General features: G+C 48.7%; 16 protein-coding genes and 1 long non-coding RNA gene across 21 annotated transcripts in view; 6 read left to right on the top strand and 11 right to left on the bottom strand.

The window, feature by feature from the left end:
* The window catches only part of LOC307082575 (uncharacterized protein), a 10,734-nt gene extending 623 nt beyond the window's left edge, over positions 1-10,111 (top strand). The window contains exons 2-11 of the mRNA XM_079746195.1: positions 1-232; positions 2,115-2,242; positions 2,480-3,050; positions 3,517-3,655; positions 3,824-4,038; positions 4,383-5,262; positions 6,927-7,489; positions 7,956-8,094; positions 8,263-8,477; positions 8,822-10,111. The exon at positions 1-232 is cut by the window's left edge and continues 148 nt beyond it. Coding sequence (XP_079602321.1) covers positions 2,524-3,050; positions 3,517-3,655; positions 3,824-4,038; positions 4,383-5,262; positions 6,927-7,489; positions 7,956-8,094; positions 8,263-8,477; positions 8,822-9,710 — 3,567 coding nt within the window. The 5' untranslated portion in view covers positions 1-232; positions 2,115-2,242; positions 2,480-2,523 and the 3' untranslated portion in view covers positions 9,711-10,111. The remainder of the gene's footprint in view (positions 233-2,114; positions 2,243-2,479; positions 3,051-3,516; positions 3,656-3,823; positions 4,039-4,382; positions 5,263-6,926; positions 7,490-7,955; positions 8,095-8,262; positions 8,478-8,821) is intronic.
* An 842-nt stretch (positions 10,112-10,953) lies between these two features.
* LOC307083138 lies at positions 10,954-13,465 on the bottom strand. The gene is made up of 4 exons (XR_013812271.1): positions 13,381-13,465; positions 12,213-12,245; positions 12,005-12,043; positions 10,954-10,996 (listed from the first exon to the last, which is right to left on the bottom strand). It is a non-coding gene; the product is annotated as an uncharacterized lncRNA (long non-coding RNA).
* Positions 13,466-35,730: 22,265 nt separating this feature from the next.
* On the top strand, positions 35,731-37,536 carry LOC307083307 (cytochrome c oxidase subunit 6A, mitochondrial-like). The gene is made up of 4 exons (XM_079747148.1): positions 35,731-35,873; positions 36,238-36,316; positions 36,644-36,786; positions 37,318-37,536. Exons 2-4 carry the CDS (start codon positions 36,238-36,240, stop codon positions 37,405-37,407), a joined length of 312 nt encoding a protein of 103 aa, XP_079603274.1. The 5' UTR covers positions 35,731-35,873; the 3' UTR covers positions 37,408-37,536.
* A 1,167-nt stretch (positions 37,537-38,703) lies between these two features.
* Positions 38,704-39,954, top strand: LOC307083032 (cytochrome c oxidase subunit 6A, mitochondrial-like; the record flags this gene model as incomplete). The annotated part of the gene is made up of 3 exons (XM_079746825.1): positions 38,704-38,782; positions 39,106-39,248; positions 39,865-39,954. The coding sequence occupies 3 exons, from the start codon at positions 38,704-38,706 to the stop codon at positions 39,952-39,954; spliced, it is 312 nt and encodes a 103-aa protein (XP_079602951.1).
* Positions 39,955-40,968: 1,014 nt separating this feature from the next.
* On the bottom strand, positions 40,969-48,907 carry armc5 (armadillo repeat containing 5; the record flags this gene model as incomplete). The annotated part of the gene is made up of 8 exons (XM_079745978.1): positions 48,669-48,907; positions 48,042-48,502; positions 47,917-47,947; positions 47,583-47,693; positions 46,229-47,174; positions 44,590-45,494; positions 43,489-43,621; positions 40,969-42,478 (listed from the first exon to the last, which is right to left on the bottom strand). Exons 2-8 carry the CDS (start codon positions 48,447-48,449, stop codon positions 40,969-40,971), a joined length of 4,044 nt encoding a protein of 1,347 aa, XP_079602104.1. The 5' UTR covers positions 48,450-48,502; positions 48,669-48,907.
* Positions 48,908-49,281: 374 nt separating this feature from the next.
* Positions 49,282-50,806, top strand: LOC307082936 (uncharacterized protein). The gene is made up of 2 exons (XM_079746689.1): positions 49,282-49,441; positions 49,823-50,806. Exons 1-2 carry the CDS (start codon positions 49,321-49,323, stop codon positions 50,416-50,418), a joined length of 717 nt encoding a protein of 238 aa, XP_079602815.1. The 5' UTR covers positions 49,282-49,320; the 3' UTR covers positions 50,419-50,806.
* A 258-nt stretch (positions 50,807-51,064) lies between these two features.
* Positions 51,065-52,889, bottom strand: LOC307082574 (putative nuclease HARBI1; the record flags this gene model as incomplete). The annotated part of the gene is made up of 3 exons (XM_079746194.1): positions 52,384-52,889; positions 52,025-52,265; positions 51,065-51,792 (listed from the first exon to the last, which is right to left on the bottom strand). Exons 1-3 carry the CDS (start codon positions 52,684-52,686, stop codon positions 51,065-51,067), a joined length of 1,272 nt encoding a protein of 423 aa, XP_079602320.1. The 5' UTR covers positions 52,687-52,889.
* A 1,694-nt stretch (positions 52,890-54,583) lies between these two features.
* elob (elongin B) lies at positions 54,584-58,795 on the bottom strand. 3 transcript variants are annotated; one of them, XM_079745696.1, is made up of 4 exons: positions 58,651-58,795; positions 57,534-57,668; positions 56,754-56,862; positions 54,584-54,736 (listed from the first exon to the last, which is right to left on the bottom strand). In XM_079745696.1, exons 1-4 carry the CDS (start codon positions 58,651-58,653, stop codon positions 54,624-54,626), a joined length of 360 nt encoding a protein of 119 aa, XP_079601822.1. In that variant the 5' UTR covers positions 58,654-58,795; the 3' UTR covers positions 54,584-54,623. The 3 variants fall into 3 exon arrangements, with proteins under 3 accessions (XP_079601822.1, XP_079601821.1, XP_079601823.1); XM_079745695.1 differs by lacking the exon at positions 58,651-58,795 and adding an exon at positions 58,357-58,630; XM_079745697.1 differs by lacking the exon at positions 58,651-58,795 and adding an exon at positions 57,910-58,013.
* A 554-nt stretch (positions 58,796-59,349) lies between these two features.
* On the bottom strand, positions 59,350-61,366 carry LOC307083323 (gypsy retrotransposon integrase-like protein 1). The gene is made up of 7 exons (XM_079747167.1): positions 61,220-61,366; positions 61,098-61,130; positions 60,976-61,008; positions 60,578-60,811; positions 60,378-60,481; positions 59,821-59,986; positions 59,350-59,558 (listed from the first exon to the last, which is right to left on the bottom strand). Exons 1-7 carry the CDS (start codon positions 61,319-61,321, stop codon positions 59,517-59,519), a joined length of 714 nt encoding a protein of 237 aa, XP_079603293.1. The 5' UTR covers positions 61,322-61,366; the 3' UTR covers positions 59,350-59,516.
* A 440-nt stretch (positions 61,367-61,806) lies between these two features.
* Positions 61,807-65,927, bottom strand: rusf1 (RUS family member 1). The gene is made up of 14 exons (XM_079745610.1): positions 65,601-65,927; positions 65,417-65,494; positions 65,194-65,308; positions 65,077-65,122; positions 64,948-64,980; positions 64,704-64,809; positions 64,379-64,480; positions 63,994-64,064; positions 63,680-63,864; positions 63,245-63,302; positions 63,091-63,155; positions 62,749-62,898; positions 62,109-62,174; positions 61,807-62,003 (listed from the first exon to the last, which is right to left on the bottom strand). Exons 1-14 carry the CDS (start codon positions 65,751-65,753, stop codon positions 61,918-61,920), a joined length of 1,314 nt encoding a protein of 437 aa, XP_079601736.1. The 5' UTR covers positions 65,754-65,927; the 3' UTR covers positions 61,807-61,917.
* Positions 65,928-71,074: 5,147 nt separating this feature from the next.
* prr14 (proline rich 14) lies at positions 71,075-81,774 on the bottom strand. Of its 3 annotated transcripts, none has more exons than XM_079746090.1 (10): positions 81,682-81,774; positions 80,721-80,888; positions 80,356-80,506; positions 80,165-80,233; positions 79,459-79,499; positions 75,971-78,976; positions 75,500-75,617; positions 75,009-75,118; positions 73,960-74,028; positions 71,075-73,570 (listed from the first exon to the last, which is right to left on the bottom strand). In XM_079746090.1, the coding sequence occupies exons 2-10, from the start codon at positions 80,858-80,860 to the stop codon at positions 73,243-73,245; spliced, it is 4,032 nt and encodes a 1,343-aa protein (XP_079602216.1). In that variant the 5' UTR covers positions 80,861-80,888; positions 81,682-81,774; the 3' UTR covers positions 71,075-73,242. The 3 variants fall into 3 exon arrangements, with proteins under 3 accessions (XP_079602216.1, XP_079602217.1, XP_079602218.1); XM_079746091.1 differs by lacking the exon at positions 81,682-81,774 and adding an exon at positions 81,175-81,278; XM_079746092.1 differs by lacking the exons at positions 79,459-79,499; positions 80,165-80,233; positions 80,356-80,506; positions 80,721-80,888; positions 81,682-81,774 and adding an exon at positions 79,162-79,275.
* A 577-nt stretch (positions 81,775-82,351) lies between these two features.
* Positions 82,352-87,461, bottom strand: cd2bp2 (CD2 (cytoplasmic tail) binding protein 2). The gene is made up of 7 exons (XM_079746095.1): positions 87,386-87,461; positions 87,086-87,164; positions 86,569-86,698; positions 86,106-86,263; positions 84,886-85,489; positions 84,581-84,666; positions 82,352-82,565 (listed from the first exon to the last, which is right to left on the bottom strand). The coding sequence occupies exons 2-7, from the start codon at positions 87,158-87,160 to the stop codon at positions 82,455-82,457; spliced, it is 1,164 nt and encodes a 387-aa protein (XP_079602221.1). The 5' UTR covers positions 87,161-87,164; positions 87,386-87,461; the 3' UTR covers positions 82,352-82,454.
* Positions 87,462-88,441: 980 nt separating this feature from the next.
* On the top strand, positions 88,442-91,549 carry pheta2 (PH domain containing endocytic trafficking adaptor 2). The gene is made up of 5 exons (XM_079745628.1): positions 88,442-88,806; positions 88,903-89,071; positions 90,326-90,418; positions 90,578-90,881; positions 90,980-91,549. The coding sequence occupies exons 2-5, from the start codon at positions 89,063-89,065 to the stop codon at positions 91,399-91,401; spliced, it is 828 nt and encodes a 275-aa protein (XP_079601754.1). The 5' UTR covers positions 88,442-88,806; positions 88,903-89,062; the 3' UTR covers positions 91,402-91,549.
* Positions 91,550-95,751: 4,202 nt separating this feature from the next.
* On the top strand, positions 95,752-100,398 carry mylpfa (myosin light chain, phosphorylatable, fast skeletal muscle a). The gene is made up of 7 exons (XM_079745906.1): positions 95,752-95,801; positions 96,514-96,612; positions 98,574-98,649; positions 98,885-98,989; positions 99,110-99,188; positions 99,328-99,376; positions 99,542-100,398. Exons 1-7 carry the CDS (start codon positions 95,799-95,801, stop codon positions 99,641-99,643), a joined length of 513 nt encoding a protein of 170 aa, XP_079602032.1. The 5' UTR covers positions 95,752-95,798; the 3' UTR covers positions 99,644-100,398.
* A 485-nt stretch (positions 100,399-100,883) lies between these two features.
* On the bottom strand, positions 100,884-118,307 carry tbc1d10b (TBC1 domain family, member 10b). The gene is made up of 10 exons (XM_079746723.1): positions 117,769-118,307; positions 115,468-116,568; positions 114,109-114,208; positions 113,312-113,419; positions 109,340-109,446; positions 108,820-108,934; positions 108,441-108,506; positions 107,768-107,957; positions 106,862-107,016; positions 100,884-105,798 (listed from the first exon to the last, which is right to left on the bottom strand). The coding sequence occupies exons 2-10, from the start codon at positions 116,547-116,549 to the stop codon at positions 104,782-104,784; spliced, it is 2,940 nt and encodes a 979-aa protein (XP_079602849.1). The 5' UTR covers positions 116,550-116,568; positions 117,769-118,307; the 3' UTR covers positions 100,884-104,781.
* Positions 118,308-123,544: 5,237 nt separating this feature from the next.
* hsd3b7 (hydroxy-delta-5-steroid dehydrogenase, 3 beta- and steroid delta-isomerase) lies at positions 123,545-132,214 on the bottom strand. Its single transcript, XM_079747118.1, has 6 exons — positions 131,769-132,214; positions 130,084-130,239; positions 128,373-128,481; positions 126,607-126,706; positions 125,572-125,734; positions 123,545-124,515 (listed from the first exon to the last, which is right to left on the bottom strand). Exons 1-6 carry the CDS (start codon positions 131,923-131,925, stop codon positions 124,100-124,102), a joined length of 1,101 nt encoding a protein of 366 aa, XP_079603244.1. The 5' UTR covers positions 131,926-132,214; the 3' UTR covers positions 123,545-124,099.
* Positions 132,215-135,139: 2,925 nt separating this feature from the next.
* Positions 135,140-137,125, bottom strand: part of setd1a (SET domain containing 1A, histone lysine methyltransferase) — a 26,792-nt gene continuing 24,806 nt past the window's right edge. Inside the window, exons 20-21 of the mRNA XM_079746986.1 lie at positions 137,057-137,125; positions 135,140-135,583 (exon numbers count right to left, since the gene is read on the bottom strand). The exon at positions 137,057-137,125 is cut by the window's right edge and continues 69 nt beyond it. Of these exons, the coding sequence (XP_079603112.1) occupies positions 135,410-135,583; positions 137,057-137,125 (243 nt within the window). The 3' untranslated portion in view covers positions 135,140-135,409. The remainder of the gene's footprint in view (positions 135,584-137,056) is intronic.

Genomic DNA, 137,125 nt, shown 5'->3' with positions numbered 1-137,125 from the left:
GGAAGAGGTTCAATTAGGAGACCGCCACGGGGATGGACTCGCCCCGGATCACGCCACTCGTGTTGTGATGGCCCCCGCTGCCCGCCTGCTTGCACACTTCACGCAGCCTCTGGCGACGCGCTCTCTCCCATACGTCCACTGAGCGCCTGAATTAGGGCTATGTTTAGTTTGGAGCAATATATATACTATGCTTTTCTTGGACCACTGCACAGCGAACGAAACAAATGCTTCAGTAAGACTAAAACATAATTATTCATTATTATGTTATTTTCATGCGGAGTCATGATTGGGTAAATAAACTATTAAGACTTCAACAGGACTTTTAAAATGCATAAAACACCTTTAACCGATCTACTTCGCACAGAAATCAGTACATGAACGGACAAGCGAAGTCGGATAAGAACACCTATAACTCGTTCATTGTCGGCTTTCTGCCTGCATGTATACCAGCATCGTATAGCATTCGCGTTCTGCACATGCTCGAGATCTTGCGGCCGGGGGCCGTGAGCCGAAAGTAGAAGGAGACGGTAGTCTTGTTGCTGTCGCCATAGACAAAAAGATAATTCATAAAGTATAAAGCATATAACATAAAGTATAAATATTTCATTATTTCTTGATATGTTTATGGTTGTCGCCTTCGGAAAAGGAGAAATGGCGATTTATTTAAAGGGGACATATTATACCACCAGGTGTGAGTGTGATTAGCCTTACAAGCCGTTTCAAAAATCTGCCCCATACGACATCACTAGTGGGCGTGTCCACCTAGATCTGTGCTGGATAGATGAGCAACGTTTACTTCAGTCCACTGGGTAGGCTGGTAGACAGATCTATCCAGCACATATCTAGGTGGACACGCCCACTAGTGATGTCATATGGGGCAGATTTTCGGAACGGCAGATTTTCACCCAAGGCTAAATTGAAAGTACATGTTTTGCTAAACGTTGGCCATCAACGAGGTTGTAAAGTAACGTCGGGCACATCTGTCAGACTAAATGTTTTTTTCTTCTGATGTGATCTTTAATCATTCATTGCGCCGCGGCTGAACTGACGGGGATATTCTCTGATATTATGAATCTTAAAGACTGCGTCGGGTTCTCCAACTCTCTGGTACTTCCACAACAAGTAAAGACTCATAGCGGGGGTTATCTCGGCCATGGTGGAGAAGAAATTGGGGGAAAGGAACTATAGCTTTAACTCTCTGAAGTCCAGATTGAAACACGACATGGAGGAGAAAGGGATTGTTGCCGTTTGCGGGACAGCTGTCAGCAGGGGCAGTTACGGGCACGGGCGAACCGGTCAGCCTTCAGGGCGCCATTTTTCCATGACACGTGGGGAGCGCCACAAGCACTTATAAATCATCTGCACCGCAAAGTGGTTTTCTATGATCTATCATATCATTGTGTGGGGAATTGTCATATTGGCGCCACCTCTGGCTGCAGCCACACTTGCTTGTTGAGAAGGTGCCGTGCACAGATGGACTGGAACCCCCACTGAACCCCACCCCCCCCCCCCCCCCCTTGCCCAGGAATAACTGGATGTAGAACCGCCACATTGTTCCGACCTCTCGGTCGTTTGCGGACTCCTCCGGCTGGACTCCTCCGGCTGGACTCCTCCCGCTTCTCCGCCACCGGAGGAGTCCGCATACGACCGAGAGGTCGGAACAATGTAGCGTCAGAGAAATGACATGGACCCGAAGTGACCTGACGGCTGTCTACTGGAAACATCTTTCTCGAATGCCACCTGAGTTTGTTGTTGCTGGTGACGTAAAGAGGTTCTATTACCACTAGTTGAAATGGGTAGAGCGCCTCCTATCGTACCGGCGCATGACACGCTTCCGCCAATGAATCAATTTTCTCACCACCATGTATACTCGGACAATTGCAGTTGTCCAATTGAGAAGCATAGTCGAACTATGGCTTTAATCGGATTAAGCTGTGCATGCAAACGTACCGCCAGAAACGAGAGCTGACTCGACAGTTGAACTGGGAGGCCAACAAACATCTGCCTTTTGTGTTACATTGTTTTGTCGCAGCCCTGTCAAAGGAACCACTAGCCCTTCCACTTGTTATCGAGTATCGACAGACTGTGAAATTCGTTTTCCTCTGTCTCCCCAGACCCAAACACCTCATAACCACACACTCGTCATCAGTGGTTTGCGTGTGCAGTATTAAACAAGGGTGCGAACCATGCTTCTGCACTTCATTTTAAGTCGAAGGAGGGGGGAACAACAGGTTGGAAACCAGTGAGTCAAGTATTCTGTCTGTTCTTGCATTTTGTTAAGATTTTACTACGATTATGTTTGATTTTGTTTTTACCTTTCACTGATGGTGAATAACTATGTACCTGGTGGTGTATAACTATTTGCTTTTTAGAAATTAATCAGGGGAACCTTTTTAGGGCAGAAATGTATGTTCTAATGTCATCCTCTAGATGAATTGATATTTGTATTCATATAATAATTACTCTCATCGTCTTTCAGAATAAACCAAAGCGGTCAAATCTGCGAGCATACGGAGGCGCAGTATGTCCAACAACTGCCTCCGCATCGGTCTCCTGCTGTCTCTGCTCCAGTGCAGCCATCAGTCATGCCTGGCAGGGACAGCCAGCCAGTGCAAGAACGCAGACTTCCCCCCGGGAATTAACCTGGCAGGGGAAGGCTTCGACATCACTAAGATGGCCCGCAAAGGGGCCTTCGTCATTGACCTGAAACTCTGGAAGCACAAGGACAAAACGTGCACCCTGTGCACCAACCCCTTCCTGGAGGGCAAGAAGCAGAAGCTGCCCCTTTCGGTGACGGACTGGAGGCCCAACCATGCATGCAAGATGAAGCTGTCCAGCAGCACGTACCGGTCCAGCGAGGCCCTGGTCACCTCCAGCTCTTCCTCAGTGACAAATGACTGGAAGATTAATCTGGATTTGGCCGAGGAGGGCAACACAGCCTCCTTGATTCTGGCCGGGACCGATTCCAAACTGGCCAAATACTCCATGGAGAAGACTAAGAGTGACAGGTTCATCTTCACCAGTCAAAGCATCTCCTGCGAGTACTACAGGTATGGTCAAAAGAACACACGTGAAGACATCTTTCTCTGCACTCCTTTCTCCCATGGTATTTGGGGGGGCATGTGGCTCAGGAGGTTGAGCAGGTTGGCTGGTTACTGGAAGGTTGCTACTTCGATCCCCGGCTCCTCCTAGCGTGAGTGTGTAGGGGTCCCTGAGCGAGACACCTCACCCTGACTGCTCCCGACGAGCTGGCTGCCTCCTTGCTTGGCCGTCGGTTTGTGAATGTGTGTATGAATGGTTGAATGCTAGGCAATGTTGTAAAGCGCATTGAGTGGCCACTGGTTAGAAAAGCACTTCTTAAATGCAGTCCATTTACTATGTAATGGACATGATGTAGGTAAACGTTTGAATGAAGGCCAGTGGTTCCTTACAGGTCATTAAAGACCACCTACGTTGTGGATTCAATATTGATTCACTGCTGATGGCGTTGATGTTTTTGTTTCCGACGGGGGACAGCTTTCGGATCGTACACAAGCCGAGGTTACACAAGGAGTTCTACGCAGCGCTGAAAGACCTTCCCGAGACCTTCTCCCCTGAAAACAAGCAGCGCTTCTACAAACTGATCGACACCTACGGCACCCATTACATCACTCAGGTAAAGATAGGACTACCGCCTTTTGAATTAGGAGGCCATGAATTAATCCACTTTCAAATATGTATTCGTCATAAACTCCCTAAAATGGATTACCATATTATTCTTTCATGCTATCCGATGATGCTACCATGCGTTCTGATTGGGCCAATATTCCCGACCTGTTGACAGGTGAAACTGGGCGGGAGTGTGAAGTCAGTGACCAGCATCAGGCAGTGCCTGGCCAGCCTGCAGGGCCTCAGTATGGAGGAGGTGAAGATGTGCCTGGAGGCTGAGGCCGCTCTAAGCATTGGCGGCCAGAGTTTGAAAGCCGAAGGGAAGCACTGCAAGAAGGACATCCAGAAATCTGACAGCAAGTCCAGTTTCTCCAGCATGTTCAACGACAGGTGAGGCCTCTGTGCTACACGTTGGGATTCTTTTGGAGTCCGACTCCTAATATGACCATTTGAGGTAGAGCGGTTTGGCTGGTAACCGGAAGGTTGCTAGTTCGATCCCCGGCTCCCGGAGTGTCGAGGTGTCTCTAAGCAAGACACCTCACCCTAACTGCCCCTAACAGGCTGGTTGTCGCCTTGCATGGTTGACCCCGCCGTCGGTGTGTGATTGTGTGTATGAATGTGTGAATGTTGGGCAATGTTGTAAAGCGCTTTGAGTGCCCACTGGTTAGAAAAGCGCTGTAAAAATGCCGTCTATTTAACATCTACATTTTTAAACGTACCTTTCTCCCCTAAAGGTACACTGAGGTAGAAGGAGGAGAGACCACGGAACCGGAGCTGCTCTTCTCCGCGGACAAGGACCCCTCCGCCTACAAAGCCTGGCTGGACTCGGTTCCCCGGCTCCCCAACCTTGTGTCCTACTCCCTGAACGCGCTGCACGAGCTGCTGCCCGCCAAGAACAAGGATGGGAAGCGCAAGCACCTGCGCACGGCCATCTCGCACTACATCCTGGAGAGAGCCCTGATGAGGAACTGCTCCGAGCGCTGCAAGGCCGGTGTCAGGCGCTCCCAGAGCGAGCCCTGCACCTGCAGCTGCCAGGGGGACCCGGCCGTGACCCCCGACTGCTGCCCCTCACGCCGGGGCATGGCCCGCGTGCTGATCACTGTCCAGAAGGCCACCGGGCTGTGGGGGGACAGCATAACCGCCACCGACGGCTTCGTGAAGATCACCTTCGCCGCGACGGTCAAGAGACAAACCCCCGTGTGGCTCAACAACAACGACCCGAGGTGGGGCAGCGTCTTCGACCTGGGCGACCAGGACCTGTCCGCCGGCCGGACCCTGCGCTTGGAGGTGTGGGATCAGGACAGCGGCTGGGACGACGACCTTCTGGGGAACTGTGAGAAGCTGGTGGGCCAGGGCGTGACGGAGGAGGTGTGTGCCCTGCAGCACGGCCGGCTGTACTTCAAGTGGGAGGTGAGATGCGCGCCCAGTCTGGGAGGAGCCGACTGCATGGAGTACAAAGCCTCCCCGATGAGCCAGCAGCTGCAGAAGGCGTTTGTATCGCGCCACAGCCAGCGCGTGCCCCACGCCTTGTTGAAGGAGAACGGGGTGTTTTTCGCGGTGCCAGGCCGCCACGGGAACCAGAGCGCCGCCTCCACTGCTTTGTCGTTTTTCCCGGTACCGTGAGGTGTGACACGCTGAAGTATTGTGGGTGATTTCACCTCCAGCCAATAGTTATGGTAGGCTGATGGGGTTGCAAAGGCAAAGCGTAAACAAGATAACGAACGGAAATGTTTGCAAACACACATTTTCAAATGCATTTTATTCTTTATCCATATTTATTTTTGGTGATATAAACAATTATTTAATATGACTCACATTACTTGTATATGTATATATCTATTCCATTACTTCCTACTATATTAACTGCAGCACCTGCTTAAACCACAGCGTCAACAATATTACACTTTTGTTTATAATAGCATGGTTTACTCGTCGGCTACTGCATCTCAAACCTGCATGTCTTTGAGCTTGTACCACCAATTCAGAGTGTAATATTCTGAGTGAATAAAGCATGTGGCTTAGCAGCCTTGTTTTGGTTTTTATTTTGTATTGAGCTGGTGGAAACTGTGGCGGTCTTGATGAACGAAGGAAATGGTTGGGACTTCCTGTCAGCGCTAGATACTTTTAAAACCCTCGAGTAGAAAGAAGGACGCACGTTGACTTGGTATGTGCTTTATTCATCGCGTACAGATAGTCGATCATCGGGTCAAACAAGTGACTTCGTTCAACATGCGTCGGACACTTGATTTCCATCTTTGTTGACAGTCTATAGTTAACATGACGTATGTTTGCAGCAATATATATATACTATTCTTGGAACACTGCACAGCGACCGAAACAAATGCTTCAGTTACACTATAACATAATTATTTAATTATATTATTATTATTATTATTATTATTATTATTATTATTATTATTATTATGTCAGGCTGTTACAATTGTAACTAGGCTATAAGACTATCACTGGCATGTATGAAGCTCTATCTATAAATATCTGTTTTTGACAACCATTAGAAGTGCTATACTTTCAGATCCTCCTAGCATTGTTATAAACAATAAATAGTGTAAAGTAAATCATGTAACAACAATAAAGCAATACTACTGTTTCACAGACACATATACCATTAGTAGTCCTATATACTCAATATGCATCTGCAACAGGCCTCCACTAAAGTCATACAATCTAAATTAATTATATGTATAGTGTCATCATCAGGGCCTACACAATCTGACCACAAGCCACCACTTCACAGAAACGAGAGCTGACTCGACAGTTGAACTGGAAGGCCAGTAAACTTCTGCCGTTTGGTCTGCATCGTTTTGTCGCAGCCCCGTCAAAGGAACCTCTAGCCCCACCTCTTGTTCTCAACAGAGTTTGAAATCAGCTTTCCTCTGTTCCACCCCAGGCCACAGACACCTCATACCCACACACTCGTCACCAGCGTGTTTCTCGTGAAGCATTAAACGAGGGAGCCAACCATGCTTCTGCACTTCATTTCACGTCGAAGGCGGGGGGAACAACAGGTTGGAAACCAGTGAGTCAAGTATTCTGTCTGTTCTTGCATTTTGTAAGGATTTTATTACGATTATGTGTGATTTTGTCTTTACCTCTCACCGATGGTGAATAACTATGTACCTGGTGGTGTATAACTATTTGCTTTATGAAATTAATCAGGGGAACCTTTTTCGGACAGTAATGTACGTTATAAAGCCATCATCTTGATGAATTAATATTTGTATTCATATAAGAATTACTCTCGTCTTTCAGGATAAACCAAAGCGGTCGAATCTGCAAACAGTGGGATGCGCAGTATGTCCAACAACTGCCTCCGCATCGGTCTCCTGCTGTCTCTGTTCCAGTGCAGCCATCAGTCATGCCTGGCAGGGACAGCCAGCCAGTGCAAGAACGCAGACTTCCCCCCGGGAATCAACCTGGCAGGGGAAGGCTTTGACATCACCAAGATGGCCCGCAAAGGGGCCTTCGTCATTGACCTGAAACTCTGGGAGCACAAGGACAAAACGTGCACCCTGTGCACCAACCCCTTCCTGGAGGGCAAGAAGCAGAAGCTGCCCCTTTCGGTGACGGACTGGAGGCCCAACCATGCATGCAAGATGAAGCTGTCCAGCAGCACGTACCGGTCCAGCGAGGCCCTGGTCACCTCCAGCTCTTCCTCAATGACAAATGACTGGAAGGTTAATCTGGATTTGGCCAAGGCGGGAAAAACAGCCTCCTTGATTCTGGCCGGGACCGATTCCAAACTGGCCGAATACTCCATGGAGAAGACTAAGAGCGACAGGTTCAGCTTCACCAGTCAAAGCATCTCCTGCGAGTACTACAGGTATGGTCAAAAGAACACACGTGAAGACATCTTTCTCTGCACTCCTTTCTCCCATGGTATTTGGGGGGGCATGTGGCTCAGGAGGTTGAGCAGGTTGGCTGGTTACTGGAAGGTTGCTACTTCGATCCCCGGCTCCTCCTAGCGTGAGTGTGTAGGGGTCCCTGAGTGAGACACCTCACCCTGACTGCTCCCGACGAGCTGGCTGCCTCCTTGCGTGGCCGTCAGTGTGTGAATGCGTGTATGAATGGTTGAATGTTAGGCAATGTTGTAAAGCGCATTGAGTGGCCACTGGTTAGAAAAGCACTGCATAAATGCAGTCCATTTACTATGTAATGGACATGATGTAGGTAAACGTTTGAATGAAGGCCAGTGGTTCCTTACAGGTCATTAAAGACCACCTACGTTGTGGATTCAATATTGATTCACTACTGATGACGTTGATGTTTTTGTTTCCGACGGGGGATAGCTTTCGGATCGTACACAAGCCGAGGTTACACAAGGAGTTCTACGCAGCGCTGAAAGACCTTCCCAAGACCTTCTCCCCTGAAAACAAGCAGCGTTTCTACAAACTGATCGACACCTACGGCACCCATTACATCACTCAGGTAAAGATAGGACTACCGCCTTTTGAATTAGGAGGCTATGAATTAATTCTCTTTCAAATATGTATTCATCATAAACTCCCTAAAATGGATTACCATATTATTCTTTCATGCTATCCGATGATGCTACCATGCGTTCTGATTGGGCCAATATTCCCGACCTGTTGACAGGTGAAACTGGGCGGGAGTGTGAAGTCAGTGACCAGCATCAGGCAGTGCCTGGCCAGCCTGCAGGGCCTCAGTATGGAGGAGGTGGAGATGTGCCTGGAGGCTGAGGCCGCTCTAAGCATTGGCGGCCAGAGTTTGAAAGCCGAAGGGAAGCACTGCAAGAAGGACATCCAGAAATCTGACAGCAAGTCCAGTTTCTCCAGCCTGTTCAACGACAGGTGAGGCCTCTGTGCTACACGTCGGGATTCTTTTGGAGTCCGACTCCTAATATGACCATTTGAGGTAGAGCGGTTTGGCTGGTAACCGGAAGGTTGGTAGTTCGACCCCCGGCTCCCGGAGTGTCGAGGTGTCTCTAAGCAAGACACCTAACCCTAACTTCCCCTAACAGGCTGGTTGTCGCCTTGCATGGTTGATACCGTCTGCGGTGTGTGAATGTGTGTATGAATGGGTGAATGTTTGGCAATGTTGTAAAGCGCTTTGAGTGCCCACTGTTTAGAAAAGCGCTGTAAAAATGCCGTCTATTTAACATCTACATTTTTAAACGTACCTTTCTCCCCTAAAGGTACACTGAGGTAGAAGGAGGAGAGACCACGGAACCGGAGCTGCTCTTCTCCGCGGACAAGGACCCCTCCGCCTACAAAGCCTGGCTGGACTCGGTTCCCCGGCTCCCCAACCTTGTGTCCTACTCCCTGAACGCGCTGCACGAGCTGCTGCCCGCCAAGAACAAGGATGGGAAGCGCAAGCACCTGCGCACGGCCATCTCGCACTACATCCTGGAGAGAGCCCTGATGAGGAACTGCTCCGAGCGCTGCAAGGCCGGTGCCAGGCGCTCCCAGAGCGAGCCCTGCACCTGCAGCTGCCAGGGGGACCCGGCCGTGACCCCCGAATGCTGCCCCTCGCGCCGGGGCATGGCCCGCGTGCTGATCACTGTCCAGAAGGCCACCGGGCTGTGGGGGGACAGCACAACCGCCACCGACGGCTTCGTGAAGATCACCTTCGCCGCGACGGTCAAGAGACAAACCCCCGTGTCGCTCAACAACAACGACCCGAGGTGGGGCAGCGTCTTCGACCTGGGCGACCAGGACCTGTCCGCCGGCCGGACCCTGCGCTTGGAGGTGTGGGATCAGGACAGCGGCTGGGACGACGACCTTCTGGGGAACTGTGAGAAGCTGGTGGGCCAGGGCGTGACGGAGGAGGTGTGTGCCCTGCAGCACGGCCGGCTGTACTTCAAGTGGGAGGTGAGATGCGCGCCCAGTCTGGGAGGAGCCGACTGCATGGAGTACAAAGCCTCCCCGATGAGCCAGCAGCTGCAGAAGGCGTTTGTATCGCGCCACAGCCAGCGCGTGCCCCAGGCCTTGTTGAAGGAGAACGGGGTGTTTTTCGCGGTGCCAGGCCGCCACGGGAACCAGAGCGCCGCCTCCACTGCTTTGCCGTTTTTCCCGGTACCGTGAGGTGTGACACGCTGAAGTATTGTGGGTGATTTCACCTCCAGCCAATAGTTATGGTAGGCTGATGGGGTTGCAAAGGCAAAGCGTAAACAAGATAACGAACGGAAATGTTTGCAAACACACATTTTCAAATGCATTTTATTCTTTATCCATATTTATTTTTGGTGATATAAACAATTATTTAATATGACTCACATTACTTGTATATGTATATATCTATTCCATTACTTCCTACTATATTAACTGCAGCACCTGCTTAAACCACAGCGTCAACAATATTACACTTTTGTTTATAATAGCATGGTTTACTCGTCGGCTACTGCATCTCAAACCTGCATGTCTTTGAGCTTGTACCACCAATTCAGAGTGTAATATTCTGAGTGAATAAAGCATGTGGCTTAGCAGCCTTGTTTTGGTTTTTATTTTGTATTGAGCTGGTGGAAACTGTGGCGGTCTTGATGACCGAAGGAAATGGTTGGGACTTCCTGTCAGCGCTAGATACTTTTAAAACCCTCGAGTAGAAAGAAGGACGCACGTTGACTTGGTATGTGCTTTATTCATCGCTGACAGATAGTCGATAGTCGATCGGGTCAAACAAGTGATTTCGTTCGACGTGCCTCGGACCCTTGATTTCCATCTTTGTTGACGTTCTATAGTCAACATGACGTATGCAAGCATACACTTGAATATCATGCCATGTGTGGACACTTAGGGGAAGGCGACAGACGCATATGGGAGACACAGCCGGGGCGACATGAGGGAACAGAGACACACAAGACAATCAAAGTCGAGGACCTTGAACAAAACCAGACAAGACAAGAACACACAAGAACCACACGTAACATGAATTGACAAACCGTAAAAAAACAACAACAATAACAACACACATTTCAATGAAGGAGTTGTCCGCGTCATTTGAATTAGCCTGTTTTACAAAAGGAGAGAAGGGGGAGGGGGGGAGGGAAACAAGATGACAACAATGACCAGGGGTAAATGACTAGTGCTTGATGTAAGACAATGTTGTCACACACACACACACACACTCACACACACACACACACTTCCATGTCCACACATACACCCCCACACAAACCATACATTTCCACATAGACGCACACACACACATACTAATTTACACATCCACACAAACACACACACACACACACACACACACACACACACACACACACACTTCTACTTCCACACCTGTCATAAAACCGAATTCCTCTCACCTTTGTATCCATTTCCCAGGAAACCATTTACTCCGCCATATTTGCCATGTGGCACTCCTGTGAAAGGACAAACAGTTTTTAATTATTTCATATTCATATTAACATACTGGGACAGCTTCTTCATTTCAATAAAATACTAAAGGGAACACACTGCTGGGTTGAATCCCAATTGCCAGTGTGTGTATGAATGGGATTGTAACCCACAACTACCGTATTTTCCGCACTATAAGGCGCACTTAAAAGCCGGTAATTTTCTCAAAAAACGACAGTGCGCCTTATAATCCGGAGCGCCTTATATATGGATCAATTCGTGTTTACAAATGAACAAAGTTGTTAGAACGCTTAATAAAGTTTGACTTTGTCTGACTGTTTTGTTGACATTCCCTTTATGGCTGGTTCAGACCACACGACAGATATTCCTCCACTATTAGGAAGGTCACACTATACGATCACAGAGCCAGGAAATCGGGCGGAAGACTGGCCACACTACAAGATTCGAGGGTGCGATGCTCTACTTTGTATCATTCACGCTTGCAAGATATTTAAAAAATCTAAGGTTTGGAACTGCGTAATTGTGTTTTACTTTTTTGTCATAAAGGTTCCAGTTTTATATCTGCTAAATGCAGCAACTCGTCCTAACAGTTGCGTTGCGCGTGACGAGCTATACAATTTGCACAGCTCTATCTAGTGGATGCATAACGCATCCCCAGTCAAACGTTTGACTGCAGTATCTTCTATGCTATGCGCCTTATAATCCGGTGCGCCCTATTTATGAAAATAGTTCTAAAATAGGTCATTCATTGAAGGTGCGCCTTATAATCCGGTGCGCGTTATAGTGCGGGAAATACGGTAGTTTGTTTGCGGTAGTTTCTTATTAGTAGACTTGATTGTAAGTAACCGTAAAATATTCGTTCAATCGCCAAAGAAACATCTATCTCATTTGCTACGAATGAAATTGATACGTTGATGATCCATAAACAAAGTGGTACTTTATTCTTCTTCTTATTTGGTTGAGGAACTTGTAGACATATTGTGTGTGTGGGGGTGGGGGGGAGACTGTCTTACCATAGGAGTCCTGGCCAGCACCAGCCTGGGCAGCGAAACCTTGGAGTGGGGACAGTAAAGACAGTCAGTGTGAAGGCCACCAGTCTCACAGGTCGGAACGCCCCCAAAGCCACGCGTCACTTTACCTTGGGTTCAGACTCTAGTGGTGTGTTCATGTGCATGCGTGTTATGGCTTATCATTGATTGGAGGAAGATTAGGATTGTTCACCTGCTTGCTGAGCACCGTACCCGGCCCCCACGCCTGAGGCGACATAAAAACATTATGAGACATCGTTAAAGATTCAATCGAGTGGAAGCGTCACAGAGTGCACCAACTGTCACCTGGAGGTGGGGCTTGTCATGGTGGACCCTGCCGGGAAGTCTGAGCCACAAGCCAACCACAAACACCTCCAGCTCGAGAGAGTAGAGTCATCAACACAGGCACCACCAGCACAGACAGCACAGTGTCTGATGGTACTGCGCCACTACAGACAGAGAGTATCCTGATGGTTCTGCACCAGTACAGACAGTTCAGACACTAGTGTCTGATGGTACTGCGCCACTACAGACAGAGAGTATCCTGATGGTTCTGCACCAGTACAGACAGTTCAGACACTAGTGTCTGATGGTACTGCGCCACTACAGACAGAGAGTATCCTGATGGTTCTGCACCAGTACAGACAGTTCAGACACTAGTGTCTGATGGTACTGCGCCACTACAGACAGAGAGTATCCTGATGGTTCTGCACCAGTACAGACAGTTCAGACACTAGTGTCTGATGGTACTGCGCCACTACAGACAGAGAGTATCCTGATGGTTCTGCACCAGTACAGACAGTTCAGACACTAGTGTCTGATGGTACTGCGCCACTACAGACAGAGAGTATCCTGATGGTTCTGCACCAGTACAGACAGTTCAGACACTAGTGTCTGATGGTACTGCGCCACTACAGACAGAGAGAATCCTGATGGTTCTGCACCAGTACAGACAGTTCAGACACTAGTGTCTTGATGGTATGGACACTATAACGACTAGGATCCAGTCCATACAAGTTAGAAGGTCAACTTTCTGACCCAATGCAGTGAGAGTGACTGATTTGCCATCCCATATGCAAATTACATCTAAACATTTTCCCACACACATTTTTGCTAAGGTTGTAAAAGGGTTATTATAGGTAGCGGGTAAAATAGGAGGTTAAAATAAGACTATAGCCTTTAATGATGGAAGGGATGGTAAACAGCCTTATAAACAGACCATAATACACTCCACTGATAGTCACGATGAGTCATAAAAAGGTATTGTACGGAAAAGGACATGACACACAATGGCTTCCACCTCAATAGTGAGTCATGGAGACATCAGTCATACGTTCCTTCAGGTATGAGTGTCTTCTTACCAAACTTGCTGGCAGATTTGGCAGCAGCAGCAGCAGCTTCTGCCCCAAGGGCGAGTTGAACCCCGTGGGGGTAGCCTCCATCACCTAGACTCCAGGGGGCGTCTCGGTTAGAGGTTGTCATTACACTTCAAATCTCTTAAGTATTGCATGCTCTGTATCAACATCCCTACGGCCACCGAAGTGAAGTGAGCAGTTGTATTTTTATTTTTTTTTACAACCTTGCCTGCCCCGTGAATATGCGAGCGAGCACGGGCACAAAGAAAATGCACAGGCGGAGTGACTTGCTAAATTTATTGAGGATCAGGCGTAATTAAACACACCTGCAGAGACGCACGCACACACGCAGGCACAGAGACACACGCACACACCCAGGCACAGATACACACGCACACACGCAGGCACAGAGAGGCACGCACACACGCAGGCACAGAGACGCACGCACGCACGCAGGCACAGATACACACCCACACACGAAGGCACAGAGACACACGCACACACACAGGGGCAATCAGGCACGCACGCAGACACGTTGGCACAGACACGCACGCACACACAGACACACACATAGCTTTACCCTCTAGTCCAGCAGGAATCACCGGAGAAGCGCCGTTGGAGAGGTGGCCAACTCCTCCCCCTGAGGAAAACAGATCACAGAGTCACCTCTGCTACATGACATGTAGTAATCCATGCCTGAGTTGACCCTTGTTCCTTTTCTTTACTTACTTCGATTTATTTCTTCTGAGTATTATGAATTGCATTAAAAAACACTTGAAGAAGGCTTAAGAAGGCTTTGTATGCGCTCTCTCTCTCTCTCTCTCTCTCTCTCTCTCTCTCTCTCTCTCTCTCTCTCTCGCTCTCTCTCTCTCTCTCTCTCCCCCCTCTATGGAGGTCAAGGTGTGAGGTGTGCATTTACCCATGCCAGAGTCGCTCCCCAGACCCATGGCCTGGGCATCGCCGTACACTCCAGCACCGACAGGGACCGAACCAGCGCCCCCTACAGACCGACACAGAGCACTGCAATCAGCGAGCGATCGTCTAACCTTTGACACAGAGAGCCGCAACCACACGTGCATTGTTGTTCTTGTTCCACCCTAATAGAAACGCCATTGTGACAATTCCTTGAGAAGAATTGAATGCATTGGAGCAATTGGAATGTAAAGACGTAAAGCATACTTTGGGCTATACCCTCATGGTTTAATAGAGCTTTAAACAAATACTGAATAATGCGGCTTACATCACAAGAATATGGACGCTATGCTTTTGTGAATTTACACAGACAAGTAGGCTCCTAGGCCTTACAGTACTTACACTTAACAGGGCGAGATAAGGCATTTTACGGCATCATTACAATGCAATAAAAGGCCTCTCTTGTTTTGGTTTACACTGAGTGTCATTTAGATAGTGTCACTCTGTTATCTTTCCACACACACACACACACACACACACACACACACACACACACACACACACACACACACACACACACACACACACACACACACACACACACACACACAGGCACAGCTAAACACACCAAAACAATCACACACAGCTTCCAAAGTTCCTTCCTGATACTTCTCCGGCCTTGACCTCCTTACCAAATGATCCCTGACCCTGTCCAGCATAACCTCCAGCACCATAGCCTGTAACGTTACACAAGCACAAACAGTGAGACATCCATGCACTTCCAGCGGTCCGGCTCCCAGGCTGGGCCCTGAAGGAATGCCACCACACCGGACCGGACCAGACCGGACCGGACCGGACCAGACCACACCGGACCGGACCGGACCAGACCACACCGGACCGGACCGGACCACACCGGACCGGACCAGACCGGACCGGACCAGACCACACCGGACCGGACCAGACCGGACCGGACACAAGGTCATAGCTCAACACCAAGAGGAACCTCTAAAATGTCCGTCGGTGGAAAACAGTGGAACCGCCTTCCATTACAGTGAACTACCAAACGCTGCTATTGAGAGTCCTTAAGGAGACACTAGCATCCATGGTGACCTAGATACCCTGAATACACGCACAAGGCCTTGATAAGCAGGCAGGGACCAGCCTTACATTTAACATTTACATTCGGGGCATTTAGCAGACGCTTTTATCCAAAGCGACTTACAATAAGGACATTTGTCAGAAGAAAGAGAAACAAAAACACATCGCTGTCGGCGCAAGGTTCATCATAGAACCAAGTGCCAAGCACTGACAATCGCTAGGTTAACCCATTCCCCATATACAACAGAGACAGCTAGGGTAAGATGCTAAGTAATGCCAAGCACTATGAGCTAGAGCCTTCATAACAGGTGAGTCGGGATTCAGGCTTCCACGACGCCTAGCGTGGATAGAGCGTCCCGGGACCGATCAGACGATGTCTCTGAGGATCACAGATCCCCTGGTGGTGAACAACAGCCTCTCAGAGGACTCAGAGGCTTGGCTCGCGGCCTTAGAACACTGCAGGCATAACAAACCGAGCACAGTGTGTTCCCCTCCGTGTGCTCTGCCAGAACTCACCGGGTCCATAGCCGTTGCTCCCCATGTTGTAACCATTGCCGTAGCCTGTGGGGAGGGAGAATAACGTTGTGAAATAATGGCAAGAAAGTCTGAACGTTACGGCGATACCCGCCCCTCTTCGGCTGGATCAACCCGTGAACCATATCGGTTCGGGTAACACAGGTTGTAAAATAGTTACATAATGACACACAGATTCCCCCCCCCATGCCCTCAACGCTAGCAGAGAGGTAGCTCCAGGCATCGCCTTTCCTTCCTTCTACTCGGGGGAGTCAAGCAGGGCCCGATCATTACTAGTGTGTGTCGGTTCAACTCTGGTTCCGGATTGCACTGAAACAATGCAACTTTCCCCATCAGGACGGGCCGTTAAAAGATCTCCGCAGGAAGAGCTGCGCCCTCTTTAGCGTTTTTACACGCTGAGTTGAACACACCTCATAAGCAGCGCATCTGTTTCATCCCCTGCTGCTGAAAATTAAGCTGTGATTCCACTGTGCTGAGGCTGGGTTCTGTACCCCCCCCCGCCCCCCCCCACCCCTAAGGTTTCAGTCTCAGCCCATGCGATCCCTTTCCTCACCGTAGCCGTTGCTCGCTCCACGGCCCCCGGCGCTATAGGCCCCGGTCCCGTCTCCGAACTCTGCAATGAGATGACACAATGGGGGGACAAAAGAGGCCTCTGTTCAGACACACGGCTAAACAACGCTAGCCCTGTCTCTCCCCCCACAACAAAGAGAGCCAGGGGAGGAGCGGAGGAGGTGAAACCATGCACTGACGTCTGCGCTGCGAGGAATGCAGAGAGAGCCGGAGCGGCGATACTTCAGGGCGCGTTCAGGTTATTCGTCGGACTCTCGAGGGGCGTCTAGCGAACGATGTTAACGTCGAGGTCGAGGCCCGCCGCCCACGGCCCGCTCAGACGCTCCTGCCCGGGTTTACAAGTCAAAGCAGCCCAGCCCATTCCTGCCCGCGGTCAGAGGAGGTGTTTCCACCATGCCCTCTGTAACCTTCTGACCACACACACACACACACACGTGCGCACACACGCGTAAGCACACACGCATACGCATGCATGTACACACACACACATGCAGGCACACACACCCAGGCACACACGCACATGACAGAATGACACAAGCACACACACGCACATGAATACACGCACAGGAACACACGCGCACACACACACGCACACGCAGGCACGCGCACACACCAGCCCCACCCTTTCCTGCCACACATGCTAAGCAGCGGTTGTGGTGTGTTCAATGTGGGGGTCCCTAATGTTAATCGAAACCGAAATCGTGAGAGGGAGGGAAGGAGGGAGGTGTAAAAGTGAGGGGCGTACGGAGGTGTGGAGTACAGAAGTAGAAAATCAAGAAGAAGAAGAAGAAGAAGAAGAAGAAGAAGAAGGCAAGGAAGGGCATCAGGAAGAGATGGAGCAGGAAGTAGAATCAAAGCCTCACCGGTGGGCTTGCCAAGCCCTCCCTGTGGGTATCCACCATGTCCCAGATTCGCAGCACCTGAGATGCAAGGCAGTATTATTAGACATCATTGTGTCTTAATGAAACAGAAAGAAGGTCTGTCAGAAGCGACATCCCACCGTGCACAGGGCTGGGGATTCGGATTCCCTGCTCAGTGCGACCCGTGAGATGTGTACGGACTCAAATAGACAGTTCTGAAGGGAACCAGGCAGCAACTGACCTCCGAGTTTCCCCGCCCCGGCGGCCATGGGGTAGCCTCCGTGTCCCAGGCCTGTGGACGCACAGAGAGGAGAGACTCAGAGACTGGCAGAGACTTAGAGACACACAGAGACTCAGAGACTGACAGAGACTTAGAGACACACAGAGACTCAGAGACTCAGAGACTGGCAGAGACTTAGAGACACACAGAGACTCAGAGACTGACAGAGACTTAGAGACACACAGAGACTCAGAGACTGGCAGAGACTTAGAGACACACAGAGACTCAGAGACTGACAGAGACTTAGAGACACACAGAGACTCAGAGACTCAGAGACTGGCAGAGACTTAGAGACACACAGAGACTCAGAGTCTCACAGACTCAGAGACTCAGAGACTCAGAGAGCAGGGACTCAGAGACTCACAGACTCAGAGAGAGCAGACTCAGAGAGCAGAGACACTCAGAGACTCTCAGAGACTCACAGAGAGTCAGAGACTCAGAGGGAGCAGACTCAGAGAGAGCAGAGACTCAGAGAACAGAGACACTCAGAGACTCACAGAGAGTCAGAGACTCAGAGACTCAGAGAACAGAGACACTCAGAGACTCTCAGAGACTCTCAGAGACTCCAAGAGACTCAGAGACTCAGAGACTCAGAGGGAGCAGACTCAGAGAGCAGAGGCTCAGCTGACAGCAGTGCCGCTGACAGCGGGGTCTAGACGAGGCCGGACCTTACCTGCTCCGTAGCCCGCGGCCCCCAGCCCCGCTCCAGGGTAGATTCCTGCCCCGTACCCTGTGAAGCAAACACAGCACAGCCACCGTGAGACCCGCTGCCTTCTGCTCCGTAAGACAGAGAATCAACCGGGGCCAAGGCAACACAGATCACCAACCGAGGGTAGGCTGGTGAATAGATCTATAGACCTATCTATAGACTTATCTAGACTTATAGATAGACTTATCTTTAGATGTATATTCTTATCTATAGACTTATCTATAGGTGTATAGACTTATCTATTGACATATCTTTGGACGCATAGACTTTTCTATAGACTTATCTATAAACTTATCTAAAGATGTAGAGACTTATCTAACACATCCTCTATGGGACGATAAAACAAACAGGGTTCCTTGGATGTAACGAAGACCGTTGTGTATGTGTGCGTTTTCACTTTTTACTTTGTTCGATTCTTAGACACTTAACATTACACGACACACAAGACATCTTCTGTGGATTTCTGTAGATGACGCAAAACAAAATAAAAATGCAATGCCAACTGCTGACCAACCACGGGCAAAACATTTGCTTTGCTTCTGAAGAGGGAAAAATGTTTTTCCCCCTACAGAGGCAGAGTGAATCCAACACACCCTTCCATTCACCATACCACCAACACACACTCATCACACTAACAGTCATCGGATCCTCAGTATCTACAAACTCTACAGGAGACACGTTTAGGCAGATTGAGAATCACCAGGGTGCAGCAACAACGCAGGATCATAGAGGTTAGTATCAGGAAACTCACTTAGATATACACATTACCCAACAGCAAGAGCACACAACCTCACACACAGACGCAAGTGCCAGACGCACACACAAAACCTCAAACAAAGACACACACACACACACACACACAAAACCTCACACACAGACACACACACACACACACACACACACACACACACGCACACACACACACACACAGACACACACACACAAAACCTCACACACACACACACACACACACACACTCCTTAAAACCCCCGACCATACCCAACGAGACGGCCAAAGGGCGGGCGAACACCTTACCCATATATGGTCCCTGTTTCCTCTTCTCTTTCAGCCCCGGCGGGGGGGCCAATCGCGTCGACCCCGTCGTCAACAAGGGGTCACCGTGTGAGAGGCTGCTAGCTACCTGCCCCGCCCCAGCCACTAGGCCCTGATCTGTCCGTACCGCCGCGGGTTCCACGCCCAGCGGCCTGCCACCCACCGGGTCCCGGCTCACCGGCGCCCCGGCCTCAGGTCCAACGGCCCCGGGACCCCCAGGGGTGAGGAGACCCAGAAGATCCTCCCCGGGCGCCAACCGGGCCTCGAAGGCCTCTTTCCCGCTAGCGGCGGCGGCGGCGGCTTCGTAGTTGTGGTTCCTCTGCCCGTGTTCGAAGGCCACCCCGTAATACCCGCTGCTGCTGCTGTAGCTGTTTGCAAACGACAGGCCATAGTTCTGCTCCTCCTGGCCCAGCGGCGTGGCCGGTCTCAGGCCCTGGCCGGCGGGGAGGACCGGAACCTGACCCCCTGCTGGTTTGCTCGGCTTGTCCCCTGCTGCTGCTCCTTCCAGCCCTGTGGTTCCGCCGTCGGCTCCACCATGGAACCCAGGGTTCTGCTGGGGGCCTCGGTGGAGGTGAGGAGACGACCTGTAGCCGCCGGGTCCCTGCGCTTGAGGAGGGACCGGGAGACCAAGGCCGTGGCTCTTCTCGATGCTGAAGGGCAGCTGCGGGCGCGGCGGGAGGCCCGCCCCGCCCATACCGGACTCCAGGGTGGCTCTCTCTTGTAAGAAGGCGGTTCCTGCCTGCGCTTGAGACGCTGCCTGGCCGAGACGGTCAGCTAGAGGCACCGTTGCTTCGTGCGGGAGCTGCCCCACCACTGGGTCCAGACGTTTCAAATGTTCTGCAGGTGGAGGCTGGTGGGTCCATGGCCCTCCTCCTCCACCTCCTCCTCCACCTCCACCTCCACCGTGTGGGAGCTGCCCCACCACTGGGTCCAGACGTTTCACATGACCTCCATTGGGAGGCTGGTGGGTCCATGGCCCAACTCCTCCACCGTGTGGGACCTGCCCCACTGGGATCTGACGTTTCACACTTTCTCCAGGAGGAAGCTGGTGGGTCCATGGCCCAACTCCTCCACCTCCACCTCCTCCTCCACCTCCTCCACCGTGGAGGAGGTGGAGGGCTGCTCCAGCGACGTGCGCGTATCCTTTGACTTTGGGGGCTTGGGGTAAGAGGGTCCTCTGAGGGGCGACCGGTCCTGGGCGTTCCATCACTCCTCGTCCCGCGAGCGTTCCTCTAGCGTTCTTAGCTTCGTGGCCCCCGCCGGCCCTCCCAAACCCCCCTAAATACGCGGCTGGCCAACCTGAGAAGATATCATCAGATGACCTTGATTTCTAGATGATCAATCGGCAGTATTTGAATTTGTAGCTGGCTCGATTTAGATCCGTTGCTGAGTCCAATTCTTTGAACATCAAGCAATGGAAGCTCATAGAGAAATCCATATTGGAGAGAAGAATCAGTTAATGATGAAGATTCTGATTTTGGACATCTTGGTCTAAAGTGTAATTTGTGGCATTATGTGTTGTAGATTGTAAGTTATCTCAGAACTAAAGCGCCCATAAACTCCACATCCCTGACTCCATAGAGGTGTCATTTATATCATTTACATGGATTGGTATATGGGTGATATACAGTACGTGTCGTATTGAACATGTATCTTAAGACAGTTTGACACTTTTCAAATTGCCATTTGTTGTCAGTGTGTCCTGAAACAAGTGGAACCATAACAGAGGAAGTTTCCTTGCCACCCCGTCGAAGCTTTCACGTGTTTGAAAAGGGCGCCCTCAGTTCTGCAAACTGTGCGTCTGAAACGGCTCACATCCTGTTGTTGAGCCCAGGATGCAGACATGAAACAGCATGTCTCTTATCTCGGCCACCTCCTGTACCCCACCACAGACAACAGCCAACAGATAACAGATAACACACAGGGAACACTGACCGGTGGTTAGTAACTCTTGACGAGCGCATGAGAACCCACATAACACTCATGCAGACGCACAACCGCAACGCACAACAAAAAGGATGGCTTACATCCTGTACACTCAGGCAAGATCCATCAACACACACACAATGACTCCCCAAATACACAGTGCAAAATATATCCATAATTTAGCAATTCATCCATATTAGGTCTGGAACATGACACTAAACCTACTCTTTTACTTAAAAAACAAAGTGCAAATTATGAAGATATACAATTACAATTTCAAACAATTGTAATTGTAATCCGCAGACAGTTGCATTAAAATAAAACAGACCTAATAGTAGAACAAATGCTTTTTTTTGTCATATTTATTTCACTGTCGAGGGAGTTGACGCTTCAATTAGACACAATTCCATGCAACAAAAAACAGAACGCAACCCAATTTTAGTTCCAGTGTACCAGAGGTCACTGATTTGAGTCGAGGGTTACACACACACACACACACACAAAGTTACAAGACAGGGACGGATGGACAGACAAGAGGCCTTGAGTGGCTGAGTTCTGCAGAATTTACCGGGTTTTGGCCCCTTGGCAGACTGTCCGGGGAAGTACTGCGCTCCCATACCTGGTGAGGCAGACAGGGCAGCGGTCAGAACAACATTCTCCAATCACATCTCGGCTGGGAAGGGGGCAGGAAGTGAACCGTTACAGTGATAGGAGATTTGGAACGCATCTCGTTAAGAGTTCTGCTAATAACAGGGCCTTCGGATCGAGATATGGCAGCTATGTTAAAGACAGAAGACATTGATTGATACCGATGTTGCCATTGGTTTAAAATACCTGCAGACATCAAGGGAATAGGTCCAGTAAAGCATTCTATCATGGCAGGACCTTTTAGGACGGTGTCAATAGCAGCCTTCTCATTGGTCAAAACAAATCCGTTCAGTAAGTCAGGCGGAAACGTTTTACCTGCGCCCACAGCAGGGGCCACACGACCGGCTGTAACACCAGGTGTGACTGTGTGGCAGACCGACCCTTTTGCATACAAACATGGTCAACGACATGGAGGGAGGGGGTGAGCCGTGATTGGTCGACTTACCGGGACGGACTCCAGCGTAGCCCACTCCAACCCCAGCCCCGGCCCCGTATCCTGTCAACGAGACAAGAGACGGGGTCAGAGAGCTTCCTGCATAGACTCTCCGTCATCACAATCTGACACCGGCACCATGGCCATCTTAAGACGTCAGTCAGGTTGTGTTTCCCGTCGCAGCGTGACTAATGGTCGTCTGAGGAGCAGGGGGCTCCATAGATCAGGACCGCGACGGTGACAGAGTGAGACACGGGTCAGGGTGAGGCAGTCTGTCAACGTCCGCCAGGAGCTCAGACAAACAGACGGAGACATCACTCACCTGGTTGAGTGCCGTAGCCGTAGCCGTTGCCGTTGCCGTTGCCGTAGACTGAACGACAGACAGACAGAGAGGGAGACAGACAGACAGACAGAGAGGGAGACAGACAGACAGACAGACAGACAGACAATGCAGGGAGAGAGACAGAAATTAGCAAATTCCAGAGGGTTAGAAAATATTATGTTGCAATTTCGATGAGCAGGCAGTTGAGTTTGCGGCCTCATATAGGCTGAGCTTCATGTTTACCTCCGCGCTTCCCTGCGTGGGGCAGGCCCAGCCCCATCCCGTTACCCACGCCCGCTCCCATAGGCATCCCCATCCCGGCGCCCAGACCCACACCTGCAGACGGGAAGACCAGGTACATCATCATCAGGAATGTTCCTTTAAGAAGCTCTACAGCAGGGGTGTCAAACATATGGCCCACGGGACAGATCCGGCCCGCGAGATGGTTTGATCAGGCCCGCGACTTGTAGGGCATAAATTTCTGAGCATGTCAAAAAAAAAGCAAGTCTCTAGCCCATTCCTGTGATGAGTTATGATTTTTTAAAGAAACAACCAAAATGCTCACTCCAGCCGCTAGGGGGCAGCCAAAATAAAAAAAGGAAGGAATTCCACACTTGTCCTTGTTTCACCACAATTAAGAAATTATCAAGGGTGACATCCCCATTACCAAAATGTCTTTGTCAAAAAGAAGAAAAGTGGGCACAAAGTGCAGTTTTCCAGGAAAAATGGACTGAGAATTATTTATTCAGAGAGGTTAATACAAATGCAGTGTGCTTGGTATGTAATCAGCAAGTTTCAGTGCTCAAAGAATATAATATTTGGTGCCACTTTGAGACTCATCATTAATAAAGATATCAAATTTTGAAAGGACAACTAAGAAAAGAGGAGATAGACAAATTGTTAGCAGGTCTGAAGAAACAGCAGTCTAATTGTTAGCTGGTCTGAAGAAACAGCAGTCTACTACTTTCAGCCGCGAGGTCAGTGATGAAGCAGTGAAATCCAGCTACCTTATTGCTCACGAGATAGTGCAAGCATCCAAGCCATTTTCTGATGGTGAGTTCGTGAAAACATGCATGCTGAAGGCTGCAGAAGTCGTGTTCCCTGAAAAGCGATCTGCCTTTGCCAACGTTAGTCTGTCGAGGAACACTGTCGCAGATAGGGTAACAGAGCTCTCAGGAGACGTGGGCAGCCAAATGAATGACAAAATCAAGTCATTTATTGCTTTTTCGGTTGCAATTGATGAGAGCACTGATGTAACAGATATTGCTCAACTGGCCATATTTATTCGGGGTGCTGATGAGACTTTGACAATCACCGAGGAGTTCCTTGAGACGGTGCCTATGAAGGACACTACAGCGAATGACATATTCAGCTCTCTCGTTGGAGCGCTGGACAAGGTCGGAGTGGACTGGTCCCGTGCCGTCAGCCTGGCTACAGATGGCGCACCGTCAATGGTCGGGAGAAGGGCAGGCGTTGTGACAAAATTCCGAAAAAAAAATCCCCAAAAATGGATAACGTTACGAGTGTGGTTGTAAAAACTGTAAATTTCATCAGAGCGCGAGGTCTGAATCACCGTCAGTTTTATACTTTTCTCAGAGATAATGACATTCAGGCTGGCCTACCATACCACACTGAAGTACGGTGGTTAAGCCGAGGTGCCGGGCTCAAGCGTTTCTTTAAGCTACGAGAGGAAAATGGACAGTTCATGGAGATAAAGGGTAGCCCAGTGAAGGAACTCAAATGTCCGCAGTGGGTGCAGGATCTTGCCTTTATGGTGGATATTACACAGCACCTGAATAATCTTAACAAAATGTTGCAGGGCCGCAAAAAAATTGTCACTCAGTATAACAACAGCATACGCGCATTCAAGTTAAAACTGTCACTCTGGGAGACGCAGCTATCTAGCGGTGAAACCGCCCATTTCCCATGTCTAACAGCCACACAGGGTGTGGGGGCGAGGGGAACAGAAAGCCATTGATGAGAAGGGAGGTCCGACCCAACACGGAGGGGGGGTCTTATCTCACCCTAGCCTTTCACAACATTGTGAAATGTGCTGCTACTCAGGATTTGACACCTGATAATGATGCACTCGTAAAGGCTAAAAGATGCCAAGTTTTAGGAGCCAGCAGCAGCAAATAGACTACAGTGAGAAAAAAAATAGCAAGTAGGCCTGGCCCTAATTCTTGTGATGCTCTTTCAGAAATGTTTGCACTCTGATGAATACAGATCTTTGAAAATAAGTTTACTCAGGTTTCATGTTAAAAGACAATGAATATTGTGCAGTATATCATTCTCAGCTTCAGTAGCCTACAAAAAAGTTTGACCTGATGTAGCCTAATCTCATTGCTCATACACTGCTATAACTTTGATGTTTGTTTATTTTATTTATATGTGCACATTTACATTTTCAAGGCAGTATGATAGCTTCCTTCATAGCTCCCACTTGAGTTTGTTTAGTGTGGTGAGTTGGTTCAGGTGTTCAGATGTAAAAATGTATTCACTCAACTCTATAAAAATAAACCAGTTGTTAATGAATGTGAAATGCATTTTATATCAATTACATTGGCCTATCTGTGAATAAATGTGTTGTGCTAATATATATCCTTGTGATCCATGATTATGTAGGCTACAAATGTAGGCTGAATGATAAAGCATAGTACTGAAAAACAAAGCTAAAGATTTGGAGTTGACGTAGGTTATTTTGCCATTATTTTACTGGTCCGGCCCACTTGAGATCAGATGGGCTGTATGTGGCCCCTGAACCAAAATGAGTTGGACACCCGTGCTCTACAGTATTAATAGTAATTTAAAGGAACTCTGGAGACTGTGAATAGTGAATCAAATGTATTTTTCCGCTTGTGATTTAGTGAATGTATGTTTCTTATTGAACAACAGTGACTAATAAATTTACCTTACTAAATCATAAAACTATTTATATGTCATAAACTCAATGGCGACTCTAGTCTGCAGTACCCGTTATAAACACTGGGTGTCAGGTTACATACGGTACCTTCAGAAAAAACATACAGAGTACGATTCGTAATTTAATGTCCCTGATGTGAAGTAATTGATCTTAGAAGGAACTTTACCGTAGGTTCCGTAGGCCCCGTACCCCGCGCCTTGCTTGACGGCCGCTTTGCCGGCCCCTGGGTTCTTGTAGCCTACTGAGAAATACATGGGAAATACAGGGGGCCACACATGAAGAGCCTACTGTGTAGGAGAGACAAAGAGAGCTTTGACAGAAACAGGTGACAGGAAGGCCAGTGACTCTGCAAGAAGTCGAGTCTTACCTCCGCCCAGTTGAGTCACAGGGTAACGTCCTGGGAAAGAATACAATAAAAATTAAATAACAACCCCCTTTCTTTTATATATATATATATATATATATATATATATATATATATATATAAAAGAAAATTGCATCACACCCGAGACAGTGTCGCCATGGTTACGTGTGATGTAATGGTCTCACCTGCCACTTGCCTCCCCATCTTGGCCCCGTTGCCTCGGCCCCCCAGGGCACCCAGAGCGCTGTAACCTGGGAGGGGACATCTTAATTAACCCTTAATTAACCATGAAATAACATCGTTATGGCAGTGATAAGCATTCACCCAGTTAATTAATAGTTAAATAATAGTGTAGTTATGGTTTGTTTATGTGTTCATGTTAACTAAGGTATTAATGTATGTATAATTTCAAATGGTTAGGGTTAACCCTAAGACACTCACTTATTATCTAATTAACGATACCAATTTGGTGTCTGCTACAATCTTATCCCCCGGGGACATTAAAGAAGTATTACTACTATTACTGGTAGTAATACTTCTAGTACTACTACTACTATTTGTAGTAGTAGTACTACTGCTACTAGTCGTACTAGTCTAACCCAATACAAAGTGAGTGAATATCTAAGACTAGCCTAAACACAATACAATACAAAGTGAGTGAATATCTAAGACTAGCCTAAACACAATACAATACAAAGTGAGTGAATATCTAAGACTAGCCTAAACACAATACAATACAAAGTGAGTGAATATCTAAGACTAGCCTAAACAAAATACAATATAAAGTGAGTGAATATCTAAGACTAGCCTAAACACAATACAATACAAAGTGAGTGAATATCTAAGACTAGCCTAAACACAATACAATACAAAGTGAGTGAATATCTAAGACTAGCCTAAACACAATACAATACAAAGTGAGTGAATATCTAAGACTAGCCTAAACACAATACAATACAAAGTGAGTGAATATCTAAGACTAGCCTAAACACAATACAATACAAAGTGAGTGAATATCTAAGACTAGCCTTAATACAATACAAAGTGAGTGAATATCTAAGACTAGCCTGAAAACAAAACAAAGTGAGTGATTATCTAAGACTAGCCCTAACACAATACAAAGTGAGTGAATATCTAAGACTAGGTCAGAGACAATACAATACAAAGTGAGTGAATATCTAAGACTAGGTCAGAGACAATACAATACAAAGTGAGTGAATATCTAAGACTAGCCTAAACACAATACAATACAAAGTGAGTGAATATCTAAGACTAGCCTAAACACAATACAATACAAAGTGAGTGAATATCTAAGACTAGGCTAAACACAATACAATACAAAGTGAGTGAATATCTAAGACTAGCCTAAACACAATACAATACAATACAAAGTGAGTGAATATCTAAGACTAGCCTAAACACAATACAATACAATACAAAGTGAGTGAATATCTAAGACTAGCCTAAACACAATACAATACAAAGTGAGTGAATATCTAAGACTAGCCTTAATACAATACAAAGTGAGTGAATATCTAAGACTAGCCTGAAAACAAAACAAAGTGAGTGATTATCTAAGACTAGCCCTAACACAATACAAAGTGAGTGAATATCTAAGACTAGGTCAGAGACAATACAATACAAAGTGAGTGAATATCTAAGACTAGGTCAGAGACAATACAATACAAAGTGAGTGAATATCTAAGACTAGCCTAAACACAATACAATACAAAGTGAGTGAATATCTAAGACTAGCCTAAACACAATACAATACAAAGTGAGTGAATATCTAAGACTAGGCTAAACACAATACAATACAAAGTGAGTGAATATCTAAGACTAGGCTAAACACAATACAATACAAAGTGAGTGAATATCTAAGACTAGCCTAAACACAATACAATACAAAGTGAGTGAATATCTAAGACTAGCCTAAACACAATACAATACAAAGTGAGTGAATATCTAAGACTAGCCTAAACACAATACAATACAAAGTGAGTGAATATCTAAGACTAGCCTTAATACAATACAAAGTGAGTGAATATCTAAGACTAGCCTGAAAACAAAACAAAGTGAGTGATTATCTAAGACTAGCCCTAACACAATACAAAGTGAGTGAATATCTAAGACTAGGTCAGAGACAATACAATACAAAGTGAGTGAATATCTAAGACTAGGTCAGAGACAATACAATACAAAGTGAGTGAATATCTAAGACTGACACAATACAAAGTGAGTGAATATCTAAGACTGACACAATACAAAGTGAGTGAATATCTAAGACTGACACAATACAAAGTGAGTGAGTTTCCTACTGACTTGCGGGCTTGGCTCCTCCCATGGCCAGGCTGGCGTCTAACCAGGTGGAAAGAAGAGGATTATAATAGGAACAGAGGGATGTAAACACAGTCAGCCCTCAGACATAAACACAGGCCGAGAGCTGAGCGGGGGGGGGGGGGGGGGGGGAGCAGATGTGGCGCTCCCGGCGTTCCAGACGTACCTTTGACCGGAATCCCCATCCGGCCCAGGGCGGACACCTGGGGTCTGACTCCTGGTGGGGGAGACGGGGAACACACATGAGGCCGCCTGCATCGCAACAGACCTACAGTGATGCGATCTGGGATGCTGGGGTCGCCATGGCGACCACAGCATCCGTCCCCCTGGGAAGAGGCCGCTCATGTGTGAATGGAGAGAGACTTGGTAGGAAATGTGAAATGGGCGGTGTTGTTTAATGTGTCTGCTGTCTGATGATGAGGAGGGTGTGGGGGCGAGGGGAACAGACAGCCATTGATGAGGAGGGAGGTCCGACCCAACACGGAGGGGGGGTCTTATCTCACCCTAGCCTGTCACATTTAGCCGTCCTGCGCTACCTCCCTCCCCCCCCCCCAGCTTTGATTCTCAAAGAGATGAGCGTATAAAAGCGTCGTCTTGGATCAAATCCATCGGGCTCAGGCCCCAGCAACCCCATCCCACCCCCACATACACACACCGTACACACACACCACACACACAGCACACGGTGCTTGGTTCCACCCCCATCTGACACACACTGGGGATATTTAGCAGAGGTCTGTGATCGTGGCTCTGAAGGCCTGCTCCAGTATCTCTGATCTCCTGATGGTTCGTTATGCTCCCGCTGAGACTCGCTGAGCTCCCATTGAACGGGACGTCTGAACTCTGAGTGTCTCATTGAGAGGATTCCTCTTGAGGACTGGGAACCCGAGAGGCAGAGAGGCAGAGAGGCAGGGAGGCAGAGAGGCAGAGAGGCAGAGAGGCAGAGAGGCAGAGAGGCAGAGAGGCAGAGAGGCAGAGAGGCAGAGAGGCAGAGAGGCAGAGAGACAGAGAGGCAGAGAGGCAGAGAGGCAGAGAGGCAGAGAGACAGAGAGGCAGAGAGACAGAGAGGCAGAGAGGCAGAGAGGCAGAGAGACAGAGAGACAGAGAGACAGTGAGGCAGAGAGACAGAGAGACAGAGAGGCAGAGAGACAGAGAGGCAGAGAGACAGAGAGACAGAGAGACAGAGAGGCAGAGAGACAGAGAGACAGAGAGGCAGAGAGGCAGAGAGACAGAGAGGCAGAGAGGCAGAGAGACAGAGAGGCAGAGAGACAGAGACAGAGAGGCAGAGAGACAGAGAGACAGAGAGGCAGAGAGGCAGAGAGACAGAGAGACAGAGAGACAGAGAGGCAGAGAGGCAGAGAGACAGAGCGGCAGAGAGGCAGAGAGATCTTGGCGTGCAGAAAATATTATATTTGAGCCGATACTTCTCAGCTGACTGTGACTCGAACGGTCTGTACACGTCTGTACAAGTACTGTACACAATTAACACTGTAGTGTAAAGCAGTTAGTCTCGTTTTTTATCATCTGAGTCACTTAAGTAACCTCAAAACAACTTTGATGTTTTATCTTCACATTAAATCAGTTATGAAATTGAGATAGTCATGGTTTCTGGAAAGTTTTGGAAAAAGTCTAATCGGTTAATAATTATTAAATCATAATGTGTATAGTTTGGGCAAAAAGCATTTATCAAATGAAAGAACCAAAAGTCCCCTGCTGCTGATTGCTAATGCAATTCAATAACACATTGATAATGATACTTATTTTTTCTTTTGCGGGCAAGTTGGCACCCAGATACAAACACAAGCAAAAGCACGTGCCAACTGCAGACGCTCCACCACAAGGCGTGCGAGTGAGACAGACAGCTTCTACAGGTGAAAGGGGACCATAAAGTTTTTGGAGTTACATTACACATCTTCCAAGTTAACAACCTTAAGGCAACAAGTGCTTTAATGCACAGAAAACTACAACGTTTCATTTTCATTTTCATGTGAGAAGGGTGCAAAGAAGTGTAAGTCACACTTTTTTTTCACAGGTCTCGGTGGTTCAACAGGAAACCGAGTTAACACATCAGGCTGCGACCAGTGCACACCCTTGTGTTTGTGTTGTTGTTGTTGTATAGACTCCAGTGTGCGCTTCAAAATACAAAAACACCCCCTATTTAAAACAAAGCAAACAAGTGAACTGTGCTAGGGTCTATTTGAACTTAACGAAGGATCATAACATTGTCACACTCACTTTGTGCGCGTATTAACAGTGGTGGTACGGTTTTAGGCGAAACATTGGAAAAGGATGTGTTCAATTAATTAGATGCCAAAAAGTATCAGACCATCTATCAATATAAAGATGTCTCCCACTGAATGTCCCTCCATGCATCTTCTACCCATCTCTCATCTCCTACCACCCATCCCTCCATCCCTCTCTCCATCCATGGACCCCCCCCCCATCTCCTACCATCCATCCATTATCTCCTACAAGCTATTCCTGCATTCCTCCATCTCCTACTACCCCATCCAGCCATCCCTCAAGGCTCCCCTCCCCCCTTCCCTCCATCCATCCCTCCACCAATCTTTCCACCCCTCCCCATCTACCTCCCTCCCTCCTTCCCTCCCTCCCTCCCTCCTCAGGGCTCCTACCTTTCTGCAGGCTGAGTCCGGTCATCCAGAGGACCAGCGAGGTTCGGAGGAGCGCTCTGGCCAGCATGGCTGAGGTCGAGAGACAGAGAGAGAGAGAGGAGGGAGAGACACCGGTGGACAGAGAGAGAGAGAGGAGGGAGAGACACCAGTGGACAGAGAGAGAGAGAGAGCAGGAAGGAGAGACACCGACGGACAGAGAGAGAGCCAACGTGGTCAAGTAAGTTCAGGAGAAGATGCTGGCCGGGATTCTGTGGACACTGGTTCCACTCTGGGGCGTGAGCCTCTTATATAGTCTCTCTCTCTCTCTCTCTCTGTCTCTCTCTCTCTCTCTCTCTCTCTCTCTCTCTCTCTCTCTCTCTCTCTCTCTCTCTCTCTCTCTCTCTCTCTCTCTCTCTCTCTCTCTCTCTCTCTCTCTCTCTCTCTCTCTCTCTCTCCCTCTCCTCTCTCTCTCTCTCTCTCTCTCTCTCTCTCTCTCTCTCTCTCTCTCTCTCTCTCTCAGGTAGTCCAGCCCTCTCTCACCCCACTGGGTAGCCCGGTTGCCCCCGGGCATTGTGGGTAAATGGGGGAGGTGTGGAGAGTGGATGAGGTGGATCCTATAGCTTGATGAGCACGTGTGCACCAGGTGACAAGGTTTCTGAAAAATGTGTTTGAAACCATGATTGTTTGTCCCTCTCTAGAGTCAAAGAACAACATGTTTTCTTGAATTGAAGTGGAATCACTTGGAAATTAAGATGATGCTAATTGTATAACACACACACACACACACACACACACAGTGTGTGTGTGCAAAGATTTTTAAGGCTAAAGCTATCTTACCCCTGCAGACGGTAGAACTATACCACGCTCAGCGCAGTGTGTAGGCCTACACCACTCTCTGCGCAGTGTGTAGGCCTACACCACGCTCAGAGCAGTGTGTAGGCCTACACAATGCTCTGAGCGCGTTGCAGGCCTACACAATGCTCTGAGCGCGGTGCAGGCCTACACAATGCTCTGAGCGCGGTGCAGGTCCTACACACTGCTCTGAGCGCGGTGTGTAGGCCTACCGTCCCCCCACAGGACGGGCCGGTCTCACCGCTAGCAGACCACCGCAGCGGCGATCACGGTGGCACAAGACGGCCAGACAATAACACAGCCCACGTCTGAGTCAACCCTTCCTCCAAACACCGTCCCCTCGACGGAGCCTCCAGGGAACTCTCTCTCAAATACAAATACTAGTAGTAGTACTACAGTATTACGAATGTTACTAGTAGTAGTCCTACTAGTGGTAGTACTACTAGTAAGAGTCGTTATACTGTAGTGCTACTACTAGTATTTGTATTTGAGAGAGAGGTCCGTGGAGGCTCCATCAGTAGTATTACTGCTAGTAGTACTACTAGTAACAGAAGTGATTCATCTTTAATGTCCCCGGGGGAATTAGATTGCAATAGTTAGGGTTAGGGTTAACCCCAAGTAATTATCAATATCATCTTCTAATAAGGGTTAGGCTTTACCCTAACCCTCTGTCTCTTTCACTATGGATGGGGGTGGTTTGATCGCACACATCAAGCCCCACGGGGAGAGAGGGTGAAATGAGGTGGCTTTTCACGATAAGGTGTCGGGGCGTGGAGAGGGGAGATGTAACGAAAGCCTTGTGGGTTTTGGACGACGGGAGACAGAACCATGGCGACGGTGGGATGGCTGTGTGTGTGTGTGTGTCTGTGTGTGTGTGTGTGTGTGTGTGAGTCTGTGTGTGCGTGTGCGTGTATAAATATTCGTGCGAGTGTGTGTCCGGTGTGTGTGTGTGCAAATCTAACAATGTGCATGTATAGATGTCCGGTGTGTGTGCCTGAGTGTGTGTGTGTGTGTGTGTGTGTGTGTGTGTGTGTGTGTGTGTGTGTGTGTGTGTGTGTTTGTGTGTGTGGGTTTCTTTGCAATAAAGTTGTGACTTTTCCAGCCTTAAACCACCATAACCAGGTGCGTTGCCACTGAGGGGAAACGACTACAATCCATCACGTTTGTTTCTGATGAGTATTTGCTTTGCGGGCCACAAACAGCGTCCTCGGGTTGAAGTGTGTTTTTAACTTCACCCTCTTCCCGTAGCTCTCCGCTGGGACCGGGGGGGGCCGGCAATATTAATGTTGAGCTCGACTGAGCGTCACCAAACACAAGGATCAGCACAGCGGAGCACAGAGAGGGCTGTGTGTGTGTGTGTGTGTGTGTGTGTGTGTGTGTGTGTGTGTGTGTGTGTGTGTGTGTGTGTGTGTGCGTGCGTGAGTGAGTGAGTGTGTGTGTCTGTCTGTCGGAGGGTGTGTCTGCACGTGTGTGAGTGTGTGTGTGTGATCGAGTCTGTGTGTGTTTGTGATCGTGTGTTTGGGAGTCTGTGTGTGTGTGTGCGTCTTTGTCTGCATGTGAGTGTGTGAGTCTGTGTGTGTGTTTGTGTTTGTCTGCACGTGACGGTGTGTTTGTGTGTGTGTTTGTGTTTGTCTGCACGTGACGGTGTGTCTGCGCGTGCACGCGTCTGCGTGCAAGTGTGTGTGTACGAGTGCGTCAGAACCCAGGGTCGCCTTAGGTAAGCTGGGAACACACAACAGAGAGTCCTCTCCAAGGTCAAGGCATCGTGTGAAATATGCTCGTTATAAATCACTCCTTCCTCACCTGGCAGCGGCGGCGGGCGGGCCGTACGCAGGCTGGGCTGTGGGATGAAGGACCCGCGCTGTCAGCTCACTCTGAGGAACGGGGAAACCATGAACCAAAGACAGGAGAGTCAGAGCGAGGGGATCAAGAGACCGGGGGAGGGTTAAGTAGTAATAATAATAATAATAATAACAACAATAATCATATATTCAATTCATATAGCGCTTTTCTGATAAGGTCGGGGTTGGTATGGGAGGGATCTCCAGAGGTTAGGATGCTGTATAGTGTCCCCTTTAACCCTGACCAAACCCGAGGTACGTTCAGAGGCCTCCAACAAACCTATACGGCAGGCAGTGTGTTCAGTACGGTACGTCTAGCGCTCCGAATAACACCCAACGTAAACCAAGTGTGGGGGGGGGGGCACCTTATGGGTGTCCTTCTGTTAGTACGGAGAGTGGGCCCGGCTGCGTAAGGAAACTCTTTCCACCTGAAGATGGACTCTTCCTCACTGACCTTTAAGTATATGGAAACTGTAGGTGCACGTAAACATTCCACGTCAAAGAAACGCCGGAGCCATGCCCCGACAATCTACCCAGAACCCTTTCTGCTCAGGTCGCCTCTGCTGAGCGGGACAAAGACCTTATTACGGGACCAACTCTTGTCCTCCAGGTGTTCTTTCCACCCCCCCCCCCCCCCCCCCCCCCTCTAAAGGTAGACATAGACCGATGCGGTCTAGCTGACATATAAAGACAAGTCAAATGAGGCAAAAGAGTTTTGTGTTCTGACATCAACACGTCGTCCCACTGTGTCTTCCGCAAGCCCGGACAAAGCACAGACGCTGGCGGGAGGATATATACGTTGGGCTGGCTGTGTGTGTGTGTGTGTGTGTGTGTGTGTGTGTGTGTGTGTGTGTGTGTGTGTGTGTGTGTGTGTGTGTGTGTGTGTGTGTGTGTGTGTGTGGCACTCTCTGCCAAAGCCAACAGAGATGTGCAGACGTTGACGCTGACTATCGCGGGGGGATAAAAGCTGGAGTGACTTCAGCCCTGGCTCCTCTACCAGACAGACAGACAGACAGACAGACAGACAGACAGACAGACAGACAGACAGACAGACAGACAGACAGGACATGCAGTTCAAATACAGTAAGCGTCAGTCATTAAACTTTCCGAAAAAAGTGACAGAGTTCTATTGAAGGACCCGTTGAAGACTTTGAGTGCATGAGGGAGTGTCTACTTAGTCTGCTGATTATACCGGGCCTGTTTGCAGCATGAATTTAAGTGAGTTTAAGTGAGTTTAAGTTCTGATGCATAACCTTCTGCCTGTACACACATTAACATTGAATGAGTGATATTGGCTACTATAAACTACTACTGTATAAATGACTGCTGTATAATAAGTGTAATTTATATCAACCGTATCGCAGGGCCAATTATTAAGCTGAAGTTGATGGTTCGTACGGGTTTAATTTATACCAAAGCGACTATTCAACAGTTGCTGGAGCCTCCCAACTGACGCCTGACAAGTGAAGATCAAATAGTGAGCATGCAGAAAGTTGATTAACCATGAGGTATATTCTGCAACTATAATTTCTACCCCTACAATTTCTGTCATTCATTCATGTGTACTGCTGAATTTAAAAACTTTAATATATACTGCGTTGATTTATCTGTGTGTGTGTGTGTGTGTGTGTGTGTGTGTGTGTGTGTGTGTGTGTGTGTGTGTGTGTGTGTGTGTGTGTGTGTGTGTGTGTTTGTGTGTGTGTGTGTTCATAGCTGCAGATCAGGTTCCCTGGGACTGGGTCCATGTGGGCCTCAAGTCAAGCAGAAGGCAGATCAACTTTGCTGATTGGCTGTCCAACATGTCAGTCAGACCCCCAATCCTTTTATGGGCAAATAACAGTTTACACCGGATAGTTTAAATAAATACCAGTTATGGATCGAAACATCATAAAATGCTCTAATACTCTACTTCAGTAGAGTGAGAACATATCTTAAAGGCCTTCCACCAACAACAACACCTCCCTACCCTCCCTACCTCCACCTCCCCCTAACCTTCCTCTTGTATTCTCCACCACTTGGTCGGCCCCTGCTCTTTACCAAATATAAACTTGTGTTTCTTGGCTCTGGGTCAGATCAGGACGAGGCGGAGCTACCAGTCCAGTCAACCCAGGACAGACTGAAGGACAGACAAACAGCAAGGCAGAAAGAAACATTAGGAAGTTAATCAAACTAAGGATTTAACAAAGACGCAAAGGAGAGATCAAGAGAATTGGAACCCGGCAAAGGTTTGATTTGTCTGATTTCTAAAATTTGACATGTGACTTTCATGTCTTGGTATTGATGTGGATATGTAGCAGTATAGGCCGGACTATAGGCCTGACCTTTTCGACCTCTCTTTCCCTTGGGATTGGACAACATCAGGCTATAAATCCCTATCTCACAACTACTTCTAGTGTATAGTTTATAGATTAAATGTGTTTAGTCTATGCATGGATTATGTGACAAAGTATGACAGACATTAACCCAAAGTTATTAGTCTAAACATATATGGTGTGGTAACATGTGGTTTTACACTCAACCCAACCTACATTTAGGCCTACAAATCGCTTATTTATTTTCATTACGTGCTTTACCTGACTGCTCCACCAGATGGCGCTGTCCCCCACTGCCGTGGCCGCCCGCAGGGTGTTCGCCGCCGCGGCTCATTCAAGCCAAGAAGGAGGGTCAGGTCAGCAACTGATCAACAAATCAAAAGTCCCATTTTTGAGGGGGATAGACCTGCAATAGATAGAAAATAATAAGATTGTTTAATGCAATTATGACAGCAGTGGCGCAGCAAAGGTTTCTTCTCAAGGCCGAAAACACTCAAGGGGCCCCCTGCAAAAAATCAATTAAATGACTCTTTAATGAATGGTCTCGGCATGGCAGCTATTAACTAGTGTCTGTAACGTGACTGTTGTGTGAAGCCCATTATACATTACAAACCTGAAGTTAAAAAAAAATGTTTAAAAAAAAGTTGAATATTCACCATCTGTGTGCTTCTGGTCTCCAACAGCGAGGACGTGGAAGATCCTCAGCTTTGTGGTGGCGTTGCCTGGCGTCACTGTCTGTATGGTCAACGCGTACCTGAAGATGCATGCCCACTCCCACGAAGCCCCCGAGTTTGTGCCCTATGCCCACCTCCAGCTGAGAACCAAGGTCAGTGGTGGGGTCTAATGGGCTATCACAGCTCACTGTACACCTTTAACGTAGGGGTGGGAATCACAGGGTACCTCACGATACGCGATACCGATAATATCGCCATGAAGCTATTCTGCATTCATCCAAATATTGTTGGACAAAACTATAACGATACATGAAGAATATATGTCTAACGATGAATACAAAATGACTGTGAAAAGGTAAAGCACTGTATTTCGGTCTTTATTCAAAGTCCAAACTGAGGTTTTTCAGTTACTCGTCTTTGGCTAGTTAACGTCCGTTCAAGTTTCTTTCATTCATGTGTTGAGCTTCACCTGGAAGAGCAATTTATTTTTAAATAGAAGAAAATTAAATAGATATTTGGCGCCAGTTTATCGATTCTCGTATCGCAACAAGAAGGTCGACGATATATCGCCGTATCGATATTTTGCCCCGCCCCTATTCAAACTTCTAAAGAAACGCGCCTTAAAGCACAGCCTTTCTATTGGACGCTAACGATGAGCTAACACGTCCACCCTGTTCCTCCAGAGATTCCCCTGGGGAGACGGAAACCACTCCCTGTTCCACAACCCCCACACCAACGCTCTCCCGGACGGATACGAAAGCTCCCACCACTAGGACCTCCTCCAGCGCTCCTGTGTGCGTTCATTCCCTCCAGTCTCCTCACGCTACACAACTCCTTTTTGTGTAGCGCTTTCGTCCGTTCATGCTGACTCCGGGATCAATTTGAGAATAAACTTCTCCTGAATGGTGATTTGTACTTTGAGTCCATTTGTTTCGGGCGGTTTCGGAGTAAATTCAATATGTAATGGGAATTGCTGTTAATTGCTTTGTTGCTGACCACATGGGAAATTAAGGAAGAGGATTAGGGGAAATTGTGATTTCCTTTTCAGAGTTCTGGGATTAAAGTCAGTACTCCAAAAAACAACAACTTTCTTTTCAATTCTGAGATTAAAGTCAGATTTCTGAGGTTAAAGTTAGAATTCTGAGTTCAATCTCAGAATGCTGACTTTAAAGTCAGAACTCTTTTTATTCTGACTTTAAACTAAGAAATCTGACTTAATAAAATAAATAATCACATGTGACCCTAATCCACTTAAGTAGAAAATACTAATTATGCTCAATCAACAATATTAAATTGAGTCACAACAGACTATTTTAGGGACTTGTACTTTGAAGGAGTCATTCAAGTGGTCGCCATGGTTTCGTCGTCGCATCACGACACAGCAAAAGCAGCAAGAGAGAGAGAGAGAAGTGATCTTAGACAATATTTATTCGGAGCCATACATCTAACAGGTACGTGTACACATATACTATATATGTACTTATATCTTTATTACACGTCTCTTCTCAATGCTGTGGAGCGCTCCGTTCAATTGCATGGGCCTTCCGGCGGTGAATTATTTTTTGTTTCTTGACCGTTGCTAAGCATATAATGAACGCTGTCAAGGAAAGTGGATTTTTTTGCCTCGTATTCACGTCTTTGGTATCACTCCGCAAGTAGTCCGGTAATTTATAAACCCCAGCGTATTTGGTTGCTAAGCGACGTCAACGATCAGCAGAGTATTTCTCTGCTGATCAACACTACGAATGGTAATTGTAAAAAGACACACCGTGTGAAGTTACTTTTTCGTTTTGGCAAGTAGCCGTGTAATAAACGGGACAATGTATAGAACGTCGACGGTCATTATCGGGAAAATAACCCCCTTCAGGGCGAACTGTACACCTCCGCTTCGCGTCGGTGTACTGTTCGCCCTGTCGGGGCTTATTTTCCCCATAATGACCAGCGTTCTATACATTATCCCTTACATATATTCGGCTTTAGCTTTATAAAAATGCATCATTTCAAAATTATTAAAAAGAAAAACGACGAGCCACAGGGTTTATTTTCGCCCTACCTGACTGCTCCACCAGATGGCGCTGTCCCCCACTGCCGTGGCCGCCCGCAGGGTGTTCGCTGCCGCGGCTCATTCAAGCCAAGAAGGAGGGTCAGGTCAGCCACTGATCAACAAATCAAAAGTCCCATTTTTTAAGGGGGTTAAAAAATAACAAGATAGTTGAATGCAAGCATGACAGCAGTGGCGGAGCAAGGGTTTCTTCTTAAGGCCGAAAACACTCAAGGGGCCCCGCAAAATCAATGCAATGACTCTTAAATGAATGGTCCCGAAATGGCAGCTTTTAACTAGTGTCTCTAACGTGACTGTGAAGCTCATTATACATGACTAACCTCAAGTTACACTCATTGAAAGCATATGCAAAAAAATATGTATCCAAAAGTAGAATATTCACCATCTGTGTGCTTCTGGTCTCCAACAGCGAAGACTTGGAAGATCCTCAGCTTTGTGTTGGCGTTGCCTGGCGTCGCCGTCTGTATGGCCAACACGTACCTGAAGATGCAGGCCCAATCCCACGAAGTGCCCGAGTTTGTGCCCTATGCCCACCTCCGCCTGAGAACCAAGGTCAGTGGTGGGGCCGAAGACCGCTGACAGTACGCCTTCAACGTAGGGGCGGGAATCACAGGGTACCTCACGAGACGAGATACATGGCGCACGATAGCGATAATATCGCAGAACAGCGATTCTGAAATTATCGACATATTGTTAGACAAACGATACATTACAATTTAGGTCTAACGATGAGAACAATATGACTGTGAAAAGGTACAGTGCTGGATTTCGGTCTTTATTCACAATCTAAACTGAGTTTTTCAGTTACTCGTCTTTGGCTGGTCAACATTCGTTCAAGTTTCCCTTACTCATGTGTTGAGTGCTCAACACATGAATGAAGGAAACTTGAACGGAAGTTGTCTAGCCAAAGACGAGTAGGCCTGCATCAATGAAGCAGCGACGCTGGGATCAGGGAAATCAGTTTAGAGCGCTTACTTTATTAATTAAATGAAATGTAGAAAAATATGTCTATATTTGGCGCCAGTGTATCGACGATATATCGGCGTATCTACATTTTGCCCCACCCCTACTCAAACGTCTGAAGAAACTAGCCTCAAAAGCACAGTTTAAGCACAGCCTTTCTACTGGACGCTAACAATGAGCTAACACGTCCACACTGTTCCTCCAGAGATTCCCCTGGGGAGACGGAAACCACTCCCTGTTCCACAACCCCCACACCAACGCTCTCCCGGACGGATACGAAAGCTCCCACCACTAGGACCTCCTCCAGCGCTCCTGTGTGCGTTCATTCCCTCCAGTCTCCTCACGCTACACAACTCCTTTTTGTGTAGCGCTTTCGTCCGTTCATACTGACTGCGGGATCAATCGAGAATTTACTTCTCCTGAATGGTGATCTGTACTTTGAGTCCATTTGTTTTTTGGAGAACATTGAATATGAAATAAAGTAACATTTAAAAAAAGTGTTGCTGCAGATGGGAAAGTTCAGAAGAGGATTAGGGCCACATGTAAAAAAGAAAAATCACCTTAAAGTCAGAATTCTGAAATTAAAGTCAGAAAAATAAGCCAAAAAAATCACGTGGCCCTAATCCTTTTCCGTAGGAAATACTTATTAAGCTCAATCCACAATATTAAATTGGGACATGAAAGACTATTTTAGGGACTTTTACTTTGAAGGAGTCATTGAAGTGGTTGCCATATTTCGTCATCCCATCAAGACAAAATTAAAAGCTGCGAGAGAGAGCGAGGTGAGCTTAGACCATATTTATTAGGTGCCATACATCTGACGGGTACGTGTACTGTATATCTATATATTCGGCTTTATCTCTATTTACAAAAATAAACAAAAAAGGCAACTAGAGCGACCCTGACAATCTCTTCTCTTCAAATAACTGGAAAACATTCATTCGGTTTTTTAAATAATATACAAATTATAACATACAAAAAATATACAACACAGATGTTAATGGCACAAGCAATGGCAAATTAACAAATCAGTGTGTATCACCTCGTACGGGTGAGGTCAGGGCAGCCTTCGTAGATTCTCATAAAGTCCAAAACAAAAACACTTAATTTCAAAATTATAAAAAAGCAAAAACGACGAAGCTGTAAATTCATTGCATCTTTAAATGTTCAGCGTGAGCGACTTTGTCTTGTGAAATTATCCGTGACACTTTGTCCCCAAAGCAACACCGTAAACTCCTCCTCTGACGCAAACCTCTCTCCGGTGATGAGACCCCCCCCATGCACTCCCCTCCCCTCCCCCCATCCCTCTTTAGCTCAGCGCCAACGTCACCAGGTCCAGCAAGTCCTGCTTCAGGGTCCCGCTGCAGTCCGCCTCCAGCGCCAGCCTCCCCAGGCAGACCCCCGGGCCCGAGGAGGAGGAGGAGGAGGAGGAGGAGGAGGAGGAGGAGGAGCTGGTGGCGGTGGCAGGGCGGGGCTGGGCCCTGGGGCCCCGCGGCCCCCCAAGGAGCACTGAGAGGCAGGCCCGGCCCAGCGCGGGGTAGCTGTAGCGCTGGGAGAAGCGGTACACCTGCGGGAGGAGGGCCCACAGGGCGCGGCCTTCGCTGCCGGCCGGGGGCCACAACGGGGCCGAGGGGTCCGGGGGGACCGGCCTCAGCGGGCGCCGGGCGTGCTTGGGTCCCGGCCGGGTCTTGTCCGAGCCGCTCGGTTTAGAACCGGAGCGCGGGCACGGGTTCTTCGGCTCTTGCGGCGGGGGGTCCGGAGCGCCGCTCGTCTCGGGGTCTCCGGCGGTTCTCGAGGTTCCGTCCGTGTGTCCGGAAGAAGAACCACAGACGGGACCGCCGGCCCGTCCCTCCACCTGCTCCTTGGACCCCCGCTGGCTCACCGCTCCTCCGCTGAGCTCCAGGCCCGAGGCGCGGCGAGCCAGGCCCTCGTCGGTGGACTCTCCCAGGGGCCGCCCCGGGTCCCTGGGTGGGGGCGGGGCCGCGGCGTGCGCCAGGAGCGCCTCCACGCAGAGCTCCTCCGCCTCCCGCCGCAGCGCCGGCACCAGGAAGCGGCAGGCGCCCGCCATCGCCTCGCCCAGCGGGGAGTCCTGGAAGTCCAGGGTCTCCGCCGCGGCCGTCCCCGGGACCAGGCCCAGTCTATCCCGGGCCAGGGCCCCCAACACCTGGCACTGCCCCGCCAGCGCCCCCCCCTCCTCCTGGGCGGGGAGCCGGCAGCCGTGCAGGTGGTGCAGCACCGTCAGCAGCGTGCCGCCGCTCACGTCCCGGATGGCGATGGCTCTGCCGGCGCCGCCCGCCGCCTCCTGGAACCCGCCCCCCAGCAGGGCCCGGAAGTACTCCGAGCCCGCCGACACCGCCTCCCGATTGGCCGGGAGCCTGGTGCCGTCGTCCAGCTCCAAGAGGAGGTCAAAGGTCGCGTCGCGGTACGGGCACTGGCAGTCCAGGCGGGGTTTCTTCGGCGGGGGAGGGGGCGTGTCTTCGGCGTTCCCGGGGATCCGATCCGGGAACGTTCCGGAGCGAGTCGGGAGCGAGGGCTTCCCGCCGGCATCGGCTCGGCCGCCGCCCAGCAGGCCGGACAGGCAGCCAATCAGGAGCGAGAGGTAGAGAGCGTGGAGCTGGGCGCCGCTGACGGGCGGGGAGGAGCTGAAGCCTTTGGGGAGGAGCAGGCCGCACTCGGCCGTGTGCTCCTCCTCCTCCTCCTCCTCCTCCTCCTCCTCCTCCTCCCCCCCCACCCCGGCAGCCGCGGGGCAGCCCAAGGGCTGCAGCGCCACCGCCAGGCCGCCGCTGTCCAGGAGCAGCTTCCTCAGCAGGGCCTTGTTGCTGGAGGGAAGACGGTATGAAGTCAATACAAACAACAACAGGAGGGCCTTGTAACTGGAGGGAAGACGATACAAACAACAACAGGATGGCCTTGTAACTGGAGGGAAGACGATACAAACAACAACAGGAGGGCCTTGTAACTGGAGGGAAGACGATACAAACAACAACAGGAGGGCCTTGTAACTGGAGGGAAGACGATACAAACAACAACAGGAGGGCCTTGTAACTGGAGGGAAGACGATACAAACAACAACAGGAGGGCCTTGTAACTGGAGGGAAGACGATACAAACAACAACAGGAGGGCCTTGTAACTGGAGGGAAGACGATACAAACAACAACAGGAGGGCCTTGTAACTGGAGGGAAGACGATACAAACAACAACAGGAGGGCCTTGTAACTGGAGGGAAGACGATACAAACAACAACAGGAGGGCCTTGTAACTGGAGGGAAGACGATACAAACAACAACAGGAGGGCCTTGTAACTGGAGGGAAGACGATACAAACAACAACAGGAGGGCCTTGTAACTGGAGCGAAGACGATACAAACAACAACAGGAGGGCCTTGTAACTGGAGGGAAGACGGTATGAAGTCAATACAAACAATAACAGGAGGGCCTTGTAATTCGAGGCAAGACGGTATAAAGTCAATACAAACAATAACAGCAGGGCCTTGTAACTGGAGTGGAGACGGTATGAAGTCAATACAAACAAGAGCTGAAAGTTGAGCTCAAAAGATTGGTTTTCTACAATGTTGGCACGTAGGAAATGGAAACAGCTTTGTGCTAACAAAGAATGAAAAATGAAATATACAAAATGGAAAATACAGATCTAAGAATCAAATCAAATTAAATAAGAGGCGATGATAAATACATGATTCTAATAATCGTTCATGGTGCTAACATCATTAGCATATGCTAACATGACCAGCATATGCTAACATGACTAGCATATGCTAACATGACCAGCAAAAGCTAACACGATCCACATCGTTGGCGGCCTCCCACCCACCTGTTGATGAGCGGTAGGGACAGAGCGATGTTCATCCTGTCGGGCTCCGAGCCGGACAGCATGGCGTGGGTCAGCACCCCCGAGCCGAACGCAGACTCACTCTGGACCCGCATGTTGTTGAGCAGAGCCAGCCCTGCACCGCGGAGACACAGAGACCCCATAGTGAACAACAACACCCGGCAGACATGGTGTACCGGAGATGGGGATGCTAAAATGACCAGGGGGGCGTCATCCCTATGTTCCCCAGGTCCTATGTTCCCCGGGTGCAAAGGGTTAGGGTCAGGTTTAGGGATACGTTTAGGGTTAGGGTATGGGTGAGGTTTAGGGTTAGGGTTAGGGTTAACCCTAAACCTAACCCTAACCATAGCCAATCGGAGGAGAGCCATTCTAACCAATCACAGGCGAATCAGAGGCGAAAAAGGCGGTACTTGCCCCTACCATCCTACGAAAAAAAAGATTTGCTCACAGGGTCCTATGTTCCCCGGTCACATACAAAGCGGGGAACATAGGACCCGGGGAACATAGGTACGCTCCGATGACTAGCATATGCTAACATGACTCATGTATGCTAACATGACTTGTGTATGCTAACATGACCAGCATATGCTAAAATGACTCGTGTATGCTAACATGACCAGCATATGCTAACATGACTCGTGTATGCTAACATGACTAGCATATGCTAACACGTGGTGTGGTAATACTCGCAGCAGCAGTAGTACAAATAGTAATAGTCTCACAATATATTACTAACAATAATAAATTATACTTATGAATCCTATTGCCATCTACCATTGAGTGTTTAGCAAATGCTTTTACCCACATCAACCAACAGTAACTACAGACGCATGTCATTTGGGAGCAGGTAGGAGTCTAGAATCTTGCTCAAAGTTGCCAACAATCTTCACTGAGAGTCTCAGGGCTCTCGGTAAGAGATGGCTAGTAATGGCTAGCACTACCGAGAGCTATGGCTAGCACTACCTAGAGCGATGGCTTGGAGGTTGGCTAGCCCTCAATCTAACCAAGCAATGACAAACAAAACAACACCGATGAGACATTAGCCGGGCTAACGTGGGACCCTTCCTCAGACACCCAGCTTACCTAGCTGCTTCACCTTGGCCCTCACTCGGCCCGTCTGCCTGGTACCACCACCACCTCCTCCAGCACCACCTCCTCCTCCTCCTCCTCCTCCTCCTCTCTCCGCCGGTCGGCACAGGTGGTGCCGTATGAGGGCGGGCGCCCCGGTGCGCACCAGGGCGTGCAGGCAGTTTGGGTTGCAGCTGAGGCGGCAGAGCATTCGGAAGCAGCGGCTGCTGGGGTCGCGGTGGCGGCTGACGTAGCGCAGCAGGCCGCGCAGCGCCGCCGGCGTCACCAGCGCCGCGCTGGGGTCCGAGGCGTGGGAGAAGCGCGACAGCAGGAGCAGCACCGGGGACTCGGGGGCCCAGGGCTCCGGGTGGTAGGGGTGGCGGCCGTTGGGGTGGTGCCTCTGCGGGGTGGGGGTGGTGGTGGTGGGGGTGGGGGTGGTGGTGGTGGGGGACGGAGAGGGAGGGGCCTCTGGGCTGAGGGGGGAGGGGCGGGGCGGCGGGTGGATGCGGGGACGCTTGCGCTGCGGGGAGAACTTGGAGGGGGAGACGGGGGTCTGGGGGGTCTTGGCGGGGGAGGAGGTGGGGGGAGGTGCGGGGGCTTCCCCCAGGGGGGAGACCTCGGGCTGCTGGGCGGAGGTGGGGGCGCGACAGGAAGAGGAAGTGGAGATGGGCGGGGGACAGGAAGAGGAAGAGGAGGAGGAAGAGGGCGGGGAGAGGGAGGAGAGGGAGGAGGGAGGTGACAGGGAGGAGCTTTTAGGAGCGGTAGGGGAAGCAAAGGGGAGGGCGGGGAGAGAGGTGTGAGGTGAGGAGGAGGAGGAGGAGGAAGGGAGATGAAGGCCACTCCAGTCCCCTTCGGCCGCACCTGGGGCATCGACCAGATCTCCCTCGGAGGAGATCAGGCCCTCGGAGAGCAGCCATGACCTGCGAAGCAGAAAACAGGAAGAGAGGCGTTCAAAAACGTTCAAACAACGCCATGGAAACCATTTCCACCTAATGATTGACAGTGTATCATTGTCAATCATTAGTAGAGTTTGAGTATTTACAAAAGCGCTTCATAAAATCGAATGTTTTATTGTTATTATCAACATTAAAGTTGATCTGGTGTTGCTAGAACTGGTGTTTTTTGTGTTTGTAGCTCCATTACAGCCTTACAGGCGTTTGTTCCTCCATTAAGTCATGTGTTTGAGGTGCTGTCACACCAAAATTGTACCGGGGGCGAAAACTGTACCGCCTACGTAATCCGCGACGCGATTGTCCGTTGCCAGGCAGCTTTCAAAAAACATTCGCGCTCATCAAGACGAAATAACATATTACAGATAACACTTGTATTTACTTTATATTTGTATTGTATTGAATTTAGCTAGTAAACTGAGTGTTTAAAGTGTATCGTAGTTTATATTTGTATTGTATTTAATTGTTTAATCGAATTTAGCTAGTAAACTGAGTTTTTAAAGTGTATCGTAGTCTAGCTAGCTTGCGTTCATTTAATTTAGATAATAGACGTCATCATTCGACGCGGTTGTCCGTTGCCAGGCAACGTTCGACGCGGTCGTCAGTTGCCAGGCAGGTTTGGAATTTTCGAACGCGGATGCCGTAGGCGGTACAATTTTCGCCCCCCGGTACAATTTTGGCGCGACAGCGCCCCTAGCGGTTACCTGAGGCTGAGGAAGCTGGACGAGCCCGGGGCCTGGTCCCGGACCTCCTCCCTGCGCCCGTCGAGGGACGGGAAGTCGAAGGACTCGAAGCAGGAGGAGGACAGCATCTCCGAGGGGGACGTCCCGGCGGTCAGGCCCGCCTCCGCCTTGTCCGCCGCCGGCTCCGCCTCCTCCACCTCCTCCTGCTGCTGCTCCTCCTCCTGGCGGGCGAGGGCGGCCAGCCGGCCCACCAGCAGGGGAACCAGACCCAGCTCCTGCAGCTGCTCCAGCGCCGCCTCGTCGTACACAAAGTCCACGCACGCCACGATGGCCATGCGGGCCAGCGGGTGGCCGCGGTGCGTCCCCAGGAAGCCCACCAGCGTCTCCAGCCCGCCGCAGGCCTTCACCTTGGCGCGGTTCACCGCCTCCTTGCAGCAGAGGCACAGCGCCTTGAGGAACACGGGCGCCTTTGGGGGCTCGCGCCGCGCCTCCGCCGAGAAGCGGGCGATGACGTCCAGCGAGCCCACCAGGGGGCGCAGGCAGCCCTGCGAGCACAGGTTGGCCAGCGCCTTGAGCGCCAGCTCCTCCGGCGGCTCGTCGCCGCCGCCGCCGCCCTCCGCCGCCGCCGCGCCCGTCGCCATGGCGCCCAGCGGGGCCAGGACGCCGGAGCGCGAGACCTCGCGGGCGCACTCCACGCCGCAGCCGCGCGTCAGCTCGTGGACGGCGCGCAGGGCGGCGCGCCGGAGCGCCGGCGGGAGCTCGGCGGCCAGCAGGGGCGCCAGGGAGGAGAGCGCGCCCTGGGCCAACAGGGAGAGGCGGTTGGCGTGGGTGTCGGCCAGGTAGAGGAGGGCGCGCGCCGCCGATTGGGCGCACTCCAGCTGGGGGCCGGAGGGAGGGGGCGGGGCCCCGCCGGGGGAGGAGGAGGAGGAGAACAGGGAGAGGCAGAGTAGGAGGAGGGGGACGCCGCCTGGAACGGGGAGGAGGGGGCCGCGGTGAGTATCGGTGGGCTGAGCAACGACCCGTCATGACGTATAAGCAACGACTTTTTAAAGCATTGATTTGTGTCCGAAATATTTTCTGCTACGTTTAAATCATCGATCACACACAGACGCGATACTTTCTTCCCTCTGATAGAAACAAACCCAGTGCGTCTACATCTGTCGAAAGCATACAAAACCGAAGCGAGAGAGTACCGGAAATATGAGTTCACATTCTAAGATAGAATTAAAAGTGAAAGTCTATCCTTATTTCCCTCTGAATTCCCCAATGAAGTCATCACACATCATCTCAATCTCATGCACCGTTACGTCACTCTACCTCATCCAAGAAGTGGTTACACAGACACACACACACACACACACACACACACACTCACCAGAGGAGTGGATGAGGGCCGAGTTCTGGGGGTCCATAGCCAGGTTTCCCAGGGCCCGTGCAGCCCGGTTCTGCACCGTGTCCGTGGTGACGTTCCTCTTCAGGATGTCCACTGAGAGGGTCGAGAACAAGGGACGCGTTTAGCTTCGGTTTGGCCAGAACGAGAAGTCCTTTCACACAGCTGTTGCTCAGCAATGCTTTCACGTTGATCGGGAAAGATCACACAGCAGGTCGGGTACGTTCGAAATTTGGCATTGAATGTTCATTGTTTTTTGGTAAGAAACAAAGTTACAGAGCGAATTCAAAATGTTGATTTCTTATTTATTCCTACTTACCCACAATGACGACTCCATCAAGCTTACGAACCTGCAAAGAAGGGATGAAATGATATTTACCATGATGCCTTAAACCTACAGCGGCATTGAACTTCACTTTCAACCACACCTGTCCTCTCTCTCACCTGCGCCCTGGTGGCGTACTCTGTGCAGCAGTTACCCAGTATACTGAGAGCCAGGTCTAGAGTCTTTCTGGAGCACTCGGGGTCCTTGAGAACTTTCAACAGAGGGCCGAGTCCACCCTGAGTTCTAAATCGGGAGATACCGCTGGTGCCCCCCTTGATGTGATGCGTCCGGATGGCCACCAGAGCTCGCCACTGAGCAGCTTTGTTCCGCTTGCTTTCCGAATCTTTTCTACCGCCGCCGTCTTCCGTGCCGCAGATCCCGGGATCCTCCGTAGTTTTCGGAACGGGTTTTGAAAGGTGAGACAAACACCAGGTCAGGGATGACTCTGGCGATGGCGAAGAAGCGCCCCGGTGCGAACCCGACCCTCGGGCCGGTTTGCAGCTACCCTGGACGGGTAACGCTGCCATGATCCCACGTCCTTCCTGGGATCTGGGTTATTGTTTATTTTTTTTTCTTCACACTACGAAGACAAACACCACAGAAGATTATTAGGACTTAAATTTAGAACGGCCAAGATCATTAATAAAACTATTTAAAACCGAATACGTTCCATTTGAATTATCTTATTTATAAAGCCTACACGAAAAAAACTACATATACCAGCACGAAAGAGGAAATGGTGTCACCTGACAGGGCCCTCGCTGGGGCCGACGGGAGATGGAGTCCCGGTGGCTTCGGTCGACTTCCTAAAAAAACAGGCCTAAATGGTGACAAGGTCAGGCACGCGTTAGTCTGCATATTGTAGGTGCGTTTGCTAAACGGAATACATTTTTTGCACTTCGGAATAAGTCGTTAAGATCTATTTGACCAATGTTATTATACATGTGGCGGAATAAATTGTATGAAACAAAATGCAATCGCCTTGGCTAGCCGCTAACGCCATCTTTAGCCAGGCAACTAAACAGAGAACCGACCAGGGGAGGGAGCGAGTGGTGGGGGATGGGTTAGTTAAATACACATCATGGTTGTTGTAGTCCAAAAGACACGCCCGGGTCATGTAGTGCCGTGCGACCGCCGGACTGAAAGAACTACATGTCCCTTCAAAGATAATGATATATTGCGGCGAGAAACTTGACGTGTACATAGACTTGTAGTTTAGTTAAACTGCTGAATTCATTAAATCAAACGCCAGCGATACCCTAAAAGAACTACATGGACCATAACTGATTATATAGGTTGTTATATTCATCGCTTTGGTAAATGCGACAGAGCTATCGCTGCCCTACACAGGTTGTTAAACTCTCCGATAGATTTAGTGAGTCAAAACAAACAACTTTGATGGTAGAACTCGTACTGAATAACATGGAGATAATCGACAGTATTGTTACAGATGGTCTTGAGGTGGAGGGAAAGGTACCTAATATGGGCCAGAATCTTGAGACTGACAAAACAAAAGCAGGTTTGTAGCTTACATCTATTCCTTAATGAGCTGATTGCAGTCTCTGTATCTGTGGGACGTTTGGTGTGTTATTATATAGCCATATAATGGAGAAATGAACCGCTAATGTGGTAATACCCAACAAAATAACTGTTCAACATGTATTTTGCATACATGTTGTACCAAGGATTGCTTTTTCTGTTTTAGACATTATACCAATTGTCAAATAACAAAACAAAAACAAAATAATATGTCAGACTTACTCAGAACTTTAGCATTGTAAATGTTCTGACAGTCGTTTTACAACATCAACTATCCAATATAATATAAGTTTCAAGTAAAGTTCAAGTTTTCTTCCCTTGACAAAGCAAGTTCAATCTCCTTTATCATCCCCACGATCAGAATTCGTGTGGACCCTGCAGGCCACGTGGCACCTGGTCCACATCCGTCTGGAAATGGACCAGCTCTTCGACCAGCCCGTCTGCAAGAAGAAGAAGCTGTGGGAACTCGTGTCGGAGAAGATCAACGCCAAGCTGAGCGAGAGCGGCGACTCGGAGGTCACCGTCAAGGCCTACGAGTGCGACCTCAAGTGGCGCAACATGCTGGCCACGTACCGCAAGAACGCAGAGCGCGCCCGCCGGCTGGGCGAGGGCAGCGTGCACTGGGAGTTCTTCAAGGCCATGCACGAGGTGCTGGGGAAGACCCGCGAGGAGGTGGAGGCCCAGCGCCGGGCCAGGCTCAGCGGCACCAAGCTGGGCAAGGCCATCGCCAGCAAGAGGTTCACGCCCATCCTGCCCACGCCGGCGGCCGGGGGCGGGCCGCGGCCGCCGCAGGACGTCCTCCAGCTGTACATGGAGCTGCAGGAGAGGAAGATGAACATGTGGGCCCAGCAGAAGGCCCTAGAGGAGAGGAAGATCGAGGCCATCAACAACCTGGCCCAGGCCATCTCCAGCCTGGCTCAGAAGAACAGTGAGGCGTTTGTGAAGGAGGGGCCGTAGATGTAACCTAAACTCGATATCCCAGGAGAGCTCCATCCCTGGTGGATTCACCACTGCATATAAAGAGGGAACAAGTCTCAGACAGTCTCCTGCCCAGCCTTCTCTCAATTAGCTTTTGAACGAATTAGGAGTTATGAGTAGCTGTTGGTTGGGGATTACCCCCACCCATGTGTAGGCAACAACGTGGAAGACAATGTCCCCATGCACACATGGAGGGGTGTGGGTGGAGGTCCGGACGTAGGGGGGGAATCGACGTGGAGATACTTTAGTGCCGGTCTGTACAGAAGTGTGGTAGCATTTTTTAACTGTAAAAATGTGGATATTATGGAAGGGTTCACTGGAATGCAATGTGCAGTATTGTCCTTAAGAAGATGGGGAGAATTGTCCTCAAGTTCAATCGTAAGTTGTGATTGAAAATCGAATTGAGTATGCTAACATCCATGCGAATAAAAAGGTACTTTGGGACTCATGAATTGCCATTCTGACTGTGGTCATTATTTGTTAAATTATTTTAATGTAAACTCCTTGTATATAAAGACATGTTTTTATGAAATTCCTTCAAGAGTGTTTGTATTGAAGAGAAAATAAAAATCATTTTTACACAAAAAATAAACACCCTCATCAGCCACACATCCACAACAAAACGTCACGCACACGTCGATTCAAGTCCTTTATACAACATATCCATGATGGCCTCCCGTCTCCTTAACCCTTCCTCGTCCACATCCCCCTCTTCCTCCTCCACCATCCCCGCCTCTCCTGCGTCCGCCTCTCCCTCCAGCAGGGGCCCAAAGTCCAGGAACACGTTGTGTAGGATGCAGGCGGTCAGCACCACCGCCCGGGCCCTCTCATAGTTCCCCGTGTCCAGGTACCGCAGCCTCTGGAACCGGGCCTTCAGGCTGCCCACCGCCTGCTCCAGGATGCTGAAGTACGCCTCCAGTGTCTTGTTGAAGAGGGCCTCCCTGGGCCCCACGGGGGCCACGTGGGGGGTCAGGATGTGCTCTGTGAGCGGGTAGCCCGCCCGGGCCACGAGGCAGGACCCCGGGGGCATCGGGCGGGCCGGGCGTCCCAGCCGGTCCCTCAGCTCCGCCGCCCGGCCCGTCTCCGGCCCCTGGCTGACGTGGCAGTGCAGGAAGCGGCCACTGCGGTCGCACACCAGCTCCAGGTTCAACCAGGAGTCTGGCTGCGCCTCCTTCTTCACCCGCCTCACCCCGGGCATGGCGCTGTCCGCGCTCTGCTTGCCGACGGGCAGGCGGATGGGGACCCGGGTGTGGCCCAGGACACCCAAGACCTGGGGGGCGCCCCGGGCCTCCTCAGGGCCGGTCTTTCCCAGCAGAGCGTAGAGAGGACAGAGCAGGTCCCCGGCTTCTTCGTCTGGTGGAGAGCGGGGGGGACAGCGAGAGAATACGGTTATGAGTGTTCACCATAATACATTTCTATCCATGTTAATTACGAGAAATTGCTGATGCTGTCTTGTCGGAGTCCTTGGAGCGTTTTCCATTGCAAGACAATCGCTGAAAGGATGCATTTTGTTCCCGATGATTTCGAACAATACGAAATGGAAGGATTGCCACAGAATCCACAAGCAATGACGTAAACAACGAACCGCTTGGCCACCGGATCAGTTCGTCCTGCAGCAGGTTGACCCGCTCACAGAAGGAGAAGTAGATCCTGTGGATGTTTCCCTTCTCCAGGCGGAAGCGACCGGAAACCGAGCGGTAGCTGACGCGCTTTGACAGGAGGGTGAGGGACAGCAGCACCGTGTGGGACAGCGAGATGCGGGCGCGTCCCGCCAGCCTCGACCTGCTGTAGTGGGACTTTGAGTTCTGAAGGAGTTCTGTAATGTGCTGTAGATAGAGATAAAGAGACAAAAATTAAGGGAGAGGAAACACAATAAATGATGTCCACAGGGGTTGTCCGCAGTGATGGCATTGGCCAATGAGATGCTCAGACCGGGGTCGTTACCTTAACGGCGTAACTATCGACGGGGTCTTCTTCTGACCCTAGAGACAGATGTTCCTCTTCTTCGGATGGAGCGGATTTAACTGGTTCTGCTGGTAGCACCAGTGGGTCTGCAGCCTGCACCAGGTGCACATACACCGCAGGTGGCTGAGCTTGGACCTTGGCGACGAGGTCAGCCTCCAGAATGTCCTCGACCGCCTGGTCCAGGCGTTGTTCCAGTTCGGTCTGGGACAGAGGCTCCCATTCCCGTTCCACCATCTCCAGCACCGCCCTGCCTGCAGACTGCACAAAGTCCCTCATGTCCATCTGACCACGGCCACACCACTCACAATATCTCCAGTTCTATCTCCACTCTCCAGAAGCACCCTGCAGCGTTGGTCCGTCCACTAGCTCACTAGACTAATTCGCAGAACACAACATTAGGTTATCGGGTTGGGAAACATGCCAAAAAGAGCAGGGTACCGATACCACTCCGTTCATTCAATCGGTACACAGACACCGGATTCATAACAGCCAAGAACCAAAGTTGAAGAACGTTGGGATGTTTACTTCCGGGCTGCTGTTACGTGGACCTACCGCTTAGACATAGAGCTGGAGGTGATAGAATGGGGATTCCTGATCTGGACGAGTCCTGCACATGCACTGATTTGGGATTCAGTGCATGTGCATGGGGCTGATTGTTTGGACAAGGTTTTCTTTTGGATGGATGAACTAGTGTGTAATCTCTAGATATACCTTGAATATGTAATCATTATACTCATACGTAGTGAACTAATCAGTATAGAATACATCCAATTAAAGTTCTTCACTGAGCTAATGTGTTATTTCAATACAATTTAAAATTGGTCAACGATTGCAAAAGGTAAAAAGACAACATAACACTGGATGAAAAACAAGCTGTTTTAATGTTAACTGAAATCGTTACAAGTGCAGCTTTGATCATGTGTTCTTTTTTAATGCTCCTTAAATTCTTTCCTCAAATTAAGTCTTTCGCTTATACTGCCATGATTTTACACATCTAGGCCCTCAATTAAATGTGTTTGTTTACTTAAGTATTTATTTCATATTGTCCTTCTGGTTTGTTTAAAAGAGAAAAATGACATAAGGGTATAATACAAAAAGAGTATATCTTGGGGGTGTTAATGTGTTTCGTTTTGTCTGGCACAGTTGTACAGCCTTTAGTAACCATAGAACACAAAAACGAGAAAAAAAATTATAAACAGAAGGTGGGCCTTTGCAGACGTCTTGAAAGCCCCCCCATCAAATGCATGAGAATTTGTAAGGTGTTCCAATACACTGGTAAGCAATGTACACAGTAGGACCCACTTCACCTGTGCTTGTATGAAGACGTGTGTGTCTGCATGAAGACATGTGTGTGTCTGCTGTCCATGCAGAAGCTGAATGGTTCTGATGTGAAAGAGCATAGGGAAGCAAAGAGCCAAATGAGGGACTTGAGTCGGTCGTTATAGCCATCATCTAAGGGAGGAAACCAAGGCAAACGAAACCCATTGATACAATCAAAAACAGTGCCAGGTTAAGCTCGGGTCAGCGCTCGGAGCTTTTATACACATTCCCGTCGACATGAGCTGAGAGCCAGCGGCTGTGTCCACTTTATTTCAGATTGATTCCATGCACATGATCTTTTTTGGGTGAGACTAGTAAACACACAAATCCACAAACTCTAGCTACATGTTCAACACATACAACCAGTCCAAACGATATTTCCGAAATGTTAACTCTTCATAATATTTTATTAAAGAAACACAAAGAAAGAACGACATGAAAACCAAACTGAAAAAAATACACACATCCCACTCATTCCCCCTACGTACTCCCCCCGAAAAAACAATCAAACACAAGTAAGACCACAACAGCCCTACTCTAAATAAACACTAGAAATAATTAAATAAGAGGTACACGTCTTATCCCCGGCCCCGGACCCACCACGCCCCCATGGATGTCTGACAGTGTCGAGACGATTCTGCCAGCTTGTGTTTAGCATGCGTTCATCTATTTTTGGATTAATGAAGAGACTTCCGACCACACCTGCCCTCCCCCCCGCTCCCAACTAATTAATCCACATTCTGAATTTGTGCCCCCCCCCCCACCCCACTGCTGAAGATCCATGAGCCGGTCAAAGTGACCCACCACAAGCTCCCCCTAATGTATGCACACAACACCCACCCCCCCACCCTTTCCTCATGTGCCCCCCCCATGGAGGCCCCGCCCCCCGGGCCAGCCTCTCACTGCACCGCCTGCTCATTGGCCGTGCTGCTGGAGTCCTGGGGCTTCATGACGTCGGGGAGCTCCGGAGGGCTGGAGAACGCCTCGATCCGCAGCTGCTCGAACGAGTCATCTGAGAAGGCCAAGAGGGGACAGGCGGAGACAGAGGGGTGAATACGGTGAACAGAGGGGTGACCCGAGAGTGAACAGAGGGGTGAGTACGGTGAACAGAGGGGTGACCCGAGAGTGAACAGAGGGGTGAATACGGTGAACAGAGGGGTGACCCGAGAGTGAACAGAGGGGTGAATACGGTGAACAGAGGGGTGACCCGAGAGTGAACAGAGGGGTGAGTACGGTGAACAGAGGGGTGACCCAAGAGTTAACAGAGTGAACCGAGGGGTGACCCGAGAGTTAACAGAGTGAACAAGGCCTTACAGAACGCAGTAGAGCGATAGAGGGGTGAACAGTGAACAGAGGGGTACACAGAGTGAACAGAGGGGTACACAGGGTGAACAGAGGGGTGCACAGGGTGAACAGAGGGGTACACAGAGTGAACAGAGGGGTGAACAGGGTGAACAGAGGGGTACACAGAGTGAACAGAGGGGTAAACAGGGTGAACAGAGGGGTGCACAGGGTGAACAGAGGGGTACACAGAGTGAACAGAGGGGTAAACAGGGTGAACAGAGGGGTGCACAGGGTGAACAGAGGGGTGCACAGGGTGAACAGAGGGGTACACAGAGTGAACAGAGGGGTAAACAGGGTGAACAGAGGGGTGCACAGAGTGACCAACACAGTAGGGCTAAACACAGTGAACAACGCAGAATATACATTATAGAATATTGAACTATGTAACTCAATGCATATTAAAGGGAAGATGCGGTAGGCACGTTTTCATTCCCACACTAACGACATGGGTTGGATGTATGTCACACATCACTCAAGATCATCCAGCCAATCTCATTGTGATGCACGTCGGTGCTCACAGGAATTACGTGGTGAAACGGTATGGGCTGTTTAAAGGGGGATTGCTACGGCACACCGCTGTGGTTCTGAAGGGTCTCCCCAAGCAACGGACCCGTGATCCAATCCAAATCCAATTCAGTTAGCAAATCCTGATTTAGGGATAAGCTTTGGACCAATCAATACCAAATTCGGATCTCATAAATATCTACAAAGATATTAGAAAATTAAATTTGAAACCCGGGAAGAAAATACGATAATGTTTAGAAGCTGCAATAGTGGTCAGTTCTATATAATTTCAAGTTTATTTGTTTTAATTTAGTTCACACACACGTGACTGCTGACCTCTGTATGAACACTATTGCATCACTGCTACCACCACGGGTGGCTAGGGACAAAACTACACTGGACTTTAATCACTTTCCAAAGTCTAAATCAGTTATTGCTGCTCACTATACTCACAAACCTGTCCCGTTGAAAAACACACCGCTACCTTGTGATAAACTGCAAAACAAACATTCAAATCCGCTTGTCGTGTCTTATCGTCGGTTTGAACCAATACACCCAGAGGGCTGCCATGTTTGGAGTTCTGCACTGAAACCACGGACGTAAACAACCACGGATTTAGTGGTTAAAACGGACAATGTTCCACGAGAAGTGCATTTAAAGGTTTGTTTTGCAACGTATCCACAAAGTATAAACATGTTTTCATGAGGACCCATGCGTGAGTATGGTTCGCTCACAAATGACTGATTACACGTTGGGAAGTGGTAAAAGACCAGTGTAGTCGTGCCTCCAGCCTTCTGCGGGGGTGACAAGAGTTTGACTCCACAGCGAGCGACATGTGTTCTTACAACTTCATGTGGAGTGTAGGAAGCACGGCGAGTGGTTTACTTGAGTGTACAACAAGGCATTCGTTTGAGAGGCATATTTTCTGGTAGAAACGGGGACCATGTTTAAAGCAAAAATTCTAAATTGATCAACTCGCACAGCCCTAGACATTAGCAAACGAAACTTGCACATCAGTAGCAGGTTTGGTGGTTGATTGTCACCTTATGTTTTATAATCAAACAACCGGCGTGCTCCCTACACTGGACTCAGTTCCCCCCTGTCTAAAGCCCTGTCGTCATTCCTTCAGCTCACGGAATCACCGGGGAAACAAACGACGGCGGCGGCGGTCATCAACTTGCCTCCGAGACGAAAAGCTAATCCCACTGTGGCGGGGCCCTGGGGCCGGGCGGTCTGGTTTGTGAAGCCACAGTCTCCCAGCGTTTTACTGTCGTCCAGCAACAGGTCATCCTGACGCACACAAGGGGAGAGAACGCTGCTCTGTTAAGACAGTAGACGGCTCAGGTCGGTGCCACGCTCAATGAAGAGCGTGCTCAAAAGGTAGCAGGCAAATACATTCAAGGTGATCCCGACCGCACCGATTCACAGACGGGCCGGAACAACAACAAGGAGCATTCAGCGCTGAAATTCATCATGTGTAATCCACACTTACAGCACCTTTGAGGGCAATAACTATAAAGGATGTATATATGTATACAGGTAACCTGAGGATCTGTCATGTGGCGCCCCTACTGTAAATACAATAGAATGTTTGATCAGGTGATTTCATTGACGTTGAAATCTGAACCCGATCTGGGAAGTGCCATGGGCCCAAGATTTGGACCAGAGTTAAGGCACTGATATATTAACCACAAACTGGTGTGTTGAAAGTGGTGTGTTGCCATAGGCGGGGTCGATATTTGATACCAGTATCAGCACAAAGTTTCTTTGAGCATCAACTACCCTTGGTGTCAGTTTAACAAGTTTGCATCAGAAAACGTGAAACATTAGAAGATAGATGTTTACAGCTGCTGGCTGTCGATGACCCTTTTGTCTTTCAAACATATTCAAAGGCAACAACTTTCAACCATCCATGACCGGATCTTGTGTTACACCAGTACCTCAGGCGTACCTGACCTCACCTTATAAAGCCTCTGTTCCTCTGGCGACCTCTTAAGAATACCTTCCACGATGCGCTTCAGCTCGTATACTGTCGTGGACTCCTTCGCATCAGTGAAGATGGTCGTCTTATGACGTCGGATCATTAGAAAAACATCCTGATGGGAGACGATGGGTAGTAATGAGACGTTAGGACAGCAATAAAACCGACAGGGTTCATATGACAGGAATACACACATATCAGCTAACAGCATTTGATTAACGCAGGGGGCCACACTGGGAAAGGGTACTGGTGAAAGACTTTTCACTTTGAGTATTTTACTTTTAATTCCCCTTCACAACAAGGTCATTCATTCCCTTTAACAGCTTTGCATGAGCCAAGAGAGCAGTGTCAGGTACCTCTTATAAATCACTTTAAACTTTGTAATAACCCCTGCAGTGGCGTAATTTCCCGGACCTGCAGCCGGTCTATTCCCGTGTCAGATGATCTCATGCTTGGTGATGACCAGCTCACGTCAGGGGGGGGGGGCGCTAACTAGCCGCTAACCGACAGCTAGCTGCTACACAAGTGTTGTCTGCCTGTTCGGAGACACAAGCGACACAACCAGTTAACAACCGGCACAGCGGTTGTGTCGTGGCTGATTTGTTGTTTTGTGTAAGGTTCAGATCTGAAACGGGAACCGATCCGCAGCTGAAACACAGGCGACTCGGGAGAGGCTAGGTTAGCCGAATGCTAGCGGCTATCTCACCCAGAGCCAACTTCCCCAATCCTCCTCACCCCCGATCCACTCCCAAGAGTTGACATTGTTCGGATAATCACCACTTTTCATAGACGTACACGTTTACCTGGAGCCCCACCATGGCCGCTGAGGCCGGTGTAATCAACAGCAACGACGGCTATTTACAGCCCCGTCGATCGGATAGAGGGGAAGAGACCCAGACGGCTAGCATTAGCTCGCTAAACAAAGACCACCATCAACCCGGTGGCTCGTTTCGGGTCCGGCCGGACTCGGTTCCCTCACCGCGGACACCGAGAGGATATGTTAGCGATTCGAAAAACACAAACCGCTCCGAGTGTCATCAGACACCGGGGATATTAGCCCCCGAAAACGACGAGCTAATATGTTTTCGCCCACTCACCATTTCTCTGGGTCGGTTGCACACCAGCTCCGCCTCCGCTGCTCTCCCAGCACGCTGCGCGACAGGACAACAACAGCTGGCCGCCGCACGCAGCTGCCGGGGCCCGGAAAGTGTGGGCAGGGGGGCGACCTAGTTATGGTGTTCACTTCTACTTCTCTGTGCTGGGTGGACCTAGTTATGGTGTTCACTTCTACTTCTCTGTGCAGGGTGGACCTAGTTATGGTGTTCACTCCTACTTCTCTGTGCAGGGGGGGACCTAGTTATAGTGTTCACTACTTCTCTGTGTAGGGTGGAACTAGTTATGGTGCCCACTACTTCTCTGTGCAGGGTGGAACTAGTTATGGTGTCCATTACTTCTGTGTAGTTTTTATCGTTACGTTACCGACGCGTTCAAAAAGGAGCAGTTCTAGATGCGTTTGTATGATAGAAATAATTGGGAACACAATGCCTAACTGTAAAATACACATTTTAGTTCCATGCTTATTTTTTTTTTGTAAGGCTATGGGTTTGTTGTACATTCTGTATTGGTTTAAATCTGTCCGGTTGTAGGTCGGGTACAACCAATCTTGGACGTCATGACTGAAATGTATTACTGTAATGTGCTAGGTACATTGTGTTATTCTAATGGTACAGACAAGCAACGTACTGCAGCGTTATTGCATGTGTCTGTGGTGTTTCTTAGAAAGAACACACATTAAATCGGATAAAAGTTATTTATTTTCAAATGTCACCAGCACACTTTCAAAGTTCAACACACACAGGCGCGCATGCACGCACACACACACACGTATAAAAAGTTAAATTAACGGAACAACTCCGGTGCCCAGATCAACTGGGACAATGTTTAACGAATACAGCTTTGACCACTAATTAACCACAAACACACTCTTCTGGATCTTGGAAGTGCACTGGAGGAGAAAGGACACAAAAAAATGCACATTGTTTTTCAATTATCAACATTTGAAATAAAACAGACCAAAATAATCCTCATTTAGCAAACCAACTGATCATTATAAAAGGTTTTAAATGGATCCAGTATTGAAAAGCTTGCTTCAGCTGGTGGCTAGGTCTGTGCCTCACATGGAGGGCTGGGTCTTTTTAAACACTTTCCAAAGTCAAAACAGTGCCCACTGCCTTCATGAAAACCTGGAAAAACATGACGAGCCTTACAGTGAGCGGTCTGGGCGTCCTGACTGGCTCCACCTCCTTAGCGAAGAGCACTGAGAAGGGGCTTTTCCTGGTCGTGGAGTGCTCTTGGAGACACAGCCCAAAGACCTGTGCTGGGAGGAACACGTCCCAGTCTGCTGCATGGTCCTGCACCAGCTCGCCCACCATCCTGTCAGGGCACAGGAGCAGAGTGCTCTCCGTCACAATGAGTTACCCCCCCCCCAACCATCAGAGAGGTGGCCCCTGACCCATGACGTATGAGGCATAGCTCAGTTCAGGAGGTAGAGCGGGGATGCCTTGTAACCCGAAGGTTAATAGTTCGATCCCCGGCTCCTCCAAGCCTGGGATGGAGCAATCAGGGTGAGGTGTCTCGCTCAGGGACACCTCAACACTTAACTAGGAGGAACTGGGGATCAAACCAGCCACCTTCTAGCTGCCAGACGACCTGCCCTGCCTCCTGAGCTACTCCCTACCCCCCCCCCCCTACCTTGACACATATTACATTTAGCCTTGTTCCGCTTACGTAACAAAACCAAGCCTCATCTAAATAGTCAGCCCACCTGCCCACTGCTCTCTGTGTGGCGACATCCATGCTGCCAGTCTGCTGGTGGAATATCAACAGTGAGGACGACATAGAGAGCGGCTCCCTCAACGCCACGTTGATCTACAAATAAAAGAAAAAACACCCGGTACACGCATTATTAAACCACGACGTCTACGAGACTCTCCCGGTGGTCATCTCCATTGGCCGGTCTCTGACCTGCTGCACTAAGGCCCGGGGAAGTCGGGTTAGCACCCCGAGCGGGTAGCCAAAGTGCCTGACGACGTCCACGATGTGCCGGACGACTTGGGCAAAGACGCAGGCCCGCATGGGGAGGGCCTCCACCCACTTTGAGTGGAGGTCGGTCACCGTCACGACATAGCGGTGCCCGTTACGGGTGGCGGGCACGGGGCCCAGGACCTCCAGACACAGCCACTCCCATGGAGCTTCGACCTTGGGTTTAAAATTAGAAAACAAAAATGGCATTAGAGGAAAGCTTTAGCACTCAAAGTAAAATCACAAATTTCCTTAAAACGAAATACACATTTTTGGACGGAATCCAACATAATTAGCTCATGATAAAATTGAAAGTGGAAATGTAGACAGTGTGTTTGTACCTTTATTAAGTTGTCAGCATCTTTACAGTCCATCTATAAAACATGTAATTTGTCATCGACACAAAGAACCAAACATGACAGGATTTAAGATTCACTATAGTCGTATAAAGTCCAATCCTTACATGGGATGGGTCATCCGGGGCCCATTGAATGCCCTGTGAAATGCAAAAACAAAATGATGTGATTAAAGACAGTTACAAATAGTTCCTCGCAGCTGTGCTACCTGTGGCCGGCCGTGTGTTACCTGTGGACGGCAGTACCCCCCATGGAAGAACCGGGGAAAGGAATCTATGCTGCTGGTCTGCAGCAGCTGTGGGTCCGTCACAACCACCCAGCAGCCAGACATCCTCCTAAAAAACTAAACAACCTGGTGGCTCCGGTGAGGTTTCCATCCATAACATACCCAACGAACGGATGTTAGTGTTCCTTTTCTTCGTCCTTCTCGTTCATGAAATCTAAACCATGGGCTACAGCGTCCCCTAGTGTCAGACTGATCAAACAGCTATACTTATGTTACACTACTTCGGTGAAACCAGTTTTTAACAAGTGATTGCAGATGTTTGAATGCCGCAATATATCTCTTTATGAAGAGTTTACGTGGTCTATTCATGTATGTAGCCAAAAATAAGTGGGTCTAATGCTAGCCAAAAATAAGTGGGTCTAATGCTGTACCTATTAGTTGTATCGGAGATGATAAAGTACATATTAACTTGTTTTAGGAGAACATGACCCAGCATTGGCCATTTTATAGCCACTATTCTTATTACAAATTATAAGGTTCTTAAAATACATACATGGGAAAAGACAGACCATCATTAAATATGATTTACATTTTATTTGTACAAAATTAAAAATTACAGGAAAGATATTTTTGAAATTGAGAATGAACGTTGAAAACGTAAAAGTACATAAATCAAAAAACAAAAGTACATAAATCAACACTTAGTTGGTCTTCGATTTCCATTGCACCCTCCACTCATCCCAGTCCAGCAGAGTACGATGTGTTTGCCATCCAGCCGACTCAACACCTATAGGTTTACAGCAGAAAGATTCAGCAATCAACATCAATCCCAGCAATCTGACAAATACACAAAAAGACTCCCTGTAAAGATCATCATTGCAGCATGACTCACCCTTAAGAAACGCCTCAAACATCCGGTCCATTAGCGTGTGGCTGTTGCAAACCATTTCCCACGGACCTTTTAAAGATAATAAAGTCGTTAAGTGTCTCGTTGGGCAACGCCTTTGTAGCACTACTGTTCATATAAAAGCTTGACAGACAGATTTACAATCTAACTATGCAATACAGCTATGCAATACACACTACAGTCAGGGCTGTAGTGTGAGTGACGCTGTGTGTTCACGCGATCAGACGGACGGGCAGACAGCTCTCGTACGACACCTTCCGGACCGCACGGGAAAAACAAACAGAGTCTGACGGAATTCCAGGACGGCAGAGCGGAACACGTGTGACGATACGTTGTTAAGGTGACGTGGTATGTTTTTTACAAAGATTGGAATGAAATAAAATAATTTCGGAGAGTATTTATTTAAGTAATTATTCTAGCAATGCACGTTACTAGAAAGCTATACAAAAAATAAAATTATGAACATATGGGGACGGCAAAAAGTTAATATTTTAACTTTGGAAGGCAATGCCGTACACAGTCAGCATTCGTTTTCTGTCTACTATCACGGACCCGCTCTCGTCATTATTTGAGGGACAGCCGCCTAGCGTGTGCATGAACCCGTGGGAAGCAGCATTGGACTCACATGGGCTTTTTAACGTCAGAAGCTTCTTCGGAGCGTCGCTCTCCTCCGCGGCGGAGAGCTGCAGCAGGCTCCGGAGACAAATGGCCTGGCTCGCCGCACGGATCTGGTCGCACGCCGACACTTGGGGAGCCAAACACACAGAAACGCAGCCTGCAAGGAACCAACACACGGTCATAAAAACACAGACCTGTAAATGGTGCAATACCTGTGGGCCAGAACGAAGAAGTCAGTTCCACAAACATTTACATTTAGGGCACTTAGTAGACGCTTTTATCCATAGCGACATTTAGGAGGTTCATAGCAAGAAGTGCCAAGCACTAACAATTGTACAATCAAACATACCATTTTTCAACCCCAGGAGGTACGGCTTGCTGTTGTTCTTCACGGCCAGCTGGAGCTCCTCCTGGCTAGAGGGGAACAGTCATAAAGTCTGAAATGGTCTTCAATGTCTGCACAGCGTCAAGATTTCGGAGTGAAGCAGAGTACGTTACAATACCTTTGGGCGACATCTTTCAACCTGACCCCATACTTGATGGACGCCGTTCTCCTGAAGTCTGTAAAAACAGATCCACGTTTAAAGAATGAGTGAACACAGACTCAGCTCCACCCCGTTCCAGACCAACTGAGGTGTCTTCCTTACATTAACATTTAGGGCGTTTAGCAGACGCTTTTATCCAAAGCGAGTTACAATAATTACATTTGTCAGAGGAAAGAGAAAAGATATATCTCTGTCGGTACAGTAAGGATGTTCATAGATCCAAGTGCCACTGAAAATCACTAGGTTAACCAATTCCCCGCATACAACAGAGATAGCTAGGATATAATGCTACACAATGCTAAGTACTATTTTTAAGTGGCAGGACAAAGGGGGGGGGCAAGGGAGTAAAGGGGGGAGGCTCTGCAGAGTCTAGGCGACCTCTGACCCTCTCACCCAGGAACACGGGCTCCTGGCGGTTGGCGTCCGCCGGGCTGAGGACACGCCCGTCACTCAGGTACTGCTGCAGCACTATGGACAGCCGCGCCTCGTTGAAGGTCTCCATGACAACGGAGCGCACGGCCTTGTAGTTGGCGAAGAGGTGGAGCGCGGTGAAGAGGAAGAAGAGGCTGAGGGTCAGGCTGCCATGAGCGGAGACATGGAAGAGATGAAAGTTGAAAGACACGTTCGATTTTGATGCTTGATCCATGAATTACATTCGATTTGCCTGTAGCAAACTTCGGCGTCGTAGGGGTGAGTGCGATACCTACACAGGATTGTCGGTGACCAGGGGGATTAATACCAAACTGATCAGGAGTCCTGCCAGATTGACCAACGTCTCCTGTCAGGGAAACAGAAATGTTAATGAGACACCTCTAGATTATTATGAAAACCAACCTGTCATAGACTTGGCTGTTGACTCGTGATCTTTTCTTCAGTATTATGCTCCTACTATACTTCATTATTGTGAAGCCCCATTCCATAGTTGTACGAACAAAAATCATTAGCATTACACATAGATATCTTTACCAACAGTTATATCTATCCATCTATCTATTTCATGGTTTCTATTATGTGTGCAAGCCACTACAAACTTTACTTTGTTACGCCACAGTAAACATGGAGGTTCTATGATGTGGATTTGAACAAAGGCACCTGGCTGCCGTCTTTAGCAGAGATGTCGGCCATGTTGTCTCTGCGGGCCTGATGAACAGTCAGAGCAGCTCTGGTCGCCCCCCCGGCCACACCCACGATCGACTGAGAGACACCGAACCATGAGACATTCAGATACAACAGTCCACAAACGTTTGATGCACATAGAGTTAGCTACAACACTGAATCTATGTAAATATGTATATTTTGTAATATTTCAACAATCGCTTTACGGTCTTGCACACACACACACACACACACACACACACGCACACACGCAATGAGGTGATGGCACTGGTTATGTCACACAGACTTGGATACTTCTTACCTTGAATATTCCCGCAGTGCACACAATCAATGTGAAGGAGGCCGGAAAGTTTGGAGCAACGATTTCCATGAACATTGCAAAGTCGTTGAGCACATCTGCGAACAGCCTGGCGAAGTACCATGATAAAGAACTGAAATGGTTGCGTTGGACTCAAGAGTAGGCTATTTAAATGAAGACATGAAAACTGTTTAAAAACTGCTATAACAGTGTTATTAGTAGTAGTACTTTTTGCTTTTTAACTTACCTCCATATTTTGGCCTCAGAGTCCAGCTTAGTCCTAAGGAAATTAACGAAATGATGGATGACACAGTCATAACAAGTCATCTCCATATTATCAACATGCCAGATTATGACAAATAGCCTTAATAAATACCCTTTCCGCCAGGCAAACAGGATTCTTCCCAGCATCCCAGTTCCATCTACCAGAGAAAACAACTGAATTAATAAGACAATCAGTCTTTAAACCCAATAAGTGTGGTGGTGTTATAACCTCTTAGTAACCAGGTGATCGTGGCAGCGGCGACGGTGGCCCCTTGGTTTCCCACACCCGCTCCTCTTAGCGAGGCTTGAGTTGCCAGGGTCCCAGACAGGGAGCTGGCAAACGCCTTTTATTGGAAGGGTCGGTCAATCAGTGACGTTAATTGGCAGTTTGCGACAGTGTCGTGAAGTCGATCACTTGAAAGGTGTGTGCGGTAGACTGGCGTTTACCATACCTGCACTGTATCCCAGAACTGATACTGCAGGTAGTCTGCACTGACGCTCTCCGGGTAGCCTTGAGGCAGGAACACACTCTGAAACGATCAGGATCTATTGTGTACACGTGTAGACTGCACTTGAATCAGCCGAATGTGTGTTTTACAACGACAGATTTGAGGGAAAGATGTGCATGCTGCTCACTTTAAACACGCCGATCACATAGTTCTCTCCTCCGGACGCCCAATCGCGACCGTCCCTCCTCCTCTCCATCGCTCCGTCGTGAGCCACATACTCCCAGGACTCTCCAGAGCCATACGTCTCGGTGGCCAGGACAACCTGTCTGTTTCCCTCCATTTATTGATCGTTTATGATCCCCTGAGGCTCACGGTCGGATATGCGAAAAGTGCATGCATGTATGTATGCATATATTTAATCAGCGAAGCAACAATAGGTGATAAACTGCAATGAGACACTTTCAAGAAGATTCGCAGAGCTACGTGCCGTAGACAGTGGCTACTGTCTGGTCCTGCTCAGCCGTACTTCCGTGTTTTGTCCGTCTGCGTCATTAACCTAGCAGCTCCACATTGGTTCCGTTTCAAAGAGGATCTACCAATAAAAGTGCGCGGAAATCAAAGATTAGACTGGACCGCGCGTGTGTGTGTGTGTGTGTGTGTGTGTGTGTGCGTGTGTGTGTGTGAGAGATTCTAATATCTGATATGTATATATATTTTGTATTTAACTTTTTATACTTTGACCTCTTTATTGTTCACCTTCTTTGTCGATGTAAATGCTTGTTTCTCATGCAATAAGCTTGTAAGGGTGAGCAGGTAGGGATACTGGGGAGAGAGAGAGAGAGAGAGAGAGAGAGAGAGAGAGAGAAAGAGGGAAGGAGAGAGAGAGAGAGGGAGAGAGAGCGATAGAGAGAGAGAGAGAGAGAGAGAGAGAGAGAGAGAGAGAGAGAGAGAGAGAGAGAGAGAGAGAGAGAAAGAGAGAGAGAGAGGAAAATGTGAGGAATATTAAACGTTTTAAATATAACAGGGAGTATGAGTAATTTGGTCAACAAATGAAGAACGGACACACCATATTTTTACATCCTTCTACAAAGAGTCCTCCTTATTGAAAGATATGTACATAGTTCCAAACATATAGTTAATTTTAAGTGATATCACGTTGAAGTCTGTTATTGTTTCTTTTCAGTATAGTTTGAGCATATTTGTACTTTGTACTAATATTTCTACTAATAAAACACATACTAAAAGCAAAAGTAAACATTAACAGACATTTCAACAGCACATACTTTAAATAAAGTAGGCAGTGTGCACCTCGTATTTGACTATAGTTCCAACCTGACAACACAAACAGCCTGGGTGAACACTAACTATAGCTGTTAGTAACTGTAGGCCATGAGAATAATAGAGGGGGCTCCTTCTCTAGCACGACACCATGAGTCATTCATTACTCAGAATACGCTGCTTAGCATTCCTGAACCTTCCCCTTGCCAAGCTTTGTCTTCATGATAGCGACAACTTGGTAATGGGGGATGAGACACTTGTAAACCAAGCCAGTCACACAGAGAGCTGGATTAAAAAGAGTTAGTCTGATCTTCTTTGGGTCGTAGAACACAGAGGAGACTGCCATGGTTGTTCACCTCCCCTGTCAAACAAATTCACCTGGAGAGACCCACACAGCACCATGCAAGGCCCTCAAGAGTATTCCAGTGTGCCTACACTAGAGTTGTTGGTTATGGAGGCGAAACCACATGACACCTTTTTTTACCTTAAGGTTTATTTGTGGAGGAACTTGTGACTGAGACTTTGGAGGGAGGTGACAGGAGAGAAGATAGGGTTGAGGGTTGAATTACCCCGAGGCCATGCAGGGCAGGTTGGAACACACCTGCGCTGTCGGAATGTGTAGCTGGTGGTGTTTTAGGACAGCGCTGTACACATGTGGCAGGATATGAAAAAAGGTGATGGCTGAGGAAACGAGACGGTTAAACAATCTTGATCAGCAGAACAATGTAGACACGGCTGGTGTGTGGCTTTTGTCATAAAACGTGGATAATATGTGGCAGGGAAACAGAGAGAGAGAGAGAGAGAGAGAGAGAGAGCGAGAGAGAGAAAGCTAGAGAGAGAGAGAGAGAGCGAGAGAGAGAAAGCTAGAGAGAGAGAGAGAGAGAGAGAGAGCGAGAGAGAGAGCGAGATAGAGAGAGAGAGAGAGAGCTAGAGAGAGAGAGAGAGCGAGAGAGAGCGCGAGAGAGCTAGAGAGAGAGAGAGAGCTAGAGAGAGAGAGAGAGAGCTAGAGAGAGAGAGAGAGAGAGAGAGAGGTAAAGGGGCGTGGAGGTTTGGCTTGGTTTCACTCTGTGCTCAGTCCTGTGGATCAACAACTGTGGAAGATTAGACTGACAGGAGGCTTCAAAGGAAACCAAAGGCTCGGAACAAGGCTGTTGGTGCTTTGGTGCCTTCCTGACTTGGACAGAGCTCTACTTGGAGGAAGTATTTAACTTAAACGGTCATTCAAGTGATAGTCGCTCAAGTGACAGCCAGTCTTTTTTCTTGGCGAGAGACTTTCTTTCCCACTCAAAACCTCCAGCGTTACCAGGGAGGGTACCTGGGGATAGATCCAGAAAAGGCTCAAATAGGTGGGTACTGCGTCAAGTCTACTGGATTGAGTAGCTTACACACACACACACACACACACACAGACCTACACTTACAAACACACACAAACACACACACACACAATCTCACTCGGATACACACACATTTTCAATACATACTTATTTTCTTTTAACTTATATATGATTTAACTTGTATATTATTTGGTGTCGTCCTTGGCTTTCTGTTTGGTTGTTTTTTTTAAGAACTTGAGAAACTGAATCCTTATCTGTCATCTACACAAAAGACTTGAAAGCCAGGTAGGAGAGTTGGGATGAATCAGAGCTTCTCTTTGGGCTTGGCTCGGTGACTCATAGCTACTTGTAGTCGTCGGGGTGTATCAGTTAAAGTCATGCCTGCTTTGAACCGATCCATGGCTGCCCTCCCCCTGAGTTCAGTGCGACTGATCAGTTCACCAGATCTCTTCATTCTTCTTTTAATGAGGGCTTAAGGCTTGTATTGTTTTGCTTTGTTGATCCTTCAGCGTGTCAATCTGTCAACAGGTCCGTCGATGAGAACCATGAATAACTGAGGAAAAGCTTCCTGTTTTTCCACATAGCTTTCTCGTAAGGGCCGTGTAATGTGGGTGTAAAATGACTAAATTGTACAGGGGAATTCTGGAGTTGAAAAACAAAGCAAAAGCAAAGTGTCCTCACAAGTCCTGACCTGAGCTAAGCGCTTTGGCGTGGGCTTCACGCTCGCTTAACGTTGCTTTACTAGGTGTGTCTGTGAACTAAGTTTCAGGGATTGTTATCTGTGTCAAAAAAAAAATCTTTATTCAACGGATAACAATAGCTGTGTGACAAGCAATACCCAACACGCCACCCACGTAATACACACAACCCCAGGCCCGTTACCATGTACACAACGGACTGACCAGGCAAGAGGAGTTTAGACTAATAGATTTATAGAGTTATAGAAAAGTCAGGCAAAAGTATGTTCTTCAGTGCTGGGTTACCACTTTATACAAAAACCTCTAGCTGCTTAATATTAAACAGATATAGATATTTAATATATTGCTCCTTCACTTGTCCTGATTAACATCATTTACATTTTCATTTACATTTTGCATCGCATGCTACTAAGGAGACTAGCAAGTGTAATGATGCAACAAAACTGCCACAACAGCAAGCAATTAACAGCAGCAACATGACGACATTCACTGAAACAAAGAATGAGAAGATAACTTTACAACAGCATCTTCGATAGGTAGAACCAGAGAACCTTATGAGAGAGAAATAGCTGCCCTAGGAAGCGAAGCTGGAACATCACACTGAGAACACAGCGACTTAAACCTCATAGTCCTATTACTATTAGTTACGCCTCCTGAAACACTTGTACGTTAAAATATAAAACGGAAACACTATGAGCAGCTGTTTAATAGCCTGCCATGTTTTTTTAACCCTTCTGGACGATAACGTTTGGTTTGGATTAAACTGGTTTGTATAAAAGAGCAGAACAATGTAAAACTGAACAATAAAAAACAGTTGGTCTGGGTTCGGTGGTACTAGTATGGACGGCGAGGCGATGGTGATCGGCGATGTATAGAGATATTTATACAGTATTAAAACAAATACAACAGCTATGAAAGGCTACACATGTTCGGCACTTTGTAATCACCCTTCGACACCATAAATATATACACTTCCAATTCTACAAGGTACAAAATACGCTATTTATTATTATTATACAATATTTATTGTCAACGCAATCCATCAGCGTCGCGACAATAAATATCATTTATTATTATTATTGTCGACGCTGGTAAACAAGCATAAAGTACTGGAAGGGATAGGCAAGTCTCCCGCTCTCAAAGGCCGCCAAAACGGCAGCCATTAACTGCTCTTTTTTGTTAGTTTTTTTGTTAGTTTAGCAACCCGCTATACAGAGCCGCTAAGCTAACTGGGGGCAACTCTGCATAGCGAGTCGCTGAACTAACTGCTTTTCGTCAGTTAGCCTAGCGACTCGCTATACAAAGTCGCTAAACAAACTGCTTTTCGTCAGTTAGCCTAGCGACTGGCTATAAAGAGTCACTAAACTAACTGCTCTTCGTCAATTAGCCTCGCGACTCGCTATACAGCGTCGCTAAACAAACTGCTTTTCGTCAGTTCGCCTAGCGACTCGCTATACTGACCAGGCAAGAGGAGTTTATGAGGAACTCCCCTTCAGGGCCTGATTAAAAACAACAAGCTTCTGGTTGTTGTTGTGAACAACTTTCACAATGATTAGCTCTTGGGTTTCGATCTTGTTTACACAACTCGCATCAGTTGATTCACAAAGCCTATAAATTGTAATACAATTAGATTGTATATGTATAGCCCTTAATCACAGGTATAGTGTCAAAGGGCTTAACAGGCCATATATTCCTGACACCTCCCTGACCCCTAGCCCCCCTTAAAATGCCTCTGCTTTACACGCCACTCAAACTAAACGCAAACAGAAGACTCCCGGGTCCTAGTATTGCAATTACAATGTACCTGACTTCATAGGTCCCCCGTTTGTCTCTAACAGAAATGGCCATGCTGAGGGCTGAGGACCAATATGCGCCAGTGTCTCCTGGCGGGGGGAACCGCGCGGTGAACAACAGCACGTGCATTGAGATCTCCAACTGTCATCTGGTCTCCGCGTCGCTCTGCAAGGACCCTCACTACAGACGGCTGGCCATCAGCAGCATCATCTGTGGGCTCTCCTGCATCGGCATCATGTCCCTCATCTACTCAGTCCAGGTAGGAAAACAACTCCATTCCTTAAATCGGCCAGTTTTTGAAGGACCCAGATGTTCAGCTTATAATCAATGGCTTGTTATTGTTATTCTTATTATTTTAGTCGATAATAATGTATTTTCGATTTTCTTGTTCACTGCAGGCCAGAGAAGCGACAAATCCTGAAAAATCACAGATGCTCTCCAGAAAAGCGAGGAAATACGGCCTTATTTCCATCGCGGTGTGGGTGGCTATCTTGTTCATCTTCCCTGCCTTAGTGGTTCTGGTTTCATACTTGTTGACTCTGATCGACTGAAGCAGGAGAGCCCTACACGAGTAAAGACTGAAGAGAGCAGCCCGTGAAACAACCCAGACACAAGGACTGGGAAACGGGCTAGCATGATTAACTGGTTTAGGTGTAGCCCACTCCAGAACCACTTGGCAGACTGGGTCACGTGACATGCCAAGGACAACTTTGTTTACCGTTCTAATTTTTTTAGCCAATTTTTTATGCGTTTGTTTTTGTAGTGCAAATATTCTTTATATGTAGTATTTATTTGGTTATAACATACAAAAATGTGTAATTTTGCCATGTATGTGTCATTATCCCCAACCTCTTTCGAGTTCACAATTGAACAGAGCTGCAAATGTTTATGAATAAATTAAGTGTAAAAGAAATCTATATATACATATATATAGAAATTTGTTTTTATTAGGACTTTCAAGAAACAATTCACAACCTCTGACGAAGGTGCTTATTTGTTGCAACAACATTCCACAATAAAACTATTCCTTTATCTTTGCATTGCTTATGGGTTTTCTATATTCCTGACATATGTTCTGACACTATGTTCACCGTTGTGTATTAAAAAATTTAAAAACAAAACATGTACACGAAATCTACCCCTCCAAGATTACATCCAACAAACCCAAATATTGTGCTCTTATTTACCTCAGGTTTAAACTTAAACGATAACAATGTTGAAATCCTCAGAAATGAAAGAAAACACTTGCAGAAATGAAAGAAAACACAAACACGAACAAAACGGACATTGTACAAATATTACAGTTAAGGCAATCCCATGGAAATTGGGCAAAGGCAAAAACCTTTGTACGTTTTAACATAAATACCACAGATACGACGATGGAGACTAATAGATTTATAGAGTTATAGAAAAGTCAGGCAAAAGTATGTTCTTCAGTGCTGGGTTACCACTTTATACAAAAACCTCTAGCTGCTTAATATTAAACAGATATAGATATTTAATATATTGTTCCTTCACTTGTCCTGATTAACATAATTTACATTTTCATTTACATTTTGCATCGCATGCTACTAAGGAGACTAGCAAGTGTAATGATGCAACAAAACTGCCACAACAGCAAGCAATTAACAGCAGCAACACGACGACATTCACTGAAACAAAGAATGAGAAGATAACTTTACAACAGCATCTTCGATAGGTAGAACCAGAGAACCTTATGAGAGAGAAATAGCTGCCCTAGGAAGCGAAGCTGGAACATCACACTGAGAACACAGCGACTTAAACCTCATAGTCCTATTACTATTAGTTACGCCTCCTGAAACACTTGTACGTTAAAATATAAAACGGAAACACTATGAGCAGCTGTTTAATAGCCTTCCATGTTTTTTTAACCCTTCTGGACGATAACGTTTGGTTTGGATTAAACTGGTTTGTATAAAAGAGCAGAACAATGTAAAACTGAACAATAAAAAACTGTTGGTCTGGGTTCGGTGGTACTAGTATGGACGGCGAGGCGATGGTGAACGGCGATGTATAGAGATATTTATACAGTATTAAAACAAATACAACAGCTATGAAAGGCTACACATGTTCGGCACTTTGTAATCACCCTTCGACACCATAAATATATACACTTCCAATTCTACAAGGTACAAAATACGCTATTTATTATTATTATACAATATTTATTGTCAACGCAATCCATCAGCGTCGCGACAATAAATATCATTTATTATTATTATTGTCGACGCTGGTAAACAAGCATAAAGTACTGGAAGGGATAGGCAAGTCTCCCGCTCTCAAAGGCCGCCAAAACGGCAGCCATTAACTGCTCTTTTTTGTCAGTTAGTTTAGCAACCCGCTATACAGAGCCGCTAAGCTAACTGGAGGCAACTCTGCATAGCGAGTCACTGAACTAACTGCTTTTCGTCAGTTAGCCTAGCGACTCGCTATACAAAGTCGCTAAACAAACTGCTTTTCGACAGTTAGCCTAGCGACTCGCTATAAAGAGTCACTAAACTAACTGCTCTTCGTCAATTAGCCTAGCGACTCGCTATACAGCGCCGCTAAACAAACTGCTTTTCGTCAGTTCGCCTAGCGACTCGCTATACAGAGTCGCAAAACCAGCTGCCCTTCGTCAGTTAGCTTAGCAACTAGCTATACTGACAAACTAACTGGCGAAAACGGGCAGTTAATTTGTCAGCTACCTTAGCGGCTGGCTTTATGGCGTTGCCCCCCCGCTGTTCAGCGTCAGCAACAGGTCCAGCTGGTCCAGCTTGGCACAGAGCAGCGAGTCCACGTCCTGGGCGCTCAGAGATGGGGGCTCCTTGGCACTCTGGTAGCCCCCGCGCCGTGGCCTGCCCGCCGAGCTGACGCCGCCCTGCTTCCAAGCACCGCCGGCGCCGGCTCCGCCCCCCAGCGGCTTCTTTGGTCGTCGGGCCTCCCCCGCCTCGGGGAACTCCACGGCGCGCTTCAGGCGCCGCTGGCCGAACAGAGAGGTGGAGCCGTTGCGGCGGCTCAGCGGCGCCTCGAAGATGGTCTCCAGACGACTGGGGGGGGGGAAGAGATGGCCTGATATGAAGTGGGGTCTCGGCGGGGGGAGGGCATGCGACTCAGGAGTGTGTTGGCTGGTAACCGGAAGGTTGGTAGTTCGATCCCCTAGTCCCTGCTTGCTGAGTGGCGAGGTGTCTCTATGAGCATCCCTACTGTACTGACAGCGATAAATTGACTTTTCTCTTTCTTCTGACAAATGTACTTCTTGTACGTCGCTTTGAATAAAAGCATCTGCCAAAGGCCCTTCAATGTAATTCTACCAAACAAATGTACATTCATAAATAAAATAAATGTTATGCACACCTTATCTTTTTTGGTACATTGTTGCTATAAGCAAGAGAACAGTTTTTCCGAAAAATCAAAACTAAAATGTGCTTGATCTTACCCTTCTGGAGGCGCGGTGAAGTTCTTGTTGGTGTAGATCTCCTCCAGGCTGAACTCCTTCTTCTTCAGCCTTTGGGGAAGCAGACATCAGTGGTTGAGATTGGATTACGAGGAGCTGATTATAAGATGTGCACGCACAGACATGAAACAACGATTGGCGCTTGCCGGTGCCGTAAAGGAGTGATAAAGAAGGATTGTAAATGGCTTAGGTCCAGGGTCTCATGGGGGCCAAGGGGATAAACATGTGGAGGTGGTGGAAAAAGCTTTGAAGCCACACCTGTCATGCAATCTGTGCGGTAAAGTACTGCAGAATACAGTTTGGTATTCGTTTGCCTTTTGCTAGTTTGCCGTCGTTTTCTTTTACTTACCTATTTAATTTATTGTTTTGTTTCATTGTACGTGAAGCACTTTCAGTCTGCCTCGTGTATGGAAAGTGCTATATGAATAAAGTTGCCTTGCCTAGTATAAATGTGGGTTGAGGCGCACCCGGTTACGTTATCAACTGCAAACATCCAGCCGTAATAATGTCTGTAACGACTTTCCATGGGCCTTACTGTCCACACACGCTTGGAAAAATAAACCTTTACTGAACTTCGAAACACCCTTACAATAATGTCTGTGTTTAGAATCCAAGGATGCACTTACTGCACAGTTCACATTGATTAAAAACAGACCTGTAACCATGTTAGCATTTGCATCCTGCAAATACTCTACTTTCACTAGAACTGTTCGTACAAACAAATTTATGTCAGATTTATGCAAACCTCCACCCAACATTCTCCCATTACCTCAGGCAGTGAATACACGGCGTATACTCACAGCATGGTATTCTGAACACCAATACGGTCCATAACTTATGTATGTAGAAACGCATGTGGATACAGTTCCCCAAGTCTAGCCGTCAAAATAACAAGAGACGGCCGTTTCATGTGTCTGTTCTGTTCTGTCTCCTAATGTCTCCCCCTCTGGGGGGGGGGGGGGGGGGAAGGAGACAGGCATCTTGTGTTCCAGAACACTAACCCTAGACCCCGTCTGTCCAGCAGTCCGTACCTGATGGCTTTGGGCAGGCCCATGGGAGTGAGGTTGTTCTGCGGTTTGGGACGGGTTTTGCGGATTCGGATGGATGACACCTTGCCTCTTTCTTCTGTAATTTTCACCACCTGTAAAGGGTTGATGCATGTTAAAAAAGGAGATTTGTGTGACTGTGCCTGACCATTGCATAGAGAGTGCAAGACATTATGGAAACAAAGCCGTGTGAATTGGTCAAGGGGTACACGGGTCAAATAAGACATTGAAACAACACCTTATGGATTTGGCCGGTGAATTTGAGGGTTCTATGTCATATTTGACATACTAGGACGTTTCTTTGTTTATTTCGACCAAAATGTCGGAGCTGTGAACATTATACAGACTTATTCCGACCAAGAAATAAAAGACCAAAAGATCTTTCTGCGGTCTCGTCCTCCAAGGCCATGTTTTTTTAAAGAAATGAGACCACATGAGCACCGTGAAACCACACGGTTGTTAGTTTTTCTTTGTACCTTGATTTCGGAGTCTGACAGGGACTTCTCCTCAAACTGCCGGCGGTAGTGTGCGTCTTCACCCTCCTCTTCCTCGGTCCTCTCTGCCTCGCTCTCCATGGGCATCTGGGACGCCGCGCTGAACCATGACAAATTAACAATTAACAGGAGTCTAGTGTATATATATATATATGAATGTTTAAAAAGGAATAATACAGGCTAAAACAGTTGGATATTGTTTAAAACCTTTAACTGCTCCAGTGAGCCATTTTCCTACCCAGAATGCCTTTAACTCCCCCCATCGATCATCCATGTAAATCCAGTCACTAACCCAATTTCATAAATATAATAATCTGGAGACGGAAACTAAATGCCGCCACTCTACGGCTCTATACCAGGGGGTGTGGCCTTACACGAAGGAAAAGGAAAACCAGTCTTTGACGACTGAACACGAGTTCACGACACACAGAAGGCAGCGAGGGGGCCGCGTACCTGTGGACGGGGGACACACTGACCGCAGGGGGGTCAGCCCTCGCGTGGAACCCGGGAAACAGTCGCCACGGGGACGAGGAGCCGGACGCCGGAGAGGCAGAGGAGGTGAAAACAGTGGAGGAGGAGGAGGAGGAGGACGAGGCCGCGAAGGGGGACGAGACGGCCGAGTGGAACGAGTCGGTGGACGGCGACGGCGACAGCGAGAAGTGGTGTCCGTGTGCGCCAGCGGAGTTAGCCGCCGCCGCGCTAGCACAGTTAGCCGCCGCCGCCGCCGCCGCCGCCGCGGTGGCGCTCTTGCCGTCCAGCCGGCGGGAGAGGAAGGCCATGGGGCTGGTGAGGAAACAGGAGGCCAGGGCCGAGAGCGAGAAGGGGGAGGCCGGGGCAGTGGCACCCGGACCCCCGGATCTCCTGGAGGGGTACACCTCCTTGCGCAGACACAAGGGGGCGATCTCCCGGGCCACCTCCACGGTGCTGACCGTGTGGCGCCGGGTGCGCCGGGGCTTGCAGAGGACGCGAGGCAGCCGGTGGACATCGTGGAGCGGCTGGTGGTGCAGGGGGTGGGGGTGCTGGTGGGCGACACGTCCTTTGCTGGGCTGGGGCGAGTAGACAGGGGAGGGCCACAGGGCGTGGTGCTGGTGGAGAGAGTGGATCTCCGGGCAGGAGACGCTGCGCTGGAGGCCCCCGGAGGAGGAGGAGGAGGAGGAGGAGGTGAAGTCCAGCTCCATCAGGTTGGTCCTCCTGGTTTCCCGTTCCTCGACGACGTGTGCCTCGAAGACGTCGGCGCCGCACAGCAGCCTTTCCTTCCTCCTTCGGCTCTCCTGCTTCGTGTGGTTTATCTTCACGCTTCTTTTGCCGGGCGTCGACTCGGCCGACTGGTCGCCGAGGAGCCCATTGGCGGAGGGTACGGTCGCGCACTGCGTATGATGACCGGCTTCCTGGACGGAAGCTTCGGCGCCACTGAGAAAATTGTCCCTTTCACCTCCATGCGCGGGAATGGTCTTGTGCTTCCAGTGTTTCCCCCGGTTAACGTTTACATGCTTTGTGTGTTGCGCCGGGTATACTGCATGCGATTGGTCATCGGTTTCACCACAGCCCTTTTTGGGCCTCTTGACTCCGGTTTTCAGACTCCTCTTGGCAGTCACGGGGACATCCAGGACGCTGGAGACGGAATCTAACCCAAATAGGGCCTCGGAGGTGTGGTCCACGGCCACGCCCCGCGCTTTAGTCGGACGTGCTTGCTTACGAACCACTGAACGTTTCGCCGGATTAGACATTTGGTTCACGTTTGTGAACATGCTCAGACTTGATGAAACGTCTGCGTCACACTCTGGCGAAAGGTCCCGCTTCCTGCCCAAACCTGAGGGCCGAGCGGGCAGCGGGACCTGGGGTCTACAGAGCAGGTTCTCCAAGGGCTGGTCCGGGGCACTTGGAGACGGCTGCTTGTTGTCGGCATCTCGCGTGCAAGTGGTCATCGCCGGCGTTCCCAGATCCATGCTGTCAGATTTAAAGTCTGGTTTACGCGACCCGGGTTTTGAGACCCCCTTCTTGGTTGCCCCCCTGGGGTTCCTGGTGTTGACGGGTTTATTTGTGAGGTTATCCGACGTCGTGTTTCTGGGCTGCGAGGCGTCAACAGCAACAACAGCGACCAAAGGAGTTGGGTTTTCAGTTTGACGGTGCAAGGTGGGTTCTTTAGGTGCAGCTAGACTTTCCGGTTGGCTTGTTCCCTTCTTTTGCACCCGCCTCAGAAGATGCACCTTCTTGGCCGGCGGGTTCAGCTTCATCTCCGAGACGGGAACGATATTCGACGAGAGGTCGTTCCGGAGCTCTTTCAAATGGCTGGTTGCGCTATCCTCCGTGACATGCGGAATTACGCCTGCGTTTATCGGATCTTCTGTTCTTTTATCCGATCTGGTTATTTTCCTGTTTTTCAAGCGAGCACCGCCTCGTGGCTGAGGATCAAGAGTCAATCTTCTCTTGGCTTTCCTGATGCGTCCGACCGGATCAGAGCCTGGGCCCGCCTCCGGCAGTCCTTGTCCAGTGGGAAGAGTTTGTGAGATTGTATTCAATGCACCGTTGGTTCCCTCTTTGGCAGAGTTCCGTGGGCTTTTCCTAACAGAGAGGCTGCTGCAGCTTTCACTGCAGTCACCTTCAATACAATGATCCAGACAGAGAACATCGCCATTGCTTAGGTCCCCAATGGTGGCTTCCACCGTACACTCAACAGAGAATTGCCTGTGGTGAGGCTCAGCACAGCTAGCCTCCTGCGTCTCCCTGCAGGGGAGAATGTCCAAAGATTTGCTCCGTAGCACAAATCTATTCAATGAGTAAAGGGGTTTCGTTTGAACCACCCGCTTGCTTCTCTGGGCTCTTCTCTCCATGTTGTTGAATGTGCTGGGTTCTGGATGTTTCTCCGGGGTAAGCTGAGGCAGAGGAACCGGCTCATCGTCGTTGGTCTCCATGTCTGCCGACGTTGGTCTGTTGACCGGTATAGAGCCGCGGGCCACATCGTTCATCTCAGAGGGCTTTGTCGGGGAACGCTCGAGCGACGCGGTGCGGAGACGTTCCTCGTCTTCCTCATCAACCGTCAGCCCTTTCGATGCCAAAGGAGGCATCCACGGCAGGGTGTCATCGTTCAAACCGTCATCTACCGTTTGACCTTCATAGCCGTTGGACCGGTCCGATGGATCTGGATCGTCTGCGAGGCTAGCAGATTCGGGAGGGCTGTGTGCTGTGAAGAGCTTCACGGGACTCATGACGATCTCGCTGAAACTCGCCATTTTTGACTTGAAGGACTGAAAGAACGGGCCGATGACCCATTTGGCTTTGGCGGGGGGGGTCTTCACCTCCAGTCCCATGTGCTGGTCCGGGGGGCCCCGTTCTGGATGGTCTGGGGGGGGTTTGTTGAAAGGCGGACTGCTGAGATCCATATGGGTAGCGAAGGGTTTCTCCTCATTCTGTATCGTGGACAGTGTTCCATTTTCTGAGGTGGAACTCGGTTCTCTGTGCCTGAGAGGGAAAAACAGAGACAAGATGGTTTGACCTTTGGCAGTAAAACATATCTGTCACACTTTCAATCGTATGCGCAAACACAAACACACACACACGCACACAAATGACATGACATTCCCAAGAGTTTCTATAAATAATTGAATATCAATACAAATATTATTCTTGGCCATTTGACCTCCTACCTTAAATATAGACGGTCATGGGAAAAACAGCTAGACCGGCTTTCAGTCATTCTAAAAACACAGACGCCTAGTGACTTTCTCCTTCCCAATGTTTCCCTCTCCATTCTGTCTGCGATACACTCATTCAACATCCAAGAGCAAAGCCCTTATCATGGATTGTCTTTCCTGCTATTTGTCGTGAAGACACACATAAATCAAATTAAAGAAGTAATGCTCTCCTCAAACAATTGAAACACAAACATTTACATCGCCAACAGATGATGCATTTCAAGCTTCAAACATATGACTAATACTCACTTTGATGGAAACAGCGACACATCCATATCAGGTGCCGCGCTCTGCAAAAAGTCAACATTTCAGATTATAAAGTTCAGAAATGTCGTTTTTATTCAAAAGCAGCCGACCCCAACGGCCTATTCTGGGATGTGTGGGTTCAGTCAGCCCAAGGCGGTGACGTGACTGCTTATTTGTGTCAGAGGCAGCCGACCGTGAAGGAGGATTACCACTCTCAATTAACCCTGACACAACTTCATTGTGTAGGTCCACCCTTTATTGTCGGTTGTAATGTACATGCCCTGCTACCAGAGATAAGTAAACAGAGACCAGCTGTCTGTACATCTTCACCCAGACAGATTAAGCAATAGGGCGGCATGTGGCTCAGGAGGTAGAGCCGGTTGGGTGGTAACAGGAAGGTTGCTAGTTTGAAGCTCAGTGTCGAGGTGTCCCTGAGCAAGGCACCTCACCCTGACTGCTCCTGACGAGCTGGCCGTTGCGTGGCTGACTCCGCCGTCGGTGTGTGAACGTGTGCGTGAACGGGTGAATGTTAGGCAATATTTTAAAGCGCTTTGAGTTGCCACTTGTTAGAAAAGCGCTGTGTAAATGCAGTCCGTCTACCATTAGTCACCGTTGAGAAAGACAAACCGCACGCACGCACACGCACACACACGCACACACACACACACACACACACACACACACACCTAGTAAACGGAGAGGGGCTGACCTGGGACAGTGGCCGTTGGGGAGAATCCACCCTCACGAGCTGAATGGACACATCCTGTAACCCTGGGGCCTACAGACCAACAGTGCAATGGAGTGCGATGTTGTTACCACACACCTGCATGAACTACACAGCACACAGACCCGTCCATCAGACGGCCATTCATAAAAACAAGAGAGGCTAAGCCTGTGTACCGTGCAGGTTGCCCCCGCTGTCTTGGTGGGGGTCTTGACTGGTGTGGGCGGCCTCGCTGCAGTCTGGCCGATCTGAGACCAGGGTTTTCTGGTCGTCGGTGGTTTACACAAACCAGCTCTACTGCGGTTGGGTTTTCCATCACTCTCGCAGCTGTGAATTATAATTAAATTATATATGTTTCAGGTTGACTTAGATACAGGCCCCTCAGGTTGTAATAGGAGCAAGTAACTGTTTTGAATAATCACTCATAACAATGTTTACATTTGATCCAATATGGAGAAGGACTCAATTCAGCAGAGTAGGCAGGGCGGGGGTAACACACAAGAAAACAGGAAAAGGAAAGAAAAGGTGTTGGAAACTATACCTGGGAGTGTTGGAAGAGAGGGAAGGGAGAGGTGGTGGGGGTTCACTGTGGGGGGGTGCACTGCAAAAAGGATTCGGGGGTACATCTTCCTCCATTAGACAAACTACAGGAGGGAGGGGGTCCGGGGAATAAGTCAACATCCTTGCTCTCTCGACTGTGTGTAGTCCTCTGCAAACAACAATAACACAACAAACACACGTGCAGGGTGTAAACTCAACGTTGAACCACGGGGGATGCTAGATGACGCAATGCAACAAATGAGAAAAACAAACAAGGAGAAAAGGTCTCCTCGACCTTATTTTATACTGTAAATATTCCTTCATTTTTTGATACAGGGATAAAATACTTAAAAAGCTCGTATAAGGCGAAGAGAGGGTATTCATCCAACCACACACGACGTAAACACAGGCCACCCAAATCAATAGGATACTGAGAAAACCAGTAATACCATTACCGCAATGGTTTAGCGCCAAATAGCAAGTCACAACAAATCTCTTCGTCGAGGTGACTGGACGGTTCAAAAAACGACTTTGAACCTCAAACCCTCTTGGAAACACACCCTGAACCCCGTTTAAAAACATATCTCCCACATACCACCCCAGCTCTGTCTATTTACTGGAAGGAAGCTGTTTGAACCCTGACGTCAATAACACTTGGCTCATAACCTTCATTTACTAATATAATCATCTATATCACGTTCAAACGGCCCGGCTGTAACTTCATGATAAGCCTGCAGGACGCATGTGCTCTTTATTTGTATCTTTATCACATGCATTGCCGACAACCATGCTGCTGCACGGTGGGACCACCGGGGAGTAGCCGGGGCCTTGGACTGTCACCCGGGGCTCCCACTCACTCCTCCCGCGTCCTGGTCGAAGTCACCGGGGGCGATGCAGAGAGGTAGTACACTGTGGCTGAGCATCTAGCTAAGCATCTATATTATTACCGTGAATGTACTCACCGAGGTTGTCTTCATAGACAACCGCTTAATGGTCCATCATCGTGATGAACGAGACGAGCCGGACCGGACGGCGCCCTACAATGTATCCGTTTCACATGAACACGCAGTGACTGCCGGCTCAGCCAATCAGAGTTCCCGCTCTGCTTCCGCATGACGCTCCCTCCAGAAAGGTGACCAATGGGAGGGGAGCATCCTCAGCGTTAAATCCACCCAGAACCATTGCTCTGGTTGTAGTCTTTGTCCTCGATTGACTTCTAAGTTGGCGCATGTGAAGTGATGACGACTAACAGTTAAATTAAAATGTGATTAATTAAATGTATCACCGTGGCAATGCTCGATTCACCTTGTTGTGGTCGGACTCAAATGTTTTGATGGTTGCTAAGGGTGGGTGTTTGTTTGTTTACCTTCTTTCTGATGGGTGCTTGGCTCTGTTAATTAAAGTATTTTGGATTGCAAACTCTCAATGCAAAATACTGTCAGTTCTAAGTAGAGCCAAACTGCCCCATGAGTCGATTATCCTTGACTGGTTATTTTCTAAAGGATATGAGGGGAAACGAAAATTGCCAACCCAATAGACATACTTTTTGAAAGGATCATTTTTTTAAATCTAATTCAGATTCTGTGTGTTTGGTGAAACCAAAAATTCAAGATACTCAAAGTGACAGGACGAAATAAGTCATTTATTTAAAAAACGAAACAGAATTTAAGAAGATAAGAGAGATTGATGATGATGCCGTGTAAATATTCTGTGTGCTTTTTGAATCCATGGTACTTTAGTCATAAAGCTCAAAATCTAATCTCTTGGAGTTGTAGAACTGAGAGTTCTCCTGGTCCAGCCGCCGACAGTAGACGCCGTCTTTGAAATAGTCTTCATCCACCCAGCCCTGGAGAACACAAGAATGATGAGACCTCCCATCTGGACTGAGGTCAACGCTAAACACATCGCTCACCTTTTTGAAAAGACACATATTGATGGATTCACAAAGCATCTTCCCTACTGATGCACGGCCTTTGACTCAATCTAGATGAGCACATCGTCTGAATAAATGTGGTAAATATTGATTTAAAGTCCATGTAACTAAAGATCTCACTATAAATGTAAGTGTACAAATAGGAAGGGAGGCTAATAGGAAGGGAGGCTAATAGGAAGGGAGGCTAATTTGAGTGCAATACATTTTTTGTACTGAAGTGCTGAGAATGTTCATCTCAAGTTAAAGGGGTGATATAAAACCATGCGAGAGTGAGAATAGCCATTACAAGCCGTTTGAAACTCTACTTTAGTGGCAACACAAGTGGGCGTGTCCACCCAGATGTATGCTGTATAAATCAGTCCACCAGCCTATACAGTGGACTGTAGAAAATGTTCCTTATCTATCCACCATACATCTAGGTGGACTCTCCCAGTTGTGATGTCACTAAAAAAACAGTAAAAGGCAGATTTTCAAACAGTTTGTAATAGCCAATAGCACCTTTTGGCATAATATCATCCCTTTAAATAAACATAGTTTCAGATGTGATTATTATTAGGGGTGGGAATCTCTTGGCACCTCACGATTCAATTCCGATTATGAGGTCAACGATTCGATTCTAAAACGATTATCGATGCAACAATTTTTTTATGTACATTTCCAATGCGTGATTTTCAAAAATATATATATTCATCTGCAGAGACGCGCGGTGAGGTCCGTGGCTGGTGAGGCACTGACTTTTTCAGAGTCAGATTTACAAATATATGAACCCAATTGTTATATAGTACTGGCCTTGAATCATTATCTTCCGTGTTTGCAGTCAGAAATGTTTTTTTTTTAAATAAACAAACTGATGTAGTGCACTTGACTTGCTTAAAAGAAGTTAACGGAAGCGTCCTGTAAACACTGGGGGCACACGCACACACCCCCTTCAGTGAGGCAGAGGTACTGGCTGCCTCATTTCATGCTTTTTCAGCGCGGTTTTATGTCAGATCAGCATATTTAGTCTTGCTGCAAGACTAAACATGTTATACACATACATCAAATACATTAACTAGTTTAAGTAAAGTGCGATCATACAATAAAAGTGTCTACATACATTACATTGGTGAAAAAGCTAACTGGGTTGACCCAGTTGAGCGCATGTGCTCTACCCAGTTTGTGAAGGATTGCACTATTCTCGGTGAGGCAGCACTGCTCGTTGCCTCAGCCGGCCTCAGCTCGCGTATTCCCCCTCATGAAAAAGGCAAATTCAGCGATTTTGATAATTAAAATGATTTAAATTATTGGAATCGTACATTAATTACATTTAGACCACAGATCAGTAGACAAATACCAATATATAATATTTTTTTAATTTGATCATAATTAGTTTTTTCTTTTCATGATGACAGGGGAGGCTCTCTTTGCTTATCACTTCCTACTTTTGTGAAGATCATTAAAGACATCAACAGATGAATTAACTTATCTAATAATTTATTAGAGAAAAAGCTTTTGTCACAAATATGACTTTCTATGAACAATGCAATAATCAATGCAGCTTGCATTACAACACAATATGGAAGTATGTAAAAAATAGGTTTCAGTTCTTTTCTTTCTAATCTGTCATTAAAGGAAAAGCTGCTCTTGAATTAGAAGGAGTTCTTGTGTCTGGCTGTGAGTTTGCGTGCATGCTATGCGTAGGCTGAATCGCAATCTTGCCAAGACAAATCAGATTGGCCAATACACACTGAAGATAAATCAAATAATTTTAAAATTACTAAAATTATCCCTTTTTTTTTCTTCCGATTATTAATTTTTCTGCATCGAGATGGAATCGTTCTAGAGAGAATCGCGATGCATCGAAGAATCGATTGTCTTTACCACCCCTAATTATTATTGTTTATTTTTTTTCCAGCTCATGTTTCCCGTTTGAGCGTCTCAAGCCGTACCTGCATCTGCTGACTGCTGAAGGGCCCGTAGAGCTCGGAGCCGTCCACGTTCTCCCACCTGTACTCCCACATGACTCCTTGGGGCGCTGGGAAAAAAACACAGAGCGGTCAGACATAGTCGTGTTAAAACTAACACAAAAAAATGAACTATAAAGCGGCTTGATATACAAACGTGGCAAAACATACAATTACAAAAATAAGAAATACATTAATAGATATACATCCAATCGTCATAAATCAATTAATAAATCATATCATCAATCATCAAATATAACAAAACATAAAAAGCTGGTTGCGTTGGCTACCTGCTCCTCCGTCCTCCCCTCCCTCCTGGGCCTTCTCTCCGTGACTCTCGTCGAACTTATCCCCAAACATGTCGAGTTCGTCCGCCTCCTCGTCCTCCTCGTCCTCCTCCCCATCGCCCCCCTTGGGCTTTTTACTGGACAGTTTCTGGCTCTTCAGGAGGTACGCCAGCTTCTCACAAGTCTGCTGATAGATCTCAAACATCCCCGACGCCACCAGCCGGTCGGCCAGCGCCGTGAGCCGGTCCAGCTTCTCCGCGTCGCGCTGGAGCGCCGGCTCCTCCCCCCGGCCGCCGTCGGCCCCCCTCAGCTTCCCCTTCTTCCTCCCCGCCAAGCCCCCCAGCCGACGGAGCCCCGCGGCGACCGTCTCCCCCGGCAACAGCATCTCCACCAGGGCCTCGGTCAGCTGCCGCTGCGTGAACGACGCCAGCGGGTCTTCGGCGGGCTCCGCCTCCATCTCCGCCTCCTCGCCGCCGCTGTCGCCGCCCGCCCGCTTCTCCTCGCGCTGTTTCTCCTCTTCGGCCTCGTCTTCGTCGCCCACCCGGCGCCGCCGCTTGGCCGAGAGCCCCTTCTTCTTCTGCTTGAGCGGCTGCTCTTTGATCCGCACCTATGGGACGCAGGGAGAAACCATTAGAGGCCTGCGGGGGGAACCCACCGCCCAACGCAGCGCATCACGCTCCATAAATAGACTCCAACTGGTCCGGAATGCGTCCGCCCGACTCTTAACTCGCGCCACATCCCGGCGCCACATCATCCCTGTCATAAAGGACCTCCATCGGCATCCTGTCTCCCACCGGATCGATAACAAGATCCTTGTCTTCACCTACAAAGCCCTTCACCAACTCTGACTCCCCCATATCTCACTGACCTCCTTCTCCCCTACCAAACCTCTCGGTCCCTCCGATCCACCTCAGCCAGCTTTCTCTGCACCCCCAAGTCCAACCGTCGCAGTTTTGGAGACAGAGCCTTCTCCAGGGCAGCTCCCAGGCTCTGGAACTCCCTCCCCCAAGATATCAGAGGCTCAAGAGTCCCTCACAGTTTTCCAAACCCACCTCAAGACCCATAATTTCTCTACTAACTTCCTTCTCTTAGCCCTCCCCCCCGCGTATGTCTGTTTTCTACCATCGCCCCGAAGTGTAAAGCGACTTTGAGTCCTACTAAAGCACTATATAAGTCCCATTTATTATTATTATTATTATCACGGAAGCTGGATTGGTACGCACCCAGTCGATGTTGTCCAGCCAGTTGTCCCGGATCTCCTCGTCCTTCTTGACGTAGTAGTTTCCCTCGGCGTCAAAGTGGCCCTCCTGCATCTCTTCGTCCAGGTTGAACGGGGTGATGGGGATCCCCTCGTCGCAGTCTATCGTGGCGCCCTCCTGGCCTGAGGGAAAGCCACCAATCACAGGTGGGCAGGAGCAGTGGAGTGGCTTGCTCATAATAATCCAAAGAGGTTTTATTCAGTGTCAGTGTGTTGTCTGCATGTGTGTTTTGAAATGCCTATATCAAAGTATCCATGATGGATTTCTTTTTTAAATATTATTTCAAAACCTACATTGTTTGATGGTATGCATTGAGAGGCAACAACAAACCTGTGTGTATATGTTGTGCATGGGTTTTATAGGAGCAATCAATCTCCCATGAAACATTTCAGTTACATCAATTCAAAACACTGCAAACACAGCATACCTTCCACATCGTCGCTGGCCAGCATGTCATATTTGCTGGTCTTAGTCTCCTCTTCATCATCCTCTTCGTCACTGTCCAGGGAATGCTTTCCCTTAAACCTTGAACCAGGTCCAGCTACAACCTCGCATAACTGACCATCAACAACAGGAATACAATCGAAATGTTAAGTCTTGAATGTATCACTATAGTTGGTTAAGGGGAATGCAAAATTCCAGTAATCCAAGTTATAATATAAACATGACATCAATAGGACGTAATTTGTTTTCTCGAGGCTAGTTGAGGACATGAATGAATACCACTTATCTAACAGTTTGTTTCGTTACTAAGCATCACGATAAGGCAGTGATTTATATTGATTTAATAACCAATATCGGCAAAACCAGTAGATGTTATGCAGCGAGATGGATGACCCCAGGATAGATTATCCCAGGACAGATTACCCCATCTATAGTTAGTAATTAGTTATCAAATGAAATGGCTCAGAAACTTTAAGAAGTGAAATCAGACCCTGGCGTACCTTTTTGCTGGGCACCTCCTCCTCCAACTCGATTTCCCCATTGCCGTCCTCAAAAGTGACCTTTCTTTTAGACATGGCGCTGGATGTAGACAAAATTTAATTCTTAATGTGAGTTCAGGGGTTTCAATGGCTTCTCATAACGCATACGGTCAATGTTTACTTCACCAGACAGCATTTCAGCGCGCAAAACACAGCAATGCAAGTCGTAAATAATGGGGTTTATGTTTCTCAACACAGTAGATCGTCTGCTGAGCAAGAACAACAAACTTAAGCATGCAATCTGAAAATGTGTTTACAGACCTGGTGCAAAAATGAGGGAAAAACAAACGAGACGCAACACAAGCTCACACTGTCGCCATTACCGTCATCCGGTTTGGAACGGAAGTGACGTCGTTTTGAGCCGATAATTATTTTCTGTGTAATTACAGATAATACATTCCAAGTTTGCCCAATCGGACATGTTATTGCATTTTTATTAGTAATAAATCAATGTGTACATTAAAAATATTATTTTCAGATATTAAACCGTCTTAATCTTTGGGTGTATTGTTACTTTTATTGCCTTCAGTTCTACTGAAGACAATGGGTTTCACTGTACATATTTAAAGATTTTGTTTAAATCAGGGCATCCCTGTTCTATGGTGGTATATTAAATTTCATCAAGAGAAAACAATGGTGGGTTTTCGTATCAGAAAATAACTTCCAAAGTATACATTAAAAGGGACTGGCAACCTGCTGTTTGACTTAACACAACAATGAACGCACAGTGTCATTAAGTAACTAAATGGATGTTATCCACCTTATGTATACTGATTAAGATAGTGTGTTGGAGGGGATCGGGTTGCAGGTGGACTGCCATTTCCGAGCAGGAATAGGATGCTTGATCACGCACACATCATTGTTGTGCTATGCATATCTATGTATGTTGTGCGTCCTGGCCTCATGTAGCATCTTATCTTTCTTGTATACGGGGAATGGGTTAACCTAGCGATTGTTAGTGCTTGGCAACTTCCTTTCTGTACCGACAGAGATAATGTTGTTACTCTTTCGTCTGACAAATGTACTTATTGGAGGTCACTTTGGATAAAAGCGTCTGCTAAATGTAAAGATTCACACACACACACACACACACATCCAGAACTGATAAAAATGAAAGGTTATGTCCTGTTCAGCAGCGCCACCCACTGAGTACAAAAGAGGTTCACTATACTTAAATATATATTTTAAAAAGCTGCATCAAACAAGCCGCCCACACGGCCGGGGAAGTGAGAGCAGGAAGGCGGAAGCATCCCAGACCGCGCCGTAGCTCAGCCTCTCATTCCCAGGTACCGGGGGTCCGGGGAGGCTGAAGGAACCCAAGGCCCACTGGCACGCGTCCCGCCCTCAGCCAGGTGGACCGGAGCGCGCAGGAGGGGGAGGGGAGGGAGAGACGATAGGGTGTCAGGGTTCTGTTACCAGGAAGTGGGTCGAGTTATTTATATTTCAATGCTTGTCCTCTCGCACCCGTGGCAGTACCGGGAGAGTAACCTGAACCCGTACGGCGGAGCCACATCGTCTCCATCTGGATAAGTCCGGGCCGCCGAGACACGTCGCGCTGCGCCCTCCTCCGCCCCAGACGGACGCGACGGGGACGGGGAGCGTAGAGAGGGGACGGTGAAGGGACAGCCGGGTGGAGAACCAGCCAGCCGGGTGGAGAGCAAGCCAGGTGGAGAACCAGGCAGGTGGAGAACCAGCCAGGTGGAGAACCAGCCGGGTGGAGAACCAGCCGGGTGGAGAACCAGCCGAGTGGAGAACCAGCCAGGTGGAGAACCAGGCAGGTAGAGAACCAGCCGGGTGGAGAACCAGCCAGGTGGAGAACCAGGCAGGTGGAGAACCAGCACGCCTGGTGGAGAACCAGCCAGGTGGAGAACCAGCCAGGTGGAGAACCAGCCAGGTGGAGAACCAGCCAGGTGGAGAAGCAGCCAGCTGGCGGTGGGGATGCCAGAGGTAGGTCTGGGTAACAGAGTCTGGGTCAGATCAGGGAATCCATGGAGGGGAGGGGTAGGGGGAGTTGGTTGGCCAGAGGTAAGGCTCGGGGATAAGGTTCTCGATGGAGGAGGGCGTGCAGGGGGAGGGGGGGGGACATAGGTTGGCCAGAGGTAGGTCTAGGTGACGCTGATGGAGGGGTGCGAGCAGGGGGGGCAGGGAGGGGTTTGACAGTAGGTTGCATCATGCACTCTGAGCACAAAGGCATTTTGGATTGTGAGTCGATTAGGGGATCATGGATCTCAGTAGAAATATACTTGGGTGTTACAGTATTGGACATCTTCAATCTTTTTTTAATTGTTCTATATGTTTCCTAATCGGGTATTGATGTCTGCTTTAAACCAAAACAGAGCACATACATGACGGGTACTGACATGATCAGAACCATGTAACATTCGGTTTCTCTAACTGCCCTTTGTTGATTACGCCTTTTCCCTTACCCCCTTAGGGTAGTCAAGGGTAAAATGATCCAACTGAGAATTCACCGCTGCGTCTCCCCACACTGTAATGTTCAATGTTCAAATCAAATAATGTTTACCTAAAGGACAGAGTTTCTTGTATTCTCAGAGCAGAAGAATGCATAAGGGGATCTCTGCTCCCTTGTGACCGGTTTAGCCCAGGCACAAAGGTAAACGTTAGATAATGCTAGGAACAGGTAAAGTGTCTGGACAATACAAGGAATGGGAGACAGAGCTTACATGATGAAGGGGAAACAACATATGGACCACACATCACGTGGGGAGCAGAACTGTTCTCAGCAATTCTGAGACTGTAGTCTTTGCTTTTGCCAGTGCATTGGACTCAAGCTAATAGAGATGCAGGTGCGAACTCCCATCCGAGGCCTCAGATTATTGTATGTTTATTTCCTAAATATATTAGCCTCATTGTTATAGGTTCAGAGGTCTCTTTATTCTTAAACTGTTTAGACAGAGACGATTTGCATGCTGCAAACTCCCACCTCACTGTGCACCCGTATCCAGTCTCAATACAGAAGTTATCCAAAGCAGTAGAACACTTCTCTTTTCGGTGATCCTAGAGGAACCAATACATTTGAATTTGTAGCCGCAGTGTACGAAAAATAGAGAAGTGGTCGTGACAAACAACAGGGAAACACCTGCGTGTGTCGGGTCACATAACACATGCTGAACACAGAGAGAGAGGAAGACAGAGTGGCTCTTTGGGTTCTGTTTAAAGTGGGTTCTGTCTGTTGTGCAGCCAGGTGCTGAAATGAAGATCCACAAGAAGGTACTCAACCACTACCTGTCCTGCACATCACCGGTGGACAAAGAGGGCTATCTCTACAAAATGGTAGGCATTAAAATACAAATATATAAATTATATATATATTTAAATATGTATCTTTTATTGTATTTTTTTTATTGTATATATTTTATTGCATATATATGTTTTTGTCCCAATTATTTGTTGCGCTATCCACATACTGACCTGACCTCCATGTCCCCGCAGAAAGAGCGCACGGCCACCTTCCACCGGCGATGGTTCGTGCTGAAGGGCAACGTGCTGTTCTACCAGGAGAGGCCGGCAGACCGTCACCTGCTGGGCGTCATCGTGCTGGACGGCTGCGTGGTGCGGCGCAGCGAGGCAGACGGCCAGCTCTGCTTCTCGCTCGTCTTCCCGGCGCCGGGGCTCAGGGCCTACCGGTTCGCCGCGGAGGAGCGCCTGACCCAGGAGAGCTGGGTCAAGGTGCTGCTCTCCGCGAGCCACTGTTACCTGTCTCTGCTGGTTAAGGATCTGGGCCACCAGTATGAAGGTGAATAGTCTGTCTCTGTCTGTCTGTCTGTCTTTCTGTCTGTCAAACGAACATATATGGACATGCTTTGAAGTACCTCTTTCTTGCGTTCATTTCAGAAGCTAAACGTGAAGCAGCTTCTGTTGCCGGCGGTTCTACGGTGAAGGGGGACAGCAGCCGGCCGCCGTCGGTCGCTCGGGTGAGGCACTACTCGCTCCTGACGATAGAGGCCGCCAAAAGCGACGTCCGAGACGGGCGGAGCTACAGCACCGGCCACCTGCTGCAAGAACCCTCGTTTTCTCCCAAAGCTGCGAATAAGAAATCCCCGAAGCATTGGTCGAAGAGGAACGCGCATGTCACCCCGTTAAACGGACCAGCGCCTCTCTATGGCGAGTGGCCGTCAGTGGGGTTGGATCCCCTGGAAGAGTTCAGCAAACTGCACGAGTATTATGGGGAAGAGGTGCTGCAGGTGAGGGGGGCGTGGCTACGGAGGAGGCAGGTGGACAAGGAGCAAAGGGAGGGCGCTCTGATTGACATTTAGTGGACATTTTAATGGAGATGTGTTATTGTTTTTTATAATATGGTTCATGTGCGTCAAATGTAAAGTGTGTGGGAATAATATACATCGTAAATAGGATGACATTAACCCATTTCATGTTTTAAATTAGAATTGTGTTATTCCCTCATCAACTTGGAGGCAACAGTATTAATACAAATAAATATGGCAAGATAACTATTTGCTCAATCAATTAAAGTTAATTGGACTACTAATTTAATTCGTTTCTCAATAAGAAATATTGATTTTAAATCAAGATCACATTAAGATATAATATACAGCAGAGACAAAAATCCAATGTTAAATGGATTTTTTGACGTTCATGGCGATAAATAGCAAGTGTCTACACGGCAGATCAAGTTGCAAAACAAAGTGACTGGAAGGTAAATAGCAATCATTCACAGACGGCCCGCACACGCACACGCCCTCACACACACCCATCCATATGCACACAGCCAAACATACACACAGCGCGTAGAGTTACATGCCACACGTCACCCATGTCACAGGCCCATCCTATGCGGCAGGTTGTTTTCCCAGGCAGGTCAAAATGTTGGCCTTTCCACATTCCGTTGCCCCACACAGACATACCCTTCCCCTGGAGAGTGATGGATGGCCCGGGCCCCACGTGGGTATAGCTGTGCACGGATCGCCCCGGCAGGAACGCACTCACATCTGTCTGTTAACGCCTGACGGAGGTAGTAAATAACGGCGATTGGTGGAGACGTTATTTACAGCCAAGGGCTAAGGAGCTTCGCGACGGTCGATACACAGCTGTCCCTCCCCTCCCACGCTGAGGAAACGCCTCTCTGCTGGTGGGCCGTGGAGCATATAGCGGTCGCTGGGAGCCAACTGAGGCCGCAGAAGGGAAGCCAAGTTCAGCCAAGCGCTTGTGGTTTCAAGCTTCTTTGATCGTGCTAATCTGATGGAGATATCAGAGACCGCCTCTTGCTTGGCATTTCACGCAGGTGACGGTCTCTTTGATAGGTCAATTCGATTAAAACAGCACTTTTTACTCATGGAAAGTTTCTAAGAACAGTGTTGGTATTCCGACGAAGTCTTTGGACTTTGAATGCGCTTTATTTTTTACTTTGATCCATTGGTCATTGAAATTAGCTTGTCTTTTAGGACCACTATCTGCCAAGTGTAGTCTACTTTAAATTAAAACAGGATTTCTTATGTCATTGTTAGAAAACAGGACAATCAAGACTTCCAGCTTGGCTTTTTGTACAAGATTAAAACGTTACTTTCAAAACTACATCAGTGACTTAAACGCTACTGAATCAGTTCAACTGTCCTTCTACCAGAGTTCTGAGTTGTTAATAATCCTAATTAATAGGACAGTGTTTCCAGCACTCAGAGGTATGTCCAAGACACAGCTCAGACCCTGTTTGTTCCAGAGACGTGTTCGAGGTCCAGAGGGCCAGCATTCTTTGGAAGGCGCCGGAAAGGACAACAACAGAGCCAGGCACCGAAGACCCTTTAAACCACAGAGTCCCTCTACTAACCCTCTAATCCCAGGAAAGACAGCCTGTCCCTGGCACCAAGGGGCCCTGTCTCCCTTCACCTGTGCTCCTTTATACTACTACCACTGGTAGAAGAAGAAGAAAAAAAAATCATTGCATTTATAGAGCGTGTTTCAAGACACCCAAAGTACTCTTCATAGTGTGTGTGTGTGTGTGTGTGTGCGTGCGTGCGTGCGTGCGTGCGTGTGTGTGTGTGTGTGAGAGAGAGAGAGAGAGAGAGAGAGAGAGAGTGTGTGTGTTTGTGTGTGTGTGTGTGTGTGTGAGAGAGAGAGACAGAGAGAGAGAGAGTGTGTGTGTGTGTGTGTGTGTGTGTGTGTGTGTGTGTGCGTGAGAGAGAGAGAGAGAGTGTATGTGGGGGTTATTCAGACAATGAGAGGTCATGAACAGCATCACGGCCCATCAGAGAGACTGTGTGTCAATAAAAGTGTGTTAGTGTGTACTGAGTCCTGGTTTATCAACATAAAGGACAACGATATTTCTGGGATATTTTAAGATGTATTCAGGGCTGTAAGTGTAAGAGCCTTGGTTAAGCTCAAAGCTAATTCTGACCCACTCCCTAAGTCCCCATTAAGCAATATGCAGGAATTCATACACAAACATATGTGTATATATTATAAATATTCCAAAGTTCATCTCTATTCCGCAAAGGGTCTCAGAGGTGTCAGAATTCCATGGTTTATTCAGCTATTCCAGTCGGAATCAGCTGCTCCTTTTATATATATTCCCATTCCAAACCTGGACTGCATCGCCTTGTCAGCCAAATAATCCCCTCATTTTGGTGGGAGGGGGGGGCTGTCATAGATGGACAGGGGGGGATTGTGGGTGGGGTTCTCACTAACCCTTAAGAGATGGTTAGGGTTTAGCCGTCATAAAAACACACCCCCTCCTCATTAATATAATTTGTGAGGGTGATACCGCGCACCAAAATAAAGAATAGCTTCCACTAAAGGCGTGTGGTTCTCATGGCTCGGCTGCCAAGTCGGGCCAATGCCTTCCCAGCCGGCAGGGGAATACATCCATAGATGTAGTCGATAAGGCTATTAATACACACTCCGATCTATGTATTTATCTGTCTATTTATATACCCTTATAAACACCCTTATCTGTGTCACTATATATATACCCATATCGATGTATCTTTTATACCCATATCTATGAATTAATGTTTATATATAGTAAATAAATAAATCGATAAGGGTATATATATACCGGTAGATGCATACTAATGAATCTATATATACTCTTATTTATGTATCTATTTATATACCCTTAAATTCACCCTTATCTGTGTCTCTATGTTTATATTGATGTATCTATGTATATATATAACTGTATGTATCTATATACCCTTATCTATGCATCTATAAATATGTATATATACCCTTATCTATTTTTTCATGTATGTTGTATCAACATTTTTTTATCTCTCAATCTTTTTATCTTTCTATCCATCAACCTTTATACATATACCCATCTATCTAGACAGCCATCTTTATATCTCACTAGCTTTCTGTCTATCTATCTTATGTCCGTATGTCTGTCTGTCTGTCAATAATTCCAGCTTTCTGTCAAATGTTTTCAAACTTTAGAACAACTGAGTGGTTTGAGAAATGGCGAATTATAAATTGTCGATCAAACGCACGTGACCCTGTGATATGTGTGGCCCTGTTTCTATCCTGGGTAGCCGGGCTAGGGTTGGTATCAGGGCCGATCGTTCCATGTACGTTGGCATTAACGAACGGCCATATGATCCGCTCTGCATATCTGGCAGCCGTGAAGCATCTCCTACGGTAACGTCCAACACGGAAGCCATAACGAGTCCCCTTCGTTATTTAATATCAAACCTGCATTTAGATAGAGGCCAGTAAAGGATAAGCATGAACATAAAGGGTATGCTGCCCATGTGATATGAGTTGCTGAGGCGCTAGAATGCCTGTATTTCGGGCCGTAATAACGCGTCGACCAAATCACAAACCAAAAATAAAATCCCAGAGAGAGAGAGGGAGAGATAGAGAGAGAGAGAGAGAGAGAGAGAGGAGAGAGAGAGAGAGGAGAGAGAGAGAGAGAGATGGAGAGAGAGACAGAGAGAGATGGAGAGAGAGAGAGAGAGAGAGAGAGAGAGAGAGAGAGAGCGATGGAGAGAGAGAGAGAGAGAGAGAGAGAGAGAGAGAGAGAGAGAGAGAGAGAGAGAGAGAGAGAGAGAGTGGACGGAGGTTCTGACGCCGGACCGATGGACATTAGGGAGGGACCCGGTTGGTGACCCAACAGGATTCTAAGTCCTGGATGTCCATATTAGTCCAAGTGGGACTCTGAGCCTTACGCTAGAGTCCCGTAGATATCGGGTTTACCTAGCTCCAAGACTCCGGGGTCTATTTCGGATCTCCAGTAAGGGGATAGCTGGCCTGCTAACTGTCTCCTCCGATGTGACCGGCCCCCTCTTCCCTCCTCTCCTCTCTCTCCCACCCTCTCTCTCTCTCTCTCCCTCTCCCACAACCTCTCTCTCTCTCTCTCCCTCTCCCACAACCTCTCTCTCTCTCTCTCTCCCCTATCGACTCTCGACCTTCCTGTTGATCTCCATCTCTCTCTCTCTCTCTCACACACACTCTCACACACACATACACATTCGCACACACGCACACACACACGCACACACACACACACAACCCCACCAGCAATGTATGGTGTTTTATGCCCAGTGTCTGTGGGTCCTTTATCCCTATCCAAACTTAAGGCTGCGGCTAAAGTTAGCATGGGCAGCTGAGCGGTATATAAGCCTCCCGGGGATGATGGCACAATGCGGCTTCACACCAGTCTTCCTCTTCTTCACCCTCTAAACCTCCACAGACTCTCTTTAAGATGGTGAGTAGAGCCTCACCACCGGGAAACCATGAGAAACTCTTTTCTACTACTGCTGCTGCTACTACTACGTTTTTGGATTAACTTGATTTCCTTGCTGGCGACTTTGAACAGTTTTTAACACAACGTCTGAGCTCCACACAGTTGGACCATTCTTAACTTTGATCCAGTAGATGTGGTGAACTCGGGAGACGCGCTTTGCGAGTTTTGATTTTGGTTTTAAATGGACATTCGTCTAAATGTTCACTCAGACCACTTATTGGGTCTGAGGGAACATTTGATCGGTCGATTAGGTTTTCATGTTTGTTCCGCTGTTGTATCATAATGAACACACTTTTAATGTTTTATTTTTAAGAAAATATATGATATTATATATATATATGTATTAATATTTAATAAGATCTATTATATTGTTTATATTATCCATAAATCGTGGTCGATGGTTGCACTTTCGCTCAAAGAATAGCCTTTACTCGTTTACACGTTTTCCTGAATTTACTTACTCAAACTGGCAGAATAAAATGATATTAATTCTCGTGTGACATTATCAGTGTCAGATCTAGGCGAGCGTCACACGCGTCTCATTCAGACACGGGCCCCGCAGTGATATCAGGGGCCGGCGGTGAGGTGTGAGGGGCCCCGCAGTAGTGGACCCCCCGGTGTGCGACCATTGAAACCCCTTCTAATGATGAATGTGTTCTGATCATCTCTCCAGGCACCCAAGAAGGCTAAGAGGAGGGCAGGGGGCGGAGACAGTGGTTCCTCCAACGTGTTCTCCATGTTTGAGCAGAGCCAGATCCAGGAGTACAAGGAGGTGAGGATATCAGCGCACAAACACACAAACACACAGGCGAACGCACACACACACAGACAAACGCACACACTCTCACACACTCTCGCTCGCACCCATCACAGCGTACGTGCCGCCATCAGTGTGGCGATAGACTGAGAGGATCAGTCAGATAGACAGTCACACAGATACGTAGACGGACACAGAGATAGATAATAGATAGGTAAGGGTGTCTTATTGACTATAGCATAGTAGTATATTGAATACATCTCTGGATGTAGTTCCCAGTCAGCTGGAAAGGCAATGGCCTAACTCAGCACAGAGCCACTAAGAACTACAACTGTTTAGATGGAGCTATTCTGTTATGTGGTAGAATAGATGTTTAACATTGAACTGCTTTTTAAAACTAATTCTCCATGCCAATGAGGCTGAATCGAACAGATGTATCGATGGCCGAACAGAGCTGTACGTCGACAGACAGGTCATTAGCGAACGGCATTAGGTATGCCCCGACACACTCCATCGTCACCTCGCGGGTCGTACCAATATGGAGATGAATACGGGGGCTAACTTTAGCCTGATGTAATCTCACTCTAATTCCCCTTGTTTTTTCAACTAAAGCCACAACTAAATTTAGAGATTGGCCATGCAGTTGCTGGCTCTGTGCGGGTGGGGTGTTGTAGAGAGGGGAGGGGGGATCTGCTTTCACAGCAGTTGCTTTTCTGCGTATCCCCCCCCCCCCCGGTAAGATTAATCAAAGAGGGGCAATGGTCATTAGGAGGGAGTCTGATATGTCTGTCACCCTCTCCAGCCTTCCGCCCCCCTCTCTGCACCCCCGTTCCTCCTCCTCCCCCCCTCCCAGCTGTTGCTCAGTCATCTCTCAAAGCCTCCCCCCCGCCCCCCCCCCCCCCCCTGATGGATAGGACAGGCTTACAGGACAACTGGAACTCATCAAGACAAACCCAACACACACACCCACGCACCCACACACGCACGCACACACACACACGCACACACACACACGCACGCACACACACGCACACACACACACACACACACACACACACACACACACACACACACACACAGGTTGTATGGCTAATGTACACAAGATGCGTAGATGGAAGATCCCATTGACAGAACGATGTCTATGGAGCCTTAACAGAAACATGCAGACATCTGTCTGCTGATCGGGGTCCACAGAGAGAATGGGATCAGATCAAATTTATTCTAGCGAGTGTCTGAGGACCGCTGGCTTCTCCTAATAGCCTCGTTATGTCTCCGAGAAGGCAACTGCGATCGGCGGTCCATGAAACCAGTTCTTCACTCCGAGCGAGCCGGGGCCAGGGTCTTTATGGGGGAGTGCGAGGCAAGCGACATTAAGACGGTGTCTGCTCTTTAAGTATTTCGTCAAGGGGTACGGTCTCATGGCCGCATTCCAAATGTGATAAGTGATCCGGCTTCCTGGAGTGCCACGACGGGAATGCATAACAGAACGCTGGAGGGGGGGGGCATCAGAGGGGGAGGCGGGGTACAGCTCCCGCTGTACCCCTCAGAGTGGAGCTGTGAGGCGTACCTTGATTGCTCTCTCTCATGCAGTCTCCATATCAGAGGACGGTCAGAGCGAGGCGAGGGTAGTGGTGGGGGGGTCAGATTCCGTGACACGAGAGACCTCTTCCAGTTGGAAAGTTGGACGGCACAACTGTCTCCAAACAAACACACCGAAATGAACAAGTCCTCGGTACCAACCTACGACCCACGACCTTTCACACCTCAGTCCTTCTGCTTTGACAAAAACGTGACGCGGTCGTATCCGGCGGCGCCCCCGTCAGGCGCACTCCTTCATCTTAACCCGTGTCCACTTTTAAAAACCCAAGGGTAGGGAGGTCTGCTCCTCTGTCCAACGGGGGGGCGCCGCTGAGAAAGGGCGAGGCGCTGGAGATCCAGCCGGTCTTTAACCCTTGCCTTGTGCTCCCTCTTCTCAGGCTTTCACAATCATTGACCAGAACAGAGACGGTATCATCAGCAAAGATGATTTGAGGGACGTGCTGGCCTCTTTGGGTGAGTGGACCCACATGCATCACATGACTACGCGTGTGTGTATGCGTGTCATTTTATGGAGTTGTGTGATCGGGAAGCTAAGGGGTCATTTATTCTTTAAACTACATAAGTGGGTTTCACTGCTGCTTATACACTTAAGGCAAAAAGAGTAGCCTTCCACTCACGCCCCCCTCTCTCTCTCTCTCTCCTCTCTCTCCCTCCATCTCTCTCTCTCTCTCTCTCTCTCGCCCTGCAGGCCAGATCAACACAAAGAACGAGGAGCTGGAGGCCATGGTCAAGGAGGCAAGCGGCCCCATCAACTTCACCGTCTTCCTCACCATGTTCGGCGAGAAGCTGAAGGGTGAGCATCTCGTCCCTGATTGGACCTCTGTGAATGTGTCCCGCCCTCGACGTCCGCTGAGTTCCGATTAGCGACCCGCCCAGCTGAACGTTTTTTCTCCCTCTCTGCGCGTCCTATCAGGTGCGGATCCCGAGGACGTCATCGTAGCCGCCTTCAAGATCCTTGATCCCGAAGCCACCGGAAGCATCAAGAAGGAATTGTGAGTTTGGCTTTTTATTGAAAGAAGTTTGTCATTTTTGAACGGTCCTCATTTTTGAACGGGAGTCGACACCCACACTTGGGAGTGGTTGCGTTCGCGACCGGTTTGATGAACTATCGTCTCTCGTCTGTGTCTACAGCCTCCAGGAGCTCCTGACCACCCAGTGCGACAGATTCTCCCCTGAGGAGGTAATCCATGGTTCCTTCTATCGCGGACCCTCTTCCATGGGTTCCTCACACACAGGAACACGTTTCCAAAGCTCTCTGTTGATCTCCTCCGTGGAGAACTCCAGCTGCATGTGTTTACAAGCACATGGCAAACTAATATCCGTCTCCTCTCTCCCCTCATTCCAGATCAAGAACATGTGGTCCGCCTTCCCCCCAGATGTTGCTGGCAACGTTGACTACAAGAACATCTGCTACGTCATCACACACGGAGAAGAGAAGGAAGAGTAAGAGTGCCCTGAAGGAATTGAAGAAAGAAGACATCCCTTGCTATTCTACCCCTCCCCACCCACCCCTCCCCATATTCTCCTCCCTGCCTTCCTCTCATGTGCCCCGGTGCCTCGGTCGCTGCTGTCCTCGACAAAGACTTGTCTCGTTCAGACGACGAGCTTTTCCGTGAGGCGATCGGCCCCTGTGTGGTGTTTGTCTGTCTGCTTATGGGGAATTGGGATTATTTTCAATAAAAAATGATCTTGTAACATCAATTACCACTCAACACTTTCTCACGATCCACCTCGGTCTTCACTTGCGCCCTCCATCTTCTCCCCTTCCAATCTGTCTTAGGATAGAACGACCAGTGTGTGAGCGGCCGGTTAGCCTACGATGCTACGGCGCGGGTTTTGAGACACGCACCTTTTTATCCCGCACGCTTTTTTTTTTTGAGTGTGTTGTTAAACCGAGGACCTCATTCCCAATTATGAAGAAGTCCTCTTTGGCAGTGCAGGCGAGAAGGGGGAGGGATCATGTAGAAGGTTTCGAGGGAAGGGTGTCTCCGTAAAGCGATGACTTCCCCTTCCCTCGGAGGGTGAAAGAACTCAGAGCGGGAGAGGAGAGGAGGAGCCGAAAGAGAACATATCGCTCTTCGCTGCTCCTCCTTGCCGCTCCCTCCTGCCTTGTGGAATAACAGTTCTTTTTTTTTTTCTTTCCATAAGCTGTCTCGTTTCAGATCGACTGGGCACTACCCCCGACTTTCCTCTGTAAAGAATAAAAAGGGACAAACTGTGAATAAAACCTCTTTCCTTTTGTACACGAGTGTCTGATCGGTGGTTCAATGAAAATAGGCTTAAGAACTAATTTTACTTTACTTTAAAATATGAACCCTCATATGCAACAAATTAGTAAAAATATGTGGACCTAGTAGGCTGTTGAATAGGTGTAAAAAAAATTAACAATAAAGGACTATCTTCTCAAATCAAGACAGAACTGATGGTTGATGAGGTGGTCCAGGGTACGGACAAATAAACCTGTTTCACGCTACACAACCAGTTCACCCAGAGATAGTGTGTCCCATTTATATTTCTAATGAGGAACTCAAGATATTACTAACATCGTTAACTCACCAAAGTCAAGTGGGCGAGGTAAACGCTGCTATAACGTCCAACAGCAGCAATATAAACTACGACGTAAAGGGGTTACATTTTTTCAAGAATAAAGAATGACGGCAGAAAGCTGATTTAATATATTATGGTTTATTACTCATCACAAATGTCATTATCGCTATCAATTAAATACATCAGGTGTAGATCTTGACCAGTTAAGGAATGAATTCAATTACCTATGGTTTTATTTATTTTCTCACCAGACATTTTCCTGTTAACTGAAAAAAAAAAAGACAGGGTGTCGGGGAGAACCGAAAAATAAATACATGTTTTTTTTTGTAGTTGCATCAGTTTGGCATTCCCCAGACTAAACCGAGTCGGACGTTTTCGTTCCAAACTGTCACTCGAGTTTAAGCACTGATTTGGTTGAATGAAATCCTCGCCTGCAGAGGGCGGTAAAGAGTAGAAAGACTCGGCGACGAAAATATATATTGCTCAGGTGTTGTCGCAATACCATGGCCTACCTTCTGGAAAACCTCAACTACCACCGCTAACGGCGATGACATCGGAGGGGCAATGACCCCTGAGAGCCTCACACCTCAACAACAGTACTCTGATGACACCACTTCCATAATTTTTTGCATTTTTTTTGTTGTTGCATAGATGTGTCCAAGGAGGTCTTACTACCAACTACACTAAAGTCTGTCTACCAAAGCCGTCTTAAAGCAAGGAGGAGGAAGCCAACAAGCTTAGAGGGGTAGGGGGAGGGCGAGATGGAACCATGGCGACAGTTGCCATGGCAACATCCGATGATGGCGAGGAGGAAGCTTCTCCGACCTAAGTCCCACCCCCCCCCGATCCGTGAAAAGCGAAGTCCAGTACATTCCAGTACAGTCACAAACCCCTCCTAAATGTCCTTCCTTCATTATTATCTGATGGTATTCCAGTAACTGACCATACTTTCCATCTCGTACAGAAAGTGGCGATTTATGGATCATAAACAGGTTTTAGAGGAGAGCAGAGCGTTAGAGGTTAGGGAGTTAGTCAACGGTTTCGTTATTATCTTCACTTCACTTTTTCCGACAAAACAGGCATTTTGATCCGCGGGAACAGACCCATGGAGATAACACGAAAGCCACACGTTGATCGTTATTACACAGTAAGTGTGATACCTTAAACTTGCTATTTAAAAGCCTAAAAACACCCAAAAATATCATGTATTGTTCTGTCAGAGTCGAGGACACCATTTCTTTGTGATGTTGCCATCCAATACTGCGATTTAAGGAAATCTTGTGAGCCAGAGACGACCGAACAAACTTTGAATGTAAACTTAAAAGTTGTAACGACATGCATGGAGTTTGCCCTTGTAAATGTAGAGTACACATCGTGCAAAAATAAAAATATATAAACCATAAACAGTACTCTGTTATCCCCTTTGGCGGTGTTGTGTGTACAACCGTCCGTCCTTCCAGTCGACCAGGTGTTTCGTTATCAATACATACAAAAATAGTCAAATTGCAAATAATAATAATTCATAATATACTATATTTGATTAAATTAACCACTTTGTACATAAATACATAAGAGCCCAAAAGGTCAAAGTTCAGAGGTTAATGCTACATTGGCAAACCTGGCACTAATTCAAGTGGCTTCCTACTCTTCTTCTAATGAAAAGCACAGAGTGCTAGCGTTAAAACTGCCCCCGGTCACCCACCGCTACCGGGACCAGGTAGGGGGGGCCCAACCCTGGGGGGTGGGCTTCTTCTCAACGGGGGCAGTGCAAACGTTATCCTTCACTCCAGAGAGTCCCTGGACTCCAACCTTCACCTACACCGACCTTTGGCTAAAGGAGACCTTCATTTGATCATCTGAGAGCAAAGTAACACTATGTTGAAACATTTGGTCTGCGGGCACAGGGGTTAAGTGCCACGGCGAATGGCGGCGGCTTCTTCTTCTACACAGCCAGCGCCGTCGCAGCGTGGCCGATTCTCCCACGGAAGTCCCTCGAGAAAGAGGCTTTAAAAACACCAGGCTCGCAGCCGACGCGGAACACGACACGTTAAACTGAAGTAAAAATAAATTAGGATAGAAAGCGCTTTAAAAAGGCCTCCCAAGTGTTGTCTCTTCAGGGGGAAATACACGCAGGTGTAGTCCAACCACGGGCCTGCCAGTTGGTGAAACCGACGCATGCTCTCTCCCTATTGGCCCCTGATCACGTGACCCAGAGCTGACCACGCCCCACGACTGGTTAACCCTAAGGGGTTTCCCTTTCGACGCAGCAGGGGCGAGAACGGTGTCCAGGTGTGTTACGAGACCAGGTGCGACACCTGTAGCCTCATAATAACATAATGGATCTACGTTGTCTGAAGGAGTTTTTGGTTTCTTTTTAGATGCATTATAAACGGACATGGGTGTAGATAACTAGTACTGGGGGGAGGGGGGGGGGGGGGGGAGGGGTCCAGGCCCTATTTCTATCCAATCACCACGAAGCCGCGATACGCTAGCAAACGTAGCATCTTCACGTTAGCATAGGTCGCCGTTGCGTCGAGGAGGAGGCCGGTCGACCGCATCTATGACATCACCGTACCCCTCAAACGCTAATTACAATGGAAAGGGTCCGTGTCCCGGCCCCCCACTGAGCCTGTCCCCCCCCTCCTGGCCAATCAGCTTTAGCCCCGCCTACAGGGCTGAGGGTTGACTGGCATATAATTCAGGAGGGGAGTGACGAGGGTGTGTGAGGGTGCCAGCGATGAGATGGGTGGGCGGACTCTGCGTGGCTTGGGGAAGGGGGTAATATTAGGAGGGTGACTACAACATTATACATTTCACGTCACTACTAAGGCACACACACTCACTCACAACATTGAACACTAGAATAAATAGATATAGGTCCTCCCGGGCGCGGCGACGCCTCCGTGGGCTTCTGTCCTTCGGGTTTGGGAGAGGAGACGGGTGCCCCCGCCCCCCTCCACGCCATCGATCGGTACGTTTGCATGCACTCCGTCCGTGTGGCGTCAGGGCGGAGGTTGAGGCGTCTGTGTGTCCCGGTGGAGTCTTGGATGGAGGACAGGTGGTGAACGGGCGTAGATAGTGAGGTCCGCGGAGCGCGGGTTGGTTCACACGACGCACTCCACGCCGGGACTGGGGGGGGTCTCAGAGAAACGGGACACGAATCCTGTGGACGTCCAGGATGCATGGAGCGGTTAAACACCGCACGTTCCCCAGAACACACCGAGAGGCCGCCGAGAGGAGTGTTCACGGAGCTACCAAGCTGCCAAATTCCTCAACCTTGATCTCATCTTCGTTTGGAGACTGGTGCTGTCATGGCAACCGCAGGAGTGAAGCTCAGCCTGCTGCTAGGACAGCTGCAGGGTGAGCGCGGCGAGTCGGATCTGATGATCAGGACGCGGTGAGAGCACCCGTCGGAGCGCGAGTGAGGATGAGAGGAGGCGGGGGTCAGGATGGGGGTCCGTGATTAAGACTTTACTATTTACAAGACGCAGGGGGGGCGGGGGGCTGGGTCGGCGAGGCTGCGGTCAGTCTGGACCCCCCCCCCCCCCCCCCCCCCAACAGCCCAACGGCCCCCGTCCCAGTCACGAGGAACAACGTAAAAAAACAAACAAATGAAATACACAACTTCACATCGGTGGCCTTCTGAGATGATCTGTTGCCGGGACCTTTTGTCGCAGTGCAAAAAGAAAAGCTGAAATAATAATAATTAGAATAATAATAACAATAACAATTAATTAATTAACAACAATAAAAAACCTGTCCCTCATCGTAGCGGAGGGAGGAAGGCCCTCCCCTCCCAGGCCCCCAGGTGCTTCTAAGCCATAACACCGGTACGAGATAAAGTGTTTGAAGTGACACACCCTACAGGAAGCCCCCCCCGCCTCCTCTTATTATCAGCCCCGTTAATAGCACCCGCCTTCCGCCTCCCAGGGTCCTTTGTTCTCCCTCCCCCCCCCCCTCCCCCACTAGCCTTCACTTCTTCTTCTGTGGTGTGGTAGTGGCAGCAGGCGGGCGGGGGGGAGGATAGAGGAACAGAAACTAGGCGGAGTCCTTGGGGGCCCCGCCTCCGTTCCTCTCGCCGGCGGCGGCGGCGGGCTCGGGTCCGGCGGCGGCCGTCTTCTTCTTCCCCGACCGCTCCTTCCTCTTCTCCTTCTCCTGGCGCTCTTTCTCCTTCTTCTGCCTCTCCTTCTCCGTCTTGTCGCGCTCCTTCTTCTCCTTCGTCTCCTTCAGCTTCTGCTTCTCGTCCTCCTTCTCCTTCCTCTTGTCCTCCTTGCTCCTCTTCTTCTTCTTGCCGCCGTCGGCCGCCGCCGCCGCCGTCGTCGTCGTCGTCGTCTCCTCGGGGCCGACGGGGGGCCCCTCCTTCACGGGGGCCTCCTGCTGGGGCCCCGGCATCAGGGGGGCGTTGTGGGCCATGGGGGAGGGGATGGAGGGCGTCACCTGCTCCACCACGGGGGAGGGCGTCAGCGTGGTGGGGGGCTGCAGGGCGGGCTGCTGCTGGGGGTTGTGGGACGTGGGCTGGGCGGGGGGGTCGACCTGCTCTTGGGGGGCCACCGGAGACGACTGCTTTGGAGGCTGTGCCGCCGCCGGGGCCCCCACGGTGAGCACGAGGGGGCTCTGGACGTGGGGCGCGGCCGCCGCCGCCCGGGGGGCCGCGCCGGGCAGCGGCGGCTTGTGGGCGGGGCCTCGGACGGGGCTGGTGGCGGCGAGGGGCCGTTGCATCGGCGGCATGGCGTCGGCGCCCGACGGCCCCGAGAAGGACGCCTTCTTGGCCAGGGCGTGGAACGGCGCCTTGGAGCGCCGGAAGCCCGGGAGCGAGAGCAGGCTGGAGGAGGCCCTGAGGGGCCCGGGGGCCGGCGTGCCCCCGCCCCCCAGGAAGGAGAAGCTGCCGCCGGAGCTGATGGCGGAGGCGCGGCGCTTCTGCTCGTGGATGGCCCGCGTGCCGTTGAGCCGGCGGCCGGGCTGGTGCGTCAGCTCGCCCCGGGACTCGCGCCACTTTCTCACCTGGACGGCGCACTCGCGCTCGATCAGGGACTCCGTCACCGGGAGAACCACGATCTGCACAGAAGGGTGGAGGACATGTTAGAGGAAGGGGGGGGGGGGGGGGGGGGGGGAGGGAAGTGAACCCGCTGGGGGGAGAGAGCACAGGAAGCTGAGTCAAAGCGTGCGTCGGTGAGCAACAGCAGATGTCCTGCTGAGGGAGGGAGTGTGCATGCATCTGCAAGACGAGGCTTCTCCTTGAAGAATGAAACCCGGACGCTGCCGCAGCAGTGGAGCAATCACGCAGAGACGCAACGTACACAGAACAAGAACAACACGTGCTGTAGTCTATTCACGTCCGCCAACGGAACAACCCTCCCCCCCTCGTAGTCTCAGTGCAGCCACAGAGAATGGATTGTTATCATGACCCTAAAAGGTCCTGTATTACACCACCAGGTGTGCGTGTGATCAACCGTTACAAGCCGCTTTGAAAAATATGCCTCTTCTGACATCACAAACGGGCGTGTCGACCTAGATGTATGATGAGCAACGTTTGCTACCGTCCACTGGGTCGGCTGGTAGACTGATCTATCCAGCGTACATCTAGGCGGACACGCCCACTTGCGGTGGCACTAAAACAGAGGAAGAGGCCGATTTTCAAAACGGCTTGTAACGACAAATCACACTCACACCTGGTGCTATAATATGGGACCTTTAGGACTACTGCACAGAGGTGACGATACGAACACCAGAATAACCTTAGGAACCCCAGAAATTAAGCGAGGAGCGCCCCAAGTCAAGCTCATCCCCTGAGATTGTCTCATCGTTTGGACCAAGCGCTCTTTATGGTTCCACGTTCACGGAACCAAAGGGGGTTACGGACCCCTTACGTCCTTGCGTCCACCGCAAGGGCCTGACGTGCGCCTCCCAAAAATCGTAGCCTTCCGCCGAGGCGACGCAGCAGCAAGGGCTGCGATTGGTCCGCTCGCTAAAACCCGACGCAGAGCCATAAAGGTTCAGGACTGCGTCGAGGTGTCTGCGTGGTCGTTGCGTTGCGGGAGCGTGGGACCATGACCAGCCCAGCCTTGTGCACCGAGGTGATGATACAGACCCCCCCCCCCCCCCCCCCGGGCCCACTCACCTCCTGCACCAGCACGTCCTCCCGCAGCAGGTCGGGGGAGATGTTCCTCAGGCGCTCCATGGTCTCGTACATGCCCTGAAGCTCCCGCAGCTTGTCCACCGAGCCCAGCATCTGCTTCAGCAGCACCAGGCCCACGCGGAACACGATCTTCACCCCTGGGGACGCCGCAGCTCAGAGGTCAGGGGTCAATAGTGAAATCGTGATCAAGCCATTGTTTTCGAGTTTGAAAACATGATGTATTTATTCAGCATGTCTCTCCCAAAAAACACTTTGTAACTGAGAACTTAGAAATTTTGCCTTTAAAAAAATACACAAATGTTCAAATCTAAATGAGTGTACAGATGTGTATCCAGCTGTTATAGAAAGCTGCACTTTCTATAAAACAATAAATAACAAAAACTTGATTACATTAGTTTTGTGATCGCTTGACTCCAAAATCGAAAACGGGATCAAAATTCGATTAATCGCCCAGACGCTTTTATCCAGAGCCATGGATAAAAGCGTCTGCAAAATGCCCTCAATGTAAACTGTAAATTAAGTGTGGATCTTTACAATATTGGGGCGTGTAAACAGCTGAGAGGCATGTCCCGGCTTTGACAGGTTCACTTAATTTCCTGCTGTGCTTTCACCTTCGTTTTACAATTTATTTAGCACTGCACTTTTCATCCTCCCACACTGTGCTGACGTGACGAAACGACAGTAAAACGACAAGGTTTCACTATCTGTGAACACCTTTAAAAAAGGAACCTTAAAACCTACATATGTAGCTCAGCATTCTCTAAATCCATGTATTAATTTTTATTTTCATTGTATTGTTAAGCATCTAGTAGTGCAATTTTGCACGAAAGGCGGCATATGAATAAAGTTTGATTTGATTACGAGGTGCATGCGGAGTAAGACCCTCACCTTCACAGAAGAACATGTCCCAGACGCGCAGCACGCAGGACCAGGGCAGCGTGCGGGAGAAGATGCACATGAACCACTCCGTCATGTACAGGATGGGGTCGATCTTGAACTTCTTCAGGTGCCGGTAGGCCATGGGACACGTGCGGCGCAGCAGGGAGAAGAAGATCTCCCCGTCCAGCTGGATGGCCTCCTGGGAGGGGAGAGAGACGCGACAGAGAGGTTCTGGGTCAGCTGTGAACCAGTGGAGTCTCGGGGGCACACTGAGGACAGAACAGGTGCTAATTGAAATTCTGTGAAACTTCATACATAATCCAGACTTAACTATTGTTAGTTTGATTTGATTTGTTGTTGATTCGTTGACCCACTTAATGTCAGTACTTGCTCCATTTCAATACTTTTGCCGTTTAGGAACATGGTTAGTATCCATGCAATCATTTGGACTGTCTGCTGTGTGTGAGCACAGTGGGAAAACTGCTAATAGCCTGGTATGTGTATGTGTGTATTCATGCATGCATCCATCTATACGTGATATCCTGGTAATAATGTGGATAGCATTTTTCATAACCAGGCCAAACCACTCCACATGAATACGTGGTTGTGAGGCCTTTGCTCCCAGAAGGTCCTGAACCACTGATCTAATCCGTCGCTACCGGCTGAGAACAGAGCGTCTTACCAGCCCGGCGCTGTAGTAGCCTGGAAGGTATCGCTCACAGATCTGGACCAGGCACCAGAAGGCTTGCTGTCAGACAGAGAGACACAGGCGTTAACACACATTGGCACAAACTTTCTCCTTAATAAACGCTTTTCAAAGAGAACACACATGTGAAATGAGCCACACTTGGTGTATACAAAGATCTCATTTTTACAACAAACTACTATAACATTATGACTTTTAGCAAAAGTATCTGATGAGAGAGTAGGTGCATGCACAACGTATAAGCCCCCCGATAAAGGACCATTGACTGCTTGAAGCAGATGGAAGTAGATACAAGTATGGGCTGACTTTAGGTCAGTCCCTGGAGGTCGGTACGGCGGTCCACACAGCGCCCTACCTCAGCAGGCATGTGCATGAGCAGGACGGCGGCCACCGGGGCCTGGGCCTGGCAGTAGCCCTCGTCCGGCCGGTAGACGGTGTAGGCCTTCAGGATGCGGTACAGATCCTGCTGCCTGCACACAGCCATGGGGAAGACAGGGATTAGGCTCAATTAGGGCTGGGCGGTTAATCGAATTTTGATGGCGATTTCGATTTTAGCGTCAAACTATCACAAAATTAACATAATCATTTTTTTCGAGATAGATCAGAACATTTTCTTTTAGACCATTTTGTGTATTTTTTTAAGGCGAAATTTCGAAGTTCTCAGTTAGGTTTTTTTCCTTGGGATAGACATGCTGGATAAACACAACACGTTTTCAAACTCAAAAACAATCGTTTGAATAATCGTGATTTCAATATCGACCAAAATAATTGGCGCTTATGATTTTTCCCCTGATGGAGCAGCCCTAGGCTAAACCCCACCCTGGCTCTAGGGTGACGGGTTGAGGGCGTGCTGTACACGTGTGTGAGGAGTTTACCCGTGGCCCCCCCGGGCAGCGAACATCTCATGGAAGGGGAACTGTCTGTGGAGGTCCTTCTCTATGATGTCCAGCCACTTGGCCTCTCCCGGCTCCCTCTCCAGCTCCTGGAACACAACGAGGAGCGCTTAGGAAGCGTCTCCAGAGGCAGGGAACACAACAACACAAGAACCCTCCCCAGAGGCAGGGAACACAACGAGGAGCGTTGAGGAAGCGTCTCCAGAGGCAGGGAACACAACAAGGAGCGTTGAGGAAGCGTCTCCAGAGGCAGGGAACACAACAAGGAGCGTTGAGGAAGCGTCTCCAGAGGCAGGGAACACAACAAGGAGCCCTTAGGAAGCGTCTCCAGAGGCAGCGAACACAACAAGGAGCGTTGAGGAAGCGTCTCCAGAGGCAGGGAACACAACGAGGAGCGTTGAGGAAGCGTCTCCAGAGGCAGGGAACACAACGAGGAGCCCTTAGGAAGCGTCTCCAGAGGCAGGGAAAACAACGAGGAGCGTTGAGGAAGCGTCTCCAGAGGCAGCGAACACAACGAGGAGCCCTTAGAAAGCGTCTCCAGAGGCAGGGAACACAACAAGGAGCGTTGAGGAAGCGTCTCCAGAGGCAGGGAACACAACGAGGAGTGCTTAGGAAGCGTCTCCAGAGGCAGGGAACACAACAACACAAGAACCCTCCCCAGAGGCAGGGAACACAACAAGGAGTGTTGAGGAAGCGTCTCCAGAGGCAGCGAACACAACGAGGAGTGCTTAGGAAGCGTCTCCAGAGGCAGGGAACACAACGAGGAGCCCTTAGAAAGCGTCTCCAGAGGCAGCGAACACAACGAGGAGCGCTTAGGAAGCATCTCCAGAGGCAGGGAACACAACGAGGAGCGTTGAGGAAGCGTCTCCAGAGGCAGCGAACACAACGAGGAGCGCTTAGAAAGCGTCTCCAGAGGCAGGGAACACAACAAGGAGCGTTGAGGAAGCGTCTCCAGAGGCAGGGAACACAACGAGGAGCGTTGAGGAAGCGTCTCCAGAGGCAGGGAACACAACGAGGAGCCCTTAGGAAGCGTCTCCAGAGGCAGGGAACACAACAAGGAGCGTTGAGGAAGCGTCTCCAGAGGCAGCGAACACAACGAGGAGCCCTTAGGAAGCGTCTCCAGAGGCAGGGAACACAACGAGGAGCGTTGAGGAAGCGTCTCCAGAGGCAGGGAACACAACAAGGAGCGTTGAGGAAGCGTCTCCAGAGGCAGGGAACACAACGAGGAGCCCTTAGGAAGCGTCTCCAGAGGCAGGGAACACAACGAGGAGCCCTTAGGAAGCGTCTCCAGAGGCAGGGAACACAACAACACAAGAACCCTCCCCAGAGGCAGGGAACACAACAAGGAGCGTTGAGGAAGCGTCTCCAGAGGCAGCGAACACAACGAGGAGCCCTTAGGAAGCGTCTCCAGAGGCAGGGAACACAACGAGGAGCGCTTAGAAAGCGTCTCCAGAGGCAGGGAACACAACGAGGAGCGTTGAGGAAGCGTCTCCAGAGGCAGGGAACACAACAACACAAGAACCCTCCCCAGAGGCAGGGAACACAACAAGGAGCGTTGAGGAAGCGTCTCCAGAGGCAGCGAACACAACGAGGAGCGCTTAGGAAGCGTCTCCAGAGGCAGGGAACAGAACAAGGAGCGTTGAGGAAGCGTCTCCAGAGGCAGGGAACACAACGAGGAGCGTTGAGGAAGCGTCTCCAGAGGCAGGGAACACAACGAGGAGCGTTGAGGAAGCGTCTCCAGAGGCAGGGAACACAACGAGGAGCCCTTAGGAAGCGTCTCCAGAGGCAGGGAAAACAACGAGGAGCGTTGAGGAAGCGTCTCCAGAGGCAGGGAACACAACAAGGAGCATTGAGGAAGCGTCTCCAGAGGCAGCGAACACAACGAGGAGCGCTTAGGAAGCGTCTCCAGAGGCAGGGAACACAACAAGGAGTGTTGAGGAAGCGTCTCCAGAGGCAGGGAACACAACGAGGAGCCCTTAGGAAGCGTCTCCAGAGGCAGGGAACACAACAAGGAGCGTTGAGGAAGCGTCTCCAGAGGCAGGGAACACAACGAGGAGCCCTTAGGAAGCGTCTCCAGAGGCAGGGAACACAACAAGGAGCGTTGAGGAAGCGTCTCCAGAGGCAGGGAACACAACAAGGAGTGTTGAGGAAGCGTCTCCAGAGGCAGGGAACACAACAACACAAGAACCCTCCCCAGAGGCAGAGGAGAACAAATGACTTCAGGAATGGATTACAATTTCCTATAAAGGAATTTTTTTTTTTTAAAGGCAAACTGTCTTTTTAGCGGCTTGGCTGAGGAGTATCGGAGAATATGAGTGCTGTCACACATTGCATGCATACATCCTGTGTAGGACTAGTCGCAGTAGTTGCAAAAGCTAGTTTTACTTACTGGTAACGACATCTTAACCAATGTAAATAACACTCTTCAAGAGGGCCAATGAAAAAAAACACTCATTTCATCATTGTAACATTCTGGAGGAATATTAATAATAATTATTAATTTCAAAAACGCTTGTTTAATGTATAAGGCTTTGCATGGGCATTCTTTAAATTAATTTATTAAACCCTAACAGTGGCATTGGGCCCGGGGCCATCAATAGAGGGGACTGAGGGGCCACATAGTTTCACCACATTTGGACAAACGATGCCGTCAGTAAAGGGAAGTAAACACTGGAATAGCCGAACACATGCAATAAAGGAGTGCCCTTCATATCTCAGTGTAAGATCCCTCTCAAACAATGGCTAAAGGTAGGCCTCAATTGTGCTCACTCCTTACCTCACTTGTTGCGTAACGTATTTTGCGTGGTTTTTTACTTGTGTACGGTCACTGTAATGTTTCCCGTTTCGGTTCACTGCCTGGGGAATACAGATGTAATCTAGCCTGTTTCCTTCTTGTATTTTCACATTGATGTTTATGTACTTGCTCTGTCCCTATTTAATTAAACAAATAAAACAAATTAACACATTAAAATAAAAAATGTAATTAAATAATATATAATAATAATAAATATAAACAAGGCAAGACGGGGGACAGGGGGGGGTCCACTCAGCCCACCGTTTGAGCGTGATCATTCGGGGGTGGGTGGCTGTCGAGCAGGCTTACAGCCCGTTGGTCTAAGAGGCTTACAGCCCTCCGCGTCTCCCGACCTTCCCCGACCTACAACAGGTGGGTGCTAGCGGACAGTAGCCTGGCTAATAGAGTACTAAAGTGTGACGTCACGTTTCCACAGCAACCAGTTTTCGGTTCTAAACAAACCAAATTAACAAGGGGAAATCCCATGCCACACGAATGTTTTATATGAAAGGTTTTTTGTGAATTGATTTGCGAGTTTGCTTTACCAATGATGTCAGTGGCTGTCAGTAATATTGAGAATAGATTGTCTTCATATAAAAAAAAGACACCTAAACTAACGTCGTGTAAACTTTTCCTTTTAATATCCCGGGGGAATATATGAACATCGACATGTTTCGATTGGTAGTGATTTTCACCTCTTGAAATTGATTTATTTTCATTTTGAAAGAAACAACGCATGGAAGCAATGGAAAACGCCATCTCTCGTTCGGTTGTTTAGAATTGAAAATCCGGTTGCCAGGACAACTTGACGTTTTCACTTTAGTACTCTATTACCGGACCAAGCTCCATTGTATATTGCACGTTGGTCTGGCGAAGCTGCCGTCATTTGCTTCAGCGCAAGAGGCGTGATCAACGGGCCTCAACGAGTTCAAATGACTCCGTACGCAATTGGCTGCGCACCGTCGCTTCCCTGTCGTCATTGTGTTAAACCAGCCAATAGCGCGCCAGGGGGAAAAGCCAGCTTGTTGATCGGCTCCCGCAAAAACGTATCGGAAGCGAAAAGAAAGAAATGCATTGCTCTTCTCCAGAACCTTCTGCGGGGCGAACTCAAATCGCCGGCAGAATGGGCGGGGCTACCAAGTCTAAGCGGACAGCGTTACCTCAAACTTCCCGGGGTTCGCGTCCAGGAGGTCCTGGCTGTTGGACAGCAGCTGCCAGGCTTTGGACCGGAGCGACGAGGGGATGCCCTTCCTGCAGCGGATCTTCACCTGGGGAGACAAGCAGGGGGACAACATAAAGGGCTGATTATGGTCCCAGGTTCCCGCAGCGCAAGGGGGTTATGGACCCCTTACATCCTTGCGGACCCTCCTTGCGTCCACAAGGAGGACCGCATGGGCCTGACGTGCGCCTCCCAAAAATCGTAACCATCCGCCGAGGCGACGCAGCAGCAAGGGCTGTGATTGGTCCGCTTACTAAAACCCGACGCAGAGCCATAAATGTCCACGACTGCGTCGAAGCGTCTGCGTGGTCATTGCGTTGCGTGAACGTGGGACCATAATCAGTCCCTTAGCCGCTTAGCATTCATCTGGGGAACACAAGCAGGGCTAAATAGCCACTTAGCATTCACCTAGCATCAGAACATCATAGCGTTAGCTCCAGCTGTACAGTGTTGAACGTGTAGACTTCAATGCTGGGTGTCATGTACTTTGTCTCTCAATAGGTTTAATTAGCTTTTAGTTTGAACAGAAAAAAATACACAAATACATACATATCTGTAAATATTAGGCTTATTCATATTTTATCCAGGAGGACAAAATAAGATGAACACAAATCTTAGCCAATCAAAACAGAGAACATGGGTAGGCATTTTCACACCGCCCGAAACAACCAGGGCACCACCAAGTCAGCGGTGGGAGATAAGGCCGCTTTGACGGATGATCGAGGGTGACAGCAGTACCTTCTGGAAGCGATGCTTCACCCACTTGTCCCAGTTGCCGAACATCTCCAGCCATTTCATCTCTCTCTGCCGGGCCACCTCCAACCGGATGTCTTTATCTCTGAAACATCGAGCGAGATCGTATCAGTGGGTCACGAGCAGGAAGAGACGGCATCTTCTTTAAACCAGGGCACAGTAACATTGAGCTGAGGACTAGGATGTGGGACTTATTGTGCGGCTTGTGCAGGGTCGCCCACACGTTGATGCACGATACGCAATCTTTCCAATGCCATATCGTTCAGGCATTTACATTTCGGTCATTTAGCAGACGCTTTTTATCCAAAGCGACTTACAGTAAGTCCATTTGTCCGTAGAGAGAGAAACAACAGTAGTATCGCTGTCGGGACAGTAAGGATGTTTATAGAACCAAGTGCCAAGCACTAAGGTTAGCCCATTAAGGTTAACCCGTCACCCATTTGTAACACCAATACTGGAGAATAAGCACGGTAAATCGTAGCCAGGTGACGGCTCACGTGTCGATCCACCACCACTTCATCGCACTACTACTACTACTACTACTACTACTACTACTACTACTACTACTACTACTACTACTACTACTACTACTACTACTCCTCCTACACTCCACCTCTGAGTGTCTGAAGGACGGCTGATCTGAGAGGGACTTTGTGATTAAGCGGACACGGGGGCCCCATCGCTATCCCGCTCCAATCAATAAGCCTCTTAATTATTCAACAGAAGGAGCCCAATTAGTCTGTCTGGGGGGGGGGGGGAGGAGACAATGCAAAAAAAAAAAAGAGGAAGCATGTGTACGACACATGGCCGCAAACGCGGAGGGGACGGGTGTTGCAGGAGAGGGGCCGGTATGAGGAAGAGACACACTGTCCAGTCTGACTCACCGGAGCGCCCTCAGCACTATCTGACTCAGAGCAAGGACAGATTGAGGCCGGCCAGACATGTTAGGAGAGAGAGGGGTGGACGCGGAGAGACCGAGCAGGAGAGGGTGTGACCGGCCAGGCCCACGAGCTAGGCCCGGAGCAGAGCGAGTCACGTGAACCCCCACGATACAGGGGCGGCTGATTGAGTGGACGATAGGACGCTAAGTGGAGGATCATCTAGCAGATCAAATCAAGTCATCGCATGGTGCTCGAATTTAGTCTCCCGGGAAGAGAAAGCAGTCTGCATGGAGCCGTGTCAAGAGAGCCATCTTTCATCCTTTAAACATACCGCCTTCCTGAAACACCGCATCCGACCTGAGCTTACGGTCTATGAGGATCAGCCGAGCACACAATTGGCCACAGAATCGATGAAGACCGCCTTCCAGTAAATACGCGCGTGTTTACGGGTCGTCTAACCTACCCGCTCTCGCTGTACTGGTTCCCGCCGAGGAAGCCGTATTTGTCGGTGCGTCTCGCCGTCACCCCGTTGACCTCCGAGTCGGAGCCCACCGAGCTGCAGTCCTCCCCCAGGCCGGAGAGTGACTCCAGGGTGCCCGACATCAGGCTGGCCGACTCCAGGTAGCTCATGGTGTCCAGGGCGGGCCGGGCCTTGGGGGTGGAGGGGGGCAGGTAGAGGTCGGCCGGCTCCTGGATCACCGGGAGGGGGCAGGGCGGCTGCTCAGCCCGGGAGGGCGTGGCCGGGGGGGTCTCTGCCGATCCCGTGGCCGGGGGGGCGTGATGCTTTGGGGACCAGGTTCCGGGGCTTGGTTTCGGGGGTACCGGCGGCGGTGGCGACTGGGCAGGCTTCTCGTGGGCGGCGGTCTCCCCTGGTGTGGGTCTGGGGGCGGAGTCTGGAGCAGGGGGGGCGGGCTCTGGGTTAGGGTTAGGGGCGGGGACTGGAGCTTGCTTTGGGGCAGCCCGGGCGTCCTCCAGGATGGAGGGGTTTGGGTTCTGGGCGACGTGCACACTGGGGTAGAGGTTAGGGGTGGGCTTAGGATCGGGGGAGGTGGGCGACGCCTGTGGCGGTGTGATGGCGGCCGGCGGCCCGATATGCTCAGTGGGGCCGCTCGGGGCGACGCCCGCGGAGTCGGGATTGGCCGGGACGCCGCCGTCTTGTTTCACAACCGGTGCGGGGTCGGCCGCGGTCGCCGGGACCTCCGTCACTGCCGAGCCGTCGCCCTGGGAGGCGGTTCCAAAGGTTTCCACGGGGATCGGAACGCCGGTGCTGACGGCTTCGGCGGGAGCGCCATCGGCGGGACCCGGGAGCAGGTCGGGCTCCGTCAGGGGGACAGGTGGGGTTGAATCCCCGGCCGGCGCAGCAGGTGTAGTGGGAGTGGCGTTGGGGGGGCTCAGGGGTTTGTCGTGGTAGAGGAAGGACTTGGGGGTGGACAGCCCCTCCCCGCTGGGATCGGGCAGGGCCGTGGAGGGTGGAGGGATGGACGGAGCTGCGGGTGGATCGCCTAGAGCAGAAGGCGACGGGGTTAAGGTGGAGGTTTCAGCCATGGTTCCACTTTGGTCTCTCCTGCAGAGATAAGGAGGGAGGGAGGAGCAGAGTGAGTTACATCGTTACAACACATGGCAGTATAGGTTTTGAGACTGTTTGTCTCTGTAGAATGAAGGGGTCAGAAATGGGATCAGAATGCAGGTGTTGAAAAATGCAAAAGAGCTCTTTGTCCAAAAAGATTGTTCTTGTCACAACAATATCGGGACTAAGGAATATGACCGAGGGATGAACGTTTACTTTATCCAAAACTGGGATTGAACAGAAAACATGAGATGCTGTAGTCAGTATGCGCTTTATATTCATATTCTGTCGCATGGGGCCTTGGGGGTTCAACTCTACAATAAAGCGCTGTTCCAATACCCCATTCACAAACTGAACTTCAGCATCATTGAGCAGGAAGCCTGACTCCTGCTACTTAATATATTAATAACAAACGGTCTACTTAACGACCACCTAGTTGACTTAACCGGTATGACACTGGAACGATGCATCAAACATTTCTATGAAGATATAAAAAACTATAAATTGTTCGATTTAATGAATGGCAGCATAATGAGAAAGTTGTGTCATTGAATGTAAGCGTTACACGATTGTAAACGTATGCATATGTGTAGTAGCAAGTTAATGTGATAACAAAGCACTATTCAAATGTAAATAAAACGTATAATAACACATTCATTGAGAAATATCCCCATTTACAATTAGCATAGTGCAAATATATGCAATTATAAGTGGGCTGATGTTCTAAAGCTTGCATTTATAATATATTTTTTTATAAACACACCAATGTCCATTGAGCCTGCAATTGGACTTCCATCAGCAAACTACAAAGGTTGCCCGATCTAAAACCAGTCCCTGTACATAAAGCTACACTCACATATTAAGAGTTTACATTCTGAAAGAGGAACGAGTCTAACATCAACGTTCGACATCATCATGCACATACTGTTACAAGTCAGGGACGCCTGCCGCCACCGGGCCACACCGGCCGGCCACAGATCACCCTGAGTCACAAACCTCACTGCACTTTGCTCTCGGATCATCTCAAGCACACCTTTACAACAAATAAATCCAACTTCCCTATTCAACCGACATATCATGTACCATCTACCACACAATGATCAACTCCCTGGGGTGAGGCCCGGGCCGAGGTGGGACCACGGCCTCGCCGCTCCTGTTTGGCCCCGGTACCTCGGCTGCGGACGGCGTTTTACTCACCGACGAGCCGCTGTGGGTCAGCGGGACCCGTCCGCCTGGGCAGCCGGGGGGCTCCGGTCCGCGACCCCCCACAATTCCGGTCCCGGGAACTCCTCGGTGAGATGAAAACACGGCAGACGGGAGACGTGCTGCTGTGTCAAGACGTCTGAGACCGAAGAGCTGCACAGGCGAAATGTCCCCGCGGCAGCCCCTTCGCCTGCTAGCTTAGCTTGTTGCTAGTTTAGCTCTGAACCTAACGGTACCGTTAGCTTAGCTTGTGGCTAGCGGAGTGCGCCTGGGTGAATGGTAGCTCTCCACCTAACGATACCGTTAGCCTAGCTGTCACGTTAGCCTAGCCGTCGTGTTGTTGTTAGCCTCCTGAGCTAGCCCGAATGCCCTGTCTACCCGTGTTCGTGTGCGAGAAGATACCTGCCGCTCACCCTGCGGTTAAGCTACGTGCTGTTCTAGTTCTTCATCTGGAAGCAAACTGGACTTTTTTCTGTTTGACTTGTTCTGCTCGGCGTTGACAAGCGGCTTGAGCACATTACGGCAGGCGCCAGCGTTTCCCTACTGACAGTGCGTGCGCGTCCACGAAACCGCCGTCGCACACGCACACGCATTATGCCGAGGTCTCCCTCCTCCTCGTGTTCTTGTTGTCCAACGCTTCCTTGCAGGAGGGAAATGATAAAAAGTGAGGAGAATTTTAACATTGTGGCCGATTTTGTTCAAATTATTCCGCATCTTTGTGTGTTGAAACACCGTATTGATGCTTACAAGTGTTGCTTTAACAATAAAAAAAAAAAAAGTTCGCGCCCTAACAAATCCTACTAAATATCACTGCAATATCTTGTTCTGTCAGTAGATGACACCGTTCGTTTGGTTAACGAACGCATATTTGTACAAAAATACAGGCTGCGGTTCTTTTCTTTTTACGACCTATAATTTGGTTGACTGTCATGACTGTCGAGACAGAACTAGCATAAATACAGGGGTGGCACTAGTGGGCGTTTGCTGTGTCAATGTTTTCATCGTTTGGCAGGCCGGGGTAGAGTTGCCCACGGTAGCAACCAATGGAACATGACAACAACAAACTCATGTTTGCACACTGGATGAAAAGCACATGACGTTTACATTTCCCAAACGATTTTCGTTTTTATTCAAGGGGTGATGTTCTCCATGGAGTAAAGAAGAATGTATATAGGCCTATATGACATAGATTATACGTAATGATTAATGAATATGAAGATGAAAACGAACATTTGAAGAAATGGTTATTTGTTGTATCTTGCCCTCTCCAATATGACGGCGACGTGTCGAAGTAGTCAATGCGGCTTCTATACGTCTACATTGCAAACGAGGAGAGCATTGCCACTGAAAAATAGGCGTCTGAACGGAGAACCAATCCTCTTCACCTCCCCTGTCAAAAGGCTTTCTTTGGTTTGGGTAAGGGTTTCTTCGGTTCATTTTGGGACTGCAGAGCTGTCGGCTTCCCTCGAAACGCTCCCTCAATTCAGTCTCAATCAGCGGAGGACGGTTGTGCGTCAATGCTTAATCGGCAGGTGAGAGGAGGTCCATATTAGCCAATAATAGGTGACAAGCCTGCAATAGCATGTGTTGAACATACAGTACAATTGTTTCGTTTTCCCTCCTTTCATGACTTAGACTGCTGTGGTCACAGCCACCAACCCATAATGACATCCTAGATCACTTCACTATGGTGACACAATAATGCATTGTGACAAAACACGGCAGCTATCAATACAGGTTTTTGGTGTGACCTGTGTTACGTATTTTAGGAACACAAGCTGTATTTCCCTCACTTAACCAATAGGGGGTAGGACCAAATATATAAGCCGTAAATACTACACATAGCCACAAGGGAAAGCAGGACATTACTGAAGGCTACAATAGATACTTTAGCCACAGAGGGCAGCATCACAGACCAGGCAAGGAAAACCGAGGATTACGTCACACCGGTTTCTCTCCGAGTCTTCCGGTCCTCGCTGAGTCCATAAAGAAGACCACCTGGCCACGAAACCTTTAGAACTCTCCCGGCAGCGATTACCATACGTGGGTTTGTGGTTAGGATCAGCTAGGAGAACACTCTCGCACGTGCTAAGGCACATCTCCAATCTCTCTTTACTTCAGAGCATCAGTTTACCATACCGAAAATACTTTATACAAATAAAGTCTCGTTAAAGCTATTCCTTTGGATTCGACCCCTCTTTCCAAGAAAAACATTGCACCTGCCAGATAGATGCAGTCAAACAGGCATTTCACCTGATTCAATTTAGAGTCAGAGAACATGTTCTTTCTGTGTGGCCTCTTCGTATCTCTGGGACTGGCACCTGAACTCATATAGGAACCACATGAGCCACTGAAGAGAGAGAGTCCAGAAGGGCAATGAAACCGATGAAAGAACCACATGGTCTGCCCAGGGGGATCCAGTCATGAGTAAGAAGACAACCGTTCTCTTTGCACATGCACACACATATTTGTGTGTGGCCGACAAACGCACACACACACACACACACACACACACACACATTGTTATAAAGCTTTTAATCTAAGAATAACTGAAGAAAACATAAGATAAGAAGCGACAAAGACAGCAGTGACAGCCTGTACACACAAGAGAAGCCTGGGGCAGAAGGATCTGGTGTCTGGGATATTTGAAACAATGATCACACGCTCTTCTTGTTTAGACACCATCCCTGAAGTTAACAATTGCCTCAAACCCCATCTCTCTGTTATCAATACATAGGGTTCTCCGGTTCATAGGATTCTCGTTTCATAGGCTGCTTTGGTTCATAGGGTGTAGTGTACCCTGTGCACCAGGAGAAAATGATGGGATAGCCATGTTTAGCTGTGGACTGCACAGGTAAACATGGCTATCCCAACATAGATCGCTGGGGGCTGGGCTGACTACTTCCATATGTTCTGCTGTTCTTCACTGTCCGGTGGTGGGTGTTGTTTTTGGACCCTCTGATCAAAATCTTTACGAACAAGACTTCCACGAACAAGGCTTCTACTAGCGTTATCTCAACGGCCATCGTCTGTTTACCGACATGCCTCTAAAAGGTTCAAAAGGGCATCAATAGAACAATATAAGGAAAAACAAAAAGACATCGATATGCAGTTGGCTTGGACCAGCTAGAGATAATCTCTGCCTGGAACTGGAGCAGAAATGCCAAATACGAGTGGAAAAGAAGAGTGTCCAGATAAACAGGCTAGTGAGACATACCTGAAGGCCAAGGAGGAGGAACAAGCCTTCTGGAACTAGTTTGGAGGCATCTCTCCTCACAGATGTGGCTAATGCTCTTGCTGTGTCGTTGGTCGGTAATGTCTTCATGAAATTAAATAAAAAATCTCGGTTTCACTTATTTCCACAGTCCTAATATTGACCTATTGAACTAAGTATGACTTAAATCAATGTATTCATTAGTTTAGGTTTGAATGAAATGTGCATTGATATATCCTGATCCCCTTCCCATCTCATCGAGTGCTCAGGCGTGATTGAAAAGTGTTTCAGAGCAGCGAGTCAATCACAAAATATCAATCGAATTTATTTTGATGTATACGTTTGTTTACACATGGATATTCATCTCATTAAAGGAGCTCCAAACCAATGATAAAAAGTGATGTGATAACCATATCAGTCAATCCTAGAGGGTTACATGTAGAGAGGGGACTCTTCTATAGGTATTTCTCCCAGAACAGTGAGTGTATGTGTTGAAACCTGCTTTGAATCCCTCCTAAAGGCCCAAGCCCTCCTGTTTTTCTCCGAACTACATACCAGATATACCAGTGTAAAACTATTACGAAACGACGCATCAGTCATCCGATAAAGTGTATTTGCACAAGAATCTGAGTGTCTTAGATTGTGTGTGCGTGGGTGTGCACCTGAGTGTGTGTGAGTGTGCGCGTAGGTGTGTGCTTTCTGGTGCGTCGGTCGCTTTCATTTTTGTCTCTCCTATCAAATACTTAAGTCTCCTCTCCCATGTGTGGAACTGGATACCTCTACTTTCCAGGCATCTTTCTCGAATCTGTCAGGAAGAACTGAGATACAGGCAGCTGAATGGAAAGTCTGCTCAGATCTTTTTCGCCATTTGCTCACTAGGTAAAGTGCTTTGGGTGTCCGGAAAATCACTATATCATGGAATAAATTATTATTATGATGAAAGCTATAATGTGTAATTTATGCACATGCATGCCTGTCCACTGAACACAGTTTTGGTTTAACTTTTGACCATTAAAGGCCATGTTAAAGGGCTTTCAGGGGAACAAGACTCAAAACAAAAAATGCCAAGCTAAAATAAATTGGAGGTGTGATGTGAAGAGGCCCTTTCCTTTCCTGTTTCTGTTTCTGCAGCTGCTCTGCAGAGGTCAAACACCTGAGTGTGAGACGCTTCAAACCAAATAAAGAGGTTGTTTGGTTTCTATGGTTTTGCTCTGTAGCAACAAGCACATATGGAGAGCATCCATCAAATCGGCAGACCCTATCGGCTCTGCCTTCACGCTGCCTTCCAGATCAGACAGATGTTACCATGGATGTCAGGGCCTCATCCAATGTTTCCAAATGCTTTAGGAAAGACTGAGGCTTCCCTGCACTTGACCCGCTGCATGAGTCATCGGTAGGGTTATGTTCCAGAATACCCTCAGTCTAAAGTTTGGGGAACTCCTGACACGCCTGAAACTACAATAACAGATGGCATAGTTACGGAAAAACAGTTGTTATGCAGTGGTGGAATTGTATGACGACTTGTTCCACTGTTAAGAAACCTCCTTGATATCTGTGGTTACGGTCATCTGGGATCGATCAGCAGCAACCACTCTATTTCATCCTAGACAAACCAGGAAGGAGGCTCAATGTTCAAAATACTGGAATCGTCCTTTAAGGCAGAACCTTTAAGGCAGGGGTCTCAAACTCGTGGCCCGGGGGCCAATTGAGGCCCGCGGGATGATATTTTGTGGCCCCTACTTGATATCAAAGTTTAGTGTTAGTTCGGTCCACTGTTTTTGTCAAACGCACATGTTTGCTGAGTTGCTTGCCACGCTTTTTTAACACTTGTGATAGGGTGACCAGATGTCCCGGTTTTGCCGGGACAGTCCCAATTTTGAGTTGCGTGTCCTGAGTCCCGACAAATGCCAAAGGACGCTAAAATGTCCCGGTTTCCACCAACCACTATGAAATGTCCCCTGTTGTCAGCGATTACATAGCCAACGTGATGTTATTATAGCCCGATCATTAACTTAGATTAGGTCAGTTGTGCTCCTTTTTTCTGTGGAATATTTGATGCGGCCCAGCCTGACCCAGACGCTACCTTCGGCAGCCCCCAGGTAAGTTGAGTTTGAGACCCCTGCTTTAAGGGGAGGCTAGCACAGAGACTGGGCCGGAGACACCAACAATGTGTTCCTGTTTTGAGATGCTCTACCGTCGAGAACTTGTTTCGTAAGAGTGGATGAGGCTTTCAGGGGATTTAAGTGATTGTGTTTCAACAATGGCCAGGGCGAGTACACTTTTGTTTGTTAACTAATGCTGGCCTAGTTTGTGCTCACCAAAGCACCCTGAGTCTCCAGCAACATGACGAACATGAGGCCAGGAACTGAACCGCTCAGTCCAACCAGAACTGAGCTCGGAATACTTAATACCTTAAGTCTGCTCTTATGTATGGTTCACTCAAGGGCTCATGCACATTTATGCGATTATTTATGCATCAATCAGTGGTCTATTCCAGACGTTTGGAACAATGTTATGAGCGTTTGTAATTGTGAAGATGAAAAGTCTGGAGGCAAATGAAGAGGCGAATATATTATATTTATTATACTATTTATATAGCTATATTTAAATATTTGATTATTCTAGAAGATATATTGAGACATATAGAAGATACATGACACCTCATTATTGTTATAGGTAATAATTAGTTAATCTAATAGCGTTCATCACCTTAGAAATGGCTGAGTTTTAAAAGCATGAAAATAGTCAGTATAAAAATAAGGAACAGAGAAAATGTGCCTTGAGTTGAGAGACTTTGTCAGAGGAAAGGCCTCCCTTCAAATGTAAATGAAAAAAGTGGTTAAAAGGATGAATTCACCATTCAGACGGTCCTAAGGCCATGAAACTCAACGGAAGAATGGACTGAATCCATTACTGCTATTTGAAGTGTGCAAACTGCATCCCACATACCGACAGGGTCTAGTAGCTGTGGGGGGGGGTGGGGGGATGTGTGTGTGTGTGTGTGTGTGTGTGTGTGTGTGTGTGTGTGTGTGTGTGTGTGTGTGTGTGTGTGTGTCTGCGCGCGCGCGCGCGTGTTGTAGCCACAATTATTGTGTTTGGGTGGGGTCAGGGTCAGGAGTCCTTCTTGGCGCCGAGGCCGGGAAACGTGTCGACCCAGGCCTGCGTGCGTGCCCGGCACTCCTCCCAGCTGAAGAGCGGCGTGTACTGGAAGTGGCGCCGCGCCTTGTCCGTGCTCACGGTGAAGGAGGTGCACGCCACGGCCAGCGTGTAGCGGTTGAGCAACGGCGCCCACTGCCACACGGGGCGCAGCAGCCAGCGCAGCACGTCGTTGAGGACGGCGAGGAACCAGAGCGCCGCCAGGGGAACGTGAACCTGGCTGAAGCCGAACGCCGACAGGAACTGCAGGTTGAAGTCCTCGTAGCTCTGGTAGGGCGAGTCGTCGTAGCAGAAGTACGCCTGGCCGCCCACCGTCTGCGGCTGTTCCATCAGGCCCCGTGCCGCCAGCAGGTGCATCCAGGCCACGTTGCCTAGCAACGGGGAAAACACACACGCCAGGGTTGAGTGGGTGATGAAGGACGGCTGGGTTAGGGGGCCATGGTCGTCACCTGGGTATGTCCTAGAGAGGAAGTGGTGAATGGAAAACATCCTGTGCGTGTGGTTAGGTTACACTAGGGAAGTTACTAGGGAAGTTACTGAAGGAGCGGCAGGAATTGACGTCGACCGACGTTTCGACCGCCCGACGGTGACCGGGAAGTCGATTGTCACGCGTATCCCTTTCACAAAAGGGAATACCCACCTATGCTCTGATGACACAGTTGTACTTTTCGTTTCACAATTGCTCTTGCGAAACCGAATACACAAAAATTAGAGGATAAATAAAAAGTATTTTTATAGGGCAAGTGGGGAAGACGCAGGCGTGCAAACAGTGTGAATTATGTGTGGAGTACGGTTGGACCACTTGTGGTGATATGGTTAATTAGAGAGAAAGGCTTATAGCAAGCAAGCAAGTGCGTACACACACACACACACACACACACACACCGGGTCAATTTCCCCTTGCAACTCTCTACTTCTTCTTCTGCTTCTGAAGCAGAAGCAGTTTAGCCTGGCTTCGCCCGTCTAAGTACTTTCCGCTCAATTTGAATTTCCCTTCAGTTCTAGGTCTGAGTCTCCGGTATGTTAGTGGGCTTTCTCCGTCCAAATGTTCTGCGTCCAATCAGCGAACAGAGGGAGTGGCTGAGAACAATGACGTTAAAGTCAGCTCTCGTCGGACCTCTTCGCGCACGGTGTTTGGTTTGTTTACAGCCTGCCTCACAACGTGATTCCCGGCCAAACGTCAGCGATTGGTTACGGCAGATCCAGAGTGGCACCGGGCAGATCCAATAGTTTTAACTTCAACAGACACCCGCCTTCAAGTGGGTCCAGACTCTCTGTGCAAATGAAATGAAGTACGAGAGTCTGGTAGGACCACTGCTAGAAGCTGCTAGAAGCAGTTCGCACCAGCACACCAACACCATGAACCAGCGCCGGCGTGCGAGCGGACCCCCTGAACCCCCCCCGCCCCCCCCCGGCCCCAGGCTCACCTGCGTAGACCCGGCCGTGCTCCGTGTTCTGGGGGACCCCCAGGATGAGCCGGCCCCCCGCCTGCACACTCTTGTCGTAGAAGTCCTTCATGAGCTGGTGGTCCTCTCCGTAGATCCCGGTGGGCCGCAGGGAGCAGGTGTGCAGCGTCTTACCGCCGCTCACCTGGGAGAGAGGGGGGGTGGTGGTTAGGCAGCATTTAACATTGAGCCCCCTTTCAGGTTTGTCTAGGATGAAATGAGTGGTTAACACCGGAATTTTGAATATTGGTCCTGTCTCCAGTATTTGGCTAACTTCGAATCGCCCCTGCCTGCTTCACAATGGCTGGCTATGGGCATTCACAAATACCCCTTAACCTTCGTTTTCAGAATTGTCAAAATCATCGAGTGGTTAGTGGTGTTCCTTGATGGTCCTCATCGAGTATCGTAGCGAAATACAGTTTCTGTCGTGTTTTATTTGGCATATTTGTAAATCTGCATTTCGTAAATGAAACGGAAACCAGACCGGACGCGGAAACGGAAAGGGGGGATGGTTGTAGTCTTTTCACTCGGTTCTCCGTATCAACAGTAGGGCTAGAACCGAGCAAAAAAGATTACAACCACCCCCCCTTTCCGTTTCCGGTCCGGTTTCCGTTTCATTTACAAAATCACTGTAGATCACTGTGGATCACACCTGGCATGTATACAACTCATATGACATGTATGTCATATGAGTTGTATGTAACATCACAGCTTGGGGTGAATCAGTTTTCTAAGGAAAATCGCACTTTGTGTAGAAATCGCATAGCCAGCCATCAGCTACTGGTGAGAGTATTTGTTTTCTATTTGACTGCGTCTATTTGACTGCGTTCTATTTGACTGCGACTGCTCGCAAATTTAGGTTTAAGACTGTGGCTATCTGTTCTGTGATTAGCTCTGAGAATCCATCTTCCACCTGTCAATCGATAGATATGATTAATATGCCCACGACACTCCAGTTATGATCATTCTTTTGGGGAGCCCCTAAGGCTTAATCAATGTGTATAAACCGTGGGGTACCTCGGTGCCGTTCGCTCTGACCACGATGCGCTCCGCCTCCGCTTTGCTCCGGGGGTAGGGCATGGCGTGAGCGATGTTGTAGGGCGTCTCTTCGTTTCCCCTGTTTGGAACAAAGAAACTAATAAAGTTTAACTTTAAGGCCTTGGCTGGGCCACCCTGCTTCACGCCGGATTTGGCGAGTTTACGAGAGTCCCTGAACCGGCTGAATCCGGTTAGAATTGGGGAAGGAAAAACAGATTGTAATCCGCAAGAGACTTCCGTGCCGGTTTCTGTTTATTGTTTAACAAAGCGTTTCAGTCTGCTGCACTTTCTTTGTAGTCCTTGTTCGAAAGACGCTTTCTTTGTTTCTTTCATGAGATGGACTGTGACGCTCTCTGTTCATGGTGAGCTGCAGGCCTCCCCTGCTAACACCTCCTGCCTGCGTTTCATAACGCCGGCATAACGCTTCAAACGGGACCAAGCACAGCTGACCAACGGGGAGAAACTGGCAGATAAAGCGCGAGATGAAGAGAGATAAATGGATTCCATTTATACAGCGCTTTTCTAACCAGTGGCCAATCAAAGCACCCACAGACCAGTTCTTCAAAGACAAATGGAAAGAACAGAAGCCATGGAGGCTGATGGTGCTGGAAAAACGGAAGACTTTGAAGCAGAGTGGGGAGTGGGGAAGACCCAGGCATGGAAACAGTGCTGATTAAAGATAATTTTTTGGTGACTGTGGTTGGACCACTTGATGTGATGTGGATCATTATAGAGAAAGGCTCATAACACGCAAGCAAGCGCACACACACATAAACACACACACACACACACACACACGCACGCACATGGCAGACAGCTGAAAAGCATTTCCTGGCCCGATCTTGGAGTGATAAGAACAACACATCTGTAGCCTTACAGAAATAAAACAAAATCGCATCTCAATATGAGAGAGAGATATAGAATATCAATATGAGAGAATATAGAAACAGAGCCGACCCACAGGTTTTCACCAGAGGAACCCGGGTGCCGGCTGACACCAGAATTCCTTTGACGTAATGTTACCCTCATCTTGAAGGGCTGCCTCATTCCTTCAGGGTGAGTGTATCTTAAGAGGTCCTCTATCGAAAACACAGCTCCAGAGAAACAACAGTGCAGCCCCAAGGAGAGGGACCTCAAAGTATATGTAATTTAAGCCTGTAATTAAACACATAGCACTCTGCAACCAAGATGAGATGCTACTCAGACTAGATGCAACTTGCGTCACAAATTAAACACAAACACCCGAACAAATTCCTTGAGGGGGATTCCACTGGTTGTGCATGGGCAGATATAGTCTGATTTAATCTGGCAATTAATGGTTAATCCATCCAAATATATTTCAGCAGAGCAGAGATGTAAGGAGGTAGGAAGAACCGACATGAATTTACATGAAAGAGTTCAGGTCGAACGAGAACCTTATTATATTTTCAGATGCTAGATCTGTGCTTGCGTGAGTGTCTTTCATTGAAAAAGCAAGCAAAAGCTTCCTTTTCATGCCTAGCCCGAGGACCTTCTCTTTTGTGCACATGCCACATATTCAGAAAACAACAACATGTTGGCTCGGTGAGGAGGAAGAGGAGGAGGAAGAGGAAGAGGAGAACGAAGCGGGGGGAGGAGGAGGAGGAAGACAAAGGTGGAGCAGGAGGACGAAGAGAGAGGAGGAGAAGGAGGACGAAGAGGGAGGAGGAGGAAGAGGAGGAAATCATTCAGATGAAAGTGATCAGGGAGCGGTTTGAGAGGCGTACCTGATGAAGGGGTCTCCTTTGACGTTCGGGCCCACCACCTCCATGCTGCTGGTGTAGACCAGGTACTGGACCCCAAGCTCCACACACGCCTGGATCACGTTCTCTGTTCCTGAGGACCGGGGAGGAAGCACCAACGTTAGGAACAGATGAAGCACATCGATGGGCAATACGTCATTGTCATCGCTCATTTCAGACACGGCTGGTCCTGACTGAAGGTTCACAGACAGCGGGATGAATCCTTTGTTTGCTTGGGCAGGCGATGGTGACAGGGTACCCTAAACAGCCTGGATCACAGTGTTTGCACAGTATTTGTTAGCAAAGCCTTGTTTTCTTTTGTCACAAACTGACAACGACAAACATTTTCCGAAGAAACATGAAAAGTTGAGCATACGTCTGTTCCTAATTTTCCCCCGATGTCAGGGAGGCAATGTCAGGGAGCGGTCATTAAAACATGAATTGTGACTCATTGTGTGGAAAACAGCCGTAGAATTATCATTCTCTGGGCGTATGATTTTAGTCTGAAATAGCATAGCAAAAACAAACCCAAAGTGCAAATTCTGGGCGTGCATTGCGAAATGATGCGATTGACGACATATTTATATATAGATATATTTATAGTGGTTCTAACAGGGCTGGGTCCATCACAGCTCGCAAATAATAACCATCATTCACCATGTGCCGACATATAATCAGTTCACAGAAACACAACTCCCAGACACGCCATAGGATTCCTGCTAAACGCTATGTCAATAACATGTAGCATGACAGATGGAGGGTGGGACGGCTTCCGCAAGGCCAACTGGTGCAGTTGCTGCCTGGATTGTATATTTACATCCTTGGTTGACTGACTGCCCACAGTGCTACAGCCACCACCCCTCCACTCGTCAGGAAAATCGGGTCCAGATAGGAAACAAGGGCTTCATTCATTGAAACAATGTGATTGGGTAAACGTGGTTTGAGCAATCTGAATACTTTAAATAAATAAATGGATCACACTAAGAATTTTAGGATAAAGAAGTGAAATTGGTGGGTCAGTGAATGGAAAAAGCCCTGAATAAAACCGGGAGGCAACACAATCCTGGCGGTGAACTCACACAATCCTTGGGGGGGGGGCCAGCACAATCCTGGGGTCGATACTGACACAATACTGGGGAGCCGGGGGGCCCAACAGAATGCTGGGTGAGGCCTTCTGACAATGAGGTCAGAATTATTTGTGGTTGAATTACGACGCCAATGGGTTTGGACTTGTTAGGGTACGGTCACAAAAGGAGAGTATTAAGTGGCTTGGCGGATGGGAGCTCCAACAAGCAGGACTGAAGGATCGGCTCGGGTGTGCCACTCCCAGCCAGAACATTCTGGGTTCAATCCTAACAAGAGAGGTAGAGCGGTTGGCTGGTAACCAAAAGGTTGCTAGTTCAATGCCCAGAGAGTCGAGGTGTCCCAGGGTACGACGCCTCACCCTGACTGCTTCCGATTGGGCTGGCTGTCGCACTCCATGGCTGACGCCGCCGTCGCATGTGTGAATTTATCAATGTCATGCAGTGTTGTAAAACACTTTGAGTGGCCGCTGGTTAGAAAAGCGCTGTATAATTGCAGTCCATTCACCAATTAGTCCCTTTTGTCATTGACTACTGAATGACGCACTCGGACCGGGCCGGGTACAAAGGAGCATCTGCGTCACGGCCTGTATGTGCGCTCGTTTAACGCCCACCTGTGACATTGACGGCGTGGATGACAGCCGGGGACACCTTGTGCCAGACGTCCACCAGGCTGGCGGAGTGGAACACCACGTCAGCCCCGCGCACGGCCTCGCGTACGCTGGCGTAGTCCGTGATGTCCCCCTGGAGCACCGTCACCTGCACCCCGTCTGAGGGAGGGAGGAAGCAGGACGCATGAGAAGGGGGTTCGGTAAACATGTACATCTGGAGAATGATAACTCAGGCTGGCTCAGGAGATAGAGAGGATTGGCTGTTAACCGGAAGGTTGCTAGTTCGATCCCCGGCTCTTCCTAGTGTGAGAGTGTATAGGTGTCTCTGAGCAAGAGACCTCTGCTCCTGACGAGCTGGCTGTCTCCTTACATTCATACACTGACGACTCCGCCGTCAGTGTATGAATGTGTGCATGAATGGGTGAATGTTAGGCAGTATTGTACTGCGCTTTGAGTGGCCACTGGTTAGAAAAGCGCTGTATAAATGCAATCCATTTAAATATCACAAGTCTAAAATAAGGCTTTAACAAGGCCTCATCATACTCAATAAAAACAAGGAAAATAAGGCTTTACGAGGCATTATCGTACTGAATTGAAGCCAAGATAAATAAGGATCGTTTTGCCCGGGAGTATTGGGTTGTTTGCACATTGTTTTCCAAGGCCAGGACATTCAATGTTTAACTTAGCTTGCTTACTTTCTTCCCCCGTTAGCTATTTCGCTTGCTAAATATTTCCAGTGTGTCAACAACGGTTTTGCCACCACAAAAAAAGAAAACTCAGAAAATAAAACGTCTTTCATGGTTCATTATTCAATACAGCAAGTCTCAATCTATATTCAATACAGCAAGTCTCAATCTGTCTCAATCTGTATAGATTGAGACTTGATTATTGATGAATGATTGTTGTTTGATAATAAATTATGCTCCCGCGCCCCCTCCCTTTTCCGTTTGTTTCGTATATTTTAATTGACTAATTAAGGGCGCCACCAGAGAGCGCCCCCAACGCATTTGCCGCCCTAGGCGATCGCCTAGGTCGCCTATGCCGAGCGCCAGCCCTGCGTGGATGGCTGCGTTTTTATTAGTAAGAAACGTTGTAGTTCTGATATTTCTTATTGTACTGCGTCATTGAATTTTCTAATAGTCCTATTCATAAAGGAATGGGAATTTTCGAACGAGAATTATGAAAAGAAATGCAGTTATAAATAAGGAGAGTGGAGACACGTCATAGACGAGATGACATGACATCTTATTGTAATGCAAACATATCCTTTACAATTGTTCCAGTAACTTGTGGTTGAGATGTTGATGCAGAGATCAACTGGATGTTGGACTCTGAGCAGTTACACAGGAAGGCACTTATTCACATTGAAACATCTCAGAAATTGAAATCCAAGGATATAAATAGTTGTTCCTCGATCCCCGATTACAGAACTATTGTGTCCTCCATGTTCGCATTTTAATAATGTATATCCTATTGAAAATTAAAAAAAAACGAATATCCACCGAGTATCATGAATCCAATTCGGCGCGGGCAGGTATAGATGTTGGAAAAGGATCGGTGATGCGGGGATCCAACAAAGGAGAGCAGTGCTGATCTACCATCCTACAGTGTTACCTGTGCTCTGCACGGCGAGACGGGGGTGTACAACCTAACCCACCCCAACCCGGTACATCGGAGGACCGTGTTACCTTTGCTCTGCTCGGTAAGACGGGGGTCCACCACCTTGTCGAAGAGCCTGATCGCACACACCCGGTCCTCCTTCTCCAGCGTCACACCGAGCAGATGGCGGCCGAGGAAGCCGCATCCACCGGTCATCAGGTAGACCAGGCTACGTCGGTCAGACATCGTGGTGGCAGCTGTCCTGCAGTCCTTCAGTCCTCCTGCAGTCCTATAGTCCGCCTACAGTATACCGAGAAACTTCCAACTCGCTGCTTTTGAGTCGACTCAGTCCTTCTCAGAGCTCCAACCCTTTATAAGCTCTGGGCGTCCACACACAAACACGGCTTGCTATCTAGCTGACTTTGAGCTTTGAGCACGACAATAAGCGATATATTAGAGAGGTGTGTATATATATATATATATATATATATATATGAGCCATATATTGATGAATCCTTCACTACTAGTGGTCAACGAACAACGATCGAACCAGAGTTCGTGGTGTTTACATGAAAGCGCTCGGTGTTAGGCGATATCATGTCGTTCCAAGTCCTTAAGAGGGGTGTGTGTTGGACTTGTGTATGCCTTGTGTGTGCAAAACCTCAATGTTCACCTTATTATTTTTGAAAAGGCGCTGTTTTCTATTAAGTTTGGCAACTTATTTTTCGAGCTGACTGCGTCTCCCGAATTTTGCTGACGCTTTTATTCAAAGCCACTTACAACCATTAATTCTCTTTTACGCATCGACGGCGGATTCCCTGAACCGATCGCAGGTGGGTGGTACTTCTTTGTAGCCTGGCCTAGAACCATAGAGAGAATATACATACATGAATATACATACAATGTACATGTTATATCTATCACTCTGGCCTGGACCTACCAGACTGTCGTAGGCCTACTTCATTTCATTTGCACAGAGTCTGGACCCACTTGAAGGAGGAAAACTATTGGATCTGCCCGGTGCCACTCTGGATCTGCCATAACCAATCGCTAACGTTTGGCCGGGAATCACGTTGCGCGCAGGCTGTAAACTACACTGTGCGTGAAGATGTCGCAGTATTCTCTGCGAACCAACGCAAACGTACCGAACCAAACTCGTTTAGTGCGCACTAAATGCTGTTGGTGTGAAAGCACGAATACTGCTGAGACAGAAGTATCGTCATGTAATCCTTTGATTTCAACAATGTAACTGTATTATAAATACCAACTATTTAAATTGTAACTGTAACGGAATACAGTTACAATTTAAATGGAGCGCCTGGTACTATGCATTGGCAGAGTACCAGGCGCTCCAAAATAAGTAGGCTATAGGCAGAGGTACGGACGCAGTAAGGTATTACAGTAATACGAGTGATTGAAATTGCCATTTAAACCACCAAAGCGGTCCAAACACAATGAAAACAGTTCATACTTCAAGTCACACCGGGCGCAGCCATCTTGAACTCTGTCTCGGAAGCCTTGCTCGGCCTCCTCCGAGTTTACCCGAGCAAGCAATAGTGCGTTTTATTATCCATCCGTCTCGGAGGTCCGAGGACGTTGCCTAGCGACACGCCCATTTCCCTCGGACGGCGAACTTGCTTGCTCGGAAGAGCCTCGGACCTCCGAGACGGATGGATAATAAAATGCACCTTTAACGTCAATGTTCTCAGCCACTCCCTCTGTTCGCTGATTTGACGCACAAAATTTGAACGGAGGAAACCCAGGAATATACCGCAGACCCAGACGTATTACTGAAGGGAAATGAAAATTGAGCGGAAGTACTTAGGCGGGCAGAGCCAGGATAACTTTGCATCCAAAACGTCAAAACCTTTTCACAAAAATAAACACAGCGTCATTTTATTTAAAAAATATTTTAATGCACCATTAATAAAGAGTCCAACGCATTAATACAAGAGAAATATTGCAAATAATATTAAAAATAATAATCATCCAATTAAAAGGAAACAATAGAAAATAACTGAATTGGAAGGTATGTACATCTATCCTCCTGGAGACGAGAGGAAGAGAAACAACTTATTTACAGCTTGGAATCGAGTGTTTCTACGAGAAACAGACACATCTACAATATTTACACGTGTTTCTTTGAAGATCTTCTTTGTGAACCTTTTTCGTAGCGACAGTGGCTTTGTACTGAACGGCTGCTGTTTGCAAAGAGACAAAAACACGTTTTCTATTCGTCGTGCCTGGGGAGGCGAACTGACCGTCGACCAATCAAATAAAACGCAAGAAAAAGAACAAGAGAAGAGCCAGGAAGGGCCGTTTATAGGAACAGAGGAGCGGAGAACGCGAGCGACCAGACCCCGAAGCCCTTGGTGTCTTCCCCTCGTGAGCTAAAGCTGAACGGCGGCCGATTATCTCTAGAAGACACACACAGCCCCCACTACCCCCACAGAGAGCCGTTAAGCACTGTAATTATCACTGTCTGATCAGTCTGCAGCGGCCTCCTCTCAGAGGCCTAATGATACACTTCGCCTCAAACAAAAACAAAAACAGAACATTCCCATCTCAGTGAGCAACTGATGAATGGAAAACACAGGATGGGCGTGGAGTTTGGTCGGAATAGCGGGTCGTTTGAGCGTGTTGGGAGCGGACCCATTTAGGGGTTGACTTGGTGGCCGTGGTAATGTCCAGACCCAGAGACCAGGGGTGAAAAGGGGGGAACCTCACAGAACCGGTTAGACAGTAAACCTCAGTGACACGGCCTCGACCTGGCCAACACTAAACCCACACGGCGGACGATGTGAAACGTATCGCTCGCACTCGTGTCATCGTCCACCACTATTCTCATTTTTTTGTAACATTTGCAACGATAAAACTATAACGTATAAAACTGTCCCATCCTCTGGTCCAGAGTAGGGAGGGGGGGCTGGGGAGAGGAGAGCGACCCCCCCCCCCCCCCCGACACGGGCTGCAAGACACTTACAGATAACGCAACGCAACCAAAACCAGAACAAGGAGAATACTCATGTTGAATACTAAGTAACTGAACCCAAGATAAAGCTAAAAGTAAAAAAAGCTCTGAATTTATCTTCATACTCGAAAGACCTTGCATAACTGAAGACCTACTTGCTTAAAACATTGGCCGGAAAGGTGGGCCTCTTTTCTATTTTAAAACCCTGAATTTGTCACGCATGTTTCCTTTGCGTGGATGTCAATGTGCGGATGTGTGAGGAAGAGGACGGGGCACAAACAAACACACAAACCCACAGACACACACACACACACACACACACACACACACACACACACACCACTTCCTGGGTAAAGGTTTGCTGATGGTAAGGAAGGAGGGAACGGAAGATCGCAATAAAGGAGAAACCCGACCCCCTCAGTGAGTTTGGCACACCACACGCTGACAGACGGGGGGGGGGGGGGGGGGGGGGGGGGGGGGGGGGGATGGGGACGGAGACGGATGCAATAATGCAGGGAACTGCCATGGCAACAGAGGAAGCGGGAAAGCGTGTGTGCGTCCGCATGTGTCAAAAGTGCAAGTGTGTGCATCTCTGTTTCCTGGATTAAGCTGTGTAAACCACAGGTGGGGTGGGAGTGGGGAAGGGGGGGGGGGGGGGGGGGGAACACTACCCTTGGGGCGGCCCGAAATACGAACCAGGGACGGAAGAAGGTGAGATTCTGGGTGAGGAGGGAGAGGGAGGAGGAGGAGGAGGAGGTTCTAGTTGAGCGTGCCACGGCAGTTCTCGGTGCCGCACAGACAGGGGATCTTGTTATCCTCCAGGGGGAACTTGTAGTCGTAGGTGATCTCCTCGTTGACGGCGATGGCCTGCTTGGAGTAGATGACGATCTTCTTCTGGGACTCGATGGTGATCACCTTGGCGTAGCAGTTGGGCTGGGGAGGGGAGGAGGGGAGATTTAAGAGCTAGATGTGACCGCGTCTCTGAGGATATCTGCTTCGTGCGACTTCCTGTGAGAGGCAATATCACCGGTGGTGAAACTCGGAGGGAGGGAGTTTTTTTGGTTCCTTAACTCCTTAATCTTACCACAGCTGTCGTTCAGTCCTACCAATCCGACTTTAGAGGAATAATCTAAAACCTTGCGGCAGACAAGCTCTGATCTGGGTGGACTGGGGGTTTCATTATCTTTCGCTGCCTATTGGTTGCTACCAATCGTTTAATTACAAATTCTACCTCAGCCAGCATCAGTTCATTTCCCCGACTTGAAGGCAAGCTTAATCCTCCTGTCCAGACATTCAGGATTCACATCAATAGCGTCAAGACTGGCCTCGGTAGAAACCGTTATGTGGTTCCCCTTCTGAGAGCCGCTCTTTAATGAAACAGGAAACAAGGTGCACTTAACAGGTTTCCGGGCCAGGCAGTAAGACTGCCGGATCAAAGATTCACCCTCAGTCATACATCTCCGGGAAACACTACAAAAGCCTTTTCTGACAGGACACATCCGCAGACGTGGATAGCGGTTTAACTCTGGCGTCTGCAGCAGGAGAGGTGGCTCACACTTTGGATCTGCCTCTACCGATGCTCCCTAATGCTGATAATGTTCACACTTATTGTATGTTGTACGTCCTTGCACCTAAAAATAGTACTTAGCATTGTGTAACGTCTTCCTAGCTTTCTTTGTTGTTTACGGGGAAAGGGTTAACCTATGAATTGTTAGTGCTTGGCACTTGGTTCTATGAACATCCTTACTGCAACGACAGCGATAAATTGTTTCTCTTTCTTCTGACAAACCTGCTTATTGAAGTTGCTTTGGATAAAAGCATCTGCCAAATGCCCTTAATGTCAATGATATTCTCAGACTCACTTCTGTAACTAACTCAACAATCCGCCTTGATCTACACTCATCCCCCAGATATACTCAGAGGAAGTTTAATCATGCAGACGCTTTGTTTACAGGGCTGTGTGAGTCATTTGATGCTCACACTATCAAATGACTGGAAAGGTTTCTGCTCGGTTTGTTTTCCTGCCATGACACAGAGTATATATAAAACTCCAAACACTAGATAACATTCCGAATGTATACTATTCCCCAATCTGTAACAGCTGAAGAAACAACTGCATCGTTTGTAGGTAGTGTCTAGCATTAATCTAACTAAACATAGTTTTACCCACTTATAAACCACAGCCTGCATTTATCTGTTCAGAGCGCCTTATTTTATTACATAAAATATCGATATTTGGGGCAATATCGCCGATCTAAATGCAAAAAAAAAAAAAAAAGTAAGTAAATAAGGAAAAAGAAAAGAATTCTCTCTTGATATTTGCCACCAGTATATAGATTCTCGTATTGCACGAAGAAGGGCGACAATATATAGGCTTATCGCTATTTGGTCCCGCCCTTGACTCACAGTGCAGCAGTGGTTGATGAAGCGGGCCAGATTGCCGCACTTGGTGGCGTCGATGATGGTGTCGTGGTC

Source organism: Pollachius pollachius (genome assembly GCF_949987615.1).
Source record: "Pollachius pollachius genome assembly, chromosome: 11".
In the NCBI taxonomy this organism is placed as follows: Eukaryota; Metazoa; Chordata; class Actinopteri; order Gadiformes; family Gadidae; genus Pollachius; species Pollachius pollachius.
Note: the sequence above shows the minus strand (reverse complement) of the source record. Positions and strands in the feature narration are given on the sequence as shown.

Excerpts from the sequence above, each read along its gene's own strand:
- LOC307083307 (XM_079747148.1), top strand. The coding sequence starts at position 36,238 with ATGGCGCTGTCCCCCACTGCCGTGGCCGCCCGCAGGGTGTTCGCCGCC. Across the intron at positions 36,317-36,643 it reads AAGCCAAGAAGGAGGGTCAG|CGAGGACGTGGAAGATCCTC; the intron begins GTCAGCAACTGA and ends GGTCTCCAACAG. Across the intron at positions 36,787-37,317 it reads ACCTCCAGCTGAGAACCAAG|AGATTCCCCTGGGGAGACGG; the intron begins GTCAGTGGTGGG and ends CTGTTCCTCCAG.
- LOC307082936 (XM_079746689.1), top strand. The coding sequence starts at position 49,321 with ATGGTAGAACTCGTACTGAATAACATGGAGATAATCGACAGTATTGTT. Across the intron at positions 49,442-49,822 it reads GACTGACAAAACAAAAGCAG|AATTCGTGTGGACCCTGCAG; the intron begins GTTTGTAGCTTA and ends CCCCACGATCAG.
- elob (XM_079745695.1), bottom strand. Across the intron at positions 56,863-57,533 it reads AGGAACAGAGGCTTTATAAG|GATGACCTGTTGCTGGACGA; the intron begins GTGAGGTCAGGT and ends TGTGTGCGTCAG. Across the intron at positions 54,737-56,753 it reads ATTAGCTTTTCGTCTCGGAG|ATGACTCGTTCGAGCAGCTG; the intron begins GCAAGTTGATGA and ends TGGCCTTCTCAG.
- LOC307083323 (XM_079747167.1), bottom strand. The coding sequence starts at position 61,321 with ATGTCTGGCTGCTGGGTGGTTGTGACGGACCCACAGCTGCTGCAGACC. Across the intron at positions 60,812-60,975 it reads ATGCTGACAACTTAATAAAG|GTCGAAGCTCCATGGGAGTG; the intron begins GTACAAACACAC and ends TTTAAACCCAAG. Across the intron at positions 59,987-60,377 it reads ACACAGAGAGCAGTGGGCAG|GATGGTGGGCGAGCTGGTGC; the intron begins GTGGGCTGACTA and ends GTGCCCTGACAG.
- rusf1 (XM_079745610.1), bottom strand. The coding sequence starts at position 65,753 with ATGGAGGGAAACAGACAGGTTGTCCTGGCCACCGAGACGTATGGCTCT. Across the intron at positions 65,495-65,600 it reads ATGTGATCGGCGTGTTTAAA|AGTGTGTTCCTGCCTCAAGG; the intron begins GTGAGCAGCATG and ends TGATCGTTTCAG. Across the intron at positions 65,123-65,193 it reads GATCACCTGGTTACTAAGAG|ATGGAACTGGGATGCTGGGA; the intron begins GTTATAACACCA and ends TTTCTCTGGTAG.
- prr14 (XM_079746090.1), bottom strand. The coding sequence starts at position 80,860 with ATGTTGACTTATTCCCCGGACCCCCTCCCTCCTGTAGTTTGTCTAATG. Across the intron at positions 78,977-79,458 it reads GTGTCGCTGTTTCCATCAAA|GCACAGAGAACCGAGTTCCA; the intron begins GTGAGTATTAGT and ends TTTCCCTCTCAG. Across the intron at positions 75,119-75,499 it reads TGTCAGACTCCGAAATCAAG|GTGGTGAAAATTACAGAAGA; the intron begins GTACAAAGAAAA and ends AACCCTTTACAG.
- cd2bp2 (XM_079746095.1), bottom strand. The coding sequence starts at position 87,160 with ATGTCTAAAAGAAAGGTCACTTTTGAGGACGGCAATGGGGAAATCGAG. Across the intron at positions 84,667-84,885 it reads AGGGGAGGACGGAGGAGCAG|CGCCCCAAGGAGTCATGTGG; the intron begins GTAGCCAACGCA and ends TTTTTTTCCCAG. Across the intron at positions 82,566-84,580 it reads TCAGCAGTCAGCAGATGCAG|GGCTGGGTGGATGAAGACTA; the intron begins GTACGGCTTGAG and ends TGTGTTCTCCAG.
- pheta2 (XM_079745628.1), top strand. Across the intron at positions 90,419-90,577 it reads AGGGCTATCTCTACAAAATG|AAAGAGCGCACGGCCACCTT; the intron begins GTAGGCATTAAA and ends ATGTCCCCGCAG. Across the intron at positions 90,882-90,979 it reads TCTGGGCCACCAGTATGAAG|AAGCTAAACGTGAAGCAGCT; the intron begins GTGAATAGTCTG and ends CGTTCATTTCAG.
- mylpfa (XM_079745906.1), top strand. Across the intron at positions 96,613-98,573 it reads AGATCCAGGAGTACAAGGAG|GCTTTCACAATCATTGACCA; the intron begins GTGAGGATATCA and ends CCCTCTTCTCAG. Across the intron at positions 98,650-98,884 it reads GGACGTGCTGGCCTCTTTGG|GCCAGATCAACACAAAGAAC; the intron begins GTGAGTGGACCC and ends CTCGCCCTGCAG.
- tbc1d10b (XM_079746723.1), bottom strand. The coding sequence starts at position 116,549 with ATGGCTGAAACCTCCACCTTAACCCCGTCGCCTTCTGCTCTAGGCGAT. Across the intron at positions 108,507-108,819 it reads TCATGCACATGCCTGCTGAG|CAAGCCTTCTGGTGCCTGGT; the intron begins GTAGGGCGCTGT and ends TCTGTCTGACAG. Across the intron at positions 107,958-108,440 it reads GCTACTACAGCGCCGGGCTG|GAGGCCATCCAGCTGGACGG; the intron begins GTAAGACGCTCT and ends CTCCCCTCCCAG.
- hsd3b7 (XM_079747118.1), bottom strand. The coding sequence starts at position 131,925 with ATGTCTGACCGACGTAGCCTGGTCTACCTGATGACCGGTGGATGCGGC. Across the intron at positions 128,482-130,083 it reads CCACGCCGTCAATGTCACAG|GAACAGAGAACGTGATCCAG; the intron begins GTGGGCGTTAAA and ends CCCGGTCCTCAG. Across the intron at positions 126,707-128,372 it reads AAAGGAGACCCCTTCATCAG|GGGAAACGAAGAGACGCCCT; the intron begins GTACGCCTCTCA and ends TGTTCCAAACAG.